This window comes from Phyllobates terribilis, unplaced genomic scaffold, assembly GCF_046119375.1.
Source record: "Phyllobates terribilis strain yellow unplaced genomic scaffold, ASM4611937v1 Scaffold_1__5_contigs__length_1240528914, whole genome shotgun sequence".
NCBI classification, from domain to species: Eukaryota; Metazoa; Chordata; class Amphibia; order Anura; family Dendrobatidae; genus Phyllobates; species Phyllobates terribilis.
Genome location: NW_027362761.1, coordinates 41470374 through 41614552, shown reverse-complemented (window position 1 = coordinate 41614552; position 144179 = coordinate 41470374). Strand labels below are relative to the sequence as shown.

General features: G+C 43.4%; 1 protein-coding gene across 2 annotated transcripts; it reads left to right on the top strand.

Annotated features, from left to right (window-relative positions):
• Positions 1-55469: 55469 nt before the first annotated feature.
• On the top strand, positions 55470-141109 carry GTPBP3 (GTP binding protein 3, mitochondrial). 2 transcript variants are annotated; one of them, XM_073661063.1, is made up of 11 exons: positions 55480-55539; positions 61588-61704; positions 64322-64385; positions 86517-86752; positions 111611-111697; positions 113560-113762; positions 119090-119162; positions 122791-122934; positions 130242-130407; positions 133630-133920; positions 140815-141109. In XM_073661063.1, the coding sequence occupies exons 3-11, from the start codon at positions 64342-64344 to the stop codon at positions 141044-141046; spliced, it is 1476 nt and encodes a 491-aa protein (XP_073517164.1). In that variant the 5' UTR covers positions 55480-55539; positions 61588-61704; positions 64322-64341; the 3' UTR covers positions 141047-141109. The 2 variants fall into 2 exon arrangements, with proteins under 2 accessions (XP_073517163.1, XP_073517164.1); XM_073661062.1 differs by lacking the exon at positions 61588-61704 and having other exon boundaries at positions 55470-55539; positions 140815-141107.
• Positions 141110-144179: the final 3070 nt, after the last annotated feature.

The window sequence follows — 144179 nt, the reverse complement described above, 5'->3', positions numbered from 1 at the left end:
CGCTGAATGCACTTGGGCACAAAAATCATCAAGATCTGCTGCTGGCAGCTCCCTGTACAATTGCCAACCCATGACGCTTCAAATGTGCTTGACGGGAGACAAGTTTGGAGACACTGCAGGCCTGGGTAGCACATTCGGACAACGCAGGCTGCTCACAGTAGCACAAGCTACATACAGCCTGGTGTTGTCATGTTTAAAAACTGTTACGATTTGGATAAGTGGTTATACCACTAGTTCCAAAACCAAATCAATGAAACGCTGAGCTGTTCATGTACCTTACCGTTGAAAAGTTTGGGGTCACCCAGACAATTTTTTGTTTTCCATGAAAACTCATACTTTTATTTATCAAATGAGTTGCAAAATGAATAGAAAATATAGTCCAGACATTGACAATGTTAGAAATAATTATTTTTATTTGAAAGAATAATTTTCTCCTTCAAACTTTGCTTTTGTCAAAGAATGCTCCATTTGCAGCAATTACAGCATTACAGACCTTTGGCATTCTAGCTGTTAATTTGCTGAGGTAATGTTGAGAAATTTCACCCCATGGTTCCTGAAGCCCCTCCCACAAGTTGGATTGGCTTGATGGGCACTTTTTGCGTACCATACGGTCAAGCTGCTCCCACAACAGCTCAATAGGGTTGAGATCTGGTGACTGTGGTGGCCACTCCATTACAGATAGAATACCAGCTGCCTGCTTCTTCCCTAAATTGTTCATACATAATTTGGAGTTGTGATTTGGGACATTGTCCTGTTGTAGGATGAAATTGGATCCCATCAAGTGCTGTCCACAGGGTATGGCATGGCGTTGCAAATAGGAGCGATAGCCTTCCTTATTCAAAATCCCATTTACCTTGTACAAATCTCCCACTTTACCAGCACCAAAACAACCCCAGACCATCACATTACCTCCACCATGCTTGATAGATGGCGTCAGGCACTCTTCCAGCATCTTTTCAGTTCTGCGTCTCACAAATGTTCTTCTGTGTGATCCAAACACCTCAAACTTTGATTCGTCTGTCCATAACACATTTTTCCAATCTTCCTCTGTTCTTTTGCCCATATTAATCTTTTCCTTTTATTAGCCAGTCTCAGATATGGCTTTTGCTTTGTCACTTTGCCCTGAAGGCCAGCATCCCGGAGTCGCCTCTTCACTGTAGATGTTGACACTGGCGTTTTGCGTGTACTATTTAATGAGGCTGCCAGTTGAGGAGCTGTGAGGCGTCGATTTCTCAAATTAGAGACTCTAATGTACTTGTCTTGTTGTTCAGTTGTGCAGCAGAGCCTCCCACTTCTCTTTCTACTCTGGTTAGAGCCTGTTTGTGCTCTCCTCTGAAAGGAGTAGTACACACCGTTGTAGGAAATTTTCAATTTCTTGGCAATTTCTCGCATGGAATAGCCTTCATTTCTAAGAACAAGAATAGACTGTCGAGTTGCACATGAAAGTTCTCTTTTTCTGGCCATTTTGAGAGTTTCATAGAACAAACAAATGTAATGCTCCAGATTTTCAACTAGCTCAAAGGAAGGTCAATTTTATACCTTCTCAAATCAGCCAAACTGTTTTCAGCTGGGCTAACATACTTGTGCAAGGGTTTTCTAGGGTTTTGTAAACCTCCATTAGCCTTCTTACACAGTTAGCCAACACAATGTACACTGGAGTGGTGGTTGTTGGAAATTGGCCTTTATACACCTATGTAGATATTGCAATAAAAGCAAGACGTTTGCAGCTAGAATAGTCATTTACCACATTAACAATGTATAGAGTGTATTTCTGATTTATTTAATGTTAGCTTCTGTAAGGCAGCGCTAGTCATCATGCTGGGGGACACTCGCTGCACCGGGTCAATTAAAGCACACCAGCCACGTTTTCCAGTATTTCACAATCCAGCAGTTTTAATACTCTTCATAACTGCTTATAATCGAGTCTAACTTAGTGGCTCGCCGACATATTACACATATAGTGTCCAGGAGCCTTTCAAGTGGCAGACAGGCCCACTTGGCTCCAGTTACAGCCTTCAGCAAAGTCACTTATATCAACGTCCATATAATGCAGTGTTTTACCTTTGCCGGGTTTTAGCTGCTTCAGACTGTGGCTTTACGGCTTCCAAGAGGTGGGTCTCCATCCCTCGTACCTTCAAATGCTACTGGTATGTTTTCACAACAAACATCCAGCCTCTGCCTTCCAGGACTCTTGCCCTCCAAGGCTACTGGGATCGCTTACACATAAGGATCCAGCCTCTGCCTTTCAGGCTTCACCAGGCTTCAATAGGCCTCACACTCTAACGGTGTCCCACACAGGGAACAGGCCTCACGCCTTTCACCCCCTGTCTCAAAACTACCTTGGTTTATATATCCTCTAGTGCACGCATAGGACCTGTGCTGATGTCACAGTCATGTGATCAGACCTTCTGTGTGCCCAGGACCTGTGCGATGTCACAGTCATGTGACCAGTTACCTGAGGGGGAGGTACATGGTCAGCCAAAACACACCCTGGACCATTACAGTAATGCCGCAAGCCGCTGCATTACATACCCCCCCCCTCTGTTCAAACTTGTGGGGTTGAACACATAATATACACAATCACCTTTATAACCCACAGTTCACACCGAGACCATGTACTTGACAATTGCGCTGCTCAGCCCCTGGAACATTAGTCATCGACATTAGCCCATTCCTTAGGGACCTACCATTTGTCATTGTCACTGACTTCGTCAAGTCACATTTCCGGGTCGTAACCTTGTCAGACCTCCCCTGCTCCCAGCGGTCAATACAGCAGTGTGACTCACATGCCCTGGTATCTAAGGTCCGTTTCGACTCCGTACTGTCCCGTACTGTATTGGGTCGTTTGTATGGGCCACTCAGACCTGAGTTACTGGAGGTCTCACTACCTCTAAACCCACGCCTACTACTCTCAGCTGTAGCTGTTCTGTTTATTTGAAGGTCCCTTTCTCTGTCTGGTCTCACAATTTCTAGACGGCTGCCATCTTCTGCTGCTCAGACGATGCTGTCTTTCCACTCGCAGTCTAGCGAGATTCAACTGTTCTACCTCTCGCAGGTAGTTCACTCGGTACTCCCATCAGCATGCGTATATATGCAAGACTTTCTTCCGGGAAGTGTGTTATCACTGATAGTCTATTTCGGTTTCCTGTTCAGTTGTATGTAACAATTGTAGTTCCGTTTTGTCTAGCTAATAAATATGGTGAGTCTTAGCTGCCACACAGAAGACTTTACCTGCTGACAACTGCATGTCGCATGTATTTTGTCTCCTTCCCTTCATTGATGAAGTATTTTAATTTGAATCTCACTGGCAATGCGAAGACCCTTTGCTGTCTATTGTAAAGTTCTCCCTAAGAAAGAAGGGTCACCACAACAGTACATGGTGCCGAAACCCGGGATTGTCACAAACGGACCTCCTCTGGATCCGTCAACAAGGATCTCTCTGGGAACCACTGAATAAATCTGTGGTAAGTAACCCCTTGTGTTACTAATAATTCACTTTTACCTAGAGTGCTCCAGGACGGGTGATTGGTGGTCCTAACAAGACAATCATTTTTGAACCCTTGGCAGTGATTGAATTTTTTTTTATGTGCAAAATTTGTTGTCTTATATGTTTCAATGTGTTTTTTAGATGACGATTGAATGACGGTTGAATGATAATTGAATGAAGTGACGAGTAACCAACTTTGCCCAGCGTGTCAGGATTAGGCACCTCCGCAGTTCTCCTGTATATTTCAGGAGTCGGAGGATTGTTTTATGTTTGTTTTGTCTACATCATAAATGTCTGTTATGATATTGTAAACTATGAGGATCCTTGAATGTGGGACTGAATGATTTTTGATTGATCAATAAGGGACTACGATCTCTGCTTGATAAGGGATCCCATTAGATGTGTTCCTTCACATGTGGTGGAGAGGAAAATTGGTCTGTAAGAGGATCAGGGAAGTGTGATTGCCTATAACAGAGGAATCCTTCATGGTAAGGTAGTACTCTGAGGGTATTAAATTCCCCTGTAAATTGATAAGGGCACCCTTAAGAAAGGGGTAACTGAATGCAGTTTTTAGCCCGAATAGAGCAGGGGGATTAATATCAGCGATTGTGCAGTGTGCATTGAGTGACTGACGTATTGTTAAGTCGTTTTTGATGAATCAGAATTATTGTCCTCAGTGTCTGTGTTCTGTTTTGTGTACACTCAAGAGAGGGAAAATCATAGTAGTTGAAGTTCTTGCTCAGCCTGTATATCCAGACCGGGAAACCTATAGTATAAAAATTACCACTTATTGCAGATATAATTGTCACGCAAAGCCTTTACAAGGTGTAGAAGGAAAACATTTGAACTGGGTAGTAAAAACACACCACTACGCCCCCACCTGGGTGACCCTTTTTTTTGTCCCGGAACTAACCCAGTTGATAGAGAAACTGCAGAGGCAGCTACTTAATAATTTCCGATTACCTCAGGAAATGTTATATGATCATGCATAAATAATTGGAATAGTAGTTGGAGCAGTAGGCTTGGTATTGTTATTTGTTTGGTTGTGTGTAAGAATCTCCCTAGCTCACAGGGCTGGAAAATCGGTGTTAATACTTCCTTTAAAGATCCGTCTTTCGAGGCTCAGAGGAGCCTGGAACAGGATCAGATCCGTCTTTCGAGGCTCAGAGGAGACTGGGACAGGATCAAATTTAGAGTCTGAGAGGCTCTAGGTGTGCTGAAGAGAGTTCTACGGTATCTCTGGCACAGTGATTGCAGTCATGGGGACTGGCAACAGTAAGGAATTGACTGACCTAAAGAGCATGGCCCCAGTTCCAGCATGTGAGATAGTGGAGAGACTGAAAGGGAAAGAAGCAGTAGAGGGATGTGAAATAATATTGAGGAAATTTGGTGTGGGAAAGTGGGGCAATCTGGAAGAGAAGGAATGGGAGAAATATATCTGCAATTGGGAAGGATGGTTGAAAGATAAAAACAAACTAGAGCAGGCAAGGATGTGGTTAGAAGTAGCAAAACGTCTCTCAATGAGTGAACATAAATCAGAGGAAACCAGGCATGGAACTGTCTATGTAATCTATGATAGTTTGAAAAATTCTCAGACCCCTGTAGTCTCTGTACCTGATGTAAATTCGGCACCCCCTTCAGCACCCCCGCCTTATGCTGGGTCAATGGGATGGACTTGCAGACATTGTGGTCATCAGAATTCCCCTGGGGTTAATTGTTGCAGGTCCTGTGGGTCTTCACACCCAGGGACAACACTCAGGGTGCCTCTGTTACCTATGAGGACCACTAGTCACGTACAGTTTCAACCTCCTAGGATGGTTGATAATGTTCAGGTACACGATCCCCCCCCAAGTATGGCCAATAGAAACATATCGACCTTGGTCCCCCAGTGAACTTATTGCCCTCACTACCCTGCTCCCAGATCCCCGAAAAATCATTTAACCTTTAGAATTTGCCTCCAGGGTGTTCAGGAGGCATATCGGGCCACATGGCATGATCTAGTTTCTGTCCTTCTGCAATTTCCTTATGGAAATTACTTAGATGCTGCCAGGCCAGGAACCGGCTATTAAAAATACATCAGAGTCGGGTCGGGTGTTTATACAAAGGGTGCAATACCACAGTCCCTTTCCTTGGGCATTGCCTGTCTCCAGGCATTAAGCATCTCAGCCCAGGGAGGATTGAGGCTATACTAAAAATACCCCTTCCAAGATCTACCAAGTCCCTTCGGGCATTCTTGGGCCGGGTCCAGTACTGCCGTCTCTGGATACGAAATGTCTCTAGTATTATGGCTCCATTGTTCAAATGCCTCAAAACTGTGCCTTTCATCATCAATTCTGAGGCTATTGATGCATTTCACACCCTCAAGCTCACTCTTTCTGCCTCACCAGCTCTAGGTATACCAAATTGTGACAAGTTTTTTACTTTGCACTGCCATGAACAGGCTGGACATGCGTCTGGTGTGCTTACCCCAAAAACATGGTGGTAGGCAGCGCCCTCCAGGGTATTACTCTGTAACCCTAGATCCAGTCATTATGGGGTCTCCTACGTGTGTTAGAGCTGTGGCAGCTGCTTCAGAACTCGTTAAAAAGACAGAGGACATAGTGTTAGGAAGCCCCCTCACACTTCAAGTTCCTCATGCTGTATCTGAAATACTTCAACAGGCTGAGACCCGCCACCTCTCAGCATCAAGGTTGACAAAATATGAAGTCTCACTCCTTACACCCCCCCCATATAACTATCAAATGCTGTAATGTTCTAAATCCAGCTACACTACTTCCAGTGGATTTAGAAAAGGGAGGAAAGTATCAAGATGGGGAAGAGGGTGGGACCATGAGCCAAGACCTGCCCCTGTTTTTCAAATTAGCAGATGACGAAGCTCAGTTTGATATGGTATATGAACATGATTGTCAGGCATTGATGGAAGCTGAAATAAAGGGTTTGGCAAATATTACGGATGTACCACTCACTAACCCCTCTGCTGAGTATTTTGTAGATCGTTCCAGAGCTTAGACAGTGAACAAGGACGATTCATCACCGGGTATGCAGTAGTCCACAATGGTAAGGCTGTAATACAAGAACCACTCCCCTCCATCTGCTCTGCGCAAGAGGTGTAGCTTAAAGCACTCACTGCAGCGTGTAATCTGGGAAAAGGTAAAGAAATTAATGTATTTTCTGACTCGCAATATGCTTATGGTGTTGCACATGACTTTGGCGCCATTCGGCGAAGCCGTAATTTCTTGACCTCTGTTGGCAAACCTATAAGGAATGCACAAGCGGTAGAGCAGCTGCTCACAGCACTCACCCTTCCCCCGAAGGGCAGCCATAGTCAAAGTGTCAGCACACACTCGGGAACAAACTCCCCTTGCAGTAGGGAATGCCTTGGCCGACCAGGCGGCTAAGGAAGCAGCATGACTACCTCTGACACAGATACTGGCTATAGCAGGTGCGGGAACCCCAGGAGACTCAGTCAGAGAGTGCAGGACGCCCCCTTTCAAAGTATATTCAAGAATGTCTAGTTTGTGCAAAACATAACCCTGGTAGACCTATTCGAGTCCCACGGAAATGCACACCAAAATCAGATTACCCATTTCAGAGACTGCAGGTGGACTACATACAGCTACCTAAGGTGGGTAATTATGAATACGCCCTGGTATTCATTGACCTTTTCTCTGGGTGGCCAGAAGCTTGGGCGGTGACTATAGCAAACACAAAAACTACTGCTAAAAAATTGATCAGTGAGGTGGTTTGTATATATGGGGTGCCCGAAACTATAGAAAGTGACAGAGGAACCCATTTTACTGGGGAACTAAGGAAACAAATCACGATCACTCTTGGGATAGAACAAGCTTTCCATGTTCCCTATCATCCACAAAGTAGTGGGAAGATGGAACACCTCAATGGTACCTTGAAACTAAATGTCCAAAAGTGCATGGAAGAAACACACTTGTCCTGGGTAGATTGATTGCCCATAGCATTGTATTCAGTGAGGACCGCCTCCTATGGTTCTCTCACTGAATATGTTCTGGAGTTGCATAATCATTTGACTGTTACTCATAATCATGTTCTTTCCTCTATCCCAGGCCCCAATTGCCTCAGCGGCATTCACACTTTGGTATCAGGAGACTGGGTCGTGGTAAAGAGACATATGAGGAGACCACTGGAGCCCAGATACAGTGAACCATTCCAAGTGCTGTTAACCACTGCCACTTCTGTCAAGCTTCAAGGCAAGATCCATGCCAGCCATTGTTAAAAGGTCTTGAACCCCAGCAGCAGCAGCAAAGATGATGACCCTGTTTGTTTGGACTATGGTAATAGCAACCCTACTCCTTGCCCTAACAAACTGATAAAGCATCATCACCAAGTCTTACTCCAAGACATGGACTCTAATGACCGTCCTAAGAACTGTTGCATATGCACCCATCGTCCAGTATCCTCCAAAACTATGCCTTATTTAGCCATTCCAGTGAGTTTGAAAGAAATGTTTTACTTAAGTAACCACACTTTTCCTATTAGACTAAGAACAACAACAACAAAAAAAGAAGGCCTTAGGTTTAACTGTAGCTGCTTGGGTGACTGAGCCATGGTTGTTGTTTAACAGGAGTGGTCCGCCTCTAAGTCAGACTGAAATGCCTTGGGCGACCAGTCGTGTCGACCTCTCTTGTTATCCGAACTTTACCTCTTGCAGCTGTATTCAGATAAAATCCAGAGTGTTTCCTTTCTTTACAGCTGACTATTCAGAGTGTCATGGATCTGCTACCACTACTACGCAGTATATGGCGGTTGATGCCACTCTCAATCCTAAGCTTCATTGTGTAAATGTCACCTTGCAAAATCTAATATCAGGTTTTACCTCAAAGGACACTCAGTATCAGGGAAAAATTATGGCATAAGCACTACCTTGTTATCTAAATGGATTGCTAGTCTGTTCAACAACACTGTTGTTGGAGCACCAGAGCGTTTATATATTGTATGTGGACATCAGGCTTACCCAACAATTTCACAGGAGTTTGCACACTAGCTTTTCTGACACTTTCTACTTTTATAGTAAAACACACAAGAGTAGATATTAAAGCAATCCCTCTACACACACTGTACAGACGCGCTGCAGACGACAAGCCCAGACCAAATGGTAAACCGCATCTTGCAGAAATGGGGGTGGCTAACAAATTTTTCAGTGTCTTATTCATTTACCCATTCATAATGCAAATGTGGGATAAGTTGGTAGAGGCGACTGATTATCTAGATGATCAGATCTTCCAGATTCTTGACGGTCTCAATACATCTAATATTGTACAGAAACAACTAATTGCAGTTACTAACCAACACACCATAGTGCTAGATTACTTGACTGCTAGAGAGGGCGGGATGTGTCAGATAATAGGCCCTACCTGTTGCCACTACATTGACCCTGCAGGAAATTTCCAGGTAAAGACCAAGATAGAGATAGTTAGAGAAATGAGGCATGCGTGGCTCCAAGAACATCATGTCAACAAAGATTCCTGGTGGAGCGAAACTTTCTCATTTCTTAATCCTGTCAATTAGTTCAAGGGTATAGGTGGGTGGCTAATGGGCATCTTACAAGGTATTCTACAAATAGGATTTTTGATATTACTAGTGTATATAGTTGCCAGGATTAGTATATTTGCTATTAAGAGACTATGCAAGAAAACACGCAAGGATAAGCATCACAGGCCTGCAAACTATAGTACCACTTCTCCTATAAACATATATGATGAGATTTACAAGCGAGATATTTGTCGGTGAACGGGATTTGTCCCCTCCAGGCTTTTATAGCATGGGGAAGTAGCTGATGAATAAATTGTTTTGTAAAATAATAAAAAGGGAGGAGTTGTTATGGTTAATATTTTATATCTGGCTTCTTTATTATTTAGATACAATTATATCCTTTTCGATGTCTGTAGTCTCTGTTTAAAACTTGCATCATGGAATGTCTGACTAAGATACTGGTTTCCTGTGAATCCCCTGACAAGAAGGTTTTACGCTGGGTCACGGGAAGTGTGTTATCACTGATAGTCTATTTCGGTTTCCTGTTGAGTTGTATGTAACAATTGTAGTTCCGTTTTGTCTAGCTAATAAATATGGTGAGTCTTAGCTGCCACACAGAAGACTCTACCAGCTGACAACTGCATGTCGCATGTATTTTGTCTTCCTCCCTTCATTGATGAAGTATTTTCATTTAAATTTCACTGGCAATGTGAAGACCCTTTGTTGTCTATTCCAAAGTTCTTACCTAAAAAAGAAGGGTCACCACAACAATATCAATGATAATCTTTATTTAAATAGATATAAAAATATATTAAAGAAAAAAGAGGGGAAATAACATCAACAGATAGTATAAAAACAATAATTACATCCGATGGTAAGAGGTATGCAGCAGGTACTAAATGCAATATATATACATATATATATATATATATATCTCCTGTCTTATTGTATATGAATAAAGTGCATATATTACCATTAAATTATTAAAAGGGTGTATATAAAGAGCATAGTGCTTTGGATAATTGATGGCTAATCCCTAGCAGGTCTGTATATTGTAATAACAGTAAGTGATAAACATATAGATTGAGAATAACATACTAAGCAAGAAAATATATAATAATGCACCGTTATTACATAGACAAGTTACGCAGATATACATCATGTTCTACTTTTATATATAGGAGATAGATGCAGACCTAACACCAGGAACGTATTCACAACGTACGTTTCACTGGTGGCTTTAACAAGGCCTGTAATCAGGCTGTAAAAACTAAAAATAGGGGCTATATAACACTAGGCTGTACTGCACTCTATTCTCCAATGGTGAGAGGTATGTCATTTAGCAGTAGGTACTAAATACAATAGGTACAGTATACATACAGTACAGACCTAAAGTTTGGACACACCTTCTCATTTAAAGATTTTTCTGTATTTTCATGACTATGAAAATTGTACATTCACACTGAAGGCTTTAAAACTCTGAATTAACACATGTGGAATTATATACTTAACAAAATAGTGTGAAACAACTGAAAATATGTCTTATATTCTAGGTTCTACAAAGTAGCCACCTTTTGCTTTGATGACTGCTTTGCACACTCTTGGCATTCTCTTGATGAGCTTCAAGAGGTAGTCACCGGAAATGGTCTTCCATGAATCTTGAAGGAGTTCCCAGAGATGCTTAGCACTTGTTGGCCCTTTAGCCTTCACTCTGCGGTCCAGCTCATCCCAAACCATCTCGATTGGGTTCAAGTCTGGTCACTGTGGAGGCCAGGTCATCTGGCGTAGCACCCCATCACTCTCCTTCTTGGTCAAATAGCCCTTACATAGCCTGGAGGTGTGTTTGGGGTCATTGTCCTGTTGAAAAATAAATGATGGTCCAACTAAACGCAAACCAGATGGAATAGCATGCCACTGCAAGATGCTGTGGTAGCCATGCTGGTTCAGTATGCCTTCAATTTTGAATACATCCCCAACAGTGTCACCAGCAAAGCACCTCCACAGCACCACACCTCCTCCTCCATGCTTCACGGTGGGAACCTAGCATGTAGAGTCCATTCGTTCACCTTTTCTGCGTCGCACAAAGACACGGTGGTTGGAACCAAAGATCTCAAATTTGAACTCATCAGACCAAAGCACAGATTTCCACTGGTCTAATGTTCATTCCTTGTGTTCTTTAGCCCAAACAAGTCTCTTCTGCTTGTTGCCTGTCCTTAGCAGTAGTTTCCTAGCAGCTATTTTACCAATTTTACCATGAAGGCCTGCTGCACAAAGTCTCCTCTTAACAGTTGTTGAAGAGATGTGTCTGCTGCTAGAACTCTGTGTGGCATTGACCTGGTCTCTAATCTGATCTACTGTTAACCTGCGATTTCTGAGGCTGGTGACTCGGATAAACTTATCCTCAGAAGCAGAGGTAACTCTTGGTCTTCCTTTCCCGGGGCGGTCCTCATGTGAGCCAGTTTCTTTGTATGCTTGATGGTTTTTGCAACTGCACTTGGGGACACTTTCAAAGTTCTCCCAATTTTTCGCACTGACTGACCTTCATTTCTTAAAGTAATGATGGCCACTCTTTTTTCTTTACTTAGCTGCTTTTTTCTTGCCATGATACAAATTCTAACAGTCTATTCAGTAAGACTATCAGCTGTGTATCCACCAGACTTCTGCACAACACAACTGATGGTCCCAACCCCATTTATAAGGCAAGAAATCCCACTTACTAGACCTGACAGGGCACACCTGTGAAGTAAAAACCATTTCCGGTGACTACCTCTTGAAGCTCATCAAGAGAATGCCAAGAGTGTGCAAAGCAGTTGTCAAAGCAAAAAGTGACTACTTTGAAGAACCTAGAATGTAAGACATATTTTCAGTTGTTTCACACTTTTTTGTTAAGTATATAATTCCACATGTGTTAATTCATAGTTTTGATGCCTTCAGTGTGAATGTACAGTTTTCATAGTCATGAAAATACCGAAAAATCTTTAAATGAGAAGATGTGTCCAAACTTTTGGTCTGTACTGTATATGTACCTCTCCTATTCTATTATATACGAATAAAGTGCAATTATTACCATGAAATTAATAAAGGGTGTATAATATAAGGGTGCATTATCATATATTTTGTTGCCTAGTATGCTATTCTCAATCTATATGTTAGGTGGAACATAGGGTAAACATATAGGTACATATGGTGGGGTAAACATAGGGTAAACATATAGGTTGAGAATAGCCTACTAGGCAAGAAAATATCTCAAATAACACATCCTAGATCTGAATGAATGAAATATTCTGATTGAATACTTTGTTCTGTACAAAGTTGAATGTGCTGACAACACAATCACACAAAAATCATCAATGGAAATCAAATTGATTAACCAATGGATGTTATGATCTGCTACAAGAACTAAGGAAAGATAGGAAAACTGTCCCTACAATAGGACTAAGTTGATTCCCTAGGATGCAGCGGGCAACCTGTTGAACAGACCCGCCTTCGTCCTCAGCTAGTCTGAACGCAGACCTATAGATATAAGGGATGGGTCCCTAAAAGTGCTAAGGACTGGGACAAAATTGGACACCTCCTAGCAGAAGTTGTAGCGGAGCAAAAAGACAAACAGACAAAAATACTTAGAGGTCCAAGGACCAAGCAAACTAAAGAGATAGGTACAAAGCACCTGGCTAGATTAAGAGTCAAAGTAACACTGAAGTCCAGCAAAGCCAGAAGGGCGGAGCTGGAATAAATAGGCTGCAGGTCATGTGACCACAAAATAGAAAAAAACTAACAGGAGGGTTCAAACAGTGCCCCCTCTTCTATGAGGATCCTCCAGGCCCAGGTCTAATAGGAAACCTCCTGTGAAACGCTCTGATAAGTCTAGGAGCAAAGACATCATCTGCCCTTACCCAGGAGTTATCCTCAGGACCGAAACCTTTCCAAGCGACGAGATACTGCAATCTCCCTCTATGCCTTCTGGAATTCAGGATACGAGAAATTTCATATTCACCGTCTTCCACCACCGGAGGAACTGTGACAGTGGCATCAGCTTTTTTCAACAAGGAAACATGAAACACCGGATTAATCTTCCAGGAGGAGGGAACCTCCAACCTAACAGCAGACTGGTTAACCACCTGAAGCACCTTAAATGGTCCCACAAACTTCGGACCCAATTTCTTAGAAGGAATCCTCAACCGCAGATTCTTTGAGGACAACCAAACCATGTCACCAACAGTAAACAAAACCTCTTGACTTTTCCTGTTAAAATACTTCTTAGACTTTTTGTTAGCCTTTTGAAGGTTACAACGTACATCAGTCCAAACTCTCTCCAAATCACCGGAAAAATTCTCCTCCTCCGGCACAGCTGACACCTATTTGGAGAACGAACCAAATGACGGATGTCTCCCAGTACAACAAAAAAACGGAGAACACCCAGCAGAAGAGGATGTATGGTTGTTAAGAGCAAATTCAGCAAGTGGCAGAAACTCAGACCACCCCTTTTGATTGTCTGCCACAAAACAACGCAAAAACTGCTCAACATCCTGGTTCTTTCTTTCTGTCTGTCCATTAGACTCAGGATGATACCCAGATGAAAATGACAAATGGACTCCCAACCTGTCACAAAAGGCACGCCAAAAACGAGCCACAAACTGAGGTCCCCTATCAGAAACAATGTCGGTGGGAACGCCATGAAGTCTGACAATTTCCTTGACAAAAGCCTTAGCAAGGGTCTTAGCGCAGGGTAGTTTAATGAAAGGAACCAAGTGACACATCTTGCTAAAACGGTCCACGACCACCCAGATGACAGTGAAACCCTCGGACACAGGAAGGTCAGTAATAAAATCCATTGGAAGATGAGTCCAAGGTGCACTAGGAACCTCCAGAGGGCAAAGCAACCCCGCAGCAGGAGCATGTGAAGCCTTTGATCTAGCACACATCGTACACTGACGCACCCATTTAATGATTTCCTTCTGCCACCCAGGCCACCAAAAACTGCGACCTACCAGTCTCTTAGTCTCCGAAATTCCTGGATGACCTGCCATCCGAGACTCATGATACTCCACAAACAACTCTCTCCTAAAGGTTCTAGGTACAAACAACCTCCCATGGGGAGTGTTAGATGGGGCATCCTCCTGGGCTTTCAGAATCCCATCTTCCAAAACGGAGTCCAATGCTGCTATCACAACTCCTTCCTGTAAAATGCTCCCCTTTTCCTCAGTACCAACCATGGGAGAAAAGCTGCGAGATAAAGCATCAGCTTTAACATTCTTAGTACCCGGGATGTAAGTAACAGAAAAATTAAACCGCGAAAAAAACAGTGCCCACCTAGCCTGACGGGCATTCAAGCGCTTGGCAGCATCTAGATAGATCAGATTCTTATGATCAGTGAAAACCTGAATGGGAAATTTAGCACCTTCCAAGAAATGACACCAATGTTCAAATGCGAGTTTGATAGCCAGCAATTCCCGACTACCAACATCGTAATTAAGTTCGGTTTCAGAAAATTTTTTCTAAAAAAAAGCACAGGGATGAACCCCATCCTTGTTCTCCTGAGACAAAACCGCACCGACCCCCCACCGAAGAAGCATCAACCTCGACCAAAAAAGGCTTGGTCTCATCAGGCTGCATAAGGATAGGGGCAGAACTGAACCTCTCCTTGAGATACACAAAAGCTTCAATGGCCTCAGAAGTCCACTGGACCGTATTCGCACCTTTCCTGGTGAGATCGGTCAGCGGCTTAACAATTCTAGAAAACTTCTTAATGAATTTTCTGTAATAATTGGCGAAACCCAAAAATCTCTGTATCGATTTTAAACCAAGGCCATTCCTGCACAGCCTGAACCTTCACCGGGTCCATCTCAAAGCCCTCGCTGGAGATAATGTAGCCCAAAAAACTAATTCTCTGCACAGCGAACTCGCATTTCTCCAGCTTAGCAAAAAGTGAATTGTCACTTAATAACTGAAATACCTCACGTACGCTCTGCCAATGAGACTCCAGATCTGGCGAATAAATCAAAATGTCATCCAAATACACCACCACATTCTTACCAATCAAAGGTCTCAGGATGTCATTAATAAGGTTCTGAAAAAACGCTGGTGCATTAGTAAGACCAAAAGGCATAACCAGATTCTCAAAATGACCCACCGGAGTGTTAAAAATAGTCTTCCATTCATCACCCTCCTTCATTCGCAACAAATTGTATGCCCCCCGGAGATCAATTTTAGAGAACCACTTGGCCCCCACTAACAGGAATTAACGGCAGTGGGTAGGAATTGCGTACAGTAATTTTATTAATTTCGCGAAAGTCCACACATGGACGTAAACCGCCGTCTTTTTTTTTTTTACAAAAAAAAATCCAACAGCTACAGGTGACTTAGAAGACCAGACAATGTGAACTGAGGTCTAAGATGGCAGACATACAAGAAACAGAGGCATGTTCACACTAGCAAAAAAGAAGCAAGACAAAAATATATCTCATACCCTACCATAATTATATATAAATGTAAAGCAAAGTTGCATAATAAATATAGGGTACTTAGTGAACTATTTTTGATCAAAAAAAGTATACAAGCCGTCCCACCAGCGGCAAGGTGACCCTAAATTGGGACGGTACCTATACTGCCTATATTAAAAACCTTACTGTATATCAAAGTTGAAATAATGCATATAAAAGGGTAGACAAATAGGACCGGGTCCCAACTCCAGACCACCTAGGCCCGTGGTAAGCTACATATATACCAATCAGCTCAACAAAGGGCATGCCACACCCTTAAATTGCACAGAATGCAAACAAGTCAAAAAACCAGACAATGTGAACTGAGGTCTAAGATGGCAGACATACAAGAAACAGAGGCATGTTCACACTAGCAAAAAAGAAGCAAGACAAAAATATATCTCATACCCTACCATAATTATATATAAATGTAAAGCAAAGTTGCATAATAAATATAGGGTACTTAGTGAACTATTTTTGATCAAAAAAAGTATACAAGCCGTCCCACCAGCGGCAAGGTGACCCTAAATTGGGACGGTACCTATACTGCCTATATTAAAAACCTTACTGTATATCAAAGTTGAAATAATGCATATAAAAGGGTAGACAAATAGGACCGGGTCCCAACTCCAGACCACCTAGGCCCGTGGTAAGCTACATATATACCAATCAGCTCAACAAAGGGCATGCCACACCCTTAAATTGCACAGAATGCAAACAAGTCAAAAAACCAGACAATGTGAACTGAGGTCTAAGATGGCAGACATACAAGAAACAGAGGCATGTTCACACTAGCAAAAAAGAAGCAAGACAAAAATATATCTCATACCCTACCATAATTATATATAAATGTAAAGCAAAGTTGCATAATAAATATAGGGTACTTAGTGAACTATTTTTGATCAAAAAAAGTATACAAGCCGTCCCACCAGCGGCAAGGTGACCCTAAATTGGGACGGTACCTATACTGCCTATATTAAAAACCTTACTGTATATCAAAGTTGAAATAATGCATATAAAAGGGTAGACAAATAGGACCGGGTCCCAACTCCAGACCACCTAGGCCCGTGGTAAGCTACATATATACCAATCAGCTCAACAAAGGGCATGCCACACCCTTAAATTGCACAGAATGCAAACAAGTCAAAAAACCAGACAATGTGAACTGAGGTCTAAGATGGCAGACATACAAGAAACAGAGGCATGTTCACACTAGCAAAAAAGAAGCAAGACAAAAATATATCTCATACCCTACCATAATTATATATAAATGTAAAGCAAAGTTGCATAATAAATATAGGGTACTTAGTGAACTATTTTTGATCAAAAAAAGTATACAAGCCGTCCCACCAGCGGCAAGGTGACCCTAAATTGGGACGGTACCTATACTGCGTATATTAAAAACCTTACTGTATATCAAAGTTGAAATAATGCATATAAAAGGGTAGACAAATAGGACCGGGTCCCAACTCCAGACCACCTAGGCCCGTGGTAAGCTACATATATACCAATCAGCTCAACAAAGGGCATGCCACACCCTTAAATTGCACAGAATGCAAACAAGTCAAAAAACCAGACAATGTGAACTGAGGTCTAAGATGGCAGACATACAAGAAACAGAGGCATGTTCACACTAGCAAAAAAGAAGCAAGACAAAAATATATCTCATACCCTACCATAATTATATATAAATGTAAAGCAAAGTTGCATAATAAATATAGGGTACTTAGTGAACTATTTTTGATCAAAAAAAGTATACAAGCCGTCCCACCAGCGGCAAGGTGACCCTAAATTGGGACGGTACCTATACTGCCTATATTAAAAACCTTACTGTATATCAAAGTTGAAATAATGCATATAAAAGGGTAGACAAATAGGACCGGGTCCCAACTCCAGACCACCTAGGCCCGTGGTAAGCTACATATATACCAATCAGCTCAACAAAGGGCATGCCACACCCTTAAATTGCACAGAATGCAAACAAGTCAAAAAACCAGACAATGTGAACTGAGGTCTAAGATGGCAGACATACAAGAAACAGAGGCATGTTCACACTAGCAAAAAAGAAGCAAGACAAAAATATATCTCATACCCTACCATAATTATATATAAATGTAAAGCAAAGTTGCATAATAAATATAGGGTACTTAGTGAACTATTTTTGATCAAAAAAAGTATACAAGCCGTCCCACCAGCGGCAAGGTGACCCTAAATTGTTTGCATTCTGTGCAATTTAAGGGTGTGGCATGCCCTTTGTTGAGCTGATTGGTATATATGTAGCTTACCACGGGCCTAGGTGGTCTGGAGTTGGGACCCGGTCCTATTTGTCTACCCTTTTATATGCATTATTTCAACTTTGATATACAGTAAGGTTTTTAATATAGGCAGTATAGGTACCGTCCCAATTTAGGGTCACCTTGCCGCTGGTGGGACGGCTTGTATACTTTTTTTGATCAAAAATAGTTCACTAAGTACCCTATATTTATTATGCAACTTTGCTTTACATTTATATATAATTATGGTAGGGTATGAGATATATTTTTGTCTTGCTTCTTTTTTGCTAGTGTGAACATGCCTCTGTTTCTTGTATGTCTGCCATCTTAGACCTCAGTTCACATTGTCTGGTTTTTTGACTTGTTTGCATTCTGTGCAATTTAAGGGTGTGGCATGCCCTTTGTTGAGCTGATTGGTATATATGTAGCTTACCACGTGCCTAGGTGGTCTGGAGTTGGGACCCGGTCCTATTTGTCTACCCTTTTATATGCATTATTTCAACTTTGATATACAGTAAGGTTTTTAATATAGGCAGTATAGGTACCGTCCCAATTTAGGGTCACCTTGCCGCTGGTGGGACGGCTTGTATACTTTTTTTGATCAAAAATAGTTCACTAAGTACCCTATATTTATTATGCAACTTTGCTTTACATTTATATATAATTATGGTAGGGTATGAGATATATTTTTGTCTTGCTTCTTTTTTGCAGGTGACTTAGAAGGTCTAATGTGACCAGCAGCCAAGCTCGTCTATATGTATTCCTCCAAGGCTTTTCTTTCAGGGATAGTAAGATTAAATAAGCGACTCTTGGGAAGAGTAGCTCCAGGAACAAACTCAATGGTGCAATCATAGTCCCTATGAGGAGGTAGAATTTGCGACTCCTCCTCTGAAAAAAACTTCCAAAAATCCTGAATAGGTACAGGTAATTCCCCTCTTTCCACAGCAGCAATGCGACCGTTACAACATTTATCATAACACTTAGGACTCCAAGATTTAATCTCATTAGTAGACCAGTCCAGTAAAGGATTGTGCAGTTTTAACCAAGGCAAACCTAACACTACTGGAGAAGGTAAATTATTTAATACCACTAAATCCAAATTCTCTTGGTGAATACCATTAATAGTGAGGGGAAATTCATAACCTTGTGAGTAACACATTTCAAAGGAGTGTTATCAACAGCAACCACAGAAATAGGAGATGACAAAGGTTTAGGTTCCAATTTAAGTTTTTCCAAAAATCCCTTATCAATCACATTCAGTGTAGAACCACAATCCACAAAAACCTGAAATTCAATCAACTCCTCCTGCAATGAGGTACTCCCTGAAAGAAATACTCCCTTAGAGTTTAAACAAGCAATACGGGCGTAACTGACATTTTTTTTTTCTTTTTTAACAGAAGCTCACAGTTCTTAACAAAATGGTCAGATTTACCACAGTAAAAACACAATCCCTTGGAAAACCTGCGGTCTTTTTCCTGAGAGCGGAGTGGCATCATCCCAATCTCCATCGGTTCTCCGTCTTCCGAGCAGACCCTCTGATGACTAGGAGCTGCCATAGCAGGAGTTTTCTCCTCATTAACCCTGGCACGCAGTCTCCTGTCCACCCGTATAGCTAATTGCATGGCTTCTTGCAAGTTTCCAGGTGCAGGGAAAGCAATCAGCAGATCCTTAACCCTTCCACTTAGACCAGCAAGAAAGAAACATTTTAACGCCGAATCATTCCATCTCACTTCAGAAGACCACCTTCGGAAGTGTGTACAATAATTTTCAACATCCCCTGACCCCTGCTTTTAACGTCTCAGTTGTGTCTCAGCAGAAGAGATTCGATCAGGATCGTCATACAACAACCCCATAGCAGAAAAAAAATCTTCCACTGATCTAAAACACGGATCATTAGGTTGGAGAGAAAAGGCCCACCCCTGTGGTTCCTTGCGTAAAAGTGACATGATAAACCCAATGCGCTGTGATTCATTCCCAGAGGACCTGGGTCTCAAATGAAAATATAATAAACAAGCATTTTTAAAGGAAAAAAAATCTTGTTGTTTACCATAAAAAAAATCAGGCAGTCCTACCTTCGGTTCAACAAAATGCGCTCCAGGACAGCTACTCACGTGTTGCTGGAGCTCGGCCACTTCAAGAGACAATCCCTGTAGGTGTTAAGCCAATTCCTGAACAGACACCATGCTGATCTTTGGATCTAGTTCCTTTAGGATTTTTTCTTTTGATTTTGGGCTGGACTTACTGTTATGATCTGCTACAAGAACTAAGGAAAGATAGGAAAACTGTCCCTACAATAGGACTAAGCTGATTCCCTAGGATGCAGCGGGCAACCTGTTCCTTGTGAACAGACCCGCCTTCGTCCTCAGCAAGTCTGAATGCAGACCTATAGATATAAGGGAGGGGTCCCTAAAAGTACTAAGGACTGGGACAAAATTGGACACCTCCTAGCAGAAGTTGTAGCGGAGCAAAAAGACAAACAGACAAAAATACTTAGAGGTCCAAGGACCAAGCAAACTAAAGAGATAGGTACAAAGCACCTGGCTAGATTAAGAGTCAAAGTAACACTGAAGTCCAGCAAAGCCAGAAGGGCGGAGCTGGAATAAATAGGCAGTAGGTCACGTGACCACAAAATAGAAAAAAACTAACAGGAGGGTTCTAACAATGGAGGCCTGGATTTGGAGTCACCCCCAAAATTAAAGTGGAAAAACACACTACAGGCTGATCCAACTTTGATGTAATGTCCTTAAAACAAGTCAAAATGAGTCTCAGTATTGTGTGTGGCCTCCACGTTCCTGTATTATCTCCCTACAACGCCTGAGCATGCTCCTGATGAGGTTGTGGATGGTCTCCTGTGGGATCTCCTCCCAGACCTGGACTAAAGCATCCGCCAACTCCTGGACAGTCTGTGGTGCAATGTGACGTTTGTGGATGGACCGAGACATGATGTCTCAGATGTGCTCAATCGGATTCAGGTCTGGCGAACGAGCGGGCCAGTCCATAGCTTCAATGCCTTCATCTTGCAGGAACTGCTGCCACACTCCAGCCACATGAGGTTTGGCATTGTCCTGCATTAGGAGGAACCCAGGGCCAGCCGCACCAGCATATGGTCTCACAAGGGGTCTGAGAATCTCATCTCAGTACCTAATGGCAGTCAGGCTACCTCTGACGAGGACATGGAGGGCTGTGCGGCCCTCCAAAGAAATGCCACCCCACACCATTACTGACCCACTGCCAAACCAGTCATGCTGAAGGATGTTGCAAGCAGCATATCACGCTCCACGGTGTCTCCAGACTCTGTCATGTCTGTCACATGTGCTCAGTGTGAACCTGCTTTCATCTGTGAAGAGCACAGGGCGCCAATGGCGACTTTGCCAATCCTGGTGTTCTGTGGAAAATGCCGAGCTTCCTGCACGGTGTTGGGCTGTGAGCACAACCCCCATCTGTGGATGTCGGGCCCTCATACCACCCTCATGGAGTCGGTTTCTAACCGTTTGCGCAGACACATGCACATTTGTGGCCTGCTGGAGGTCATTTTGCAGGGCTCTGGCAGTACTCCTCCGGTTCCTCCTTGCACAAAGGTGGAGGTAGCGGTCCTGCTGCTGGGTTGTTGCCCTCCTACGGCCCCCTCCACGTCTCCTGGTGTACTAACCTGTCTCCTGGTAGCGCCTCCAGCCTCTGGACACTACGCTGACAGACACAGCAAACCTTCTTGCCATAGCTCGCATTGATCTGCCATCCTGGATGAGCTGCACTACCTGAGCAACTACTGTGGGTTGTAGAGTCCGTCTCATGCTACCACGAGTGTGAAAGCACAACCAACATTCAGAAGTGACGAAAACAGCCAGAAAGCATTGGTACTGAGATGTGGTCTGTGGTCCCCATCTGCAGAACCACTCCTTTATTGAGTGTGTCTTGATAATTGCCAATAATGTACATCTATTGTATATTCCATTTGCACAACAGCATGTGAAATTGATTGTCAATCAGTGTTGCTTCCTAAGTGGACAGTTTGATTTCACAGAAGTTTGATTTACTTGGAGTTATATTCTGTTAAGTGTTCCCTTTATTTTTTTGAGCAGTGTATAATAATGCACCCTTATAACATAGCAAAGTTAGGCAGATATATACAAAAGTAGAACATAATGTATAGGAGATAGATACAGAGTCTGTATTACACACCTCACACCTGGAGCGTATTCCCAATGTACAATTTGCCAGTGGCTTTAACGAGGGCTCTAATCGGGCTGTGAAAACAGAAAATAGGGGCTGTATAACACTAGACTGTACTGCACTCTATTCTCCTCACATACAGAATGCTGATAATGGCGGAAAAACCCATGATCCGGCCTTTATACAGGCTGTCTCATATGCTGCACTGGCCTATTACCGTCATTTTAATACTTGACATGGCTGTGATTGAGCAGGAAGTGCCCACAGTCGTAAAGGTTGTTGATTGGCTGCGACGCAACCTCTAAACAAGTTTATTGGGTGCAACCGATTCACTTGCACTTTACAGAACATGTTCGGGGTGTGTATCGCACACAGCACAGGGTGTCCGGTATGGACCCAGAACATTAGCGTTCTGGCTAATATTCAGGGCTATTAATAACAACTCACAGCTGTATGCTTAGCATTTACTGGCTAGTTTACAGGGGGACTCCACAAAAAATTGACGTAGGGCGCTCCTATTAATCCTAACCAGCCAAGGCTAAACAGACAGCTATGAGCTGATATTAATAGCCATTTAAGGGGCCAGGGAAATTTTCCCCCCTCCCAGGCTAAGAATATCAGCCCTTAGCCTCCGCTCTTCCCACTTGCCCTGGTGTGGTAGCAAGTGGGGTAATATTTGTGGGGTTGATGTCAGCTTTCTATTGCCAGCTAACATGAAGCTCAGGGGTTAGTAAGACGCCCTTATTACTAACCCCATAGTCAGATTGTAAAAAAAAAAAACACCCAGTATAAAGTCCTTTAACCGCTTCCCGATCGCCCACTGTACATAAACGTCGGTGCTTGCTGGACTCTGTGCAGCACCGACGTCTATGAATGGTTGGAGGCACGCAGCGCTCAGGACCCCTTGGGTCCTTCAAGCGCTGCGATTCCTGTGCAGAGTGACAGATCTGATAGGTAACATCATCAGGACCTGATTGGATCAGGTCCCAATGATGTGAAACCCTTTGTTATCTTCTAGATGCCGCGATCCATAGCGATTGCGGCATTTAGAAGATACTGATAGGGAGAGGGGGTCGTCCACTCACATTTCCGACGGCCCCTGTGATAAGATCTGGCGTTGTCATGGCAGCTGGAGGTCACATGATGACTTCCAGGTCTGCCATGTACGGTGGCCTGCTAGGCTCAACCAGGTCTCGTGCAATGCAATACATGTCTATTGCATTTCATGAGACCAGTGATCAGAAAAATAAAAATTCAAGCCCCACACAGGGACTAAGTAAAAATGTAAAAAAAAGTTTAAAAATATTTTCAAACGATTAAAAAAAATAATCACAAAATAAAAGAATAAAAAAAATATCTAACCAATTAATCCGTATATTTATGCAAAAACAAAAAAAGTACATATATTTGGTATCGCCGCGTCCGGAACAACCCAATCTTTAAAACAGTCGCACTAATTAACTCCTTCTGCGCACACCGTAAAAAATAAAAAAAGCAAAAAACAATGCTTTTTCATCATACCGTCAAACAAAAAGTGGAATAAAATGCTATAAAAAAGCCAAATGGAAATAAAAATGGTAATACTAAAAATGTCATCAGTGGAAAAATAAAAAAGTTATAGCTCTCAGAACAAAGCGATGCAAAAGAATTATTTTTTCTGTAAAATAGTTTTTATTGTGTAAAAGCGCCAAAACATTAAAAAACTACATTAATGTGGTATCGCTGTAATCGTACTGACCCGAAGAATAAAGCTGCTTTATCAATTTTACAAAATGCGGAACGGCATTAAAAAAACCCCTCAAAAAACAAATCCTGAATTGCTGTTTTTTGTTCATTCTGTCTCCCAAAAAACGGAATAGAAAGCGATCAAAAAATGTTGTGTACCCGTAAATGGTACCAATAAAAATGTCAACTCGTCCCACAAAAAACAAGCCCTAATCTGACTCTGTCGGCCAAAAAATGGAAAAATTATAGCTCTCAAAATATGGTGATGCAAAAACTAGTTTTTGCAAAAAAGCATCTTTTAGTGTGTGACAGCTGCCAATCATAAAAACCCAATATAAATCTGGTATCGCTGTAATCGCACCGAGCCGAAGAATAAAGTCACCTAATCACTTATACCGCAAGAGGAATAGCATAAAAAATAAATAAAACCAATTCTTCACCAGCTGTTGATTTGTTCATTCTGCTTCCCAAAACAACGCAGTATGGCTCAGCTCTCATTTATCCTGGGCTCCGCGCTGAGTGCTTTGACCGGGGAATCCATGTAGATCTCTGAAGTATGTGATGGATATTCCCCGGTGAATTATTCCCTGTGATGAGGCTGCCTCAGTATAGTGAAAAGATCCCTCGGGGGTTTCATCTGGATTACATCACTTGGAGATTTAAATGGAAACCTCGATGTAAGTGCTCAGCATAGAGCGCCGGATAAATATGATCTAAAACGTTATGTAAAACGTTCCCAATAAAAGCTTCAACTCAATCCACAAAAAAAAGCAAGTCCCCACTCAGGTCCGTCATCTGTTAACGGAAAAATAGGGGGCTTCCATTTTACTGGTAGCACAAAGGCTCTGGAAAAGCAAAATGGCCCTTGCCTCCGAAAAGAAATTCAGAAAATCCTGTGCTCCCAAATCCAAATGCCCCCCTCCCTTCTGAGCCCCACAGAATGCCTAAACCACATTTAGGGTCCACTTTTGGCATTTCTGTAGCGATGAGAGCCTGCCAAATTTATGTCTCCAGAAGCATGAGCTGGCACAACGTACTGGTCACTACAAAGTTCTTGTCACCACAGCGTACTGGTCACTCCAACAGCAGTTTGCAATTTTCACTCAGCAACATCCACTGCTTCTTGTTTCTGGAAAACACCCATGGAGTCATAATCATCACTACACCTGTAGATAAATTCCCAAAGGGGTATAATTTCCAAAATGGGGTCACTTGAGGGGGGATTCTGCTCTTCTAGCACTTAGGGGCTCTGTATATGGAGTCCGCAAACTATTCTACAATAATTTGTTCTCCAAGAGTCAAATAGTGCTCCGTCCCTCCGGAATCTCGCCGTATCGTATGGCTGAGCGGTACTGTACAGCCACATATGCGGTATTGCCACGTTCAGAAGAAATTGTGTCACACATTTTGGCACCATTTTTACCCATTGCCTTGTGTGAAAATGTAAAATCTGAGATTAAAACAATTTTTTGGTGATAAAAATATAATTATTTTTCTTCACCGCCCAATGGTATAAATTTCTGTGAGCCACATGTGGTGTCAATATGATCACTGCACCCCTAGATAAATTCATTGAGAGGTGTAGTTTGTAAAATGCAGTCACTTATGGTGATTTCTGCTGTTCTGGGCCCTCAGGGGCTCTCCTAGTGGGTCATGTCACCTGCAAACCACAACAGTAAAATCTGCAATGTAATATGGCAATACTTCCCTTGTGAGCTTTGCACTGTGCCTGTAAAGTAGTTTTCAACCACTTATGGGATAACATTTTCTCTCATTACCCTTTTTGAAAATTGCAAACTTGAGGTCAAAGCAACATTTAAGTGTAAAAAAATAGTAATATTTCATTTACTCAGCCCAATGTTATACCAGTAACGTGAGGGTTAAATATACTCCCTACTCACCTAGATGAATTCCTTGAGAGGTGTAGTTTACAAAATGGGGTCACTTGTGGGGGTTTCTGCTGGTTTGGCATGTCAGGGACTCTTCAAATGTGACATGGAGTCTGCAACCAATCTCAGCCAAAATAGCGCTCCTTCCTATCCAAGCCCTGCCGTGCGCCAAAGCAGTAGTTTTCCACTACATATGGGGTATCAGCATACTCAGAAAATTTTGCACAACAAATTTTGGCTTCCATTTTCTCCTTTTACCCTTGTGAAAATAAAAAAATTTGGGCTAAAACAACATTTTTGTGGGAAAAATTTGATTTTTTTTTATATTAACAACTCAACACTAAAAAAATTCTATGAAGCCCCTGAGGTTTCAAGGTGCTCACCACACATCTAGATACATTTCTTGAGGTGTCTAGTTTCCAAAATTGGTTCATTTGTGTTGGGTTTCCACTGTTTTGGCACCTCAGGGGCTCTCCAAACGAAACATGGCGTCCACTATCAATTCCAGACAATTTTGCATTCCAAAAGTCAAATGATGCTCCTTCCCTTCTGAGCCCTGCCGGGCACCCAAGCAGTAGTTTTCCACCACATATGGGGTATCGGCATACTCAGGAGAAATCGCACAACAAATTTTATGGTCCACTTTCTCCTGTTACCCTTGTGAAAATGAAACATTTGGGGTTAAAGTAACATTTTTGTGGGAAAAGGTAAAATGTTCATTTTTTCCTTCCACATTTCATTAATTCCTGTGAAACACCTGAAGGGTTAATAAACTTCTTGAGTGTGGTTTGAGCACCTTGAGGGGTGCAGTTTTTAGAATGGCGTAATTTTTGGGCATTTTCTGTCATATAGGCCCATCAAAGTCACTTCAAATGTGATGTGTCCGTAAAAAAAATGTAAATTTTGATGGAAAAATAAGAAATTGCTGATCAAATTTTAACCCAACTTCCTAACAAAAAGTTATGTTTCAAAAATTGTGCTGATGTAAAGTAGACATGTTGGAAATATTATGTATTAACTATTTTGTGTGCCAACTCTCTGGTTTAAGAGCATAAAAATCAAAAGTTTGGAAATTGCTAATTTTGCCCTAAATTTTCGATATTTTCAGAAATAAACATGAGTTATAGCGAACAAATTTTACCACTATCATGAAGTACAATATGTCACAAAAAGCAATCTCAAAATCACTGGGATATATTGAAGTGTTCCAGAGTTATTACCTCATAAAGTGACAGTGGTCAGATTTACAGTGACAGTTTCACGAAGGCGAAAACAGGCTCTGGCGCGAAAGGGTTAATTGAAATAAAGACACGAACACCTTTAGGCTGTGTGCCCACTATGCGTTTTTCAAGCGTTTTTGCCGTGGAATTTCTGCAGCGAAAACGCTTAAAAAATGCTTGGTAGTACGTGCCCCATGGTCCCCAATGAGAATCATAGAATGGTAGAGTTGGAAGGGACCTCCAGGGTCATCTGGTCCAACCCCCTGCTCAAAGCAGGATTCACTAAATCATCCCAGACAGATATCTGTCCAGCCTCTGTTTGAAGACGTCCATTGAAGGGGAACTCACCACCGTGGCAGCCTGTTCCACTCATTGATCACCCTGTTAAAAAGTTTTTTATAATATCTAATCTGTATCCCCTCCCATTTAGTTTCATCCCATTTCTTGTAGTCTTTCCTTGTGCAAATGAGAATAAAGATGATCCTTCTACAATGTGACAGCCCTTGAGATATTTGTAGACAGCTATTAAGTCTCCTCTCAGTCTTCATTTTTGCAAGCTAAACATTCCCAAATCCTGTAACCGTTCCTCATAGGACATGGTTTGCAGACTGGTCACCATTCTGGTTGCTCTTCTCTGAACTTGCTCCAGTTTGTCGATGTATTTTTTAAAATGTGGTGCCCAAAATTGGACACAGTATTCCAGATGAGGTCTGACCAAAGAGGAGTAAAGTGCGATAATGACTTCACGTGATCTGGACTGTATGCTTCTATTAATACATCCCAGAATTGTATTTGCCTTTTTTGCTGCTGCATCACACTCTTGACTCATGTTCAGTCTATGATCTTTTAGTATACCTAAGTCTTTTTCACATGTACTGTTGCTTAGCTCTATTCCTCCCATTCTGTATATGCTTTTTTCATTTTTATTGCCCAGATGTAGTACTTTGCATTTCTCCCTGTTAAAAACCATTCTGTTAGTTGCTGCCCACTGCTTCAGTTTATTTAGGTCTTTTTGAATCCCCTCTCTCTCTTCTCTAGTATTAGCTATCCCTCTTAGCTTTGTGTCATCAGCAAATTTAATCAGTTTACCCTCAATTCCTTCATCTAAATCATTGATAAAGATGTTGAACAATACAGGACCCAGGACAGAGCCCTGTGGTAGCCCATTTGAGACATTCATCCAACTGGATGTGAAGCCATTTACGACTACTCTTTGAGTCCGATCACTAAGCCAGTTATGAATCCACCTAACAGTTGCCTTGTCCATTCCATACTTGGTCATTTTTTCAATAAGGATGGTGTGAGATACTTTGTCAAATGCTTGGCTGAAGCCAAGATACACTATAGCTACAGCATTTCCCTGATCCACCCAGTCAGTGATTCTGTCATAGAATGAAATTAAGTTAGTCTGGCATGACTTGTTAGTTACAAACCCATGCTGACTCTGGTTAATCACTTCATTCTTATCCAGGTACTTACATACATGTTGTTTAATAATTTGTTCAAAGATCTTTCCTGGTATAGAAGTCAGACTCAACGGCCTATAGTTCCCTGGTTCCACCTTCTTCCCCTTTTTGAAGATAGGAACAGCATTTGCTTTTCTCCAGTCTTCTGGGACTTCTCCTGTTCTTCAAGAATTTTCAAAGATTATGGAGAGTGGTTCTAAAATTTCTTCTACGATCTCCTTCAGTACTCTAGGGTGCAATTCATCTGGACCTGGAGACTTGAACTCATTTATGTTAGCTAAATATTTCCTCACAATATTTCTGTTTACAGATAACCTGGATTCTTCTATTCCTTTAATAGGACAGTGAAGATCAGTTGATGTTACATTTTCTTTCTGAGAGAAAACAGATGCAAAATAGGAATTAAAAAGTTCGGCCTTCTCAACATCCTTTCTTACCATTTCACCAGTTTCATCCTGTAAAAATCCTATAGCATTTTTTACTTTTCCTTTACTTTTGACATACCCCCAAAATCCTTTTTTATTGCTTTTGAAATCTCTTGCAAGCCTTAATTCATTGTCAGCTTTATCTATCCTGATACGTGTCCTGCAGGATCTGCGGACTGCATTATAATCTTCTTTAGATATGCCTCCCTCTTTCCATTTGATAAACAGTTCTGTAACGGGTCTGGGAGGCGGAACCTCTGAGCAATTTATACAAGGGGGCGGTCCTTGTAAGGAAGCGGGTGGCGACCAGGGAAGACAGGCAGGTAGTCACAGCAGGTGACCGGGACAGTCTCTGGGTAAACGGGCAGGAGGTCACAGCAAGTGACCGGGGCAGTCTCTGGGTGATCGGGCAGGAGGTCACGGCAAGTGACCGGGACAGTCTCTGGGTAAACGGGCAGGAGGTCACGGCACGTGACCGGGACAGTCTCTGGGTAAAGGGTAGGTACGACCTGTGACGGCTGAGCCTCCAGGTAGGCTAGCAGGCAGATGGCAGAAGTGTGCTCCCAGATGAGCAGGCGAGAGTCTCTGGACTGGCAGGTGGTCACAGCACGTGACGGCGGAGCCTCCAGGTAGGCTAACAGGCGGGTAGCAGATGAGCGCTCCCAGGTGAGCGGGCAAGAGTCTCTGGACTGGCAGGTGGTCACAGCACGTGACGGCGGAGCCTCAAGGTAGGCTAGCAGACAGGTAGCAGGTGAGCGCTCCCAGGTGAGCAGGCAAGAGTCTCTGGACTGGCAGGTGGTCACAGTACGTGACGGCGGAGCGTCCAGGTGGGCTAGCAGACAGGTAGCAGGTGAGCGCTCCCAGGTGAGCAGGCAAGAGTCTCTGGACTGGCAGGTGGTCACAGCACGTGACGGCGGAGCCTCCAGGTAGGCTAGCAGACAGGTAGCAGGTGAGCGCTCCCAGGTGAGCGGGCAAGCTGGTCCATAGACAGACTGACAGGTGTTGGAAGGCAGACCGTCGGACCTCAGGCTAGCAAGCAGGTAAGCGGATAACAGGCAGGAATCAGACAGCACACTGGCAGGAAACTGGCAGGTAACTGGAAACGGGACCTGAGGGCTGAAGCAGAGTAGTGAACAGTGCAACAACATTGCTCGGGCACCTCCATTTTGGAGGAGGTGCCTTATATATGGTGAAGTCCTCCGGCCATTGGCCGGGGACTCCTTAGGACGGCGCGCGCGGCCCCTTTAAGAGGAGGGGAGCGCGCGCGCCCTAAGCACCGTGGCCGGGAAGGAGCGCGCGCTGCCAGCAGAGCGGGAGGAGGATGCCGGGCTCGGAGCGGAGAACTGAGGGGAACAGCGTCCCTGCCTAGCAGAGGGCAGGGACGCCGACGCTACAGTACCCCCCCCCTTTAGGCCCCCCCTTTTTTAGGCCAGACAGAAATTTAGCAAGGATGAGAGGGGCATGGATGTTCTCCCGGGGCTCCCACGTTCTCTCTTCAGGACCAAACCCCTTCCAATCTACTAGAAAAAAGGTCTTTCCTCTTACCCTTTTTGTGGCCAGAATGTTCTCTACCTCAAACTCGTTTTCAGCGGAAACCGGAGCAGGAGGCGTACCTGTAGACTTGGAAAAAGAGTTAAGTACCACGGGTTTGAGGAGAGATACATGGAAGGAGTTAGGGATCCGCAAGTTGGCCGGGAGTTTCAATTTATAGGCCACCGGGTTGATCTGACTGATGATCTCCAGAGGACCGATGAACCGAGGCCCTAACTTATTGGAAGGAATCTTGAGCAGGACATACTTGGACGAGAGCCAGACCTTATCCTCTGGACGGAATTGAGGAGGATCCAGACGTTTTTTGTCAGCATGTCTTTTCATACGCTCGGACGACTGAAGGAGTGCGGACCGGGTACTCTCCCACATGGAGGAAAATTTGTTAACAAGAGATTCCGCAGCCGGATTATCCACCGAGGTGGAGACGGGAAATGGGATCCGAGGATGCTGACCGAAGACTACAAAAAACGGGGATTTGGAGGAAGATTCGCTCTCGTGATTGTTGTAAGAGAATTCGGCCCATGGCAGGAGATCCACCCAGTCAGAATGGTGGGCATTAACGAAGTGCCGGAGGTAACTGGTCAGGATCTGATTGATCCGCTCCACTTGACCATTAGACTGTGGGTGGTAAGCGGAGGAGAAGTCCAGGGTGACGTCTAGCAATTTACAAGTGGCTCTCCAGAAACGTGAGGTGAACTGTACCCCACGATCCGACACGATGTGGAGGGGCAGGCCATGAAGACGGAAGATGTGGCGGATAAAGTCTTTAGCCAGCTCGGGTGCAGACGGGAGGCCTGGCAGGGGAACAAAATGAGCCATCTTGGAGAAGCGGTCAGCGACCACCCAAATGACCGTACAACCGGCAGAGACGGGGAGATCAGTTATGAAGTCCATAGCAATATGCTGCCAGGGGGCAGCAGGCACAGGAAGCGGAAGGAGGCGACCGGCTGGCAGGTGTCTCGGGACTTTGTTGCGGGCACAGGACACACAGGCAGAAACAAAGTCTATTACGTCCTTGTGCAGGGTAGGCCACCAGTAGTGCCGGGTAATAAGCTGGAGGGTCTTTTTCTGACCGGCGTGGCCAGCTAGTTTAGACGAATGGCCCCAGTGTAGGATCTTCTCCCGATCAGGTACTGAAACGAACGTCTTACCGGGAGGGAGACGATTTAGACTCACGGGAGCCACCTGCATTACTCTGGCGGGATCGATGATATGTTTAGGTTCTTCCTCGAGATCGGACACCAGAAAGGATCGGGACAAGGCGTCTGATTTGATGTTTTTGTCAGCCGGGCGAAAATGAAGAACAAAATCAAAGCGAGCAAAAAACAAGGACCACCTGGCTTGGCGCGGGTTAAGTCTCTGGGCATGCTGGAGGTAAGCCAAGTTCTTGTGGTCAGTGTAAATTATTACCGGGTGAAGAGCCCCCTCGAGTAGGTAACGCCACTCCTCCAATGCCAGCTTGATGGCCAATAACTCTCGGTCTCCTATGGAATAGTTGCGCTCAGAAGAGGAGAAGAGTTTGGAGAAGAAGCCACAAGTTACCATTCTCCCGGAAGACGATTTTTGGGTAAGTACCGCTCCGGCTCCAGAGGAGGAGGCGTCAACTTCCAGGAAGAACTGCTTGTTGCCGTCCGGGCGATGCAGCACCGGGGCGGAAGAGAAGGCCTGTTTTAAGGAAAGAAAGGCCTCCTCTGCTTCGGGCGGCCACTCTCTGGGATTAGTGCCCTTACGGGTGAGCGCGGAAATTGGGGCAGTCCGGGAAGAGAAGTGCGGTATGAAGAGGCGGTAGTAGTTGGCGAAGCCCAGGAACCGCTGAATAGCCTTCAACCCCTCCGGTCGAGGCCATTTCTCGATGGCAGACAGTTTCTCTGGATCTATTCGGAGGCCGGTCTGAGAAATAATGTAGCCCAAAAACGGAAGCGAGGTCTGCTCAAAGAGGCACTTCTCATATTTAGCGAAGAGGTGATTCTGCCTGAGCCTGAGCAGGACCTGACGAACATCCCTCCGGTGAGTCTGGAGATCCGGAGAGAAGACCAAGATGTCGTCCAGGTACACCACTACGCAGGAGTAGAGAAGGTCCCGGAAGATGTCATTGACCAACTCTTGAAAGACGGCAGGAGCATTACAGAGACCAAAGGGCATTACCAGATATTCATAGTGGCCGTCCCGGGTGTTGAATGCAGTCTTCCATTCATCCCCCTGACGGATACGGACCAGGTTGTACGCCCCACGGAGGTCCAGTTTGGTGAAGATTCTAGCCCCCCTCAGACGATCAAATAACTCCGGAATGAGCGGAAGGGGGTACTTATTCTTCACCATGATCTGGTTAAGGCCTCTATAGTCTATACAGGGACGGAGAGAGCCGTCCTTCTTTTTAACGAAAAAGAAGCCTGCTCCCGCCGGGGAGGTAGATTTCCGGATGAATCCCCGGGCCAGATTCTCCTCAATATATTCGGACATCGACCGGGTCTCAGCAGCGGACAATGGGTAAATACGCCCACGGGGAGGCGTAGTACCGGGTAACAGGTCGATAGGACAGTCGTATGGTCTATGAGGGGGCAATGTCTCTGCCTCCTTTTTATTAAAGACATCAGCAAATGACCAATAAGGAATCGGAAGTCCAGGTAGATTAGTTGGGGTAGGAGAAGGACGGACGGGATGAACGGGAACCAAACAAGTCTTATGGCAGTCCTGTCCCCAGCGAAGGACCTCTCCGGTCTGCCAGTCAAGCACGGGTGCATGTTTCTGGAGCCAAGGTAGGCCTAGTAAGAGGGCGTGAGAGAGTCCAGGCAGAACATGAAAAGAGATGCTCTCAGAATGCAGCATTCCCACCTGCAGAGTAATGGATTCGGTGATGAGTTGGATGGGACGTGGTAAGAGGCCCCCATCCACGGCAGCGACAGATAAGGGTACAGCCAGAGGTTTGGTGGGAATGCGGTATTTTCTACCAGGGACTGTGAAATAAGATTCCCGGCTGCTCCAGAGTCAAGTTGGGCTAGTTCGAAATAACGGTTCTCCCCGCAGATAATTGAGACTGACAGCAGCAGAGATGGAGAGGATTTATTCTTGTCTAGGTCGACCTCTCTGAGCGAACCTAGACACAAGCGTTTCCCGACCTCTCCGGGCAGGTACGGATCGGGTGCTCCTTGCTGCCACAGTAGAAGCAGCTCCCCTCGGCACGGCGTAAGTCCTGACGGGTTTTGACCATCTTGGTCTGGTCGACCTGCATAGGCTCAGGAGAGTGTACCTGGGGAGAAACGGAGGGAGTGACGGGTTTCTGGAAAGTAGGAGCTAGACGTGGAAACCTCCTCTCACGGGTGACCTCTTTGGCACGCTCCTGGAACCGTAGGTCAATCCGGGTGGCAAGAGTTATTAAGTCATCGAGAGTGGTAGGAATGTCCCGACCGGCGAGTTCATCTTTAATACGGCCGGACAGGCTCTCCCAGAAGACAGATACCAGAGCGTCGTTATCCCAGGCCAGCTCCGAGGCAAGGGTACGGAACCGTATGGCATATTGGCCCACGGTGAGACTTCCCTGACGGAGGCGTAGCAGAGACGATGCAGATGAGGTCTTCCGTCCGGGTTCGTCGAAGACTTTCCGGAAAGCCGTGAGAAAGGCAGGCAAGTCGGACACCAGGGGGTCTCCTCTCTCACATAGAGGATTCAGCCAAGCCAGTGCCTCCCCCGTGAGATGGGACATGATGAAGGCTACTTTGGCCCGGTCGGAGTTAAACTGGTGGGACAGGAGTTCAAAGTGCAGGGTGCACTGGTTTATGAAGCCCCGAGCCTGAGCGGAGTCGCCTCCGAAGCGAGGAGGTGCAGAAAGCCGGGGTCCGGAGCAGGATACCATAGTATTGGTGGGCAGTGGAGCTGCCGGGTTGCGAGTCATGACACTAGCGGTGGTTGCTGGTGGAGCAGTCAGAGTGTCCAGGCGAGAATTGACATTCCGCAGGTGACTCAGGATGGACTCCTGTTGGGACCTCTGACGGGACAGTTCATGACAAAGGTCCGAGAGCGAGGGAGCTTGGGTGCCACCGGGTTCCATGGCCCGAGCAAACTGTAACGGGTCTGGGAGGCGGAACCTCTGAGCAACTTATACAAGGGGGCAGTCCTTGTAAGGAAGCGGGTGGCGACCAGGGAAGACAGGCAGGTAGTCACAGCAGGTGACCGGGACAGTCTCTGGGTAAACGGGCAGGAGGTCACAGCAAGTGACCGGGGCAGTCTCTGGGTGAACGGGCAGGAGGTCACGGCAAGTGACCGGGACAGTCTCTGGGTAAACGGGCAGGAGGTCACGGCACGTGACCGGGACAGTCTCTGGGTAAACGGGCTGGAGGTCACGGCACGTGACCGGGACAGTCTCTGGGTAAAGGGTAGGTACGACCTGTGACGGCTGAGCCTCCAGGTAGGCTAGCAGGCAGATGGCAGAAGTGTGCTCCCAGATGAGCAGGCGAGAGTCTCTGGACTGGCAGGTGGTCACAGCACGTGACGGCGGAGCCTCCAGGTAGGCTAACAGGCGGGTAGCAGATGAGCGCTCCCAGGTGAGCGGGCAAGAGTCTCTGGACTGGCAGGTGGTCACAGCACGTGACGGCGGAGCCTCCAGGTAGGCTAGCAGACAGGTAGCAGGTGAGCGCTCCCAGGTGAGCAGGTAAGAGTCTCTGGACTGGCAGGTGGTCACAGTACGTGACGGCGGAGCCTCCAGGTGGGCTAGCAGACAGGTAGCAGGTGAGCGCTCCCAGGTGAGCGGGCAAGCTGGTCCATAGACAGACTGACAGGTGTTGGAAGGCAGACCATCGGACCTCAGGCTAGCAAGCAGGTAAGCGGATAACAGGCAAGAATCAGACAGCACACTGGCAGGAAACTGGCAGGTAACTGGCAGGTAACTGGAAACGGGACCTGAGGGCTGAAGCAGAGTAGTGAACAGTGCAACAACATTGCTCGGGCACCTCCATTTTGGAGGAGGTGCCTTATATATGGTGAAGTCCTCCGGCCATTGGCCGGGGACTCCTTAGGACGGCGCGCGCGGCCCCTTTAAGAGGGGGGGAGCGCGCACGCGCGCCCTAAGCACCGTGGCCGAGAAGGAGCGCGCGCTGCCAGCAGAGCGGGAGGAGGACGCCGGGCTCGGAGCGGAGAAGTGAGGGGAACAGCGTTCCTGCCTAGCAGAGGGCAGGGACGCCGATGCTACAAGTTCTTTCTTTCTTTTTAGCATGTGTTTAAGTTCTGTGTTCATCCATCCTGGTTTCCTTAAATGCTTCCCATTCTTCCTACTTTTCGGGATTGTTAACGATTGTGCTTTGAGAATGCTTTGCACATGCTGCGGAAATTTACACTGCGGATAATCATTGCGGAAAAATCCGCAGCATGTCCATCATTTTTGTGGAAAAGCGGCGTAATTGCCGCCATTGACTTGCAGTGAATCGCATAATATCTGCATGACTACATGTGCACATGCGGATATTAAGCGATTCAATGTGCGGATGGTACCCGGCTCTGGAAAAGAGGAGACTCTCATCCAGGTCCTGGTACCATAGTACCTGTAAAAAAAAAGAATCTAAAATAAAAAAAAAAACATTATACTCACCTTCTGATCACCCGCAGTCTTCTCTCCGGTGCGTCCTGGCTCCCCGGTGGCTCGCGATGGTGTAAAAGGACCTTCCATGACGTCATTTAGTCATGTGACAGATCACGCGACCGCTGACGTCGGCGGTGGCGTGACCTGTCACATGACTAAATGACGTCATGGAAGGTCCTTTTACACCACTACGAGCGGCCCAAGACACCCGATGCACTGGAAGAGACCGGGGGCTATCGGAAGGTGAGTATAATGTTTTTTTAATTTTTTTTTTACCATTTTTATTCTTTTTTTAGCTATTAACTTGGTCACACTATATAAATCCATGCCGGTTGCATGGATTTATATAGTGTGACCAAGTTGTCAAGCACTTTTCCAAATAATGCTAAAATCGCTTGGAAAAGCGCTTGATAACCCACATGAGAAAATATCCATAGCCCCTTCCCAGTCTGAGAATACCAGCCCCCAGCTGTCTGCTTCAGCTTGTCAAATAAAAATGTATTTAAATAATTTAAAAAAACGGCGTGGGACTCCTCTATTCTTGATAACCAGCCATGATGAAGCTGACAGCTGGGGGTTGCAGTCCGCAGCTATCAGTTTTGCCCTTGCTAGTTATCAAAAATAAAGGGACCGCACGTCATTTTTTTTTTAATTACTATTTTTTAATTTTAATTATTTATTTCTAGCACAGGCGCAGGCTGATGAATATTCCCATCTGATGTGCCTGCTCTCGCTGTTATCAGCGACAGCAGGCATAGGTTGATAAGAGTAATACTCTCTCATCAGCTGATGCCTGGGACCAGCGGTCATCTAACTTGAAGGAACTGGAGCAATTTTGCCTTGATGAATGGGCAAAAGTCCCAGTGGCAAGATGTGGAAAGCTCATGCGTGTGTAAAAATTGGACAGCACACGTTTCTTTCTCGCACCCATTGACTTGAATTGGTGAGTCTCAGCCATTTTACACAGCTATACGCAGCATGCTGTGATTTTTGCCTCTCTCCGGTAATTAATTATTAGACACGTGATTTCTATATTTTTAAATTTGTATGTATATAAAAGTGATACCATGCGGAATACACAGTTATCCTTACCCCTGAGGAAGCAACAACAAGTGTGGCGATACGCGTAGGGTCATTGGTCCTCATTTCATTTTTGTCATGTCTTAGGTTCCACATCTATAGGTTTGTTAGGCTTATTTAAGCCTTGTGTTGGGAACACTCCAAGCAATATACAGGTGCATCAAACTAAATTAGAATATCATCAAAAAGTTAATTTATTTCAGTTCTTCAATACAAAAAGTGAAACTCATATATTATATATAGTCATTACAAACAGAGTGATTGTTACGGGTCCGGGTGGTGGAACCTCTGTGCCGAGGTGCAAGGAGGGACCCAGAGGGGCGTGACTAAGTATCCACCCGAACCGACCCTGGTCGTACGGCAGCTAATGACACCGTGACCAGGGAGGATCCGGGCTGAGGGACCAGGTGCTACTCTGGGGACGACCTTGTAAGAGAGCAGGTGGCTCCCACGGGTCAGATGGCTGGGACTGACCGGTATGGCGGATGGACACGGCAAGTAGGCGGAAGTCTCTGGTAGCTGACAGGTGGTCACAATTCGAGAAAGCAGGGCAAGAAGCAGTCTTTAGGTTTACCAGGAAGGTGGTCACAGCAAGTGACGGCAAGGTCTCCAGGCAGGCTGGCAGGAAACAGGCGGGTGCTCCCAGGTGAGCGGGCAGACAGACGAGGCAGATAACTGGCAGGTAACTGGTGGGCGCTCCCAGGTGAGCGGTCTGACGGACACAACAGGTAACAGGCGGGTGCTCCCAGGTGAGCGGCCTGACAGATGAGGCAGGTAACTGGTGGGCGCTCCCAGGTGAGCGGGCAGACAGACGAGGCAGATAACTGGCAGGTAACTGGTGGGCGCTCCCAGGTGAGCGGTCTGACGGACACAGCAGGTAACAGGCGGGTGCTCCCAGGTGAGCGGTCTGATAGCCAAGGCAGGTGAGCAGGCTGGCAGGCTCGGCAGGTAACGGGCAGATAACAGGCTGGCAGGCAGGACGAGGAGTCAGGCTAGCAGCGGGACCTGAGGGCTGAAGCAAAGATCAGACACAGTGCAAACAACTTTGCTCGGGCACCTCCATTTTGGAGGAGGTGCCTTATATATGGGAGGTCCTCCGGCCATTGGCCGGGGACTCCTTAGGACCACGCGCACGGTTCCTTTAAGAGAGGGGGAGCGCGCGCGCCCTAAGCACAGAGCTCGGGGAGGAGCGCGCGCCGGCAGCAGTGAGGAGGGGAGCGCAGGAGGAAGCCGCGCCAGGAGCGGGAAGGTGAGAGGGACAGCGTCTCTGCCTAGCAGTGGGCAGAGACACCGATGCTACAGTTCCCCCCCCCCTTTAGGCCCCCTCTTTTTTAGGCCAGAGAGAAATTTCTCAAGAAGAAGTGGGGCGTTGATGTTCTCCCTGGGTTCCCACGTTCTCTCCTCAGGACCAAACCCTTTCCAATCCACCAGAAAAAAGGTTCTCCCCCTTACCCTTTTGGTGGCCAGAATACTCTCTACCTCAAAGACGTCCTCAGCAGAAACCGGAGCAGGAGGAGTACCTGGATTGTTGGAAAAAGTGTTAAGGATAACGAGTTTGAGGAGAGATACGTGGAAGGAGTTGGGAATGCGTAGGGTGGCCGGGAGTTTTAATTTGTAGGCTACTGGATTAATTTGTCTGAGGACTTCGAAAGGACCGATGAATCTAGGAACCAACTTGTAGGAGGGTACTTTGAGCCGCACATGTTTGGAGGAGAGCCAAACCTTGTCTCCTGGACGAAATAGAGGCGGATCCAGACGTCTCTTATCAGCATATCTCTTCATCCGCTCGGAAGACAGAAGAAGAGCGGACCTAGTACTCTCTCAAATGGTAGAAAATTCGCTGACAAGAGACTCCGCAGCAGGGTTGTCCACAGAAGCGGAGACGGGAACCGGAATCCGGGGATGTTGGCCACAAACTATAAAGAACGGGGACTTGGAAGAGGATTCGCTGTCATGGTTATTATAAGAGAACTCGGCCCAAGGTAGGTCCACCCAATCGGAATGGTGGGCATTAACAAAGTGCCGGAGGTAGCCGGTAAGGATCTGATTGATCAGCTCCACTTGACCATTGGACTGTGGGTGGTAAGCGGAGGAGAAATCCAGGGTGATGTCCAACAGCTTACATGTGGCTCTCCAGAAGCGTGAGGTGAACTGAACCCCTTGATCCGACACGATGTGGAGGGGTAGGCCATGGAGACGGAAAATGTGGCGGATAAAGTCCTTAGCCAGCTCGGGTGCAGATGGGAGACCAGGCACGCGAATGAAGTGGCCCATTTTAGAAAAGCGGTCAGCGACCACCCAAATGAATGTACACCCGGCAGAAACAGGAAGGTCGGTGATAAAGTCCATAGCAATGTGCTGCCATGGAGCAGCGGGTACGGGAAGGGGCAGAAGATGACCGGCTGGTAGATGTCTGGAACTTTGTTGCGGGCACAAGACGAACAGGCCATGACGAAGTCTACAACATCCTTACGCAGAGTAGGCCACCAGTAATGCCGGGTAATGAGCAGGAAGGTCTTCTTTTGACCAGCATGGTTAGCTAGTTTAGAAGAATGACCCCAGCGAAGAACCTTCTCACGATCTGGTACAGCTACAAACGTCTTACCGGGTGGAAGACGAGTCAGATCCAAGGGGGCCACATTCATCACCTTGGAGGGGTCGATGATGTGCATAGGCTCCTCCTCTTGATCGGAGGACAGGAAGGATCGGGACAAGGCATCAGCTTTGACATTCTTGTCCGCCGGGCGGAAATGTAAGATGATGTCGAAGCGGGCAAAAAACAAAGACCACCAGGCCTGACGCGGATTAAGTCTCTGGGTATTTTGGAGATATGCCAGATTTTTGTGAGCCGTGTAGATGATCACCGGGTATAGAGCCCCTTCAAGCAGGTAGCGCCACTCCTCCAGCGCCAATTTGATGGCTAGCAATTCTCGGTCTCCTATGGAGTAGTTGCGCTCAGACGAGGAGAAGATTTTGGAGAAGAAGCCGCAGGTTACCATTCTCCCGGTGGAAGATTTTTGGGTGAGTACCGCTCCGGCTCTGGAGGAGGAGGCATCAACCTCCAGGTAGAATTGTTTATTACAGTCCGGATGGTGCAGGACTGGGGCAGAGGCGAAGGCTTTCTTTAAGGAAAGAAAGGCCTCCTCGGCTTCGGGCGACCATACCTTGGGATTAGCCCCCTTACGGGTGAGCGCAGATATGGGAGTAGTCCGGGACGAGAAGTGTGGGATGAAGAGACGATAGTAATTGGCGAAGCCCAGGAATCACTGTATCGCCTTCAACCCCTCCGGACGGGGCCACCTCAGGACAGCAGAGAGCTTCTCGGGATCCATTCGCAAGCCTGTCTGGGAGATAACATAGCCCAAGAATGGGAGGGAGGTCTGGTCGAAGAGGCACTTCTCGTACTTGGCATAGAGGTGGTTCTGCCGGAGCCTAAGCAGGACCTGACGAACATCCCTCCGGTGTGTGGGGAGATCTGGAGAGAAGACCAAGATATCATCCAAGTATACCACCACGCAGGAGTACAGGAGATCGCGGAAGATGTCGTTGACCAGTTCTTGAAAGACAGCGGGAGCATTGCAGAGACCGAAGGGCATCACACGGTACTCATAGTGACCGTCCCGGGTATTGAATGCTGTCTTCCACTCGTCTCCTTGACGGATACGAACCAGGTTATATGCTCCCCGAAGATCCAGCTTGGAGAAGTTCCTGGCGCCTTTGAGGCGATCAAACATCTCGGAGATGAGCGGCAGGGGGTATTTGTTTTTTACCGTGTTTTGATTGAGTCCTCTATAGTCAATACAGGGACGTAGTGAGCCGTCTTTCTTTTTGACAAAGAAGAATCCGGCTCCAGCAGGGGAGGTAGATTTTCGAATAAATCCCCTAGCCAGATTCTCTTCAATGTATTCAGACATGGCCCGGGTTTCGGCCGCAGACAATGGGTAGATACGCCCACGGGGCGGAGTGGTGCCAGGTACCAGGTCGATCGGGCAATCATATGGCCTATGGGGTGGCAACGTCTCTGCTTCCTTTTTACCGAAGACGTCCGCAAAGGGCCAGTATGGAGCCGGGAGACCGGGTAGATTAGCTGGAGTAGGCGGAGGGCGAGCTGGGCGGACCGGGACCAGGCAGGTCTTATGGCAGTCTGGTCCCCACCGGAGTACTTCACTGGATCGCCAGTTCAATACGGGTTCATGTATCTGTAGCCAGGGTAGACCAAGCAATAGGGAGTGAGAGAGTCCGGACAGCACATGGAATGAGATTTCCTCAGAGTGCAGCATTCCCACCTGCAGGGTTATGGGCCCAATGACGAGCAGGATGGTCACCGGGAGAAGTCTTCCATCCACGGAGGCGACTGACAATGGTTCAGCCAGGGGCTTGGTGGGAATACGGTATCTCTCTACCAAAGACTGGGAGATGAGGTTTCCAGCAGCTGCAGAATCCAGGTGGGCGAGTTCAAAGTGACGGTTTTCTCCCCAGGCGATAGAGACAGACAAAGTCAGAGACGGAGAGGGCTTACTTTTGTCTAGGACGACCTCTGCAAGCGGTCCTAGACACTGGCGTTTCCCGGCTTTTCCGGGCAGGAACGGATGAAGTGCTCCTTACTGCCACAATAGAAACAGCTTCCCTCGGCTCGGCGTGATTCTTGGCGAGATTTGACCATCTTGGTCTGGTCGATCTGCATAGGTTCAGGCGAGTGCACCCGGGGAGTGACTGGTTGAGAGGCAGGTCTCAGGGAAGTAGGAGCAAAGCGAGAAATGTCTTCCTCCCGGGTAGTCTCTTTGGCACGTTCTTGGAACCGGATGTCAATCCGGGTAGCTAGTGACACCAGGTCATCCAGGGTGGTAGGAATGTCCCGGCCAGCTAACTCGTCCTTAATCCGGCCGGAAAGACCCTCCCAGCAGACGGACACCAGGGCCTCATTTTCCCAGGCAAGCTCAGAAGCGAGGGTACGGAGCCGTATGGCATATTGGCCCACGGTGAGACTCTCTTGGCGGAGACGTAGCAGAGAGGAGGCAGAAGAGGTTTTCCGTCCAGGTTCATCGAAGACTTTCCGGAAGGCAGCGAGGAAAGACGTCAGGTCTGACACCAGGGGGTCCCCTCTCTCCCACAGAGGATTTAGCCATGCCAGTGCCTCCCCAGTGAGATGGGACATGATGAAGGCCACCTTGGCCCGGTCGGAGATGAACTGGTATGCCAATAGCTCAAAGTGCAGGGTGCACTGGTTTATGAAACCCCGAGCTAAAGCGGGTTCGCCGGCAAAGCATGGAGGTGCCAGAAGCCGAGGTCCATAGCCAGGTGCCATGAAGGGACTGGATTGCGGTACCACAGGAATAGGCACGGCTGGACCAGAGGTAGACATAGACGAATCACACAATGCGCCTAGACGAGAGTTAACGGACCGTAGATAGGACAGTACCACTTCCTGCTGAGTTCTCTGATGTAAGACTTCCTGGTGCAGATCGGAGATCTGGGGGCCACCGGGTTCCATGGCCCGAGCAAACTGTTACGGGTCCGGGTGGTGGAACCTCTGTGCCGAGGTGCAAGGAGGGACCCAGAGGGGCGTGACTAAGTATCCACCCGAACCGACCTTGGTCGTACGGCAGCTAACGACACCGTGACCAGGGAGGATCCGGGCTGAGGGACCAGGTGCTACTCTGGGGACGACCTTGTAAGAGAGCAGGTGGCTCCCACGGGTCAGATGGCTGGGACTGACCGGTATGGCGGATGGACACGGCAAGTAGGCGGAAGTCTCTGGTAGCTGACAGGTGGTCACAGTTCGAGAAAGCAGGGCAAGAAGCAGTCTTTAGGTTTACCAGGAAGGTGGTCACAGCAAGTGACGGCAGGGTCTCCAGGCAGGCTGGCAGGAAACAGGCGGGTGCTCCCAGGTGAGCGGGCAGACAGACAAGGCAGATAACTGGCAGGTAACTGGTGGGCGCTCCCAGGTGAGCGGGCTGACGGACACAGCAGGTAACAGGCGGGTGCTCCCAGGTGAGCGGTCTGATAGCCAAGGCAGGTAACAGGCAGGTAACAGGTGAGCGCTCCAGGTGAGCAGGCTGGCAGGCTCGGCAGGTAACGGGCAGATAACAGGCTGGCAGGCAGGACGAGGAGTCAGGCTAGCAGCGGGACCTGAGGGCTGAAGCAAAGATCAGACACAGTGCAAACAACTTTGCTCGGGCACCTCCATTTTGGAGGAGGTGCCTTATATATGGGAGGTCCTCCGGCCATTGGCCGGGGACTCCTTAGGACGACGCGCGCAGTCCCTTTAAGAGAGGGGGAGCGCGCACGCCCTAAGCACAAAGGAGCGCGCGCCGGCAGCAGTGAGGAGGGGAGCGCAGGAGGACGCCGTGCCAGGAGCGGGAAGGTGAGATGGACGGCGTCTCTGCCTAGCTGTGGGCAGAGACGCCGATGCTACAGTGATCTATTTCAAGTGTTTATTTCTGTTAATGTTAATGAGTATGGCTTACAGCCAATGAAAACACAAAAGTCATTATCTCAGTAAATTAGAATAATTATCAAAAAACACCAACAAAAGCTTCCTAAGCGTTTAAAAATGTCCCTTAGTCTGTTTCAGTAGGCTCCACAATCATGGGGAAGACTGCGGACTTGACAGATGTCCAGAAGGCAGTCATTGACACACTCCACAAGGAGGGTAAGCGACAAAAGGTCATTGCTAAAGAAGCTGGCTGTTCACAGAGTGCTGTATCCAAGCATATTAATGGAAAGTTGAGTGGAAGGAAAATGTGTGGCAGAAAAAGGTGCACAAGCAACCAGGATAACCGCAGCCTTGAAAGGATTGTTAAGAAAAGGCCATTCAAACATTTGGGGGAGATTCACAAGGAGTAGACTGCTGCTGGAGTCATTGCTTTAAGAGCCACCACACACAGACGTATCAAGGACATGGGCTACAAGTGTTGCATTATTTGTGTCAAGCCACTCATGACCAATAGACAACGGCAGAAGTGTCTTACCTGGGCCAAGGAGAAAAAGACCTGGACTGATGCTCAGTGGTCCAAGGTGTTCTTTTCAGATGAGTAAATTTTGCATTTCATTTCGAAATCAAGGTCCCAGAGTCTGGAAGAAGAGTGGAGAGGCACACAATCCAAGCTGCTTGAGGTCTTGTGAGAAGTTTCCACAATCAGTGATGGTTTGGGGAACCATGTCATCTGCTGGTGTAGGTCCACTGTGTTTTAATAAGACCAAAGTCAGAGCAGCCGTCTATCAGGAAATTTTAGAGCACTTCATGCTTCCCTCAGCCGACAAGCTTTGTGGAGATGGAAATTTCATTCTCCAGCAGGACTTGGCACCTGTCCACACTGACAAAAGTACCAATACTTGGTTTAAAAACAACAGTATCACTGTGCTTGATTGGCCAGCAAACTCGCCTGACCTTAGCCCCATAGAGAATCTATGGGGTAATGTCAAGAGGAAGATGAGAGACACCAGGCCCAACAATGCAGACGAGCTGAAGGCTGCTATCAAAGCAACCTGGGCTTCCAAAGCAGCTGAGCAGTGCCACAGGCTGATCGCCTCCATGCCACGCCGCATTGATGCAGTAATTGATGCAAAAGGAGCCCCGACCAAGTATTGCGTGCATTTACTGAACATACATTTCAGTAGGTGAACATTTCTGATTTTAAAAACATTTTTCAAGCTGTTGTTATAAAGTATTCTAATTTACTGAGATAATGACTTATGTTTTCATTTGCTGTAATCCATAATCATCAACATTAACAGAAATAAACACTTGAAATAGATCACTCTGTTTGTAATGACTCTATATGAGTTTCACTTTTTGTATTGAATAACTGAAATAAATTAACTTTTTGATGATATTCTAATTTAGTGAGATGCACTTGTACTTCAGACTTCTAATATGCATGTTATATATGATTGTGCTTTTCAGCTAGACTATGACCTTGTATTTTGTTATATTACTTCTCTTTGCGCTATTTGCACATTTGGGTTTATATTATTTATGTGACCCACAGGTTATGTGACCTGTGGTGTGTGTTTTTGTTTAGTCACAGCTTGTACTTAATCTTGCATTTTGTATCCTTTCCATATTTGGATACATATTATTAATGCGACCTATTGATATTGTGCATATTTTCCATATATTTGGCAAATGAGGACAGGTCTTATCGCCTTTTGTTTACAGGTTTGGGCCATAGGCCTTTTTACTTGATTTTAACTCATTTTGTGTGTACTGTTCCATTTTTTGTCATTTATCTCATACGAATATAGAATTCTAAGGTGATCCCAAAGCATTTGCATACTTTTTCTTTTTGGTTGCTGACCATTCCATCAAAGTCTGTGCTCAAACACGTCACTCCTTCCCTTCCTATCCCTGCCATGTGCCCAAACAGTAGTTTTCCTCCACATTTGGGGTATCTGCCTACTTGAGAGAAATTGCACAACAAATATTGAGGTTCATTTTCTCCTGTTACCCTTGTAACTATAAAAAAATGGGGTTAAAGTAACATTTTTGTGAAAAAAAAGTGAAATGTTATTTTTTTTTTAATGTGGTTTTGATTAATTTGAGGGTTGCAGTTTTTAGAAAAGTGTCACTTTTGGGTATTTTCTGTCAAATAAGCCAATTGTTTCAAAAATGATGCTGATGTAAAGTAGACATTTGGGAAATGTTATTTATTAACTACAGTGGATAAAATACGTATTTGAAACACTGTCGATTTTGCAAATTCTCCCACCTACAAAGAATGGGGAGGTCTGTAATTTTTATCGTAGGTACACTTCAACTGTGAGAGTCAAAATTGTAAAAAAAATCCAGAAAATCACATTGTATGATTTTTACATAATTAATTAGCATTTTATTTCATGAAATAAGTATTTAATACAATAAAAAAAAACAGAATTTAATATTTAGTACAGAAACCTTTGTTTGCAGTTACAGAGGTCAGACATTTCTTGTAGTTCTTGACCAGGTTTGCACACACTGCAGCAGGGATCTTGGCCCACTCCACCAGATCTTTCAGGTTTCGGGGCTGTCGCAGGGCAACATTGAGTTTCAGCTCCCTCCAAAGATTTTCTATTGGGTTCAAGTCTGGAGACTGGCTAGACCACTCCAGGACCTTGAATGCTTCTTATTGAGCCATTCCTTAGTTGCCCTGGCTGTGTGTTTCGAGTCATTTTCATGCTGGAAGACCCAGCCACGACCCATCTTCAATGCTCTTACTGAGGGAAGGAGGTTGTTGGCTAAAATCTTGCGATACGTGACCCCATCCATCCTCCCTTCAATACGGTGCAGTCGTCCTGTCCCCTTTGCAGAAAAGCACCCCCAAAGTATTGTGTTTCCCTCACAATACTTCACGGTTGGAACGGTGTTCTTGGGGTTGTATTCATCCTTCTTCCTCCAAACACGGCGAGTTGAGTTGATACCAAAAAGTTCTATTTTGGTCTCATCTGACCTTCTCCCATGCCTCCTCTAGATCATCCAGAATGGTCATAGGCTAACTTCAAACAGGCCTGGACATGTGCTGGCGTGAGCAGGGGGCCCTTGCGTGCCCTGCAGGATCCATGATGGCATAGTGTGTTACTAACAGTAATGTTTGAGACTGTGGTCCCAGCTCTCTTTAGGCCATTGACCAGGTCCTCCCATTTAGTTCTGGGCTGATTCTTGACCTTTCTCAGAATCATCCTTACCCCACGAGGTGAGATCTTGCATATAGCCCCAGGCTGAGGAAGATTGACACTCATCTTGTGTTTCTTCTATTTTCTAATAATTGTGCCAACAGTTGTTGCGTTCTCAACAAGCTGCTTGCCTTTTGTCCTGTAGCCTATCCCAGCCTTGTGCAGGTCTACAATTTTGTCCCTGGTGTCCTTAGACAGCTCTTTGGTCTTGGTGGAGAGGTTGAGTGTGTGGACAGGTGTCTTTTATATAGGTAACGAGTTCAAACAGGTGCAATTAATACAGGTAATGAGTGCAGAGTAGGAGGGCTTCTTAAAGAAAAACTAACAGGTCTGAGAGACCGAGAATTCTTGTTGGTTGGTAGGTGATTAAATACTTATTTCATGCAATAAAATGCAATTTAATTATGTAAAAATCAAACAACTTGTTTTTTTTTTTTAGTTTCTGTCTCTCACGCTTGAAGTGTACCTATGAGAAAAATGACAGACCTCTCAATTCTTTGTAGGTGGGAAAACTTGCAGAATCGGCAGTGTATCAAATACTTATTTTCCCCACTGTATTTTGTGTGATATAACTCTGGTTTAAGGGCATAAAAATTAAAAGTTTGAAATTTATGAAGTTTTTGCCAAATTTCCGATAGTTTCACAATAAAACACAAGTCATATCGAACAAATTTTACCATCATCATGAAGTACAATATATCATGAAACCAATCTCAGAATCATTGGGATCTGTTGAAGTGTTCCAGTGTTATTACCACATAAAATGACACAGATCAGAATTGAAAAAATTGGCCTCATCAGGAAGGTGAAAACAGGCTTTGGGATAAAGGTCTGATTCATCAAGACTTTCACTCCAGAATTCTGGTGTTAAAGATTTGAAATGTTGCAAAATTGAGGTGCAAATTGGAGTTGCAGCAAAACTTTGCGACTTTTAGCATTTTCACGCCAATTTCTCCTATTTCCAAAAAATGGAGCTGGAGCAGGACACTACAGCTCATCTAATTTATGAGGAGCTGTGGCCTTCCCTATGTCAGAAAACTCACTCAAGACCCTGACTGAAATAAAATTTCTGGCGTGGCGACTGCCACTTATCAGACGCTGCACATTCATGAAGAGGTGTGCACCTCTCCATGAAACAGAAGCATCTGACTCCAGCAAGTCTCCTTATAAAGACTGGCCCGAACAATGCAGGTGTTGATGAATCAAGCCTAAGTGTGTAAATAAAGGCCCCGTCACACTTAGCGACGCTGCAACGATCCCGACAACGATACGACCTGTCAGGGATCGTTGCTGCGTCGCTATGTGGTCGCTGGTGAGCTGTCAAACAGGCAGGCTCACCAACGATCAGGGGAGCAGCGACATCGTGGAAAGAATCTTTCCACGATGTCCTGCTCCTGGTTACGAGCCTGCTGAAGCAGGAGCAGGCTGGTAACCATGGTAAACATCGGGTTACTAGGGGCACACGCGCACCTAGTAACCCGCTGTTTATCATGGTTACCACTCTGCTACGGTGAGCGGTTACCGCTCACTTTAGCAGGCTCGTAACCATGATAAACAAAGGGTTACTAGGTGCGCGTGTGCCCCTAGTAACCCGATGCTTATCATGGTTACCAGCCTGATCGCTGCTCCCGCTGGTCACACACAGCGATGTGTGCTGACCAGCGGGAGGGCAACGACCAAAAAATGGTCCAGGACACTTTGCAGCGATCAGCGACCTCACAGCAGGGGCCTGATCGTTGCAAAGTGTCACACATAGCGACATCGCTGGTGAGGTCGCTGTTGCGTCACCAAAACCGTGACACAGCAGCGATCTCGCTATGTGAGACGGGGGCTTAAGACGTTTCAATGTTAAGCTTTTCTAACCACACCTGCAGCCATCTTTGTTGGTCCTGTGAGTACTACCAAAGTCACAAAGGATTGAATAATGATTATTATATTTATATAATATTTTTATTATCATATACATACACACATTAACAACTAACATTTATCTAATGCAAATGGCAATGAACAACAGGAAAGTATACAACTGTAGTGGTTATCACAAAAACTACATATGAGACATTTTACATCAGTTAAAGAAAATCTGTCACCACCTGGGACATTTTTACCTATTAATATGGGCATCTAGGTAGTAGAATGGTTAAACTAGCCTTACCTGTATGCCCATATGTGCGGTCTTGATGTGCAGAAATGGTCTTTTATTCTGTTATGACAAGACAAGAGTCGGAGATTTCTTCCAGGCACCTCACGGCCCGGAGCCTGGAAGAAATCATTAGCATACACAAATAAAATACGATTTCTGCACATCAAGACTGCAGATATGGGCATACAGGTAAAACTAATTTAAACATTTTATTACTTGTATGCCCATATCAATAGATAAAAATGTCCCGGGGGTGACAGATTCCCTTGAACACGCAACAAACAGCAAGGTTAAGTTCCCACATGGAGTTTTTCATGCTGCGTATTTCTCTTGCACAAAAAACACTGCGTCTTACAGCTCCAGCAAATTGGATGGGATTTTTTTTATGCACCTTAAATTGACCTGTGGTACGCTCTTCAAATCCGCAACACGGCAATTTCTCTTGCTAGTAATTTGAGGTTTGTGTGTCGATTTTCCTTATAGAATTGCATTAGATGCATAAAATCTGCAGGTAAAAAACGTGCTTCTAGTCAGTTTCTGCAGTGTAAACACTAAACACGCATTAATCAGCACATGGCTACCAGAGTTTTGTCAAAACCAAAGACCAAGCAGTATCAAAAGCTAAGCAGTTTAATTTAATACATGAAATACCACAGTGCCAAAAACACATGGAAAAAAACCCTCAAGTAATAAAATAGGTGCAGAAATATTGTAGAAAATCTACATGAAAAACTCATCAAATACTCATTGTGGGAATGCAGCCTGAGGAGTGAAGGTAAATGAACTGTTTAACAAAACATAAACTCATATTATAGGTGCTGGTAATGTATCTGCAAACACCTGCTAGGACTCATACATGATTGGAAGGCCTATTTTTTAGGACCCACCACGTGCAAAATACCTGCAGATCATGTACTTGTCCCAGCAGGTATATGTAGATGTGACATCAGTTCCGCCCACATCCTGATAGAAGAGTGGGTGGCACTGGATAGCTGCCTTTATTTTAATTATCATGTCAGTCTTGCCTTATTACATTACAATCTTCAAAAATTAGGCCAAATGACCAGAAGTGTTGCAATTATAATACCATACAAGGCCATAAAGTTCCTCATGCTTTTAAACTTTGCACAGTTCAGCGTCTTTGGTGCCAAGTTCACTTTGCTATTAGAGTTATTTTGATGATTACACACACTGGTGAACATTGTTATTAGCAAAGCAAAAACCAAGAAAGAAATGAATGTTCTTTAGGTATAAGAACAATAAGCTATATAAATGCTTAAATGCTTTCAAGAACAGATTTTTTATTTGACCACCTTAGCTTATTTTCCATCAACCTTTGTCAGGAGACGGTTGCGGTCAATCTCGTAATAGTTTACTCAACTCCATTATACTCTTGTATATATTATACGTCTCTTCCTCCAGATTTTTAAGCTCTGTTACACATTGAGAAACATTAACATTAATTTGGCTTCCTTCAACCAATTGACCGGTCTCCATGGAATAGCACACAATTGCTGTTCTCCAGAAACAAAACATTTCTCTTAAGTGAGCGAATTCTGACACTGCAGTGGTGAGAAACAGGCCTACGTTGGTTGAGCAGATTTTACATATCAGACGGGTATGAACACAATTTTGCATTTCTGCACTTAAGTGGTAATTAACTTCCTTGCCCACCCTTACAGCTGCAGTAGCTCGTAGGCATGCGATCACGTTCAACTGTTCACAGTATTCAGATGCGTCACGTCCTTCTGCCAAGATGACATTACATTGTTTGCACATGAAAACGGAAGAAGTGTCAACCATAATCATTGCTGGCTGCGCCATGCCTAAAAGAGAAAAAACAAATGGTTAGAATGGCTCAAATTGCACTTTCCTACTATTCCCCTTCTCTAGGTAGAACCTATTTTTAACCTATTAATTACCAGGTTTATTATGGTCTTAATCACCAAGCTTCTGTTTTTTCATCATTGCATTCCAAAAGGTATCATTTTTTTTTGTCTACGTAGCTTTACGAAGGTTTGCTTTTTTGCGGGATAAGTTTAATTTTATCAGAGGCACTCATTTGATGTAGATAAATCTATTACCTAATATTTATTATACCTTTAAGAGGGAAGAAAAAGTCTGCATTTTTTTCCCTCACATTTTCGATTTTATGCTATTCACCAAGCTGCACATACAGTAAGTGTAAGGCTATGTGCCCACGATGCAGAAACGCTTAGGATTTTTCCTGAGCGTTTCTGCATCTCCCTGGCAGAAAAAACGCATGCGGATTGTCCATGCGTTTTCCTGCCAGGGACATGCGGATGTGAAGCGTTCTTCACATGCATTTCCGCATGTGAGTTGTCAAGCGCTTTCCAAGCGATTTTATCATCACTTGGAAAGTGCTTGACAACTTGGTCACACTATATAAATCCATGCAAACGGCATGGATTTCTATAGTGTGACCAAAAGAATGGTAAAAAATAAATACTATACTTACCTTCTGATGGCCCCCGGTGTCCTTATCCGATCTGTCCGGGGTTTCGCGGTGGTCTAAAAGGACCTGCCATGACATAATTTAGTCATATGACGGGTCACACGACCGCTGACGTCAGCGGTCGCGTGCCCCTTCACATGACTAAATGACGTCATGGCAGGTCCTTTTAGACCATCGCGAGCTGCCAGGAAGCCAGGACGGATCGGATAAGGACACCAGGGGCCATCGGAAGGTAAGTATAATGTATATCTTATTCTTTTTTTTACAGGTACTATGGTACCCAGGTCCGGAGGAGAGTCTCTTCTTCTCCAAATCCGGGTACCATCCGCACATTGAACCGCATATCTGCATGTTATCCGCATGTGCACATGTAGTGATGCGGATATTATGCGATTCAATGCAAGTCAATGGCGGCAAAAACGCCGCGATTCCGCAAAATAATTGGTAGTGCTGCGGATTTTTCCGCGATGATAATCCGCAGAGGAAATTTCCACAGCATGTGCACAGCACATGCAGATTATCATTGGGGAACATAGCAGACCTTCTACCAAGCGTTTTTTAAGCGTTTCCGCAGCGGAATTGCAGCTGCGGAAATGCTTAAAAAACGCATAGTGCGCACACAGCCTTAAAGGGGAAATCCAGGACTTTGTAAAAAAAAAAAAAAGAAATCAGCCAAGAACAGGCAGGTTGTTACTCTCTACATGCCTGTTGTGTCCGACACTGCTCCTGCCAGAGAATCAGCTGCCTCTGCTGCTGTCACGTCGACTGAGTGGTGGCTTCTTTTCCGTCCTGCTCTGTTGATGGGGTGTGACTGCCGACATCATGCTGACAGCCTGCTCCCCAAGTTAGGCACCGGGGATCTGGCTGTCAGACAGAATGACGTATAGTACAGACCAAAAGTTTGGACACACCTTCTCATTTAAAGATTTTTGTGTATTTTTATGACTGAAAATTGTACATTCACACTGAAGGCATCAAAACTATGAATTAACACATGTGGAATTATATACTTAACAAAAAAGTGTGAGACAACTGAAAATATGTCTTATATTCTAGGTTCTTCAAAGTAGCCACCTTTTGCTTTGATGACTGCTTTGCACACTCTTGGCATTCTTGTTAAGTATATAATTCCACATGTGTTAATTCATAGTTTTGATGCCTTCAGTGTGAATGTACAATTTTCAGTCATAAAAATACACAAAAATCTTTAAATGAGAAGGTGTGTCCAAACTTTTGGTCTGTACTGTAGGCATTGCTGCCTGTCTACAGAGCAGAAAAGAAGCCGCCGCTCTGTCGATGTGACATCAGCAGAGGCAGCTGATTCCCCGGCAGGAAGGGTCTGTGACCGCTGTGTGTCGGGGAAGAACAGTGTCGGGCACAACAGGCAGGTAGGTAGCAACTACCTGAATGTTAGTGCTTAGGCACATTATTATTATTTTTTTTACAAAGTCTTGAATACATCCTTTAACTGTATTCTGTGGCACAATACAGACGATATCAAATTGATAATTTTACTTTTATTTTATTACTTTCCAATAAATTCACTTAAAAATCTTTTTATATTTTACATGTGACAATCTATAGCTTTTATTGGTAACACCTTGTGGTACATAAGATTTTTTGATCACTTTTTAAAAGGATGTATGAAAAGAAAAATAACAGCAATTCTGGATTTTTTTGATCTAAAAACACAGTTCACTTGTCAGTACAATTGAGGTTACATTTGTTCTGCAAGTCGGCACGATAATGTCAATACCAAATTAAGAAACTGTTCCCATGTACACTCCCTGACAGAAGTTATGTCACTTATCCATGTTATGTAAATAAAAGCTTATAACCTGACGTTAAATTCATCCATTGGTTTTATAAATTACACAATATTTCAGCATTGATGCCAATTTATTTTCTTTACCTAAACCAAATTTGGGAGGGTTTCATCAGCTTTCAAAAGAGTAATTTATAAAACCAATGGATGAATTTAACGTCAGGTTATAAGCTTTCATTTACATAACATGGATAAGTGACATAACTTCTGTCAGGGAGTGTAGCATAATTGCTGCTTTTCTTCTGATGCAACTTTGTGCAGAATATCTGCAGAATTGAACCCCTTCCTGCCGCAGCCAATTTCAGTTATTTTGCGTTTTTTTTTTTATTCCCCTTCTTCCAAGAGCTATAACTTTATTCGGGAATCGTTCTTACAGTGTATATTTTGTGGTACAAATTATCTGGGAATAGGATTCTTCTCATCAGTATGATTAAGAGTATGCTAAACTTCTCTTATTTTTTTTTATAGTGGTGAAAAAAACAAAACAGAAAAAAAAATTGATTGCTTTACCACTTTCCGGGACCCATAACGTTTTTATTTTTTTGGTCGATGGGGCTGTGTGAGGGATCATTTTTTTGCGGGGCGAGGTGTTTTTATTGATAGGATTTTGAGATAGATATCATATTATCCTTGCTTCTTACAGAATTTTTGCGGTATTGCGGCAACTAAAAAACCTGGAATTTTGAGTTTAATTTTTTTTGTTTAGCAATCGGGGTAATTATTTTTATATTTTGATACATTGCACTTTTCTGGAAGAGGTAATATCACGTGTACTTTTTAGATATTTTTTTTTAATGGGTAAAAAAGGGGGCAAATTTCATTTATTTATTTTCATTTTTAAACTTTTTACTGTACCCACTAGGGGATCTGTACCTGATCTCTTGTGTTTTATACAGTAATACTCCAGTATTTCTGCATATAGCAAATAATCACATCCTCCTTTGAAGACTTGCTACAGGCAGGTTTTCAAGGGAACTTCATAATGACAGGCATGGAGGTCTTCAACAGACCTCCAGCTGCCATAAGCAACTCATCGACAGCCTTGTGATAGCAAGGGACTGTTAAAGGGACTCTGTCAGCACAGAATGACTGGTCAAATTGAGTCCGGCCGCTCTGTGCTTCACAGTGGGTCTTCGCACCTGCCTGTTTTTCCTCAATCTCCACCCCCCTCTATTTTTATTGAGGGCTCTGGCTTCATAGAGCTAGAGTAGGGTGGAGATGATGGAAACAAACATGTGGGAAGGTGAATATAAATGTTTAGCCTTGTTGTGATGGACCGAGCGCCTGGACTTGGTTTGAACAGTCGTTCTGTGCGGCCCGTGTCCAGCTAACAGATTGTCCACTTCAATGTGTAGGGGGCAGATCGATTTGAACCTTGGAATTAAGGCTTTCTTCAAATATCTCGCGTTTCTAAATGTGCCTGTGAATCGCTGTCCGCTCATCCCCATAATGTGACCTCCGGCTGTCTCCGATGTCCGATGATGTCACCTCGACTCCCGGCTGTGCCGTGCGGTGAAACTCCACCCACAACCCAGTCACTCAGGGAGACTGGATCCCGCCTTGGTGATGCCGGGACAGCTTCCAATTCCGGGAGTTGAGGTGACATCACCGGACATCGGAGACAGCCGGGGGTCACGTATTGGGGGATGAGTGGACAGCGAGAGCTCCGCTCACAAGCACATTTGGAAACGCCAAGTATTGGAAGAAAGCCTTCATTCCAGGGTTTAAATTGATCTGCCCCCTACACACTGTAGTGGACAACCTGTGTGACCGTGGCAGGTGGAGCTCAGTGCCAGTCACAGCTGTTAGAGGCCGGTGCTGGCCACTACCTGCCATGAGCCCATACACCTGCTACAGACGTGCATGGTACATGGACGGCAGATGTCAGTAAAGGGTTAAAAGCTTAAACTATCAAAAATGTTTAATTTTTTATACCTTTTTTTTTTTTTTTATTAAAACGTGAACATGTTTTTCAACTGTTGAATTTTTTTAACACATTTGCCGCTCTCCATTCCTTGCAGCAATCTGGTAGGGGTCCCAGGTGCTTGTCCCCCACCGATCTAACATTGCTATCTGCCAACCCCTGTGAGACCCTGTCAGGATGGCGGAGACCTGCTGGGCCGCGGGAATCCTCGGTGCTCGGTCTTGCCAGCTTGGCGGGATCTTCCTTCGGCTGCGGCCGGGTCCTCCTCATCTTATCGCCCTGTTTACAAAGAACGACACGTTTAGGAGGCCCTGCTGTTTAGGAGCACACTGACGCGGCCTCATGCTAGCGACTTCCGCCAGAGGTGTGCTCATACATGCTTTCCCGCGCTTTCCACAGTCACACTAACGGCCACCGACCATAGCTACACGAGGGGTGAACGCTATGACCCGACTGCAGTCGCCCATCACATACGCACCTAAGCCACCGTATGCACCGCTGCTACTGAGACGCACGTTATCCGTTCCATAGACGCTAGTTGGCTATTTAGAGGCGTGGAGCTGCTGAAGCTCTCGTCATTATCCAATCAGCAGCGGGTAAGGGGCGGGATATTTGGCCGCTCCACCAATGAGCGCTTGGCGGGCGAGTGTGCCTGCAGGATGCACGTGACATTACGAGGTACAGTCCATGTGTGGTGTCCTGAGCCCGACATGAGAGGGATGGCGGTGAATGATGAGCTGGGCATAGTGTGCAGACGCAGCAGTGCGGGCAGAGGCATCTGTAGTATAGAGCAGGCTGCTGGGACTACCACGTCCATATAGCTGTTTGCTTTGTATCTATTTTCTGTGCAGGGAAAGCAATCTTGTCCTGTGCTATCAGCCATTGCGGGCCAGGCAGACTGTGGATGCATCAACTGTCCCAAATTGCTGGCAATGACAGAGGGTCAGGACCCCAGGGAATGCTCAGTGGTCTGGGGCTGAGGTTGAGGAGGGGGTAGGGTTGGGGCAGACATGTTGGCAGCTGTAACCTTGTAATGTCCTTTAAGGATTTTTTGGGGGAATAACCTCTGCTATTATGAAAACCATTTTATCTTGTATACTTTTGAGGACCCCCATAAACTTACCATTTCTCATCTCTACACGTCAGTTATATTAAAGGGGTTGTCTCCTCTGCGGGACCACTCTGGCAAACAGCTGCCCAGTCAGATACATGAGATCACCAGGACACCGGTATATACAGTGGGGAAAATAGGTATTTGTGAGGCTATGTGCACACGATGCAGAAATGCTCCGGATTTTTTCCTGAGCGTTTCTGCATCTCCCCTGGCAGAAAAAACGCATGCGGATTGTACATGCGGATTGTACATGCGTTTTTCCTGCCAGGGACATGTGGATGTGAAGCGTTCTTCACATGCATTTCCGCATGCGGGTTGTCAAGCGCTTTCCAAGCGATTTTAGCATCACTTGGAAAAGTGCTTGTCAACTAGGTCACACTATATAAATCCATGCAAAAGGCATAGATTTATATAGTGTGACCCGAGAGAATTTTCAAAAAGAAATATATACTTACCCTCCAATGGCCCGCGCTGTATTGCTTCACCGTTCCGGCAGCGGTAGAGTGAAGGACCTGCTGACGTCAGCGTCGCATGACCCGTCACATGACTCTGACGTCAGCGAAGGTCCTTCATTCCATCGCAAAGTGCCGGGAAGCAAGGAGGAGCGCACCGCGGGCCGCCAGAAGGTAAGTATACATTTATTTTATTCTTTTTTAATGGTACCTGGGTGTGGAGTAGAGTCTCCTCTACATCCGGGTACCATCCGCACATTAGAGCGGCCCAATTACGCAAGTACAGATGCAGTCTTGCGGAATTGGCGTTTTCTAATGCAAGTCAATGGCGGTGAAAAGCAGCACTTCCGCAAAATAATTGGTAGTGCTGCGTTTTTTTCCGCAATGATAATCCACAGCGGAAATTTCCGCAGCATGTGCACAGCACATGCGGATTATCATTGGGGGACATGGCAGGCCTTCTACCATGCGTTTTTTAAGCCTTTCTGCAGCGTTTTTGCCACTGCGGAAACGCTTAAAAAAAACGCATCGTGGGCACACAGCCTTACAATAGAAAAGCAGAACTTAATATTTGGTACAGAGGTCAGACGTTTCCTATAGTTCTTGACCAAGTTTGCACACACTGCAGCTGGGATTTTGGCCCATTCCTCTATACAGATCTTCTCCAGATCTTTCAGGTTTCAGGGCTGTCGCTGGGCAATATGGAGTTCAGGTCTGGAGACTGGCTAGGCCACTCCAGGACCTTGAAATGCTTCTTACGGAGCCACTCCTTATTTGCCCTGGCTGTGTGTTTTGGATCGTAGTCATGCTGGAAGACCCAGCCACGACTCATCTTCAATGCTGTTACTGAGGGAAGGAGCTTGTTGGCCAAAATCATGAGACACGTGATCCCATCCAGCCTCCCTTCAATATGGTGCAGTCGTTCTGTCCCCTTTGCAGAAAAGCACCACCAAAGTATGAAGTTTCCCTGATCATGCTTTATGGTTGTGACGGTGTTCTTGGGGTTGCACTCATCCTTCTTCCTCCAAACACGGCGAGTGGAGTTGATCCATAAAAGTTCTATTTTGGTCTCTTCTGACCACATGACCTTCTGCCATGCCTCCTCTGGATCATCCAGATGGTAATTGGCAAGCTTCATACGGCCTGGACATGTACTGGCGTGATTAGAGGGACCTTGTGTGCCCTGCAGGATTTTAATCCATGATGGTGTAGTGAGTTACTAACGGTAATGTTTGATACTGTGGTCCCAGCTCTCTTCAGGTTATTGATCAGGTCCTCCAATACACTGGCGGACACTGACAAAAAAGGGCCCCTGTGCAAGAACAATATATGGGCCCTTTGCAGCCCAAGAGCTCCTAAAAATGCAAAATTTCACCTGCTTTAGAGGTAGAAATGGGCCCCCTTGCCTCTTGGGCCCCTGTGCGGCCATACAGGTTGCACGAATGATATGTCCGCCCCTGTTCCAATATAGTTCTGGGCTGACTCCTGACCTTTTTCAGAATCATCCTTACCCCACGAGGCAAGATCTTGCATGGAGCCTCAGACCGAGGAAGATTGACAGTGATCTTGTGTTTCTTACATTTTCTAATAATTGCGCCAACAGTTGTTGCCTTCTTACCAAGCTGCTTGCCTATTGTCATGTAGCCCATCCCAGTCTTGTGCAGGTCTACAATTTTGTCCCTGGTGTCCTTAGATGGCTCTTTGGTCTTGGCCATGGTGAAGAGGTTGGAGTGTGATTAACTGAGTGTATGGACAGTAGGAGGGCTTCTTAAAGAAAAACTAACAGGTCTGTGAGAGCCAGAATTCTTGGTGGTTGGTAGATGATCAAATATGTATTTCATGAAATAAATTGCAATTTAATTATTTAAAAATCATACAATATGATTTTCTGTTTTTTATTTTTAGATTCTCTCTCACAGTTGAAGTGTACATACCATAAAAATTACAGACCTGCAGATTTTTAAAAATTTTACGAAGCCGCGCCGATGTCCTCATATTAAAAATGACACCCCCTCGGAGTACAGCGCCCTGCTCCAAAAACTGGCATAAGACCAGACCCGTTTATCAGCGACCCCCAATAACACTGTAATGAATTAGAAGCCAGCCCATGTGCACAGTGTTATTCAATGGTGACTGCTGGCTGACACGTCCTGTTATATGCCCCTCCGGACAGGAATACTGTGCTGCGAAGGGGTGGCACTTCTGACCGGAGGACACTGATGCCGAACACTCCATGTAAAGAAATGGAACTCCAATATATACTGTATATGTAACCTACAAAAAAATTGAGGTTAACATATCTTTAAAAAAGAAAAATAGGACCAGGGTTTGATTTTTGTGATGTACTTCAACAACTTAAAATCAAAGACCTTTTTTTCAGACTCATTAGAAAACCATTATGAATCATTAAAGGGGTTGTTCCTTTTCAGAAAATCCCAGTTCTAGGGCACAGTTTGTTCTAAAAAAAAAATTTCTTTGCTTACCTTCCCTCCAGTGTTCAGGCTCTGCTGCTGCTCCCAGCGGCTCTTGAGCAGAGCATTCCGTCTTCAGGGGCATAGCCGCTGAGCTCACGAATTGGCTGCCACAATATCTATGTGTTGTCAGCGCTGCAGCCAATATCAAGGGTTTTGTTCCAGCCAATGACACGGTGAACATTTCACGGGTAGAGGGAAAAATGGATTCAATGAAATTTCAACAAATTCTTGATGCAAACCTAACACCATCTGTAAAAACGCTGAAGTTGAAAAGAGGTTGACTTCTACAAATGGATAATGATGATCCTAAACACACGTCAAAATCCACAATAGACTACCTCAAAAGGCGCAATTTGAAGGTTTTACAATGGCCCTCATAGTCCCCTGATCTGAACATCATTAAAAATCGGTAGCTTGATCTCAAAATAGCAGTGCATGCAAGACGACCCAGGAATCTCACAGAAATGGAAGAATTTTCCAAGGAAGAATGGATGAAAATCCCTCAAACAAGAATTGAAAGACTCTTGGCTGGCTACAAGAAGCTTTTACAAGCTGTGATACTTTAAAAAGGGGTGCTACTAAGTATTAACTATGCAGGGTGCCCAAACTTTTGCATCGGCCCGTTTTTGTAATTTTTAAAGTATAAAAGATGAAAATATAGATTTTATTTTTTTGTCTAAAATATAAAGGAAATGTGTCATCTTTAACTTTAGGCCCTTTAAAGATCATTTCATCTTCAACTTGCTTAACTGTTCATAATAACAGTAATTTTGACCAGTGGTGCCCAAACTTACATGCCACTGTATACGGCCTCCACACTGTCCGCTTTAATGAGCATGTACAGTGGCATGTAACAGTTTCGGCACCCCTGGTCAAAATTACTGTTATTACAGCCATCCCCCAGTATAATGTTCCCCACAGCCAGTCCTAAGTATAATGTGCCTTGTACAAGGACGAGGTTTCCCTCCAAAATATCAGTAATTAATGGGGGAACTCTCCTACTCCTCTATTGAGGTCCGATATTAACTATTAACATCAAACTTGATTATTAATAATATCCACTAACGTTATCTGTGCCTTATACTATATACCAATTGAGACAAAACCGTGTGCTAATAAAAGGTATTTATTACACAAAAGTCTACAGTTAATATACTGCTATTTATCCCACTAACACAGTACACAATAATAATCCCAATTACCTATTTTCCACCCATGTTTCCTAATCACTCATGCGGCCCACCCAACTATACTAACTTTCCCTATATATACAGTATACAGATACAAGGATATCAATATCTGGGGAGTTTAGTACAGGGTATGTAGGGCTAGGAAGTAAAGATTTACAGGGGAAGAGAGATCCTCAGCCATGTGTTGTGTCCATCCTCTCCAAGTGTCCCAAATGTCCAAAAAAGGCCAGCACATGAGTGCTCTGGGGTTTTATGTCCAGCACAGGAAATGATGTATTATTCCCCGCCCACTGGCTAAGGTCTTTGTTCATGTCCAGCCATACTCGCAAAACCTGTTTTAGTACATGGCTGCACATTTTGTTGATCCTGCCCCCAACAGCAGCAAGCAGACTGAAACACATAAGGAGATGGGGGCCAATATATACATGTATACTTATCTGCAAGCATGGCTAGTATGTAGATACATATATACATGTACAACCTAGGACACTTCCCTTTACAAGCCTCATAGCCAGCCCCTCTTGTTTTACCCCCATTCATTGGCAAACTAATATAAGAAAAACAACAAAAAGTTATACTCATCTAAACCAGGCTCCCTGTACACTGTGGCCGCCATCTCTTCTATACTGTACAGTAGTGGGCATCTGAATCACGCCATCCAATGTTCCCTGTGTGCACCATCTCCAATAGGGCGCAGGCCGGGCAATTCCAACATCAGTTATATTCGCGTCTAATAGACTTGAATGCAGTGAGGGAGCGACTTCTGGGGCGGAGGCAGAAAGAGGGGCGAGCAGTGTCAGTAACTCACTGACACTGCTCACCTTTGTGCGTGTCTCGCATGGAATAGCCTTCATTTCTAAGAACAAGAATAGACTGTTGAGTTTCACATGAAATTTCTCTTTTTCTGGCCATTTTGAGAGTTTCATAGAGCAAACAAATGTAATGCTCCAGATTCTCAACTAGCTCAAAGGAAGGTCAAATTTATAGCTTCTCAAATCAGCCAAACCGTTTTCAGCTGGGCTAACATACTTCTGCAAGGGTTTTCTAGGGTTTTCTAAACCTCCATTAGCCTTCTTACACAGTTAGCAAACACAATGTACCATTAAACCACTGCAGTGGTGGTTGTTGGAATGGGCCTCTATACAGCTATGTAGATATTGCAATAAAAACAAGACGTTTGCAGCTAGAATAGTCATTTACCACATTAACAATGTAGAGAGTGTATTTCTGATTTATTTAATGTTAGCTTCATTGAAAAAAAATGTGCTTTTCTTTCAAAAATAATGACATTTCTAAATGACCCCAAACTTTTGAACGGTAGTGTATAGAATAGAAGTTTAGTGGTGTCCGTTGTGATGTGCCCTCGTAAAGGACTCTTCATAGTGTTGCCCACATGGTATTCAGACCAAACTCCAGCTGTCATTACATTCAAGACAAAAGCAAGACATCACTGTAAACGATAAACCTCCATTCCAAAATCCATTGCTCCATTTCAGCCTACGGTCTACATGGAGTGGCCTTCACGAGAGAGCATCTCATCAGTCCTAATCCCAGGATTATGGTGTGGAATGGCATAGTGTGCAGTAACCGGACCCCTCTGGTCTTTATTCCAGGTACTCTAACTGCTCAGCGCTACATTGTTTTGGTTGTGTATCAAGTGTTATGGACATTTCTCCGACGTGTCCCTGGTTTTCAACACGACAACAGCAGACCACATGTTGCTTGTGCTACTGTGAAAAGTGAATAGCAGTGAAGAGGACGTGTACTGATTGCTGATGGTGTGCCATGCTCAGTCACTCCTCCCACAGCCAGTTCTTTGTGTCGTGAATCACTGTTCATATAGCTTTCTGCTCTGCAGTGTGCAGAGGATCACTATGCAGAGACCTGGCTGAGGAGAGACTAAGCTAGCATGCATGTGGAACCAGCATCATTAAAGCGAACCTGTCAGCCGGATTTTGCTAAGTAAACTGCAGACAGTGTCATGTTGGCGCCGACACACTGATTAAAATGATACCTGAGGTGAAGAAATCCGTCTTGTTGTTCTTGTGTAATCTTTATTTGCAGTTTGATGATAATTAGATTCTCGTGCTTCAGGGCTGGACTGTAGGCAGGGTCTTTCCTTGGTGATCCAGGCCAGATCAGTAAGAAAAGATCTGCTCCCAGGCCCACCCCTATCTGTGTCTCTGGCTGTCTATATGATGAGGGACATACTTGTGCTTTGGACCGCCTGTGGGCAGGTCTTTTCTTGCTGATCTGACCTTGAGCACCAGGATAGGACCCTGCCTACAGTCCTGCCCCGGAGCACGGGCATATCATTAACTCAAAACTGCAAACACTGATTACACAAGAACCGCAAGACGGATTTCTTCCCCTCAGGTATCCTATTTATCAGTGCAGCAGCCACAAAATGACACTGCCTTCAGTTTACTTAGCAAAGTCCTGCTGACAGGTTCACTGTGGTCTAGCACCTAAAATGTATTTTCTAACTATCTATCCTTACATCCTAACCACTTTTGTAATTGCCTTTATAAGGCTGTGTGCCCACGATGCGTTTTTTTAAGCGTTTCCGCAGCGGCAAAAACGCTGCAGAAACGCTTAAAAAATGCATGGTAGAAGGCCTGCCATGTCCCCCAATGATAATCCGCATGTGCTGTGCACATGCTGCGGAAATTTCCGCTGCGGAAAAAAACGCAGCACTACCAATTATTTTGCGGAAGTGCTGCGTTTTCGCCGCCATTGACTTGCATTAGAAACCGCCAATTCCGCAAAACTGCATCTGTACTTGCGTAATTGGCGCGTTCTAATGTGCGGATGGTACCCGGGTGTAGAGGAGAGGAGAGTCTCATCCACACCCAGGTACCATTAAAAGAGCTGTTAAAAAAGAATAAAATAAAAAATAAATATATACTTACCTTCTGGCGGCCCGCGCTGTGCTCCTCCTTGCTTCCCGGCACTTCGCGATGGAATGAAGGACCTGCGCTGACGTCAGAGTCATGTGACGGGTCACGCGACGCTGACGTCGGCAGGTCCTTCAGTGTACCGCTGCCGGCAGCCAGGACCGATCAGAGGGTAAGTATATATTTATTTATTTATTTATTTTTTTTACATTCTCTCGGGTCACAGTATATAAATCCATGCCGGTTGCATGGATTTATATAGTGTGACCAAGTTGACAAGCACTTTCCAAGTGATGCTAAAATCGCTTGGAAAGCGCTTGTCAACCCGCATGCGGAAATGCAAGTGAAGAACGCTTCACTTCCACATGTCCCTGGCAGGAAAACGCATGTACAATCCGCATGTACAATCCGCATGCTTTTTTTTTCTGCCAGGGAGATGCAGAAACGCTCAGGAAAAAATCCTAAGCATTTCTGCATCGTGGGCACATAGCCTTACACAAATCCCCTACACTTACACTTTAGCTATCCCTAAATGTGTTTCTTTACTTTACTTCCTTTGACGTCACAGTAGGCTGGGGCTGCATTCACTCCCCACAGTTTCTATCTCCCCTCCTGGAACAGGACATCACAGGGGGCAGCGCTGCAGTTACTCACTAGTTTCTTGCATTGCCACCCCCTCTGAAGATATCCTGGGTGATGGACGCTGTGGTAGATGTGAGTGCAGCATCGGCATTCTGCTTCTATCTCTGCCGCCACGTAGCTTCTAACTGAAAGAAGACATCATCAGGGGGCAGAGATAGAACCAGTGAGTGACACCAGCGCAGCCCCACAGCTTCTAGCACTGCCCTCTAGTTGTGCAAAGCTGGTAGAGACACACCCCAAAGACTTGAAGTAGTAATTGTAGTGAAAGGTGGTCCTACAAAGTATTGACTCCTGTGGGCTTTGTGACAAATGCACGTCACAATGTTCAGATTTATATTTTTAAAATAATTAGAAAACCATGGATCATTTCATTTACACTTCACAAATACTTGCTACTTTATGATGATATTTTGCATAAAAACCCAATAAAATATTTTTAAGTTTGTGGGTGTAACATGAAAAAAGGTGGAAAAGTTCACGGGGTATGAATACTTTTTCAAGACACTGTATGTTCTATGCCTGTTTTTATATTTGCTTCTGCTATTGATTGAAACAACAGTGACCATTTAAATTTAGCTTTCCTTTAAGAATGGACACCCTATTTTGTTTTTTGGAGGTTCCACTTTCTTCACATTGCAAGGTGGCATTATATAGATATTCTCTACAGACAATAATGCATTTTTTTTTTCAGATTAATATTAAAGACCAGTAATGGAGCGAACATTCAGAAGATGTGCAAATACATTCCTTCAAAAGTAAGTGTGCAGGGTAAAACAGTGGGAATCATGAAAATTAAAACAGTAATTCAACTTTTTTTTTACCATATTGTTAAAATAACCTTTTCTTCAACCATATTATGAGGCATAGTAAAAGTATTGTTTTTTTTTTTTTCTAGAACCTTTTTTTAACGTGTAAATCCTTTTGCACCGTAAAAACATGTTGATGCAAAAGTCATTTTTGGGTTACCAGTTACCACATCCATAAAGCCATAACTTTATTATCAACGTATCCATATTGTAGCGCTGTGGCCGGCGCCCCTGCATGGTGTCCCCTTCTCCCTCCATGCAGGGACACCGGCCAGGTTCTCGGGGTGGTCCCTAGCTTGCTCCCTGCTTCCTTCCTGTTCAGAGTCCCGGCAGCATGCTTAGGGCGTGCGCGCGCTCCCCTGCTCTTGAAGGTGAAAGTGAAATGGCCTCAGCTTGTTGCTAAGAGGCATTTAGCATAATGAGTAACACCTTCTGGGAGTCATCTTGTATAAAAGACTCCCTCTCCCTTAGGGAGTCGCCAATCAAAAATTTTAGTCAATAGGTAGTGTGGTGTTCTGCCAGTGCAGTTCTGAGGTCCTCTTGTCCCGGTGCGGCCAGCGTCCTGAACCTGAATCCCTGGTCCCGGTGCGGCCAGCGTCCTGAACCTGAATCCCTGGTCCCGGTGCGGCCAGCGTCCTGAACCTGAATCCCTGGTCCCGGTGCGGCCAGCGTCCTGAACCTGAATCCTTGGTCCCGGTGCGGCCAGTGCCTGATCCAATATCCTAAACCGGTGTGTCTGAACATAGCCCTAATCAGTGTCGGCTAACTTGACCCCCGGGGGTCAGCAGCTGCAGTACCGGGTTCTGCCTAGGAGTGGTACCTGCAGCTCAGTCTGGCTCACTCTATTCTCTGTGTGAGCCGGAAGTCTCTTTTACAAAGAAAACCTATGGATTCTTGTTCTGACGCTCCATAGACTTACATTGTAACAGCCACTCCAGGTCATGCAAAACGCAGTGTGACCTGGAGAGTCTGCAGAGCGGTGACTGTGGCTTTTTTGCAGCAATTCAACCATAAAGACCTGTTTATCACAGTCTCATCTGGAGACTTAATCTTGACATGTGTCTGCTAGTTGATGTATGTACATCATTTATTAGGGCTGTTATTTGAGATGCTGTCAGATTCTGGTTTCTTGGTTTTCCTTTCCTGGGGCAGGCCTCATGAGAGGTAGTTTCATCATAGTGATTGATGGTGTTCATGACTACACTTGAGGATACCTTCAAGGTTCTAGCAAATTTACGGATTGGTGTGACCTTCATGACTTAAAGTAATGATGGAATGTCATTTTTCTTTACTTATTTGAGTGTTTTTTTTGCCATATTCTGGATTAGAATAGTTTTGGAAGAGGACTCCGCACTGTATGGAACTGTGTACCAACACTGCCTCTGCAAAACGCACCTAAGGTGCTCAAACATTTTCTGCACTTGTGATGCCATAAATGAACGACTGGGAAGCCATTAAAGGTGATTAAATGATAAAGCTGTGTAGGAGAATGCAAAGGGGATGAAAAGCTGTCAGGGTACTTTGACGGATCTGGTCTGTTTCATATGTTCATCTTTACTCCTTGTTTAGACAAAGATTTATAGAAAATAGCAGCATAGTGATAATAACAATTAATAAATCAACTTATAAGTAGTGTAGCTGCCAAGTAGTGGACAGTAATGGACAGATCATTACAAAAATCGAGCAAGGGGGAGGGAGAAAAAAAATGATCAAAAAAGTCCAAATTGTATTGAAAAAGTATAAAGTTTATTAAGATATGGCAACAGGCAAGGAAATGTGACACATGTGCAGAGTGTGCATAGGATTCACAGGGCCAGAGTACAAAACAAGAATAAGGTAAGTGGCACATATATAGTAACTCATATCAAAAGCCCACTATAATATATAGTAATGAACCCTTTCACATTGGCTACCATACAAAATGATTGATCTTAGTGTGACCAGTATGTCACGGACAGTAATAAGCCATACATGTGTAGCAATGGGTATAGATGTGACTCATACAAATAAAGAGGTACATTACCAAGTGTGGGTACTCCGGGAACCTCCAGGGGGCGGACTTTGACTTGGCCTTTCTAACACCTTGATACTTTTATTTTTGAACTATTCCATGGTAGATTTTGCTTTATGTTTGGGATCATTGTCTTGTTGGAAGATAAATCTCTGTCCCAGTCTCAGGTCTTTTGCAGACTCCAACAGGTTTTCTTCCAGAATGGTCCTGTATTTGGCTCCGTCCATCTTCCCATCAATTTTAACAATCTTCCCTGTCCCTGCTGAAGAAAAGCAGGCCCAACCATGATGCTGCCACCACCATGTTTGACAGTGGGGATGGTGTTTTGAGGATGATGAGCTGTGTTGCTTTTTTTTTCTCCCTCGCCTTTTACTCCTTGTTTGTATATACAGTGGGGAAAATTAAGTATTTTATACACTGCTGATTTTACAAGTTTTCCCACATACAAAGAATAGAGAGGTCTATAATTTTTGATAGGTAGACTTCAACTGTGTGAGACAGAATCTAAAATTAAAAACTAGAAAATCACAATCACATTGTATGATTCTTAAATAATTAAATTGTTTTTTTGCATGAAATAAGTACCGTATTTTTCAGACTGTAAGACGCATCTAGGTTTTAGAGGAGGAAACTACAAAAAAAATGTAAGCAAAAAATGTGGTCATGATGCACTGTTAAGGGGAGGAGGCCTGCTGCTGACACTGTTATAGGGGTAGTGTCCTCCAATTCTGTTAATATCCCCCATCCTGGTATATATGCCCCCCCTTCCTATTACATGTGGCCTCAATCCCTCATCCTGGAATGCATGGCACCCCGCCATACATACATACAGTACAGACCAAAAGTTTGGACACACCTTCTCATTTAAAGATTTTTCTGTATTTTCATGACTATGAAAATTGTACATTCACACTGAAGGCATCAAAACTATGAATTAACACATGTGGAATTATATACTTAACAAAAAAGTGTGAAACAACTGAAAATATGTCTTATATTCTAGGTTCTTCAAAGTAGCCACCTTTTGCTTTGATGACTGCTTTGCACACTCTTTGCATTCTCTTGATGAGCTTCACCGGAAATGGTTTTCACTTCACAGGTGTGCCCTGTCAGGTTTAATAAGTGGGATTTCTTGCCTTATAAATGGGGTTGGGACCATCAGTTGTGTTGTGCAGAAGTCAGGTGGATACACAGCTGATAGTCCTACTGAATAGACTGTTAGCTGCTTTTTTCTTGCCATAATACAAATTCTAAGTAAAGAAAAACGAGTGGCCATCATTACTTTAAGAAATGAAGGTCAGTCAGTGCGAAAAATTGGGAAAACTTTGAAAGTGTCCTCAAGTGCAGTTGCAGAAACCATCAAGCGCTACAAAGAAACTGGCTCACATGAGGACCGCCCCTGGAATGGAAGACCAAGAGTCACCTCTGCTTCTGAGGATAAGTTTATCCGAGTCACCAGCCTCAGAAATCGCAGGTTAACAGCAGCTCAGATTAGAGACCAGGTCAATGCCACACAGAGTTCTAGCAGCAGACACATCTCTTCAACAACTGTTAAGAGGAGACTTTGTGCAGCCTGCCTTCATGGTAAAATAGCTGTTAGGAAACCACTGCTAAGGACAGGCAACAAGCAGAAGAGACTTGTTTGGGCTAAAGAACACAAGGAATGGACATTAGACCAGTGGAAATCTGTGCTTTGGTCTGATGAGTCCAAATTTGAGATCTTTGGTTCCAACCACCGTGTCTTTGTGCGACGCAGAAAAGGTGAACGGATGGACTCTACATGCCTGGTTCCCACCGTGAAGCATGGAGGAGGAGGTGTGATGGTGTGGGGGTGCTTTGCTGGTGACACTGTTGGGGATTTATTCAAAATTGAAGGCATTCTGAACCAGCATGGCTACCACAGCATCTTGCAGCGGAATGCTATTCCATCCGATTTGCTTTTTAGTTGGACCATCATTTATTTTTCAGGACAATGACCCCAAACACACCTCCAGGCTGTGTAAGGGCTATTTGACTAAGTGGGAGAGTGATGGGGTGTTACGCCAGATGACCTGGCCTCCACAGTCACCAGACCTGAACCCAATCGAGATGGTTTGGGGTGAGCTGGACCACAGAGTGAAGGCAAAAGGGCCAACAAGTGCTAAGCATCTCTGGGAACTCCTTCAAGATTGTTAGAAGACCATTTCCGGTGACTACCTCTTGAAGCTCATCAAGAGAATGCCAAGAGTGTGCAAAGCAGTCATCAAAGCAAAAGGTGGAACCTAGAATATAAGACATATTTTCAGTTGTTTCACTTTCTTAAGTATATAATTTCACATGTGTTAATTCATAGTTTTGATGCCTTCAGTGTGAATGTTCATCTTTCATAGTCATGAAAATACAGAAAAATCTTTAAATGAGAAGGTGTGTCCAAACTTTTGGTCTGTACTGTGTGTATATGAATAACTAAAATATATATATATATACTGCTCAAAAAAATAAAGTGAACACTCAAATAACCCATCCTAGATCTGAATGAATGAAATATTCTCATTGAATACTTTGTTCTATACAAAGTTGAATGTGCTGACTACAAAATCACACAAAAATCCTCAATGGAAATCAAATTTATTAATCAGTGGAGGCCTGGATTTGGAGTCGTCGTCCCCCCCCCCCCCCCCCCCCCCCAAAAAAAAAAATTAAAGGGGAAAAACACACTACAGGCTTGTCCAACTTTGATGTAATGTCCTTAAAACACGTCAAAATGAGGCTCAATATTGTGTGTGGCCTCCACGTGCCTGTATGACCTCCCTACAACGCCTGGGCATGCTCCTGATGAGGTTGCGGATGGTCTCCTGTGGGATCTCCTCCCAGACCTGGACTAAAGCATCCGCCAACTCCTGGATTGTCTGTGGTGCAACGTGACGTTGGTGGATGGAGCGACACATGACGTCCCAGATGTGCTCAATCGGATTCAGGTCTGAGGAACTGGCGGGCCAGTCCATAGATTCAATGCCTTCATCCTGCAGGAACTGCTGACACACTCCAGCAACATGATGTCTGGCATTGTCCTGCATTAGGAGGAACTCGGGCCAACCGCACCAGCATATGGTCTCACAAGGGGTCTGAGGATCTCATCTCGGTACCTAATGGAAGTCAGGCTACCTCTGGTGAGCACATGGAGGGCTGTGCGGCCCTCCAAAGAAATGCCACCCCACACCATTACTGACCCACTGCCAAACCGGTCATGCTGAAAGATGTTGCAGGTAGCAGATCGCTCTCCAGACTCTGTCACATCTGTCACATGTGCTCAGTGTGAACCTGCTTTCAACTGTGAAGAGCACAGGGCGCTAGTGGCGACTTTGCCAATCCTGGTGTTCTGTGGCAAATGCCAAGCGTCCTGCACTGTATTGGGCTGTGAGCACAACCCCCATCTGTGGACGTTGGGCCGTCATACCACGCTCATGGAGTCTGTTTCTAACCGTTTGTGCAGACACATGCACATTTGTGGCCTGCTGGAGGTCATTTTGCAGGGCTGTAGCAGTGTTCCTCCTGTTCCTCCTTGCACAAAGGCGGAGGTAGCGATCCTGCTGCTGGGTTGTTGCCCTCCTACGGCCCCCTCCACGTCTCCTGATATACTGGCCTGTCTCCTGGTAGCGCCTCCAGCCTCTGGACACTACGCTGACCGACACAGCAAACCTTCTTGCCACATCTCGCATTGATGTGCCATCCTGGATGACCTGCACTACCTGAGCAACTTCTGTGGGTTGTAGAGTCCGTCTCATGCTACCATGAGTGTGAAATCACAACCAACATTCAAAAGTCACCAAAACATCAGCCAGAAAGCATTGGTACTGAGATGTGGTCTGTGGTCCCCATCTGCAGAACCACTCCCTTATTGAGTGTGTCTTGATAATTGCCAATAATTTCCATCTATTGTCTATTCCATTTGCACAACAGCATGTGAAATTGATTGTTAATCAGTGTTGCTTCCTAAGTGGACAGTTTGATTTCACTGAAGTTTGATTTACTTGGAGTTATATTCTGTTAAGTGTTCCCTTTATTTTTTTGAGCACATTCGGACTATAAGATTTTTGAGGAAAAAAGTGTGTCCTATTGTCTGAAAAATACAGCGTTTGATCGCCTACCAACCAGCAAGAATTCTGGCTCTCACAAACCTGTTAGTTTTTCTTTAAGAAGCCCTCCTACTCTGCACTCATTGTATTAATTGCACCTGTTTGAACTCTTTACCTGTACAAAAGACACCTGTCCACACACTCAATCAATCACACTCCAACCTCTCCACCATGGCAAAGACCAAAGAGCTGTCTAAGGACACCAGGGACAAAATTGTAGACCTGTACAAGGCTGGGATGGGCTACAGGACAATAGGCAAGCAGCTTGGTGAGAAGGCAACAACTGTTTGCACAATTATTAGAAAATAGAAAAAACACAAGATGACTATCAATCTTCCTCGGTCTTTGGCTCCATGCAATGTCTCGTCTCATGGGGTAAAGATGAATCTGAGAAAGGTCAGGAATCAACCCAGAACCACATAGGAGGACCTGGTCAATGACTGAACAAAGCTGGGACCACAGTCTCAAACATTACCATTAGTAACACACTACGCCGACATGGATTTAAAATCCTGCAGGGCATGCAAGGTCCCCCTGCTCAGGCTAGCACATGTCCAGGCCTGTTTGAAATTTGCCAATCACCATCTGGATGATCCAGAAGAGGCATGGGAGAAGGTCATGTTGTCAGATGAGACCAAACTAGAACTTTTTGGTATCAACTCCACTCGCCGTGTTTGGAAGAAGTAGGAGGAGTACAACCTCAAGAACACCGTCCCAACTGTGAAGCATGGTGGGGGAAACATCATAGTTTGGGGGTGCCTTTCGGCAAAGGGGACAGGATGACTGCACCGTATTGAAGGGAGGATGGATGGGGTCATGTATTGCAAGATTTTGGCCAACAACCTCCTTCCCTCAGTGTGAAGATGTGCGGTTGTGGATTTTAATAATCACCCAGGCAGGTTTAACGATGCAACAATATTTTATTCCTCACATCCATGGTAATACAACAACTCCAGGTAAATGGCCAGAATACAGTTCTCTCAGTCTTCAAGTTCCCAACCTGGGATCAGTAGTTACAAAGTCAGTGGATCAGGTGATCCTCACTGTCTCCCAACTTTTGGTTGGCCCACAGATTTTGTATTTCCAGCATAGTTTGTAGCCAGAGTCCACAATCCTCCAGACAACAGATAAAACGATGCACAGGTATCCAGTAGCAACAGTCCTTTAAAAAAGTTTAAATCCCAACGACATATCCCTGTAGCACATTCATCCGGCCAGTCTTTATTGATCTCCAAGACTCCATATGCCATCGATCCATCCATGCTCCAGGTCCTTAGATTAGATCTTACCACGTCGACATCATTCCACCAAGTCCTCACTAAACATGTGGCTTCATTTCTCCTTCACTGGAATCAGCCCCCTGAATGGGCAGAACTGCTTTGACCCCCCCACCCCAAAGCTAAGTGTGCATTAGTGGAGTTATTTGTCTCAGGTCGAACCCATCACCTAGGTCTGCACGTGAGACTCCCTGTGGTGACGGCTCCGCCGGATATACTTTCAACACTCGCCCAATGGGCCTAGTCACTCTTTCATCAATGGTTAGAGGCTCCTGAGATACTAATGAGATTACTCTAATGCTGGACACTTTACAAGTGAAATTAGTGCACATACTGACGATCAAGCAGAACAATTAAACACCGCAAGAAATCACTAATAAAACACAACAATAAGATCGATGGCACTAGTGCTCCATGGTGGAAAAAGTCTGATAGTCTTTAGAACAAGGCCAGATCCTCACATTTAAAAAGAGCATTGAAGATGGGTCATGGCTAGGTCTTCCAGCATGACAATGACCCAAAACACCTTGCCTTGCACTGATTGAGAGCAGCAAGGAGTAAAAGTTATAGACATACATCACTGTAGTTTAACTTAAGTCAGGGACTTAGGATATCACTGACCTCCAGTTTGCACTGTGACTCAAGTAGCCCACGGGTAGTCATTGACTGCATAATGTGATATAGTAGCACAAAAGTTTAGAGCCCAAAAACCACATAAGGATAATATATATATTTATTATTATTTTGTTTAATTATAATAATAATAACATAGGATATTATTATTATTAACAAGGCCTTACAGTGTTACAATATGTAACTTTCTCAGCCTAGATGATGTTTAAATTGCAAACCTCTCTAAATCTGATGTTTCACATTATAATCTATATAAATTTTATTCTGTACAATCAACGTCCACATTTGATTTCAGAGTTTTCCGCGTTACTGCAGATGTCAGTCAGCAGAGGGAAATATAGGTTTCTGGTATTAATCCCTTTAATGTTCTGTGCTAGAATGAAGAGCTGTGATTATGAAACATGATGCCTCAGTAGAAGGTTAAGGAAATGTCTCTTTCATGGCTTAAGGACATAGATAAGCATTTGAATGTGTCAATTTCTGCAGCAGTAGATTAAACTATTTCCAGCTAAGCTCCAAAGGGGAATGCAAGTGAATTAACCCATGTTCCTCCAGGCAGACTGATTTTTTTTTTTTCATTGTGTTCCTCTTACGTATTCAGTAAATTGAAGGGAATCTGTCACCAGGTTTTTGCCACTTAATCTGATAGCAGCATTATGTAGAGACAAAGACCCTGATTCCAATGAAGTGTCACTGGACTGCTTAATGTAGTTAAAAATCACTGTTTTATCAGCAGGAGATTATCATTAGAGGACTAGTAAATATACTTTCAGTTAGTCAAGCATATTCAAGAGCTCTGTATAACCCTGTCATTAATTGGCAGCTTTTTGTGTATACTGTGCATGGCCAGAAAGTTGCCAATCAATGGTGTAGACTGGGTTATACAGAGCTCTACTAGATCTGCAGCAGAGTAAACAGTGATTTTATCAAAATGTCAGCAAGCAGCTCCGTAAGTGACACATTGCTGGAATCAGGATTTATGTCCCTAAATTATTCTCCTGTAGTATAATCTAAAAGTATGCTAATTTGCCATATTTTGGGTGGATTAGGGGCTATACATGCATCTAATGTGTGCTCCATTAGCTTAATCAGGGGTGGGAAACCATTTTTGTGCTGGGGGCCATTTGGATATTTTTACCATCATTCGCAGGCCCTAAAAAATGTATCAATTTGAAATTTATTAATTATCAATTAACCCTTTTCTGACGAGGGGCATATTAGTACGCCCCATGTCATAACCCCCAGTACGCCCCATGTCATAAGGTGCGCCGGAGCCCGCACCTTTCCGGGCACATGTCAGCTGATCTATACAACTGACATGTCCCCGCAACAGCCGCGGGTGGAATCGTGATCCACCCACGGCTGTTAACTAGTTAAATGTCGCTGTCAATCTCTGACAGCGGCATTTAACTCACGCTTCCGGGAAGCGCGTCATTGGCCCGCCCATCGGCAACCCCGCCACATGATCGCAGGTCACCGATGGGTTGGCATGACGACAACCCAGGGTCTGCAGGAGATTGCTATGAGCGCCACCTAGTGGTCGGCGCTTATAGCAAGTGAGTAATTCTGCTACACAGATGCGATCTGATCATCGCCTTTGTGTAGCAGAGGGGATCAGACAACTGCAGCTTCTAGTCTCCCATAGAGACTATTGAAGCGTATAAAAAAAAAAAAAAGTTTTTAAAAAAATTATAAAAGTTTAAATCACTCCCCTTTCGCCCCATTCAAAATAAAACCGTAAAATAAACACCACACATACACATATTTGGTATCGCCGCGTTCAGAATCGCACAATCTATCGATATAAAATAAGAATTAATCCGATCAGTAAACAGTGAAACAAGAAAAACATTCTAAACACCAGAATTACGTTTTTTTGGTCGCTGCAACATTGCAATTAAATGCAATAACGGGCGATCAAAACATCGTATCTACCCCAAAATGGTATCAATAAAAACGTTAGCTCAGCACACAAAAAATAAGCTTTCACCCGGCCCCAGATTTTTTTTTCACCACTTAAATAAAAAAGAACCTATGCATGTTTGGTGTCTGCAAACTCGTAATGACCTGGAGAACAATAATGGCAGGTCAGTTTTAGCATTCAGTGAATGTCGTGAGAGAAAAAAAACCAAAAAAACAACAACTGTGGAATTGGAATTGTACTTTTTTTTGCAATTTCACCGCACTTGGAATTTTTTTCCCGTTTTCCAGTACACTATATGGTAAAACCAGTGATGTTGTTCAAAACTACAACCTGTCCCACCAAAAATAAGCCCTCACATAGCCATATTGACCGAAAAATAAAAAGTTATTGCTCTGAGAAGAAGGGGAGCAAAAAATGAAAACACAAAACTGGAAAAATGCTTCGGTCAATAACTCACCCCTAATGTGATGGCTGGAGCTGCTTCTCTTTGGTGAGATGCTGGGGGCATATATACACACGTGGTCAAAATTGTTGGTACCCCTCGTTTAATGAAAAAAAAAACACAATGGTCACAGAAATAATTTGAATCTGACAAAAGTAATAAATTAAAAATCTATGAAAATGAGCAAATTAAAGTCAGACATTGCTTTTCTGCTTCCACAGAATTTTTGAAAAAATTAAACTCATGAAATAGGCCTGGAAAGAAATGATGGTACTCTTAACTTAATATTTTGTTGAACACCCTTTTGAGACAATCACTGCAATCAAACAATTCCTGTAACTGTCAATGAGACTTCTGCACCTCTCGACAGGTATTTTGGCCGACTCCTCATGTACAAACTGCTCCAATTATCCCGGGTTTGAAGGTTGCCTTTTCCAGACCTTTCCAAAGATGCTCAATAGGATTTAGGTCAGGGCTCATAGAAGGCCACTTCAGAATAGTCCAATGTTTTCCTATTTGCCATTCTTGGGTGCTTTTAGCTGTGGGTTTTGGGTCATTATCCTGTTGCAAGACCCATGACCTGCGACTGAGACCAAGCTTTCTGACACTGGGCAGCACATTTCTCTCTAGAATCCCTTGATAGTCTTGAGATTTCATTGTACCCTGCACAGATTCAAGACACCCTGTGCCAGATGCAGCAAAGCAGCCCCAGAACATAACAGAGCCTCCTCCATGTTTCACAGTAGAGACAGTGTTGTTTTCTTGATATGCTTCATTTTTCTGTTTGTGAACATAGAGCTGATGTGCCTTGCCAAAAACTTCTATTTTTGTCTCATCTGTCCATAATACATTCTCCCAGAAGCTTTGTGGCTTGTCAACATGTAGTCTGGCACATTCCAGTCTGGCTTTTTTATGATTTTTTTTCAACAATGGTGTTCTCCTTGGTCGTCTCCCATGAAGTCCACTTTGGATCAAACAACTACGGATGGTGCGATCTGACACTGATCTTCCTTGAGCTTGAAGTTCACCTTTAACCCCTTCAGGACCCAGCCTATTTTGACCCTAAAGACCTTGGCATTTTTGTCAATTCTGACCAGTGTCCCTTTACGAAGTAAAAACTCTGGAACACTTCAACGGATCCTAGCGATTCTGAGATTGTTTTTTCGTGACATATTGGGCTTCATGTTAGTATTAAATTTAGGTCGATAATATTTGCGTTTATTTGTGAAAAAATCAAAAATATGGGAAAAATTTTGAAAATTTTGCAATTTTCAAATTTTGAATTTTTATTCTGCTAAACTAGAGAGTGATGTGACACAAAATAGTTAATAAATAACATTTCCCACATGTCTACTTTACATCAGCACAATTTTTGAAAAAAAAAAAATTTTTGGTAGGAAGTTAGAAGGGTTCAAAGTTCATCAGCAAATTTTCTTTTTTCCAGCAAAATTTGCAAAGCCATTTTTTTTAGTGACCACATCACATTTGAAGTCCCTTTGAGGGGTGTACATGACAGAAAACACCCAAAAGTGACACCATTCCAAAAACTGCACCCCTCAAGCTACTCAAAACTACATTCAAGAAGATTATTAACCCTTCAGGTGCATCACAGGAACTAAAGCCACATGGAAGAAAAAAATGAACATTTTTATTTTTCTAACAAAAATTTTCTTTTAGCCTAAATTTTTTAATTTTCACATGGGTAACAGGATAAAATGCATCCTAAAATTTGTTGGTCAATTTCTCCTTAGTACACTGATACCTCATATGTGGTCATAAACCACTGTTTGGGCACACGGCAGGGCTCAGAAGGGAAGGAGCGCCATTTTACTTTTTGAATGGAAAATTAGCTCCAAAAGTCAAATTGCGCTCCTTCTCTTCTGAGCCCTGTCATGTGCCCAAACAGTGGTTTACGACCACATATGAGGTATCAGTGTACTCAGGAGAAATTGACCAATACATTTTAGGATGCATTTTATCCTGTTACCCATGTGAAAATTAAAAAATTTAGGCTAAAAGAAAATTTTTGTGAAAAAAAAAGTACTTTTTTGTTTTCACAGATCATTTTGTGAAGCACCTGGGGGTTCCAAGTGCTCACTATGCATCTAGATAGGTGCCTTGGGGGGTCTAGTTTCCAAAGTGGGGTCACTTGTGGGGGAGCTCCACTGTTTAGGCACATTAGGGGCTCTCCAAACGCAACATGGTGTCCGCTAACAATTTGAGCCGATTTTCCATTCAATTTGTTAGCGGACACCATGTCGCGTTTGGAGAGCCGCTGTGTGGCCAAACATTGGAGCTCCCCCACAAGTGACCCCATTTTGGAAACTAGACCCCCCAAGGCACCTATCTAGATGCACAGTGAGCACTTGGAACCCCCAGGTCATTCACAAATTAATCCGTAAAAATAAAAGTGTTTTTTTTTCCACTTTTTCATTTTTATGAATCAATTTGTGAAGCACCTGGGGGTTCCAAGTGCTCACTATGCATCTAGATAGGTGCCTTGGGGGGTCTAGTTTCCAAAATGGGGTCACTTGTGGGGGAGCTCCAATGTTTGGGCACACAGCGGCTCTCCAAAAGCAACATGGTGTCCGCTAACAAATTGTCGGCTCAAATTGTTAGAAGACACCATGTTGCGTTTGGAGAGCCGCTGTGTGGCCAAACATTGGAGCTCCCCCACAAGTGACCCCATTTTGGAAACTAGACCCCCCAAGGCACCTATCTAGATGCATAGTGAGCACTTGGAACCCCCAGGTCCTTCACAAATTAATCCGTAAAAATAAAAAAGTGTTTTTTTTTCCACTTTTTCATTTTTATGAATCAATTTGTGAAGCACCTGGGGGTTCCAAGTGCTCACTATGCATCTAGATAGGTGCCTTGGGGGGTCTAGTTTCCAAAATGGGGTCACTTGTTGGGGAGCTCCAATGTTTGGGCACACAGGGACTCTCCAAACGCAACATGGTTCCAATTTGTTAGTGGACACCATTGTGTAGTGTATGTCAGGTTGGTGTGCGGTGTGGTATATTGTAGTGTATACACCACACACACACACACACACTACAACACACACACCAACCTGACATAGCCTACTAAGCTGAGTACGCCCTAGACTGGGATGAGTGGGACGGGCGGGACATTTTGTGTGCTGTGTGCGTGTGTAAAAAAAAAAAAAAAAAAAAATCGAAACTTTATTATAGTGTGAGTGTACGTGTGTGTGTGTGTGTGCTTGGTGTAACCTTCTGCAGTCACGTGTGGGGGCTGTCAGGCGTAGGGGGCTGTCAGGCGTAGGGGGGCTGTCAGGCGTAGGGGGGCTGTCAGGTGTACGGGGGCTGTCAGGCGTACGGGGCTGTCAGGCGTAGGGGGGGGGCTGAAGAGATGGAGGAGCCAGCAGCTGCAGCAAGGGGGGTGATCACTGGGGCAGGAGCCGGCAGTAGCAAGGGGGGTGATCACTGGGGCAGGAGCCGGCAGCAGCAAGGGGGGTGATCACTGGGGCAGGAGCCGGCAGCAGCAAGGGGGGTGATCACTGGGTTTGCGGGGGGGGGGGATGATCACTGGGATGGGGGGGTGCACACTGGAGACAGGGGGGATGAACACTGGAGACAGGGGGGGTGAACACTGGGGACAGGGGGGGTGAACACTGGGGGGGTGAACACTGGGGTCAGGGGGGGTGAACACTGGGGACAGGGGGGTGAACACTGGGGACAGGGGGGGTGAACACTGGGGACAGGGGGGGTGAACACTGGGGGAGGGGTGATTATTGGGAGGTGGGGGGTGATATCACTGGGACTGGGGGATGGTGGGTTTGATCACAGGAGCAGGGCATTTACACTGAGCCTGCTGCTGCTGTGATCACAGTCCACCGGCTGTCAGAAGGAGAGCAGCAGCCGGTGGATGAAGACGTGGGAGAGGGAGCAGAGGGAGCGGAGGTCGGGGTGCAGGTATGAAAGTGGAGGGGGGGTCGGGGGTGGAGGGGGGGGCAGGGTGGAGTGGAGGGGGGGGAGCGGGGGCAATACTACCTGATGCAGATCAGCGGCGGCAGCAGGCGATCAGCGGCGGCAGCAGGCGATCCACGGGGGGGCAGCTGCAGAGGGTCCACGGGGGGGCAGCAGCAGAGGGTCCACAGGAGGCAGCAGCAGAGGGTCCACAACGGCCGGCACCCGATCCATGGACGGGCAGTTGCGGCCATCATTAAAAACTCCCTCCACATCTGATTGGGGCTAGTATCCATGTGACGCTAGCCCCCCAATCAGATCTGGGGGGAGGGGGGGACAGAGGTGACACTCCCCCCAGCCAATGGCTGATGCTGTAAGCATCAGGCCATGCCCAGATTTAAATATTACACCAATTTTCATTGGTGAAATATTTAATTCATACCGATTGGCAGTTTCATTAAAAGTGAAAATGAAACAGCCAATCGGAGGGGTCCCAGGCACGGGGGGGTTAATCCACCCCCCGGGGGGTCGACTTCAGGATGTCCAGTTGCAGTAGCAACTGTGACACCTGAGCGACCCCGCTCGCAGGCGCTGCAGGGGGTCTTTCCCTCCATGTCACAGACGCTGTGACATGGGTCGGGAACGAACTGTTTTCCATGTCACAAACGGTGTGACACGGGTCGGGAAGGGGTTAATTTCTTTAGAAGTTATCCTGGGCTCTTTTGTTACCATTTGTATTATCCGTCTCTTTGATTTGTCATGAATTTTCCTCCTGCGGTCACGTCCAGGGAGGTTGGCCACAGTCCCATGGATCATAAATTTCTGAATAATATGTGCAACTGTAGTCACAGGAACATCAAGCTGCTTGGAGATGGTCTTATAACCTTTTACCTTTTAATATGCTTTTCTATCATTTTCTTTCTAATCTGCTGAGACAACTCTTTCCTTTGCTTCCTCTGGTCCATGTTGAGTGTGGTACACACCATGTCACCAAACAGCACAGTGAGTATCTGTAGCCCTATATACAGGCCCACTAACTGATTACAAGATTGTAGACACCTGTGATGCTAATTAGTGGACATAACTTGATTTAACATGTCCCTTTTGTCACTTTATTTTCAGGGGTACCATCATTTCTGTCCAGGCCTATTTCATGAGTTTAATTTTTTTAAGAATTCTGTGGAAGCAGGGCTGAAAAGCAATGACTGACTTTCATTTTTTCATTTTCATAGATTTTTAATCTATTACTTTTGTCAGATTCAAGTTACTTCTGTGACCATTGTGGGTTTTTCTTTCATTAAACGAGGGGTACCAACAATTTTGACCGTGTGTACATCACAAGAGACGCTGGGGGGCATATAGAGATCACAGGAGACACTGGGGGGCATATAGAGATCACAGGAGACGCTGGGGGGCATATAGACATCAAAGGAGACGCTGGGGGGCATATAGACATCACAGGAGATGCTGGGGGCATACAGTCATCACAGAACGGGCTGGTGCTGCCTTTGTCGTTGTTGGTGGGACTGGAGCTCGGAGTTCACGAACTCCAAGGTACGGCAGCATCTTCAGTGCACACACACCACAGCTTTCTGTATTAAACGCTGCGTGCGCCTACTCAGACTCGGGAACAATTAAAGAGCCCCTGGCCGTCAAAACACAACTGCCGGCCCGAACATTGTGGTCCCCAGGAATCTGCCCGGGTGCCACAGAAAAGAACAACGCAGGCCGCAAATGGCCCGTGGGCAGGAGGTTCCCCGCCCCTGGCTTAAATAGTGCTGATACCAACCTTTATACAATCATAAAAATAATAAACCTTTTTTATCTACTTAGACTAATAAATATCTCATTGTAGAAGCATGAAAGGTGGAAAAATTTGAAATACATCTTGGAGTTATCTAATATCCTCCCTGATTTTGTTTTTTAAATGGGTTACCCAGGCTTGTAAAAAAAAATACAGAAAATTACCTAAATGCGCTTGAATTTGCACTAGATGATGTCACCATACCTCAGTAATTAGTTATTTTTAATATACTATCCAGCTCTGTGCAGCACAGTAGTTTTCATGCTGCCAGAGCATGCTACAGAGATTGACTTTTACTTACAATTGCCTGCTTGCCCCTCTGTTCAAGATAGTGCTATATTTACTGTCTTCACATGAAATACAGATCTGCCACTGAGACATCGCTCTGCTGTACTGCTATTTACTGACACCACCCAGCATCTCCTGCCCAGCATGTAAAACAGGATCCGCCTGAGACAGAGAGAAAGCCCAGAGAACAGAGGACCGCAGGATTAAAAAAGCATATGCCTGAGAGATTGGAGAAAAACAAGTATTAAAAGTACAAGACTGCATACAAGCTGGACATATGTGCAAGGAACATGGTCATTTGACTGCTTCGTAGACGTACTGTCTATAGCTGAAATAACTAACAAGTAGTCAATTAGTAATTGATAAATCATGTTACATTCAAAAGACTTGCACACAAAGATCTGAAAACCTATTAAAAAAAAACCCGTTAAGTAGGAGCAAATGAGAGTTCAAGATGATCTGTCACCGGATTCCACAATGCAAACTGCAAACAGAGATCTGTTAGACCTGATGTTGAACTTTCTTTTCAAATCCATGTCAGATTGGATGTTAATGGCTGAAAATGTAAAATTATCATTTTCTGAGTTTAGCTTGAACTGGACTGGCCATCTTAAAATCGGGCAAGAAAGGGATTATATAGTCATCCGATCAAGAATGTTCATAGTAAGTACTCTTGCCACATAATTTGTTATATGCAAAAACGCTATTTACTTGCAGATGTAGGGTTAATATGCAAATAATGGCGTAAAAATGGTGCCAGGCCACCAAAATTTCAGGCAAAACCATCTGGAATTGCTAAACTCTGCCACAAAGCATAAAAAAAAACAAAACACAGGCAACCACATTTAAAATGAATTTAATAAAAGGCGCAAATAGATTAACGATTGGGTACAAACAAAAAAGAGATGCTAAACACACAAAACTAGACATAAAACAGATGCAATGACAATGATGAATTGAGGCCTATTATCTTCACATCAGCCATGTATTTTTCCGTTTTATTATACCATTTTTGATTGTGATTAATATATTTTATTTTCGATTGCAAAAATATCAACTTTGCATGCTGCCAGACTATTGGTTCAACTTAACATGTTGCATTCATTATTGTTTAATATTAACATATGGAATATACTAAATCATACATCCAGTATATACTATTGTTACTTTAAAGTAAAGGATATTAATAATTTACATAATGCAACGTGACAACTACAAGTCTCAGAATGAATGAAAAAAAAAGGAAAGAATATTGTTTTCTGTTAGATTATCACTGACTATCACCACTATTTTATGCATGTTCCTCAATATTCCGATTGTATATTCTGCTCCCAGTACTGCAAAGGTTCATGGTGCATATATCTGCTATGCTACTGCTTAATAAAATATGTAAATTACTGTAATGGAAAGAACCTCAGTAAGACGTATTAGGGAAGGAACAGACAGAAAAGAGAGATACTTGATCCAGATGGATAAATAACGGTGTGTCAGCTGCACCGCTGGAATAAAACAATCTTCCCCAGTGAAGAAGAAGATTTTTTCATTTCAGGGCTGGTCCGGCACCTTTTTCTTTACTGGTGAAGATTGGTTTGTTCCAGTGGCATAGCTCACACACCTTTTATTTATCCATCTGGATCAAGTATCTCCTGGAGGACCTTTACCCAGGCACCGGGCAGCAACAAATGGTATTCACGCTTTCATAGGAGTTGTCTCTCCCAACTCCTCCCGCAGGTGAGCGTAACCACTATACATCAACACTCTCTCCCCATAGAGTATCGCCCTATTTCTGTGTGCTCTGTTCCTACCTAGTTTATCTTCAGAAAAGAGTAAAGCAGAGAAAGTACACTTACTGTTGTGAGTAAAATGTTGATCTGTCCAAAAACCAAGCAATGACCTATTCTCTCACCTTCTATAGTTGTGGTGTGATGGGTACAACTGAACGGATTGTTTTGTCTTTACAGTTCCCCTATGTAATGATCTCCATATGGGAAGTCTGGTTGTTTAATCCACAGTTTCCTTTTGAAGGAAGGATTTTGGAATCCAAAAACAAACAATTGATTATGGCAACATATCAATATAACCTCCATTTATTGGAAAAAAACACTTTTTTTTTCCATTTAGAGGTAAAAACATATAGGAATTGAGGCAGGGGATGTGACCTAAACAACCAATAAATTGGTTCAGCTAAAAAACATTAAATGCATTATGAGCATTAGATTTGTAATAAAATTAATATGTAATTGGCTACAACATTATATCAAGTGTCTGAAGCCAGCAGTGACCTGGTCGTCGCTTATATGCAAACTTAAATTTACATTCAAATGATAAAATACAAGTAAAAGTACTTTTTACATAAAATTAATACTATAAAAAGAAAAGAATGGCCAGTTTGTCCATAAAAAAGCATAATCTTTACAATATATGAAATATATGGATGTTGAGCTGGCTTTAACTTTGCTTGGTAACTACAGTTGGTGCGAATCGATTCCCAGGACACGGTCTATTGGCTACGTCAGTAATCCATGGCAGCTGGACTGGAGCCCTGAGCACTGTCTCTTACCTGATGGCATCCACTTCTCTTCTTACAACTGGCCAGGCACTAGCTAATAAAAGGAATTGTTGCTCTATTACGCATACAGTTATATGAAAAAGTTTGGGCACCCCTATTAATCTTAAGCTTAATGTTTTTTTTAAAAATTGGTGTTTTTGCAACAGCTATTTCAGTTTGATATATGTAATAACTGTTGGACACAGTAATGTTTCTGCCTTGAAATGAGGTTTATTGTACTAACAGAAAATGTGCAATCTGCATTCAAACAAAATTTAACAGGTGCATAAGTATGGGCACCTCACCAGAAAAGTGACATTAATATTTAGTAGATCCTCCTTTTGCAAAAATAACAGCCTCTAGTCGCTTCCTGTAGCTTTTAATGAGTTCCTGAATGAAGGTATTTTTGACCATTTCTCTTTACAAAACAATTCCAGTTCAGTTAAGTTTGATGGTCGCCGAGCATGGACAGCCCTCTTCAAATTATCCCACAGATGTTCAATGATATTCAGGTCTGGGGACAGGATGGCCATTCCAGAACATTGTAATTGTTCCTCTGCATGAATGCCTGAGTAGATTTGGAGCGGTGTTTTGGATCATTGTCTTGCTGAAAGATCCATCCCCTGCGTAACTTCAACTTTGTCACTGATTCTTGAACATTATTGTCAAGAATCTGCTGATACTGAGTGGAATCCATGCGTCCCTCAACTTTAACAAGATTCCCGGTGCCGGCATTGGCCACACAGCCCCAAAGCATGATGGAGCCTCCACCAAATTTTACTGTGGGTAGCAAGTGTTTTTCTTGGAATGCTGTGTTTTTTTTTTTGCCGCCATGCAGAACGCCTTTTTGTATGACCAAACAACTCAATCTTGGTTTCATCAGTCCACAGGACCTTCCAAAAAGAAATTGGCTTCTCCAAATGTGCTTTTGCATACCTCAGCCGACTCTGTTTGTGGCGTGCTTGCAGAAACGGCTTCTTTCGCATCACTCTCCCATACAGCTTCTCCTTGTGCAAAGTGCATTGTATAGTTGACCGATGCACAGTGACACCATCTGCAGCAAGTTGATGCTGCAGCTCTCTGGAGGTGGTCTGAGGATTGTCCTTGACTGATCTCACCATTCTTCTTCTCTGCCTTTCTGATGTTTTTCTTGGCCTGCCACTTCTGGCCTTAACAAGAGCTGTCCCTGTGTTCTTCCATTTCCTTACTATGTTTCTCACAGTGGAAACTGACAGGTTAAATCTCTGAGACAGCTTTTTGTATCCTTCCCCTGAACTACTATGTTGAATAATCTTTGTTTTCAGATCATTTGACAGTTGTTTTGAGGAGCCCATGATGCCACTCTTCAGAGGAGATTCAAACAGGAGAACAACTTGCAAGTGGCCACTTTAAGTAGCTTTTCTCATGATTGCATACACCTGGCTATGAAGTTCGAAGCTCAATGAGGTTACAAAACCAAAAAAAGTGCTTTAGTAAGTCAGTAAAAAGTAGGTAGGAGTATTTAAAACAAGAAAATGATAAGGGTGCCCATACTTATGCACCTGTCAAATTTTGTTTCAATGCAGGTGCTCATTTTCTGTTAGTACAATAAACCTCATTTCAAGGCAGAAACATTACTGTGTCCAACAGTTATTACATATATCAAACTGAAATAGCTGTTGCAAAAACACCAATTTTTATAAAACATTAAGCTTAAGATTAATAGGGGTGCCCAAACTTTTTCATATAACTGTATGTGTCGTCACACCAGGACAACTAGTAAAAAGAAACACAATGAACTAATTTATCAGATCAATAAAACATCACTCAAACATTTTGGTGGCCTGAGTAGCTCTGGCGTTTGGATATATCACAAAGAGATGGGCTACTTGTGTAAAAGTACCACATTGAATGAATGGTCATCGCCATAAGGGCTCACTCATAAGAGCGTATAACACAGCCAAGTGCTATGCGATGTTTTATTGCACAGCACTCAGACCAATGTTATGCTATGGGGCAGCCCAGATCTGATTTTTTTTTTTTCTCATACCGATTCGGCATGAGAAAACAATTGCAGCATGCTGCGAATGTCTGTGAGACTCAGATCACATGCACTCATACAAGTCTATGGGGGCGTGGAAAACCTCGTACTGCACACGGATGTCATCCTACTGCAGTGCGATTTCCACGGACACAGGTAATGAAGGAGATGGAGAACTTATTTTCTCTATCTTCTCCACACCTTTGCTCCGATTCTCTCATGTGAGAGAATTGGAGCACAGTACACTTACACTCGGATCAAACTCTGATTAGAGTTTGATTCGAGAGTATTTGCCTAATCAACCCGATTCTCTCCCATTAGAGAATCGATGGCCGTGTGACCCCCAGCCTAAAACTAAAGTCTGTTTCTTAAAACAAACCCTCTCTTGACACTTTTGAAACATGGGGACTCCTTTTGATAATCTGACAGTAATTTATTTTGAACACGTTCCACAACATGTGGCCAATCGCCACTAAATCATCAATCATAGGAAGCTATTCTGGCTAGTTAAAGAGTAGGCGTCGTTTTAATTTTTATTTCATAAATCAATAGTATGAGTGAAAATAAGCAACTTTGTAGTGCACCTTATCAGAAAAACCTACTTCTTTCTCTGTCAGGACTGATCTTTTATTCTCAATTCACAGGTAAAATCTGTATTCAGTGAAGACAGATTTTCTCATTAGAGAGATGAATACTTCCTATCCACTGTTATAGCAAGTTCAGAGGAGGCACTGGGTGTGGAAGGGAACGAGTGGCTTATAAAGAAGCAGAATTTTCTCATAAAATATATCTTAACGTTTTTATAATCTCCGGTACTACTGATTTACATAAAAAGATTGTTGAAAGTACAGGTTCCATTTTATGAACTTGCCACAGTGCATCATTGTTCTAGTGACAGTGTAAGTACGGTAAATCATGAGAGAAAGGCAACAAATATGTGAAATAGGAAAGTATACCTGTTTTCAAAGGACAGGTATAAGTGAGTGAACACATTTTGTACAGAATTGAAGAATATATGGTGCTGCATGAAGGTACACAAAAAGAATAAAATAGATTCTGAGCTAACTAAAAGCTGTTTTTAATTTGTAGTTCATTGAAGAAGTGGATACATCATTATGTCAGAGATACAATTTTTGCCCTCTCATCTGGTAATGGGAAGTGTGGCGTGGCAGTGATCAGGACAAGTGGCCCTGCTAGTCAAGAGGCCTTACAACTCCTAAGCAAGTGGCAGGCATTGCCTCCTCCAAGACAACTAAAACTGGCATCCATTTTCTGTCCAAAGTCTGGAGAGCTATTGGACAGAGGACTGGTAGTTTGGTTTTCAGGTAAGTTTTCAGTAAAATTACTGATGCAAGCTTTCCTTTTTTACTATCGGGTGTATAGAAAATAAGCTGGTGTTTCTGATTTTTTTTCTTTTGTGAGGGTGTCACTCCCAGAATATAAGCTGGATGTGACATCTATTTGTATCCAGGGTAATAATAATAATTTTTATTTTTATAGAGCCAACATATTCCGCAGCACTTTACAATTTTAGAGGGGACTTGTACAGACAATAAAGACATTACAGAATAGACATAACTCAAATACTAAGAGGAGTGAGGGCCCTGCTCGCAAGCTTACAGTCTATGAGCAAACCAAAAGACCTGAACTGGAATGTAAATTGGTGTGCATGCAGCTTGTAAGAGCATGTTCACACATGGCCACTAAACAGAAAAAAAACAAAGAAATACAATACACAAATACCCTGCAGTAAATAAATAAATCGCAATAGTGCATGAAAATAATAAAGGGTACTTAGTTAACATAATTTTGATCAAAATAAAGCGAAAGCCATCCGACCTCGTCACGGCGACCCTTATGGGACAGTCTTAACTCTAATATTTAAAACCTTACCTTTTGTCAAGTGGCGTACAATCTATGAGGAAATAGGGGAGACAAGGTAAATGGTAAAATGTGCTTATATTGTATGGTCCGGCCATCAATATAATAAATAGGGTATTCACATAACGCTGCAAGAAACGGTCACCAGCCAGTATGTGTACAGTACAGACACAGAGGGCTATGAAGTGCATGGAGGGTGTGTGAACAGATGTTTACGAGGGTCATGATTTTGAAGAAAATTTTGTATAGGCAAAATGGGGATTGTTAGATAAGTGAGGTGAGGCATTAGGCCAGTCTAAAGAAATGCTTTTGTAGGCCATACTTAAAACTGTGGGTGTTGGGAATGAATCGAATTGTCCTGGGTAGTGCATTCCAAAGAATTGGCGCAGCACACGAGAAGTCTTGGAGACAGGAGTGGAAGGTTCGGATTATTGAGGATTTTAGTTTTTCAGTCATTAGCAGAATGGAGGGCACGGGTAGGGTGGTAGACTGAGATGAGGGAAGAGGTGTAGAGTGGTGCAAAACCGTGGTGCGCTTTATGGGTAAGAATGATAAGTTTATATTGGACCCTGTAGCGGATGGGCAAGCAGTGCAGTGACTGGCACGCTGTAGAGGTATCGGTATATCGTTGGAGAGGAATATGGTCCTGCCTGCTGCACTCAGGATAGATTGGAGAGGGGAGAATTTAGTAAGAGGGAGACCGATTAGTAGAGAGTTGCTATAGTCCAGACGAGAATGAATAAGAGCTACAGTATGAGTTTTTGCTGAGTCAAAGATAAGAAAAGGTTCTAGAGATGTTTTTGAGATGTAGGTGACATGAGCGGGCGAGTGATCGGATGTTGGGAGTGAAGGAAAGATGTGAATCAAATATCACACCATCACAGCGGGCATGTTGCTGGGGAGTAATGGTGGAGCCACACGTGGAAATGGCAATATCGGGCATAGGTAGGTTAGTGGAGGAAGGAAACACAAAGAGTTCAGTTTTTGACAGATTTAGTTTTAGATAGAGTGAGGACATATTGTTAGCAACAGCGGAAAGACCATCCCTGGTATTTTGTAGCAATGCAGGGGTGATGTCAGGAAACAATGTGTATAATTGGGTGTCATCAGCATAGGAGATGGTACTGAAATCCGAATCTACTGATGGTTTGTACAATAGGGGCAGTATACAAGGAGAAAAGGAGGGGACCCAGAATGGAACTGTGAGGAACCCTGACAGTAAAAGGAAGAGGAGAGGGAGAGGAGCCAGCAAAAGATACAGTGAAGGAGCGGTCAGAGAGGTAGGAGGAGAACCACGAGAGAACAGTATCCTTGAGCCCAATAGAGCGGAGCATAGTGAGGAGGAGCTGGTGATCCACAGTGTCGAATGCTGCAGAGAGATCCAGGGGAATCCGCAGGGATTAGTGTCTTCATTAGCTTACGTATCAGTACATCTTCTATCCTGCATTTATTTCCTAAAGTCCTTTCTTCCAGCATGTTTTCTCTGGTTTGTGTATGCGATTGAAACAGTTGCCGCACTGCTATGTATATTGATCTAGGTCACATAATCACTTGGACAGCTGAGTGACTGGGTCTAACTAGACGCAAGAGAGATCTGATTATAACAAATGTCTCAACTATAGGAGAAATATGCTTTGCAAAAATATATTAGTAAATCATGTCCCTATGGTATACAGTGAAGACCAAAAGGGTAACAATTCTTTGAACTTTTGACTTTCAGGCTCCATATCCCACCATCCACTACTGCTTTGAACGTGAGACTACCATCATTTTATAGACAATCATCTTGACTATCTCATACATAAATTTGACTTTCAACTATTTAGCTTATGATTAGTTATGCTGATTCTTGTCACTGCATTGTTACGGTTTTGCTCCTAAAGATCTAAATTTAAATTTATTATTTTGTTGGTATTTTGTAAATCCCCCTTTGGCTTTCAACACTGCCTGAATCCTTCTGGGCATGCTCTCGATCAGATTCAAGCATGTCTCGACCAGCATCTGATCCCAGGTCTCTTTTACATGTTCCCAAAGTTGATGCATACTGGTCGACTCACTTGGTTATGTATACAGCTTTTTATTCAATTCTACCCACAAGTGTTCAATGCGGTTGAGGCCTGGGTACTGTGGGGGCCAATCCAGCACCTCTACTTCATTGTCATTGAACCATTTTTTCGCCAATCTTGACGTATGCTTCGGGTCGTTGCCCTGCTGGAACACTGTCGTCCTTTTCATACCCATAATACTCGAGTGTAAAAAGTAATTCATCTTGTAGGATACTCACATGTAACTCAGCATTGAGACCACCATCGATCCTGGTCAAGCATCCTTTGGCTGTGAAACAATCCCATATCATCAGGCTTCCTTCACCAAAATTGACAGTTCATTCAATTTCTCAATTTCCCTTATGTCTTCCAGACCCATTTGCACCCATCAGAGCCTAGTCTATTGACTTTTGTCTTATCGCTCCAAATCACCCGTTTCCAATCTTCTACTGTTCAGTTTTAGTACTTTTTTTACAAACTCGAGTTGACGCTTCTTATGACTATATTGAAGTCGAGGCTTCTTCACTTTTTTTTTGAGCCACCATTCCAGACTTGTGTAACATGCGTTACACAGTGCTTGCATGGATGTCTGTGATTGCACTATTACCAAGCATACGAGTCACCTCCACTACCATGTTTGTCGCACCAGAACTGATAGACCTTGTCATGAGCCGACTTGTTGACTCCGATATTTTTCCTGGATGTCCACCTCTTGGCTTTTGAATGGATGGAAGGCCTTCATTTCATATTCTTCCAACTGTCATGGCACTCACATGATACATTTTGGCAATTTTCTTGGCTGAGAGACCGCTATTGATGAGCTGTATGATGCTGTTTCTCTTTTCTTGGGAAATCTTCATGGCTGCTCCACAATTCAAACCAGTGACCTTTCCCTTGGTAATCAACCTAATAACACACTGAGCTATTAGGGAATGTGAGAATAGGTTGTAATTTGTATAATAAAGGAAGAAAAAGATTTTTCCACCTTCAGGAGTTAGATCGTAACAATACACTGACATGACAAGAATCTGCATAACTAATCATATGCTAAATAGTTGTAAGTCAAATTTATGTATGAGATAGCCAAGATGAAGGTCTATAAAATGATGGTAGTCTCACGTTCAAAGCAATAGTGGAGGGTGAGATATGAAGTCTGAAAGTCAAAAGTTCAAAACATTGTTTTATGCTGGAAGTAGGGGTTGGGTCCACACCTGTCAGGCATTTATGGCATATCTTGCAGATAAGTTGTGAATAAGGCCACGGCCCCACTATCAGTATTTGGTCAGTATTTTTTCTCAGGAGTGGGAGCCAAAACCAGGTGAGGACCAATCGGAGAAGAGGTATAATAGAAACAATCCCCAATTCTGCATTTATCACCCACTCCTGGTTTTGGCTCCCACTCCTGAGAAAAAATACTGACCAAATACTGATTGTGGGGCTGTGGCCTAACTCTTTAACATGATTAAGTTTGGTTACCTCTCCAGATCTCAATATTATATGACCTTTTCTGTGTTTTAGTTATGACATTTTTTTCACCCATGGTTCTACTTCTATATACAGGGCAACACTGACATCTTCAGGTTTCTTTATGGTACTACACTGAGCATATTCACTATACAAGACCTTGTAATAAAGAAGGTTTATTATTTTTACAAGAACACTACAGACCAAAGTTTTGACAACAGATCATGAAATATTTTAATATGATTTTTATTTTCAATTAAAGTGTTCAAGCCCTGATTCATAAAAGCGATTATACCAAAATTCTGGCATAAATCACTTAAAAAAAAAACATAACATTTTTGCACAATATGGAGTTGCACAAAAATTTTGTGACTTTTGGAATTTTCATGTCGGTTTCTGCCAAAATGGGTGGAGCTGGGGTGGAACGAGGGCATGATTCAATATCTCGTCTAATTCATTATGAGCTGTGTTGTTCATAATGCCAGAAATCTTACTCCAGTCCCTGTCTGGAGCAATATTTGTGGCTTGGCGCACACCACTAATCATGCACCTTTGACTTAAAGTGAACCTGTCATCAGGATTGTGCTAAATAAACTACAGGCAGTGTCAGGTTGGCACCGTTAAGCTAAGTGCCCACGATGCAGAAATGCTCCGGATATTTCCTGAGTGTTTCTGCATTTCCCTGGCAGAAAAAAACGCATTCGGATTGTACATGCGGATTTTACATGCGTTTTTCCTGCCAGGGACAAGCGTTTGTGAAGCGTTTTTAGCATGCGATTTCACATGCAGGTTGTCAAGCGCTTTCCAAGCGATTTTAGCATCACTTGGAAAAGTGCTTGACAACTTGGTCACGCTATATAGATCCATGCAAACGGCATGTATTTATATAGTGTGACCAAGTTAGTTAAAAAAAAAAGAATAAAAATGGTAAAAAAAACCCCAAAAAAACCTTATACTCCCCTTCCGATGGCCCCCGGTCTCCTTATCTGATGCGTCCAGTCTCCCCGGTGTCTTGCGGTGGTCTAAAAGGACCTTCCATGACGTCATTTAGTCATGTGACAGGTCACGCGACCGCTGACGTCAGCGGTCGCGTGACCCGTCACATGACTAAATGACTTAATGGCAAGTCCTTTTAGACCATTGCGAGCTGCCGGGAAGCCAGGACGCATCACTAAGGAGACCGGGGGCCATCAGAAGGTGAGTATAATGTATTTTTTGATTTTATTTTTTTTTTTAACAGGTACTATGGTACTTGGGTCTGGAGGAGAGTCTCCTCTTCTCCAGACCTGGGTACCATCCGCACATTGAATTGCTTAATATCCGCATGTAGTCATGCGGATATTAAGCGATTCAATGCAAGTCAATGGTGGCGAAAGCACCGCGATTATGCAAAATAATTGGTAGTGCTGCGGATTTTACAGCACATGCGGATTATCATTGGGGAACATGGCAGACCTTCTACCAAGCGTTTTTTTAAGCGTTTCTGCGGCGGAATTGCCGCTGCGGAAGCGCTTAAAAAACGCATAGTGGGCACACAGCCTTACACTGATTAAAATGATACCTGGGTTAATGAATTCCATCCTGTGGTTCTTGTTTAATCTTTATTTGCAGTTTGGAGATAATTAGATTCTTGTGCTTCGGGGTGGGGATTTATGTGGTGCTCTGGCATTATCTTCATAATTGTGGCTTAAATAACAGGTCACTGATCCTTCAGTGACCTGCCTCCTACTTTAAATACCGCGCTTGCTCAGTTCATATTGTAGTCTTTTTAAAAAAAAAAAATTTACCTCCAGCAAAATGACCTGCTTATTGCTAAAGTTTAAACTAAGTGACATAAATAATGAAATAATATAATCCTGGTCTCACCCTGGCTGTCAGTAATTATAAACGCAAGACTGCTAAAGCAGTGGGGAAATTGTAAACTGTAATCTAGGTTTAAGGATCCCAATTTACCTCTGACACCTTAAGAATAAATAATGGAAAAAGACAAAGTGTAACAACCCAAGACTGTGAAATAAAATACTTACCCAAACACGTTTCTGTATTGTTTGTATTGGAAACCATTCTGAACCCTTTTTGATAATATGTAGCCAGATAACTAAGTTGTTTTGTTTTAAATCACCATAATCCAGTAGCCGCAGACAAAGCCTAGCTACAGCATTACCATCTGGATATTGCCGGTAGGACAACAGTGTATTAATAAAGAATTCAGCTTAACAAAACTGTAGACAGGTTGAAGACAAACACCCTTTCTTTTGACCAGTCCACAAATACCACAAACCACTAGCCACAAAACCAATACAGCTTTAGTAACACCACTTGGGTATCGCAATTAGAAACCAATTTGTTTTTCAATTTTTTTTTTTTAATAATAATACAATTACCGTGTAGGTCAAGTCTTTGGCAAAAGTGGTTTTATCATTAAACTGCTAAAACTGCAAAATTAGATATACAGTACAGACCAAAAGTTTGGACACACCTTCTTCTTCAAAGATTTTTCTGTATTTTCAGGACTATGAAAATTGTACATTCACACTGAAGGCATCAAAACTATGAATTAACACATGTGGAATTATATACTTAACAAAAAAGTGTGAAACAACTGAAAATATGTCTTATATTCTAGGTTCTTCAAAGTAGCCACCTTTTGCTTTGATGACTGCTTTGCACACTCTTGGCATTCTCTTGATGAGCTTCAAGAGGTAGTCACCGGAAATGGTCTTCCAACTATCTTGAAGGAGTTCCCAGAGATGCTTAGCACTTGTTGGCCCTTTTGCCTTCATTCTGCGGTCCAGCTCACCCCAAACCATCTCGATTGGGTTCAGGTCTGGTGACTGTGAAGGCCAGGTCATCTGGCGTAGCACCCCATCACTCTCCTTCTTGGTCAAATAGCTCTTACACAGCCTGGAGGTGTGTTTGGGGTCATTGTCCTGTTGAAAAATAAATGATGGTCCAACTAAATGCAAACCGGATGGAATAGCATGCCGCTGCAAGATGCTGTTGTAGCCATGCTGGTTCAGTATGCCTTCAATTTTGAATAAATCCCCAACAGTGTCACCAGCAAAGCACCCCCACACCATCACACCCCCTCCTCCATGCTTCACGGTGGGAACCAGGCATGTAGAGTCCATCCGTTCACCTTTTCTGCGTCGCACAAAGACACGGTGGTTGGAACCAAAGATCTCAAATTTGGACTCATCAGACCAAAACACAGATTTCCACTGGTCTAATGTCCATTCCTTGTGTTCTTTAGCCCAAACAAGTCTCTTCTGCTTGTTGCCTGTCCTTAGCAGTGGTTTCCTAGCAGCTATTTCACCATGAAGGCCTGCTGCACAAAGTCTCCTCTTAACAGTTGTTGAAGAGATGTGTCTGCTGCTAGAACTCTGTGTGGCATTGACCTGGTCTCTAATCTGAGCTGCTGTTAACCTGCGATTTCTGAGGCTGGTGACTCGGATAAGCTTATCCTCAGAACTTAAGCAGAGGTGACTCTTGGTCTTCCTTTCCTGGTGTGGTCCTCATGTGAGCCAGTTTCTTTGTAGCGCTTGATGGTTTTTGCAACTGCACTTGGGGACACTTTCAAAGTTTGCCCAATTTTTCGCACTGACTGACCTTCATTTCTTAAAGTAATGATGGCCACTCGTTTTTCTTTACTTAGCTGCTTTTTTCTTGCCATAATACAAATTCTAACAGTCTATTCAGTAGGACTATCAGCTGTGTATCCACCTGACTTCTGCACAACACAACTGATGGTCCCAACCCCATTTATAAGGCAAGAAATCCCACTTATTAAACCTGAGAGGGCACACCTGTGAAGTGAAAACCATTTCCAGTGACTACCTCTTGAAGCTCATCAAGAGAATGCCAAGAGTGTGCAAAGCAGTCATCAAAGCAAAAGGTGGCTACTTTGAAGAACCTAGAATATAAGACATATTTTCAGTTGTTTCACACTTTTTTGTTAAATATATAATTCCACATGTGTTAATTCATAGTTTTGATGCCTTCAGTGTGAATGTACAATTTTCATAGTCATGAAAATACAGAAAAATCATTAAATGAGGTGTGTCCAAACTTTTGGTCTGTACTGTACGTCTCCACGCATATGCCCATGTACACAAATAAGTGCAGCGTTAGCCTCCACTACTAGCCTCTAAAACTTCCAACCATCTACAGTGGTGTATAATGGCTCCTGCAAAAGCATCAGCCATCACTCCCCAGAGTCTTAGAAAAGATAACTATTGGTTGATCAACCATCCAGTCTGGTAAGACTGAAACAATTACAGTCATGGGTGAAAGTGTTGGCACCCTTGAAATTTTTCCAGAAAATGAAGCATTTCTCCCAGAATATTATTGCAATTACACATGTTTTGTTATACACATGTTTATTTCCTTTTGTGTGTATTGGAACACAAAAAAACAGAGAAAGAAAGGCAAATTGGACATAATTTCACATGAAACCTCAAAAATGGGCCGGACAAAATTGTTGGCACCCTCAACTTAATATTTGGTTGCACACCCTTTGGAATAAATAACTGCAATCAATTGCTTCCTATGACAATCCACAAGCTTCTTACACCTCTCAACTTTAATTTTGGACCACTCTTCTTTTGCAAACTGCTCCAGGTCTTTCATATTTGAAGGCCTTCTGCCAACAGAAAGCCGGACTCATTGCTGGCCATTTCAGAACTCTCCAGCACTTTGTTTCCATCTATTTCTGGGTGCTTCTTGACGTTTGTTTGGGGTCATTGTCCTGCTGGAAGACTCATGACCTAAGACGCAAACCCAGCTTTCTGACACTGGGCACAACTTTGTGACCCAAAATCCTTTGATAATCATCAGGTTTCATGATGCCTTGCACACAGTCAAGGCACCTAGTGCCAGAGGCAGCAAAACAACATCAAAACATCTTTGAACCTCCACTATATTTGACTGTAGGTACTGTGTTCTTTTCATTGTAGGCCTCATTTTGTTTTCGGTAAACAGTAGAATAATGTGTTTTACCGAAAAGCTCAATCTTGGTCTCATCTGTCCACAAGACACTTTCCCAGAAGAATTTTGGCTTATTCACGTACATTTTGGCAAACTGCAGTCTAGATTTTCTATGTCTCTGTGTCAGCAGTAGGGTCTTCTTGGGTCTCCTGCCAAATGTCGATGGATAGTTTGTGCTGACACTGATGCACCCTTAGCCTGCTGGACTGCTTGAATTTCTTTGGAACTTAATTGGGGCTGCTTATCCACCATCTGGACTATCCTGCATTGCAACCTTTCACCAATTTTTCTCTGCCATCCACGTCCACAGAAATTAGCTACAGTCAAATGGGTTGTAAACTTCTTGATTATGTTGCGCACCATGCGCAAAGGAAGATCAAGATATCTGAAGATGGACTTGTAACCTTGAGATTGTTGATATTTTTCAACAATTTTGGTTCAAGTCCTCAGACAGTTCTCTTCTCCTCTTTCTGTTCTAAATGCTTAGTGTGGCTCACACAGACTCACAATGCAAAGATTGAGTCAACTTCTCTCTTTTTTTTATCTGAAGTTGGGTGTGATTTTCATATTGCCCACACCTGTTACTTGCCATAGGTATGTTTAAAGAGCATCACATGCTTGAAACAAGTTGTTTAGCCACATTATTGGAAAGGTGCCTGTAATTTTGTCTGGCCCATTTTATTTATTTTTTTGTGAAGTTACCGTATTTCCATTTTGCCTTTTTTTCCTATGTTTTTTTGTATTGTCCCAATACACACAAAGGAAATAAACGTGTATAACAAGAGATGTGTAATTGCAATAATATTCTGGGAGAAATAATTAATTTTCTGGAACAATTTCAAGGGTGCCAACACTTTCGGCCATAACTGTATGTAATTGAACCCCTTTTTGTTGCCAAGAACCCGCCACAGCATGCATGCTTGATTAGGAAATCTAAAAAAGAAAAACAAACTAAACCAATTTTTTTGTTTTGTTTAATAATCGCTTGTAGATTCAACAAACCACTAGTTGCAAACCAACCTAGCTATTTTCACAACTGGGTATCTGGGTATTGCAGCCTTTAAAAGTGGCCACCTACAATGTATCATTAAAAATTGTAGCCAGAATCTATTAAGCAAATTTACTTGAAATATAAGTAAGTAAAGCTCTATATCAATAAACTATTTTAGTGAAGGCCTCGTCCCTGGTTTCTCCCCTAGAGAAGCTCATGCATGATAAGCTGTGTTAATGATTATGTTAATATACTGTTTTTTTTTTCATAAAGTTGTGCTCCCAAATTGCAAAATCTGTCACAATTTCTTTTAGCTTTAGTATGGCTATTGCCGATACCAGAGCACCTGAAATCTGCTCCCAATCAGGTGTGGATACCAGTAGAAAGCTGAATAACCTCTCCACCATCTGTACGTTCTGCAGGTAAACTGTGAAAATGGGCAGCGCCTGCGAATGACAAACACAGAGATGATGGTAGAAGCATCACCAATTCCAGCTCTGGGGCCCATATTTACCTGGCCTCTGAGCATCATATTGCTGCACTAACTGCATGTTCCTGTAGCCCTGAAAATAAATAAATCACATGCTGAGTGTATTATTAGGAACATGGCAACTAAGTCCTTGAATTCACAAAAAAATGTGGAGCTGCACCCTAGCCATCCTGCAACATGTCTCTGCTGTAGGGGGATGCACCTGTATCCCTCAGACACATTGGATCATGTCCCCGAAACGGTGCCATAAAATGTAGTGGACATGCACTGTGTTCCAAATTATTATGCAAATAATATTTTCTCAGATTTTCCCAAATTACCTATATGAATTGCAGTCATTGTAATTTTCCAGTCAAATAACTATTAGAATACAATTGAAAGGTTTTTGTACAAACTGCCTATGATAACAGTATATTTTTAAAAAAATAAAAAACTCAAACTGCACTCAAAATGCATGTTCCAAATTATTATGCACAGCAGAGTTTTCAACCTTTTCATTTTAATAAAGAACAAAAAAATGGTCATTTTTGAAATTATAAGCATTAGCAGGTTATTACACACTGAAATCAAACAGTTTTCAACTCAAAACTTTATTCTAGGTGATGTTACATTTGCACATAGGACCCCTTGTTCGAAAGGAGCTTCTGAACTCTCTCGTCCATTGAATTTGTCAGGTTTTGGATGGTTTCTGCTTTAATTGTTTTGCATGAGGACAGAATACCCTCCCAGAGCTGTTGCTTAGATGTGAACTGCCTCCCGCCATCAGAGACACTCCTTTTGATGATGCTCCAGAGGTTCTCAATGAGGTTGAGGTCAGGGGAGCATGGGTGCCACACCATAAGTTTGTCCCCTTTTATGCCCATAGCAGCCAGAGATGCAGATGTGTTATGTGCAGCATGAGATGGGGCATTATCATTCATCAAAATGATCTTGCTGCGGAATGCATGGTGGTTCTTCTTGAACCATGGAAGGAAGTGCTGTTTGAGAAACTCAACATAGATTATGGAGTTCATCTTTACCCCTTCAGGGATCCTAAAAGGGCCGACAATCTCTCTCCCCATGATTCCAGCCCAAAACATTACTCCACCTCCTCCTTGTTAGCGCCGTAGCCGTGTTTGCATGGGGTGTCCATCAACCAGCCATCCTCCACTCCATCCATCTGGACCATCGAGATCATTTCATGCATGATAATGCCCCATCTCATGCTGCACATAACACATCTGCATCTCTGGCTGCTATGGGCATAAAAGGGGACAAACTTATGGTGTGGCACCCATGCTCCCCTGACCTCAATCCCATTGAGAACCTCTGGAGCATCATCAAAAGGAGTGTCTCTGATGGCGGGAGGCAGTTCACATCTAAGCAACAGCTCTGGGAGGGTATTCTGTCCTCATGCAAAACAATTAAAGCAGAAACCATCCAAAACCTGACCAATTCAATGGACGAGAGAGTTCAGAAGCTCCTTTCGAACAAGGGGTCCTATGTGCAAATGTAACATCACCTAGAATAAAGTTTTGAGTTGAAAACTGTTTGATTTCAGTTTGTAATAACCTGCTAAAGCTTATAATTTCAAAAATGACCATTTTTTTGTTCTTTATTAAAATGAAAAGGTTGAAAACTCTGCTGTGCATAATAATTTGGAACATGCATTTTGAGTGCAGTTTGAGTTTTTTATTTTTTTAAAAATATACTGTTATCATAGGCAGTCTGTACAAAAACCTTTCAATTGTACTCTAATAGTTATTTGACTGGAAAATTACAATGACTGCAATTCATATAGGTAATTTGGGAAAATCTGAGAAAATATTATTTGCATAATAATTTGGAACACAATGTATAATAAATCTTACCAGAAGCTCTTGATATGAAGAAAAACACCACAGACAGGCACCAACAATTCAGACTGCTCAATAAATTCAAGGTCACTAATACTAGCCGTCTGGAATTTTACCATTATAATAAATAAACATATATGCCATCAGTAAACCAACCGAATGTAACTAAGTGCAAAATCATATTATCTATAGATCGGGGGCTGAAAGGTTATAGGAGCCAAAACCAGGGTCAACCCATAATAACACAAATGGTGGGTAATACACAGGGAGCTGCTATGAATGATCAACACTGACTGTAGGGAGACCTGTCCTACATGGGAGCATCTAGTAGCTTTTTCAGCCAAACACACAATTTGCACCTATAGAGCTTAAAGGGAACCTGTCACCAATTTTGTCACATGGCGGCTTAAACTATCCCCTTATTTACCGTCTGCGCTGCTTTCCCCAAATCCATATATAACCCCCTGACTCCCCTTGTATGGCCCTGAAAAACCCTTTTTAATTTCTCACGCGCTGTATACTAATTGGGTCCGACCGACCCGATGGGCGTGGCTTTGGACTCTCCACCCTCCACCCCCCACGGCTGCTGCTCGCCGTCCTCGATGTTTCCTGCGTCATCCTCATCGCCGTGAGAGATTTTGCATACTGTGCGGGCAAAACTGAAAAAAACAGAAGTGCGCATGCACATTTGTTTTTCAGCTTTACCCGCGCCTGTGTAGCATGCTTTGCCCAACTGCAAACTGGGCAACGCACAGTGCGCAGGCGCAAGATCTCTTACGGTGATGAGGATGACGCTGAAGATGTCAAGGACGGTGAGCAGCAGCCGGGGAGGAAGGGGTGTAGAGTCCGAAGCCACGCCCATCGGACTGGACGGACCCGATTAGAATACATCGCTGGAGAAATTAAAAAAGGTTTTTCGGGGCCATAAAGGGGAGAGTCAGAGGGTTATATATGAATTTGGGGAAAGCAGTTCATACGCTAAATAAGGGAATAGTTTAAGCTGCTATGTGACAAAATTGGTGACAGGTTCCCTTTAATCACCAACTGTGACCCTACTGATAGCATAGGCCGTAATAGTCAGTGATGGGGGCTGCTGCAGTACCTTGTCTGAGTCAGGATCCAGCCTAGTAATAATGCTCCCGGCTACTCACTACATAGTAATACGTATACTACACAGATCTTGTGTTGCTAAATCTGATAAATGAGCGGTTGCACATAGGAGACCCTGGTACATAATCAAAAGATATCTACATACAAGGCAGGTGGCGCAAGTACTACAGCTACAACAGCTCTCAGCAATAAACCGGAGCCAAGTCCCTCCAGTACACATAATACATGAACAATCTAATATGTATACAGTAATTGTCTTATCCCGTCTGTGTGTCTGTCTGTCTGTCTGTCTGTCCAGGAAATCCCACGTCGCTGATTGGTCAGGCCGCGGCCAATCAGCGACGCGGGATTTCAGAACAAGATGGCGGCTGTTAGCGGCTCACCCTTACACGCTCACCCTCACCCGCTCACCCTCGGACGCTCTCCCTCGGACGCTCTCCCTCGGACGCTCTCCCTCGGACGCTCACCCTCGGACGCTCACTCTGGGACACTCACTCGCTCACCCTCGGACGCCTCACCCTCGGACGCCTCACCCTCGGACGCCTCACCCTCGGACGCCTCACCCTCGGACGCCTCACCCTCGGACGCCTCACCCTCGGACGCTCACTCTCTCACGCTCACACGCTCACGCTCACCCTCGGACGCTCACCCTCTCAGACGCTCACTTTCTCACGCTCCCACGCTCACCCTCACACGCTCACCCTGTGCTAGCCGGTCATCTCCCTCACACGCTCACCCTGTGCTAGCCGGTCATCTCCCTCACACGCTCACCCTGTGCTAGCCGGTCATCTCCCTCACACGCTCACCCTGTGCTAGCCGGTGATCTCCCGGCTGCTCGCAGCAGAAGTACCCCGACCGGCGGCCTCGCTCCCCGGTCCTCCAAAATTCATTAGGGGCCCCGGGGGGATACATTGGGGGGTTATTTTAAAGTAGTGCACAACCCATTTAAACACTGCTTCGCTGATTAGTCGCGCCCGGTCGGACGCATACATATTCTAGAATACCCGATTCGTTAGAATCGGGCCACCATCTAGTCTCATATATACATGGTTAATAAATACAGAACACTGAACAACCAAAATGTCAGCTTTGTGAATATGGTTATATTAAAAATCCTCATCGCATTTGTAATCTTGTTTGTGGGATTGTTCGGGCAAACTAGGGACGGCATGCCGGATCATATACTGTATGTATACATTTATACTGTATATGTGACTGGACACTAAGGGGTCTCTGAAATTACCAGCTTCTAAAAGCTTCAGCATGCTTGGGTAATAATCAGACTGAAGCTCCATATAATCTAATACAGATAACTAGTCTCCACATGCAGCATCCGTATTCAAGCACTGATCACATGGTATCTGAAACCAGAAAGATCATAGATCAGTATACAGCATGTAGGCTATATACATGGAGGGGGACTAATACCCTGCACACAGCAGCATCCGTATTCAAGCACTGATCACATGGTATCTGATACCAGAAAGATCATAGATCAGTATACAGCATGTAGGCTATATACATGGAGGGGGACTAATACCCTGCACACAGCAGCATCCGTATTCAAGCACTGATCACATGGTATCTGATACCAGAAAGATCATAGATCAGTATACAGCATGTAGGCTATATACATGGAGGGGGACTAATACCCTGCACACAGCAGCATCCGTATTCAAGCACTGATCACATGGTATCTGATGCCAGAAAGATCATAGATCAGTATACAGCATGTAGGCTATATACATGGAGGGGGACTAATACCCTGCACACAGCAGCATCCGTATTCAAGCACTGATCACATGGTATCTGATGCCAGAAAGATCATAGATCAGTATACAGCATGTAGGCTATATACATGGAGGGGGACTAATACCCTGCACACAGCAGCATCCGTATTCAAGCACTGATCACATGGTATCTGATACCAGAAAGATCATAGATCAGTATACAGCATGTAGGCTATATACATGGAGGGGGACTAATACCCTGCACACAGCAGCATCCGTATTCAAGCACTGATCACATGGTATCTGATACCAGAAAGATCATAGATCAGTATACAGCATGTAGGCTATATACATGGAGGGGGACTAATACCCTGCACACAGCAGCACCCGTATTCAAGCACTGATCACATGGTATCTGATACCAGAAAGATCATAGATCAGTATACAGCATGTAGGCTATATACATGGAGGGGGACTAATACCCTGCACACAGCAGCATCCGTATTCAAGCACTGATCACATGGTATCTGATGCCAGAAAGATCATAGATCAGTATACAGCATGTAGGCTATATACATGGAGGGGGACTAATACCCTGCACACAGCAGCATCCGTATTCAAGCACTGATCACATGGTATCTGATACCAGAAAGATCATAGATCAGTATACAGCATGTAGGCTATATACATGGAGGGGGACTAATACCCTGCACACAGCAGCATCCGTATTCAAGCACTGATCACATGGTATCTGATACCAGAAAGATCATAGATCAGTATACAGCATGTAGGCTATATACATGGAGGGGGACTAATACCCTGCACACAGCAGCATCCGTATTCAAGCACTGATCACATGGTATCTGATACCAGAAAGATCATAGATCAGTATACAGCATGTAGGCTATATACATGGAGGGGGACTAATACCCTGCACACAGCAGCATCCGTAATCAAGCACTGATCACATGGTATCTGATACCAGAAAGATCATAGATTAGTATACAGCGTGTAGGCTATATACATGGAGGGGGACTAATACCCTGCACACAGCAGCATCCGTATTCAAGCACTGATCACATGGTATCTGATACCAGAAAGATCATAGATTAGTATACAGCGTGTAGGCTATATACATGGAGGGGGACTAATACCCTGCACACAGCAGCATCCGTATTCAAGCACTGATCACATGGTATCTGATACCAGAAAGATCATAGATTAGTATACAGCGTGTAGGCTATATACATGGAGGGGGACTAATACCCTGCACACAGCAGCATCTGTATTCAAGCACTGATCACATGGTATCTGATACCAGAACGATCATAGATCAGTATACAGCATGTAGGCTATATACATGGAGGGGGACTAATACCCTGCACACAGCAGCATCCGTATTCAAGCACTGATCACATGGTATCTGATACCAGAAAGATCATAGATTAGTATACAGCGTGTAGGCTATATACATGGAGGGGGACTAATACCCTGCACACAGCAGCATCCGTATTCAAGCACTGATCACATGGTATCTGATACCAGAAAGATCATAGATCAGTATACAGCATGTAGGCTATATACATGGAGGGGGACTAATACCCTGCACACAGCAGCATCCGTATTCAAGCACTGATCACATGGTATCTGATACCAGAAAGATCATAGATCAGTATACAGCATGTAGGCTATATACATGGAGGGGGACTAATACCCTGCACACAGCAGCATCCGTATTCAAGCACTGATCACATGGTATCTGATACCAGAAAGATCATAGATTAGTATACAGCGTGTAGGCTATATACATGGAGGGGGACTAATACCCTTCACACAGCAGCATCCGTATTCAAGCACTGATCACATGGTATCTGATGCCAGAAAGATCATAGATCAGTATACAGCATGTAGGCTATATACATGGAGGGGGACTAATACCCTGCACACAGCAGCATCCGTATTCAAGCACTGATCACATGGTATCTGATACCAGAAAGATCATAGATTAGTATACAGCGTGTAGGCTATATACATGGAGGGGGACTAATACCCTGCACACAGCAGCATCCGTATTCAAGCACTGATCACATGGTATCTGATACCAGAAAGATCATAGATCAGTATACAGTGTGTAGGCTATATACATGGAGGGGGACTAATACCCTGCACACAGCAGCATCCGTATTCAAGCACTGATCACATGGTATCTGATACCAGAAAGATCATAGATTAGTATACAGCGTGTAGGCTATATACATGGAGGGGGACTAATACCCTGCACACAGCAGCATCCGTATTCAAGCACTGATCACATGGTATCTGATACCAGAAAGATCATAGATTAGTATACAGCGTGTAGGCTATATACATGGAGGGGGACTAATACCCTTCACACAGCAGCATCCGTATTCAAGCACTGATCACATGGTATCTGATACCAGAAAGATCATAGATCAGTATACAGCATGTAGGCTATATACATGGAGGGGGACTAATACCCTGCACACAGCAGCATCTGTATTCAAGCACTGATCACATGGTATCTGATACCAGAAAGATCATAGATTAGTATACAGCATGTAGGCTATATACATGGAGGGGGACTAATACCCTGCACACAGCAGCATCCGTATTCAAGCACTGATCACATGGTATCTGATACCAGAAAGATCATAGATTAGTATACAGCATGTAGGCTATATACATGGAGGGGGACTAATACCCTGCACACAGCAGCATCCGTATTCAAGCACTGATCACATGGTATCTGATACCAGAAAGATCATAGATCAGTATACAGCATGTAGGCTATATACATGGAGGGGGACTAATACCCTGCACACAGCAGCATCCGTATTCAAGCACTGATCACATGGTATCTGATACCAGAAAGATCATAGATTAGTATACAGCGTGTAGGCTATATACATGGAGGGGGACTAATACCCTGCACACAGCAGCATCCGTATTCAAGCACTGATCACATGGTATCTGATACCAGAAAGATCATAGATTAGTATACAGCGTGTAGGCTATATACATGGAGGGGGACTAATACCCTGCACACAGCAGCATCCGTATTCAAGCACTGATCACATGGTATCTGATACCAGAAAGATCATAGATTAGTATACAGCGTGTAGGCTATATACATGGAGGGGGACTAATACCCTGCACACAGCAGCATCTGTATTCAAGCACTGATCACATGGTATCTGATACCAGAAAGATCATAGATCAGTATACAGCGTGTAGGCTATATACATGGAGGGGGACTAATACCCTGCACACAGCAGCATCCGTATTCAAGCACTGATCACATGGTATCTGATACCAGAAAGATCATAGATTAGTATACAGCATGTAGGCTATATACATGGAGGGGGACTAATACCCTGCACACAGCAGCATCCATATTCAAGCACTGATCACATGGTATCTGATACCAGAAAGATCATAGATCAGTATACAGCATGTAGGCTATATACATGGAGGGGGACTAATACCCTGCACACAGCAGCATCCGTATTCAAGCACTGATCACATGGTATCTGATACCAGAAAGATCATAGATCAGTATACAGCATGTAGGCTATATACATGGAGGGGGACTAATACCCTGCACACAGCAGCACCCGTATTCAAGCACTGATCACATGGTATCTGATACCAGAAAGATCATAGATCAGTATACAGCATGTAGGCTATATACATGGAGGGGGACTAATACCCTGCACACAGCAGCATCCGTATTCAAGCACTGATCACATGGTATCTGATGCCAGAAAGATCATAGATCAGTATACAGCATGTAGGCTATATACATGGAGGGGGACTAATACCCTGCACACAGCAGCATCCGTATTCAAGCACTGATCACATGGTATCTGATACCAGAAAGATCATAGATTAGTATACAGCATGTAGGCTATATACATGGAGGGGGACTAATACCCTGCACACAGCAGCATCCGTATTCAAGCACTGATCACATGGTATCTGATACCAGAAAGATCATAGATCAGTATACAGCATGTAGGCTATATACATGGAGGGGGACTAATACCCTGCACACAGCAGCATCCCTAATCAAGCACTGATCACATGGTATCTGATACCAGAAAGATCATAGATTAGTATACAGCGTGTAGGCTATATACATGGAGGGGGACTAATACCCTGCACACAGCAGCATCCGTATTCAAGCACTGATCACATGGTATCTGATACCAGAAAGATCATAGATTAGTATACAGCGTGTAGGCTATATACATGGAGGGGGACTAATACCCTGCACACAGCAGCATCCGTATTCAAGCACTGATCACATGGTATCTGATACCAGAAAGATCATAGATTAGTATACAGCGTGTAGGCTATATACATGGAGGGGGACTAATACCCTGCACACAGCAGCATCCGTATTCAAGCACTGATCACATGGTATCTGATACCAGAAAGATCATAGATTAGTATACAGCGTGTAGGCTATATACATGGAGGGGGACTAATACCCTGCACACAGCAGCATCTGTATTCAAGCACTGATCACATGGTATCTGATACCAGAAAGATCATAGATCAGTATACAGCATGTAGGCTATATACATGGAGGGGGACTAATACCCTGCACACAGCAGCATCCGTATTCAAGCACTGATCACATGGTATCTGATACCAGAAAGATCATAGATTAGTATACAGCATGTAGGCTATATACATGGAGGGGGACTAATACCCTGCACACAGCAGCATCCGTATTCAAGCACTGATCACATGGTATCTGATACCAGAAAGATCATAGATCAGTATACAGCATGTAGGCTATATACATGGAGGGGGACTAATACCCTGCACACAGCAGCATCCGTATTCAAGCACTGATCACATGGTATCTGATACCAGAAAGATCATAGATCAGTATACAGCATGTAGGCTATATACATGGAGGGGGACTAATACCCTGCACACAGCAGCATCCGTATTCAAGCACTGATCACATGGTATCTGATACCAGAAAGATCATAGATTAGTATACAGCGTGTAGGCTATATACATGGAGGGGGACTAATACCCTTCACACAGCAGCATCCGTATTCAAGCACTGATCACATGGTATCTGATACCAGAAAGATCATAGATTAGTATACAGCGTGTAGGCTATATACATGGAGGGGGACTAATACCCTGCACACAGCAGCATCCGTATTCAAGCACTGATCACATGGTATCTGATACCAGAAAGATCATAGATTAGTATACAGCGTGTAGGCTATATACATGGAGGGGGACTAATACCCTGCACACAGCAGCATCCGTATTCAAGCACTGATCACATGGTATCTGATACCAGAAAGATCATAGATCAGTATACAGCATGTAGGCTATATACATGGAGGGGGACTAATACCCTGCACACTGCAGCATCCGTATTCAAGCACTGATCACATGGTATCTGATACCAGAAAGATCATAGATCAGTATACAGCGTGTAGGCTATATACATGGAGGGAGACTAATACCCTGCACACAGCAGCATCCGTATTCAAGCACTGATCACATGGTATCTGATACCAGAAAGATCATAGATCAGTATACAGCGTGTAGGCTATATACATGGAGGGGGACTAATACCCTGCACACAGCAGCATCCGTATTCAAGCACTGATCACATGGTATCTGATACCAGAAAGATCATAGATCAGTATACAGCGTGTAGGCTATATACATGGAGGGGGACTAATACCCTGCACACAGCAGCATCCGTATTCAAGCACTGATCACATGGTATCTGATACCAGAAAGATCATAGATTAGTATACAGCATGTAGGCTATATACATGGAGGGGGACTAATACCCTGCACACAGCAGCATCCGTATTCAAGCACTGATCACATGGTATCTGATACCAGAAAGATCATAGATCAGTATACAGCATGTAGGCTATATACATGGAGGGGGACTAATACCCTGCACACAGCAGCATCCGTAATCAAGCACTGATCACATGGTATCTGATACCAGAAAGATCATAGATTAGTATACAGCGTGTAGGCTATATACATGGAGGGGGACTAATACCCTGCACACAGCAGCATCCGTATTCAAGCACTGATCACATGGTATCTGATACCAGAAAGATCATAGATTAGTATACAGCGTGTAGGCTATATACATGGAGGGGGACTAATACCCTGCACACAGCAGCATCTGTATTCAAGCACTGATCACATGGTATCTGATACCAGAAAGATCATAGATCAGTATACAGCATGTAGGCTATATACATGGAGGGGGACTAATACCCTGCACACAGCAGCATCCGTATTCAAGCACTGATCACATGGTATCTGATACCAGAAAGATCATAGATCAGTATACAGCATGTAGGCTATATACATGGAGGGGGACTAATACCCTGCACACAGCAGCATCCGTATTCAAGCACTGATCACATGGTATCTGATACCAGAAAGATCATAGATTAGTATACAGCATGTAGGCTATATACATGGAGGGGGACTAATACCCTGCACACAGCAGCATCCGTATTCAAGCACTGATCACATGGTATCTGATACCAGAAAGATCATAGATCAGTATACAGCGTGTAGGCTATATACATGGAGGGGGACTAATACCCTGCACACAGCAGCATCCGTAATCAAGCACTGATCACATGGTATCTGATACCAGAAAGATCATAGATTAGTATACAGCGTGTAGGCTATATACATGGAGGGGGACTAATACCCTGCACACAGCAGCATCCGTATTCAAGCACTGATCACATGGTATCTGATACCAGAAAGATCATAGATTAGTATACAGCGTGTAGGCTATATACATGGAGGGGGACTAATACCCTGCACACAGCAGCATCCGTATTCAAGCACTGATCACATGGTATCTGATACCAGAAAGATCATAGATTAGTATACAGCGTGTAGGCTATATACATGGAGGGGGACTAATACCCTGCACACTGCAGCATCTGTATTCAAGCACTGATCACATGGTATCTGATACCAGAAAGATCATAGATCAGTATACAGCATGTAGGCTATATACATGGAGGGGGACTAATACCCTGCACACAGCAGCATCCGTATTCAAGCACTGATCACATGGTATCTGATACCAGAAAGATCATAGATCAGTATACAGCATGTAGGCTATATACATGGAGGGGGACTAATACCCTGCACACAGCAGCATCCGTATTCAAGCACTGATCACATGGTATCTGATACCAGAAAGATCATAGATCAGTATACAGCGTGTAGGCTATATACATGGAGGGGGACTAATACCCTGCACACAGCAGCATCCGTAATCAAGCACTGATCACATGGTATCTGATACCAGAAAGATCATAGATTAGTATACAGCGTGTAGGCTATATACATGGAGGGGGACTAATACCCTGCACACAGCAGCATCCGTATTCAAGCACTGATCACATGGTATCTGATACCAGAAAGATCATAGATCAGTATACAGCATGTAGGCTATATACATGGAGGGGGACTAATACCCTGCACACAGCAGCATCCGTATTCAAGCACTGATCACATGGTATCTGATACCAGAAAGATCATAGATCAGTATACAGCGTGTAGGCTATATACATGGAGGGAGACTAATACCCTGCACACAGCAGCATCCGTATTCAAGCACTGATCACATGGTATCTGATACCAGAAAGATCATAGATTAGTATACAGCATGTAGGCTATATACATGGAGGGGGACTAATACCCTTCACACAGCAGCATCCGTATTCAAGCACTGATCACATGGTATCTGATACCAGAAAGATCATAGATCAGTATACAGCGTGTAGGCTATATACATGGAGGGGGACTAATACCCTGCACACAGCAGCATCCGTATTCAAGCACTGATCACATGGTATCTGATACCAGAAAGATCATAGATTAGTATACAGCATGTAGGCTATATACATGGAGGGGGACTAATACCCTGCACACAGCAGCATCCGTATTCAAGCACTGATCACATGGTATCTGATACCAGAAAGATCATAGATCGGTATGCAGCGTGTAGGCTATATACATGGAGGGGGACTAATACCCTGCACACAGCAGCATCCGTATTCAAGCACTGATCACATGGTATCTGATACCAGAAAGATCATAGATTAGTATACAGCGTGTAGGCTATATACATGGAGGGGGACTAATACCCTGCACACAGCAGCATCCGTAATCAAGCACTGATCACATGGTATCTGATACCAGAAAGATCATAGATTAGTATACAGCGTGTAGGCTATATACATGGAGGGGGACTAATACCCTGCACACAGCAGCATCCGTATTCAAGCACTGATCACATGGTATCTGATACCAGAAAGATCATAGATTAGTATACAGCGTGTAGGCTATATACATGGAGGGGGACTAATACCCTGCACACAGCAGCATCCGTATTCAAGCACTGATCACATGGTATCTGATACCAGAAAGATCATAGATCAGTATACAGCATGTAGGCTATATACATGGAGGGGGACTAATACCCTTCACACAGCAGCATCCGTATTCAAGCACTGATCACATGGTATCTGATACCAGAAAGATCATAGATCAGTATACAGCGTGTAGGCTATATACATGGAGGGGGACTAATACCCTGCACACAGCAGCATCCGTATTCAAGCACTGATCACATGGTATCTGATACCAGAAAGATCATAGATCAGTATACAGCATGTAGGCTATATACATGGAGGGAGACTAGACATGAGGAATAATGAGACCAGTATATTCTCCATACTGGCCCATCATCTATGTGACCTGCCCCTACCCCAGGCTGCTCCTCTCCCACCAGTGTCTGTAATACGTGTCCTCCCTGCTACTCCATCTTAAGCCCAGTAAAATCACATGCCCTTGTTCTGCTCCTCCTGTCACACACTCCCCACAATCACCATCACACCAGGACTATGAGAAGCTGCAGACATCGCATGTGGGGTATAATACCATCACTATATGAGATGTCAGCCATGCCTGCAGTATGCATACAGGGGCAGTGTGGGAGGCTGTTCTATGAGGTAGAAAATGGAAGAGCACATGGTATCTGAGGTAAACCTACAGTGCACTAATACAGAAGTGAATGGTGGAGGAACACACAATGTCTGAGGTAAAACATTCCTCTATATTTCAGGTAGATGAAGTGAAATTGCCCAGTTCTGTGAGGTAATAAACCCTGTATTATACTTCCTGAGGCTGTAGACCTGTTTCTGCCATATCTTCTGGTAGGAGAAAAAGGAAGAGACCATGAGACAGGAAAGTATATTTTTCATTAACTCTTTCCTCCCAAGAGTAATACAAAACCAGGCACAAACTGGACTGCTGTTTGTAAAAGGGGAGACACCCAGCCTAATACACCCAATATAAATATACTGTAGATAATAAAATCTCCAGGATTTCAGGGTCCCCCCTTCCTACAGTCATGTGTCCCCTTCGCCTAGTACTCCGGGGAGTTCATTATATCTGATAATTACTTATGTAAGCAATGCTAGCACATTCTGATTCTTTTTGTATTTTTTTCTTAAAAACTTTCCAATCTTTACAGGACAATAAAATGGTAAATTCTCTGACCAACTTACTGATTTCTTGTTTCAGGTCCTCATAGCTTCACAGGAGAAGACTGCTGTGAATACCATGTGCATGGGGGGCCAGCAGTGGTCAGTGGTGTACTTCAGGCTTTAGGTACGGTTTAGAAATGTTACCTTTAGGCCATGTGCCCACGATGCGGAAATGCTCCGGATTTTTCCTGAGCGTTTCTGCATCTCCCTGGCAGAAAAAACACATGTGGATTGTACATGTGGATTGTACATGCGGATTGTACATGCGGATTGTACATGCGGATTGTACATGCGGATTGTACATGCGGATTGTACATGCGGATTGTACATGTGGATTGTACATGCGGATTGTACATGCGGATTGTACATGCATTTTTCCTGCCAGGGACATGCGGATGTGAAGCGTTCTTCACTTTCATTTCCGCATGCGGGTTGTCAAGCGCTTTCCAGGCGATTTTAGCATCACTTGGAAAGTGCTTGACAACTTGGTCACACTATATAAATCCATGCAACCGGCATGGATTTATATACTGTGACCGAAAGAATGGTAAAAAATAAATATTATACTTACCTTCTGATGGCCCCCGGTGTCTTTATCCGATGCGTCCAGTCTCCCCGAAGTCAGCAGTCGCGTGACCCGCCACATGACTAAATGACATGGAAGGTCCTTTTAGACCACTGCGAGACAACGGGGAGCCAGGACGCATCGGATAAGGACACCGGGGGCCATCAGAAGGTAAGTATAATGTATATTTTTTATTTGAATTCTTTTTTTTTTTTTTTACAGGTACTATGATACCCGGGTCAGGAGGAGAGTCTCCTCTTCTCCAGACCCGGGTACCATCCGCACATTCAATCGCTTAATATCCGCATGTGCACATGTAGTCATGTGGATATTAAGCGATTCAATGCAAGTCAATGGCCACAAAAACGCTGCGATTATGCAAAATAATTGGTAGTGCTGCGGATTTTTCCGCAATGATAATCCGCAGCGGAAATTTCCTCAGCATGTGCACAGCAGGATTATCATTGGGGAACATAGCAGACCTTCTACCAAGCGTTTTTTAAGCTTTTCTGCAGCGGAATTGCCGCTGCAGAAACGCTTAAAAACGCATAGTGGGCACACAGCCTTAGAACAGAATGGTGGCAGGCTGACTATGCTAAGGCTGTAAGGCATTCTCATCACACCTGCTGGTATTAAGCATTGTCTATTAGGGTTCGTACTCCTAAACCCTTCATCAAATCTTAATGTGGATACCCTCAAATGAAAGCTGAAAGTCTGATCTTCAACTGCATCTGAATTGTTTTGTTTAAAATTCATTGTGGTAATGTCTAGAACCAAAATTAGAAAAATGTTGTCTCTGTCCAAATATATATGGACCGAACTGTAAGTGGGTAAAATAAATAAATGGGTGTGAGAAAAAAAATCGGATGCCATACTGAGCCACATTATAGCATTCGATTTTTATGGCTGCATTGCAGTTCTGTAACGCAGAAAACTATAAATGGGTCCTGTAAATGGATTGTATACGCACCGCACATAGGTGACAAGTGAGAAAAAAATTCTTCCCTCTTTTCTGGATGATAATCAGACTCTCTCTCTCTCTTTCTCTTTCTCTTTCTCTTTCTCTTTCTCTCTTTCTCTCTCTTTTTCTCTTTTTCTCTTTTTCTCTTTTTCTCTTTTTCTCTTTTTCTCTTTCTCTCTTTCTTTCTCTCTTTCTCTCTTTCTCTCTTTTTCTCTTTTTCTCTTTCTCTCTTTCTCTCTTTCTCTCTTTCTCTCTTTCTCTCTTTCTCTCTTTCTCTCTTTCTCTCTTTCTCTCTTTCTCTCTTTCTCTCTTTCTCTCTTTCTCTCTTTCTCTCTTTCTCTCTTTCTCTCTTTCTCTCTTTCTCTCTTTCTCTCTTTCTCTCTTTCTCTTTTTTTCTTTCTTTTTCTCTCTCTCTCTTTTTCTCTCTCTTTCTCTCTCTTTCTCTTTTTTTCTCTCTCAGGATTATTGCAAATGTTCCGTCCAGCAGAGCCAGGTGAATTCACCAAAAGGGCTTTCCAGAATGGAAAACTGGATCTGACAGAAGTTGAAGGACTTGGGGATCTTATTCATGCAGAGACTGAGGTTCAGAGAAGGCAGGCCTTGCGTCAGATGTCTGGGGAGCTTGGACAACTATACCAGAGATGGAGCCAACAGCTAATCAGGGTTAGATGAATGCATAACCTATGATAAAATGTGTCATCATAATATTTAAGGAATTATAATTTCATAATATGATGATTCTATGTTGTATAATTTTTATATTTCATATAATTTTTAACCAGATCATTATTAACATGTGTGATTAACCTTATATTTTTAGATTTGTTGTACATTGCTTTTTTTTTTTTACCTTTTTCTAGTTTTGCTTTAAATGACGACTTTAGCGGACGTTTGGTTGCATGCCAGGGCCATCACTCAGAGTCGAAGTGTTTGGGAGTGTTCCATGTAGAGAGCCCAGGAGCTGCACATAAAGGGACAACCTTTAGGGCACTTGACATCACAGTGCAAGGAAGGTTAAAACTTCTTCTGAGATTTTTCATTACAGTCTAATTCTTAGACAGTGCAAGCTTAGACTGGACAGTAGAGATGATGAGAATCGATTTGTAAGACCTGGTCCAGTGGCCATGTCTGTAATCTGTGGCCTTTGGTCAGGAGCCCTGAGAACTGCCTCCAACCTCCCAGCATCCCCAGCTTCTCTCTTGATTAGCCAGCCTGACACGAGATCATTGTTGCAGCATAACACGTGACGTTGCCCCAGGTCGTCTGATCAAAATAAGGGCTGCCGATGCTGGCAGATTTGAGGCGGTTCTTGGAGCTCCTGTCCAATGGATACAGAATACTGGGTCCTGTGAATCGATTCACACCATCACTACTAGACAGTCTAAGAATGCACCCAATTTATCCATATGGCGTATTTTAAGACTAGACTAAGTTTACACTGCCTATTAGCTTTTAGCGCAGTGTTTCTCACATTAAACCATCTCCTTTGCAATAAAGCCATTCCCTTTGTCGGACAAGTCTTAAAAAGTGTTTAAAATTTAACGCAAGACATGAAAGCCATTTTTTTTTGCACTAATTTCACACCAGAATTCAAACGCATTTAGCTGATAAATATGCCCCAATATCTACATTTTCCCTGGTTTGAATACTGGCAGTTATACATATCAATGTAAAAGTTGTTTGGTGATTTTAACTCTCACAATGGAGTAGATCTAAAAATAGTGTAAAAGAAAACTGTCTATGGCAACCAGTCACGGAACAGCTTTGAGTTTTCAAAACCACGCTAAGAAATGAAAGCTGGGCTGTGATTGGTTGCTGTGAGCAACAAAGATAGTTTTTCTTTTACAGATCTTTCATATAGCTAACCCAAGGTCTCTATGATAACATTGCTACTGTTGGAAATCAAAACCAAATTGGGCAAATTTTATCATCAGAATCTTTCTTAAGGCTTTGGGCCTTTAAGTTCAAGTGATAATATTCCCTACCCATCACCATTATTGGGGGACTTATGTCCCTGTTATCCCCTGGTCTGACTACACTAGTCAGTCGAAGTTGAACATATTAATAAATATTTTAGTTTTTGTTTTCTTTAAATGCTGTATTTTTCTAAAGCAATGCTTATATCAACATGATAGTTGTTTCTATATTATTGTTCTGATCATTTCTCATGCACTTTATTTTTGATTTTGTCAGTTTATTAAAAGGCTTCATATGAGAATTGAAACTGCAGCTTTCCTAATCACATGTCAGGACCGCTGTACTCTGAAGAAATATAGCTCGAGATATATCAACTACCAGAAGAGCTGCCGTCATAAGAACACATACCTTAGTCGAGGAGCAGCACTGACATGAGACGGAATAAATCTTTTCACTGACTGAGCACATATACCCAATCTGTTGAGCAACGTAAGTCGGAAGAGGTCCCGTTGTGCTCAGTCAGTGAAAAGATTTATACTGTCTCATGTCAGCGCTGCACCTCGAATGACAGAGGTATGTGTCCTTATGACGGCAGTCTCAACCTCTGGTTATTTACTCTGTCCTGACTAGTACTACCACAGCTGGAATTATGCCCAGGCACCATGTTTATCACATTCTTGGAGAATCCCTTTAATTGCACACTATTTCTAGGTATTTTACAAATATTTTTTTACTTAAATGGGTTATTCACTTTATCTTTTGTATCATTATTATAGGATTTCATTTCATTTAATTTTTCATCGTCCTGTATATGTTACTGCAGCTTTCGTCACAGACTGCACTGCTTTTCTGTCCACAAAATGGCTGCTGATAGGAAAGCATCTATATATATAATCGTCTTATCCCGTCTGTCTGTCTGTCCTGGAAATCCCGCGTCGCTCATTGGTCTGGCAGCGGCCAATCAGCGCCGCGGGATTTCTGAAAAAAGATGGCGGCCGTTAGCGGCTCATCTGGCGGACGGAGGTCAGCGGCGATGCAGCGGGGAGATGAGCGGCGCTAGCAGCACAACTACCCCGACTGGCGCCGCTGACCTCCATGCGGCTAACATCGGAAGATCAGCGGGTTGGCCCGGTGATCTCCCGACAGCAAGTGTGAACGGAGAACCGGTCGGGATGCTTCTGCTGCGAGCAGCCGCTCATCTCCCGGCTTCTCGCAGCAGAAGGAGCCGCACAGGCAGCGCTGCTCCCCGGTCCTCGCTAATACGGAGCCGCACAAGCAGCGCCGCTCCCGGGCCCACACTAATACGACGCTGATGGTTGCGGTGGCCGGCCGCGACCAATCAACGAGATGGGCGGCAAATGTAAACACCGCTCTGCTGATTGGTCGCGACCAATCAGCGATTTTGGCTCCAAATTTAAACACCGCTCTGCTCATTGGTCCCGGCGCCGGCCAGCCGAGACCAATCAGCGAGATTGCCGCCAAATTTAAACAAGCTCTCCGGTCCTCACTAACACAGTTCGCTGATTGGTCTCGGCCGCCAACCGTGACCAATCACCGATATTGCCGCCAAATTTAAACACCGTTTTGCTGATTAGTCGCGGTTGCTGGCTGCGACCAATCAGCGATTTTTGGCGCCAAATTTAAACAACGTTCTGCTGATTGCGCCCGGTTGGCCGCATACAGTCATGGCCAAAAGTTTTGAGAATGACACCAAAATTATATTTTCACATGATCTGCTGGCCTCTGGTTTTTATTAGTGTTTGTCTGATGTTTATATCACATACAGAAATATAATTGCAATCATATTATGAGTACCAATAGGTTATATTGACAGTTAGAATGAGTTAATGCAGCAAGTCAATATTTGCAGTGTTGCCCCTTCTTCTTCAAGACCTCTGTAATTCTCCCTGGCATGCTCTCAATCAACTTTTGGACCAAATCCTGACTGATAGCAGTCCATTCTTGCATAATCAATGCTTGCATTTTGCCAGAATTTGTTGGTTTTTGTTTGTCCACCAGTCTCTTGATGATTGACCACAAGTTCTCAATGGGATTAAGATCTGGGGAGTTTCCAGGCCATGGACCCAAAATCTCTATGTTTTGTTCCATGAGCCATTTAGTTATCAACTTTGCTTTATGGCAAGGTGCTCCATCATGCTGGAAAAGGCATTGTTGGGCGCCAAACTGCTCTTGGACGGTTGGGAGAAGTTACTCTTGGAGGACATTCTGGTACCATTCTTTATTCATGGCTGTGTTTTTAGGCAAGACTGTGACTGAGCTGATTCCCTTGGCTGAGAAGCAACCCCACACATGAATGGTTTCAGGATGCTTTACAGTTGGCATGAGACAAGACTGGTGGTAGCGCTCACCTCTTCTTCTGCGAATAAGCTGTTTTCCAGATGTCCCAAACAATCGAAAAGGGGATTCATCAGAGAAAATGACTTTGCCCCAGTCCTCAGCAGGCCACTCCCTGTACCTTTTGCAGAATATCAGTCGGTCCCTGATGTTTTTTCTGGAGAGAAGTGGCTTCTTTGCTGCCCTCCTTGAAACCAGCCCTTGCTCAAAGAGTCTCCGCCTCACAGTGCGTGCAGAAGCACTCACACCAGCCTGCTGCCATTCCTGAGCAAGCTCGGCACTGCTGGTAGTCCGATCCCGCAGCTGAAACAGTTTTAAGATACGGTCCTGGCGCTTGCTGGTCTTTCTTGGGTGCCCTGGAGCCTTTTTGACAACAATGGAAGCTCTCTCCTTGAAGTTCTTGATGATGCGATAGATTGTTGACTGAGGTGCAATCTTTGTAGCTGCGATACTCTTCCCTGTTAGGCCATTTTTGTGCAGTGCAATGATGGCTGCACGTGTTTCTTTAGAGATAACCATGGTTAACTGAAGAGAAACAATGATACCAAGAACCAGCCTCCTTTTAAAGTGTCCAGTGATGTCATTCTAACTTAATCATGACTGATTGATCGCCAGCCCTGTGCTCATCAACACCCACACCTGTGTTAATGGATCAATCACTAAAACGATGTTAGCTGCTCCTTTTAAGGCAGGACTGCAATGATGTTGAAATGTGCTTTGGGGGTTAAAGTTCATTTTCTGGGCAAATATTGACTTTGCAAGTACAGTAATTGCTGTTAAGCTGATCACTCTTTGACATTCAGGAGTATATGCAAATTGCCATTACAAAAAATGAAGCAGTAAACTTTGGAAAAATTACTATTTGTCTCATTCTCAATACTTTTGGCCATGACTGTACATATTCTAGAATACCCGATGCGTTCGAATCGGGCCACCATCTAGTGTGACCATATCTGTCTATCCTACAATGGAAAAATAGACAGGTCTGGTAACATGCTCCTTCATCTGCAGAGAAAGAACTAACAAGTTCCTGGTTTTGTACAGGTTATCTATACATCATCTGTAAAGATGAGTGAATCCGTACAAGGCTAATTGAAAGAATTCGGATTCTATTGAATACAATTTTTGTTGTTTGCTTTTTTGCGACTTCAACAAAATTATTGCTGGCAGGGGTGAAAGTTTTTTTTTCTTTTTTTTTTTTTCCTTCTACACTCAGCTCGCTGTTAACCTGTCCTGCCGCTGCAACAGGACTGGATTGGCCCACAGGGTAATAGTCGGGCCCCTGTAAAAGAATGGACCCTCCAACCCACTTTTTACAATAGCAGTGCTTTAACACGATTCACTGTTTATAGATAAAGTCAGCATCTAATCATTCATTAAGCATGCTACTCAGTTTATTATCGTGTAGAACCATAAGTAAATTTGTGTGCTAGGATGAGGCTATTTTTCTGGTAGGTTATTGATGATCTATTTGACACTAACCGTAGCTAGTACCTGTAGCTAGCTTAGGCTACGTACCTCTTCACTGTGTGCAACATCCTTTTCCTCGATCTTTACTCTTCACTGTGGCTTTGGGTCCTGAGTAGGCCTGTATGTCACAACACAATTTCGACAGATTCCCTCATCAATAGTCATTAGTCTTCTACTTGTAACTTAATATGCAATGTGGATACATTCAGTTTGCTGGTCTAATACCTGTGTACTTTGTTACTTACCAGGCACTTGCTCACATTGAGGCCTTCATAGATTTTAGTGAGGATGATAATGTGGAGGAAGGAGTTTTATTAGCAGGTAAGAGTTCAAATAACCTAATACAGATGTTGGATTTGCCCTGCTCTCTAAATGTTATGCACAAATATATAAAAAGTGGATATATTTCAAAATGTCACAATTATCAGAAATGCAGCCACTTCAGAATTCTCAACCTTAATTTGTTTTTACAGCTGTCTAAATCAGTCATTAATAATATACTTCAATTTAGACCCTTCTTGCCTTTCGCACTTTGCCAACCTTTTTTACATTGAGAAAACGGTCAAAAAAACAGTCGTGAGACACAATCTGTGCAAAGAAATTATAAAAGCCATATTTAAAAAAAATAACATCACTAGTTATTAAATGGTTATCACTAGTCGGTAGAGGGTTATTCTAGTTATTGTGGGTCAGAGGGAAAGTGTATCTACTATTTATTTTATGCAGTATTCATATTTCGTATAACCATTGTAAAACTTTTAAAATGTTTTAAAAATGTAGATTGACTGTCTCTGTGTGCAGCTCCCTGTACTTGTCCACATAGCGGACGGGTGCAGGTACTCTCTGCTATTTACATGCACTAGTCTGACCTGTAAATCGGACCAGACTACAGCATGCTGCAATATTTTTCACAGCACATAGGCTCACATCTGGCAGTACAGAGGCAAAAATAAGTTAATTTGAACATACCTTAAGACTGAATTATGAAATCCACATATGGTTCTAGCACGGACCATGACTTTTCAGACTGACCATTGGACTCATGGCCTGAACTCTACAGCCTCATAGACATATATATGAGAATGCTAAGTTGGGGATTCGCAGTCTGTCTTTAAATCGTAATTTCAGACCATAATATATGAATGTGTGAATGAGGCCTTAGCCCGAATTCAGCTATTCGTGTTTTACAGTCTGAGCATGGACCGTGATACATAGAGTAACCGTGGGCCTTCCAAACTCAACAGCCTCATAGGCATATATATACCTCCCAACTACGAAAGCTAAGAATGAGGGACACTTAATGCGTCATGTCAATATTTATTTTAGGCTAAGTCAGTACCTTAACTTCACCCTCCTACATGGACCCACACTGAAATATTTCTCCTAGTGAAGCCAGTTAGTGCTGCCACACAGTATGGTACCATTTTCATGGTCTCCACAATGCCCCCCAAACACAGTATGATGTCCACACAGCTCTGCTACATCAACACACACACCTTGAATGTGTCATGCTCCTCGTCAATGCTGATTAGCCATTGGATATTTCCTCCACTGTTCAGTCTATGCAGAAACTGAACATCCTGCCAGGACCTTTATGTCACGTGAGAATGGAATCGACTATGAGAAAAGCACAATACAGAAGTTTTGTTTTTGCTTGTTGGTGTTACGTGACAATCAGGGTTGCCAACTTGATTATTTTTATTTTTTCTGGACAGCTTATCAAAAAATTACAGACAATATTTTTACATACACATTGGAAAACCATAATAAATCATTATGATTATCAGTGGTACAGGTCTAAATCCTATAATTCTGATATGACGACAGCTGCTGCAGTCACTGTAAAATAATAATTATAATCAAAAATATCTGTGTAAGTTTGTTCAGCTATGAAAAAAATCACGGACACCTTAAAATATTTTTACAGACATTGCAAAAAACTGCTCTATTTTTACTGACTGTCCTGGAATTTCTGGATGGTTGGCAACCCTGATTCAAAGCACCAATGGGTCCTGGCATTACTTCCAGTCCCTGCATAGACTTCATGATGTAGGAGGATGTGATGATTCCCTGCTTCACCGTTCTATTCAGCAGCATCTGTGTCCTGAGAAGACAGATACAGCTGAAGTCAGGACATTCCCTTAACCTCCAGCAACAGCAGGACAGCTCCCCAGATTCAGGACAGTTCCGCTGGATCCGAAACGATGGCCAGTCTGTGCTTTGCAGTTTGTGCTCGGACAGTGACACATGGACGTCTGAAGTCTGCCTCCGGGCTCGTGCACACAACCGATTTTCTCGTATGAGTGATATCGGTGATATTCTATGGGGCTGTTCACATGCACGATTTTTTCCTCAGACCGAGTGGTCCGCAGAAAAAATCTGAGACCTGTCCGATTTTGACCCAAGTGATGATATCTGAGTACGGTCCAATTTTCACTGACAGACTGACATTTTAGACTGACAGAATGGAGAAGGTGGAGAAACTTTATAGATTTTTTTCTCTCCATGTCTATGAAAAATTGACACTCTGATCAGAATAATCAGACCTTTCTTCCTGGATGTGGAGAAAACAGTGGTGTGACCCTACCCTTAGGCTGATACTACATTATATCAATACACCCCTATATCCGCCACTGCTGAGGTCCTGATGTTGTGACTAGACTATCCCAACAGGATGCGTCACCGCTCTAGTCAGCCAGTCATTGAGCACTGAGCTCAGCGACTGGCTGACTAGAGCAGTGATGCTTTGACATGACCGATTTAGTCACAACACCGGTTGGGCAGCAGTGGCGGGAAGCTGGATGCTGCTAGCACTCACTAGCTAAGCAGTGGAGACAGCCCGTGTAAATGAACTATGCTCTCCACTCACTGATGTGCTGGCTCCTCCCACTGTCCTGCAATGTCACTTGCATGCAGACAGATCAGGAGGGGGATGAGGTCACCAGACAGGAGGAGGAGGCAGCCTTAACCTTTTCATGGATTGTCCTCCTCCTGCACTTTGTCCTGCTCCTAGTGCAATGTAAAGCAGACAGCTAATGCGCTGATGAAGCAGACAGCCGAGCCCCCCAAGTCATATGTGGCCCGCAAGCTTCAGGTTGGGGATCTCTGCCTTAGTAGGTGAAGCTCTGAGACAGACTATATGCTAGGCATATGCTGCATTTTAAAGGGGGTTCTAAACTTAAAGTGTAACCTTCGTTTTAATTTTTAGTTCAGAAATCAATAGTACACGTGAAAATAAGCAACTTTGTAATCTGTCTTATCACAGACATCTGCTTCTTTCTCTGCCAGAATTGACCAGTCATTATCAAAGTTCTCAATTCTGAGGTAAAATCTGTATTCAGTGAAGACTGACTTTCCCATTACTGAGATAGGAGATGGCAGCTGCTACTGATGAGATTCTATGTAGACAGGAGGAGGGGGAGGAGCTCTGCAAGTAGGAGCTCCTCCCATCTACATCGAATCTCATCAGTAGCAGCTGCCATCTCCTATCTCACTAATGGGAAAGTCTGTCTTCACTGAATACAGATTTTACCTCAGAATTGAGAACTTTGATAATGACTGATTTAATATTGATAGCAGGTTGTACGTAATATTTCACTAGTATGTTTTTGTTTTTTAATCCATTGATAGTAGAATGTACATAATATTTCACTAGTATGTTTTTGTTTTTTAATCCATTGATAGTAGAATGTACATAATATTTCACTAGTATGTTTTTGTTTTTTAATCCATTGATAGTAGAATGTACATAATATTTCACTAGTATGTTTTTGTTTTTTAATCCATTGATAGTAGAATGTACATAATATTTCACTAGTATGTTTTTGTTTTTTAATCCATTGATAGTAGAATGTACATAATATTTCACTAGTATGTTTTTTGGCTAATTTTGTTAAAATAAAAATCTATTAAGGCATCTACAGTTTTTCTTATTTTATTAAAATGTCAGTTGATGAAGTAGTTGGAAAGCTACAAAAAGAACTGGAGGAGCATCTTGGTGACAACCGGCGAGGAGAAAGGTTGAGAGGTGGAGTGCAAGTTGTCCTTACTGGAGCTACTAATGCAGGAAAAAGCAGCCTTCTCAATGAGATTAGTAAGTACTGATCAGTTGGGAAATACATTTTTAAAGAAATCCACGGCAATCATGTATTCATCATAAAATGTAGTCTGAAACTGGTTTTCATTTTTACAATTCACTGTTGTGTAATGTGAGCTTTTCCTTTTTGCCCTTTAATTTAGACTTCACGTTTGGGCTTCAGTGGGGGCAGCAGACGCTTGACTGCATCAGAGAGATTTTGTTAGCTTTTTTCACGTATCTAACGTAGTGTATATTTGTATTCCTCATGACATAACCATGATGGAACATGTTTTCTTAGAACTAAGACTTGCTGTCTTAGTATTGTCCAGATTTATGGTTCTGGCATATGGCCATTCGTAAACCTGGCGTATTTTTACATGGTCTTGTCTAAATGTAGTTGGTTTACTTTGTGCCACAAATTTGTTCCACAATTCTGGTGCATTTTTGGCTCCCAGTGTTGCAGCATAGACTACACTCCTTCTCTGAAACCACACCTTGTCCAACAAGACGCATAAAGTATCTAAAAGACGTGATAAATTTGGTGAAGGTATTGAAGCACTTTTTTTGGCACAAAGGTATGCCTAAATTGTGGCACATTTAGCTTCATACATCTTCCCCTATGTCTTGTTCTGTTCACCTAGCATTCCTCCTGAAGTGCTATATATAAATTGACTATTGGATATTGTCTTCCCTTTGCCAAAAGCAATGGTATTAGCAACTCTAACACTGTCCAGATATTAAAGGAAGTTTACCGAGCTTGTAAACCAGATGATGCCGTCATAGATGAGAAGCATTTACTGTATTTTTCATTCTCCCAGTCGTGTGCTTCACCTTTTGATTTGATGCTGCCAGGACTTACATGCATGCCCCTACACAGGCATCTTGGCTACAAATGGTACATCAGTAAGTGATACATCTTACTACATGTAAAGCATTTGAGCATAAATGTAAAGATTGAAAATCCCTCTAAAGAGATTTTTGAGCATCAGCATTTTGATGTCTATTAAGAGTGGGGGTCCAAATCTTGGCACCATTTTACATCAGCTGTTTGAAGCTCCGTTGCACTAGAACCCTGCAGCGTCTTTCATTGCTTTGTCTACCTGTGTGTCATTAGCTTAGTGGTGGCAGCGTGGGGTGCTGCATGGTCCCATTAAGGTGAAAAGGACACCGCTACAGTACCCTGGACTGTCGCTACTAAGTAAGTTAACAAAATGTTGTAAACATTGAAGTCCCTACCAGACTCGCATCACTGCTGCCCCTTTAAAGTAGCTGATCAATGAGGTTTGCCGGCATACAGGCACCAGCTAGTATTGATGGTTTATCCTATCAATAGGTAATCAATAATCTCTATTTCTTTTACGAGACATCTCCTTAAAAGCCTAAAATACATGCATGAAAATATTGGTTGAGTGTAATAAACTCACTTCAATAGAAATTTCAATGTTCCTTCCAGTATTGTTGCAGCGTTATACATTTCTTTTGAATAGATGATTATTGGTACACTGTGTCCATTTCACTGTACAATGTTCCTATAAGAACATCCCAAGGCTAAAGCTACACATATAAATGTGGCGTCTTATATATTATATTTGTATGTACAGCCATTTGATTAATTGACTATTGTGGTCAATTGCTGTTGCACAAGCTTTCCCTATTGAGCTATTTTACCAGGGGACTCATCATGTGCAATCTGTCATGTGTCCACAAGGTGGCACTGCTGTGTATGGAAATGTACATTCAGACACCAGACTGTAAAGCGTTTATTCACTTCTCGACACAACATATTAATAATGTTATATGATTGCATGTAACAAATATTTCATTAATTTATTTATTTTATTCTACATTCAATTTTCATATAATTTTTTTTCTAGTTTTAATTGAGATTCATATCTAAGTATTTAAAATGGGCATCAGGTGCTAAGATTATATTTGATTCTATGTAAGCTGTTCTGCATAAAAAAAGTCATATGTGAGTTTATCATGTCTGTATTTTCACACTTGTATTTTCCATATCTTTGGGTGCCACTCTTGTTGTGGACTTCCAAATTGGTATATTTTTTTGAGAATTGAAGGAGAACGGCAAATCCTCAAATCTAAATGTTCGTTCTTTATTGAGTATCTATAAAAAATAGAAAAAATGTTAAAATCCACATGGCATGGTCTGAAAATTTGCTGATGTGTTCCTGGCATCTCAGCGCACTTATTCATAGTGAATAATGGTGCTGAGACTCAAGAAACGCATCAGTGAATTTTTAGACCATGCCATGTGGATTTTAACCTTTTTTCTGTTTCTTATGAACAATCAGTAAAGAAGTAACATATTTTATGAGATTTGTGGATGTGCCATGTGTAAGCTGTTATTAGTTCTCTGTTGGTTTTTATCCTTTAAAGGGAATCTGTCACTAGGTTTTTGTCACCTAATCTGAGAGCAGCATAATGTAGGGGCAGAAACCCAGATTCTCATTCCTGGACTGCTTGCTGTAGTTTTAATAAAATCATTATTTTATCAGCAGGAGATTATCATTAGAAGACTAGTAAACCTGCTGCCATGTGGTCCAACCACAGATTTCTGCCTATGGACAGTTTACACAAAAATCTGTCACTCATTGGTGTGGGCAGGGGTATACAGAGCTCAGCATTCAGAGGACTGCTACATCTGCAGCAGAGAAACAGTGATTTTATCAAAACTGCAGGAACCAGTAAAGTAAGTGACATTTCTAGCATCAGGGTCTCTGCCCCTGTATCATTCAAGAGAGGGTAGTTAAAGGGAATCTGGTACCAGGTCACCTCAGATGGGTAACCTGTTGCCAGACTCCCTTTAATTACCCTGTCTTGAAGTCAAGCCCATAGACATGCCACAAACACAGCATCCATGCTTCATTATTAGCTAGATAACATTTAGGAGCCTCATTCATGGAAATACAGAAGAACAAGCTATAGCATTTTTTTTCTGGTAAAAGCTTGCTACCTAAGCCCCACCATGTATTACCCTAGCCTTATCCCAAGCCAATACTGTTCTCTGACTCTCTAGTACTAATGATGTTCTTCAATTGTTCCATATTGTACTTCTCACAACAAAGTGATGTCCTTTATTCTACATGGCAGCACCCATACTATACATACAGTAGTGCCTGAACAGTGGTGAAAAGTACATCATTGCCCTTACACTTGTAACCATCGCGTTGTATTCCACACAAAATGGTCTTTGTCGCATAGCTCTGACAATAAATCAATAATCACGGAAGAGTCTCTTAACAGACTAATTATTGGTGCAGAAGTTCCTAAATGCTCCAAACACAGTATACTAGTAATACATCTGTCTCCTCTAAACTTCACACCTCAGGAATATACATTAGACGTATACTCCTAGAAAAGCTTCTGGCCATATCTATCAAGATCCATTTATCCTACAGAGGCCAAAATTGTATCCTCTTGTTCTCCTTAGGGCTATTATTCCTCAATACATCTTTCTTTTTTGTGGTATAAAATAGCATGGAATTTCATACAAAGGTATGTAGTAAAAACATGTACTGCATGGTTTACCTCTTTCACACTAGGCCTGTACAGAGGAGTACCATATTTTTCGGACTATAACACGCACCGGACCATAAGCTGCACCCAGGTTTTAGACGAGGAAAATAGAAAAAAAATGTAAGCAAAAAATATGGTCATGATGCACTGTTAAGGGGGAGGGGGTCTGCTGCTGACACTGTTATAGGGGTAATGTCCCCCAATTCTGTTAATATCCCCCATCCTGGTATATATGCCCCCCTTCCTATTATATGTGGCCTCCATCCCCATCCTGGTATGCATGGCACCCCTCATCCCCATCCTGGTATGCATGGCACCCCTCATCCCCATCCTGGTATGGGGAATTGGATGTTTCGCCCCCAGCAATTCGCCCTCGGGTACATTTCGCCCCTGCACATTTGGTCCCCAGCATTTGGTCCCCAGGATGTTTTGCCCCCGCACATTTCATCCCCGCACATATCGCCCCCAGTTCGCCCCCGATTGTTCGCCCCGCGAAATGTGCGGGGGCGAACTGCTGGGGGGAAATTGCTGGGGGCGAACTGCTGGGGGTGAAACTTCCTATAACCCCTGGTATGCATGGCACCCCTGATCTCCATCCTGGTATGCATGACACCCCTGATCCCCATCCTGGAATGCATGGCACCCCTCATCCTCATCCTGGTATGCATGGCACCCCTCATCCTCATCCTGGTATGCATGGCACCCCTCACCCCCATCTTGGTATGCATAGCACCCCTGATCTCCATCCTAGTATGCATGGCACCCCTCATCCTGGTATGCATGGCACCCCTCATCCTCATCCTGGTATGCATGGCACCCCTCACCCCCATCTTGGTATGCATAGCACCCCTGATCTCCATCCTAGTATGCATGGCACCCCTCATCCTGGTATGCATGGCACCCCTCCATCCTGGTATGCATGGCACATCCCCGTCCTTTTATGCATGGCACCTCTGATCCCCATCCTGGTATGCATGGCACTCCTGATCTCCATCCTGGTATGCATGGCACCACTCATCCTGGTATGCATGGCACTCCTCATCCTTTTCCTGGTATGCATGGAACCACTCACCTTTCTTCCCTCTGCTCCAGCACTGCTGCCAGCACTAATCTCACTGTGTGAGCCGCGCATGATATCACTGCCATGCGCCCTCACAAGGTGAGATCATCTGCCGAAATAGTCACTGCTCCCTACGCCAGGACTGTGTGCGTGGGGAGCAGTGACTTTATTCTGCTTAATAGCTGACACACAGTGTAGCCTCAGCGCTGCTCCTGATGCTGCCGGGCGATCGCGTGTGCCCGCTATTAAAGACCATGAATATTCACCCCTCTCCACTCCCATGGGCGTGGAGAGGGGGGGGGGAATATTCATGCTCTTTAATAGCGGGCACACATGGATGCCCGGCCGCGGGCTATTAAGAAGAATGAATATTCAGTGCTCCCCACGCCCATTTTGTAAGGAAACATCAGGCTTGGGATTCTGGTACCACACTGTAGTCACCCTTGCTTTTAAATGTACACTAAATATATAATGTGCTGATTTTCATAGTGCAGGACAACAATAGCAACCAATGTATATATTATGCCTTTACATGTTTCTTGTTAACTCTCTGTATTCAGAGAAGTTTACAATCAATGGCTGAACTGCAACCGGCCTAAATTTCCTTATGAGAGGTTAAACAGTCACTGGCCGCGTCAGTTACAGTCTCTGTTCTGTTTCCTTCCCTTAAAGTGTGTCCCATTGTGTAAGTATGTACTCTAAATTTAAGGATGTGACCCTTTTTTAGAGCTATTGAGAATACCTAATGTTTTCAGCCTCCCCTCCTATTTGTAATAGTTGAAAAAGTCAAGTGTCAGAGAATTGATGAGAAATATGTGTACGAGATTGTTTGAGTTCATCATTTTTCTTTTACTGTTTAGCTTTTTGTTGGTGGTGGTGTTGACAGGTCATAACATAGTGATATGGTAAATTACATATATGGGAAATATTATGGTTTATAGACCACTGTCATTTTTCAATGATAGTTTCCATACCATTTACAATGTGAACTTTTTGTGTTCCTGAGATGGAAGTTGAAGAATATTTTGTATGTATGAAATTTTAATCTTTATGGGCCTAATGATTGGTGTTGTAGTCCCAAGGAGACACCTTTTTATTGTTGTAAGGCTGGTGAGAGAGTCATGTAATTATTCATAATATTTTATTTAATATATATTTGTTTGGTTCTTTTGGACACCGCAGTGCTGGGCTTTTTCCATAAATGTAAAGTTAAAGGGTGTGTACAGTAAAGAAAGAAAAGAAAAAAAAAAGCCTTAGAGAATTTTGAGTAATATAATCTCTGTCGAGGACCTTCATTTCTTGGCCAGGCTGAAGAGTGATTACAAAGAGCGTCTTTCACTGTAAAGGATCTGTCCTTTTCACAGACACATTAATATGAATGTGCACTGTGTAAAACTTTATTTCTGCTGTGGTGGCACTGCAGGTTTCCAGCCAGCGCTGAATGGCCGCAGGGATTGTGTGACATAAAAATGTCACACTAGCCCCTGGAGAGTCGGTGCCTACACCTCTGGAACAGGTCTGTCACTGGAGGAGAGGATAAGTGTTGTTATTTTACTGGGGGGAAACAAAGGAATTGGGAGGGGGTTGTTCGAGTAGTAGATGTTGTTGCGAGACCACTGGGAAAAAGGCAAATTATAGCAATTAGCATCAACAATTAGAATACCAATTACGATATCCATTTGTAGTTTGTGTGGAAGTTTTTATGAGGATTGAAAATGTTTTCAACAACAACAAAAGCATCCTTCGTATTGCGTACCTGCTCAGTGGTACTGAAGATGTAGATAATTTTGCCTAGAATTAAAGCAGGGACAAAATCCTTTTACACTTTTCTATTAGTTTAACTAATTCTGTGATGCAAATAAAAACTCTGAATTCTGAGATATAGTCAGGCATCATTTGTGCAGAAGGGCAATAGACATGAACAAGGAACATCTATTTTTTTTTTATTTCTATATACGTATATATATTTTTTTAAAATCAGATAATTTTTGTTAAAGTGTTTTTTTTCCACTTTATTTCTAATTCTATATAAATTTCAGCAATTCCAAGGTATTGTCTTGTGTTTTTGAATGGATAAAGTTGCTAAGTAAATACAAGCAACTTTGCAATTTACCTAAAAATCCACACTGTTCTCAAAAATGGGGGTATTTTTAATCCTATAGTATACAGTTCATTGCCTAGCTTATCGGCCACCCTGCAGTCTCCGTATGGCTAGATACCTAGAAAATGAGTGCATGCTTCTAGCAGGCTTTTTACTGTAGATCCTGCTCACATTGCTCTGAAGCTGGCTGGAACGTCTGATTATAATGATGGCTGGACCATACATGATGAGCACTGTTTACCTATTGTGTCCCCTCTGTTTCCTCATAGATTGTAAGCTTATGAGCAGGGCCCTCACTCTGTATTACTTTATAATGTCTTTATTGTCTGTACATATCCCCTCTCAGTTGTAAAGTGCCACGGAATATGTTGGCGCTACATAAATAAAATTATTATTAGATTATTATTATCCTTCATTTTACCCCATACTTTAAATAATAAGAGTGATTAGGCAACATTCAGGAGATGTACTGTGTGCACCCAGTTCTAGTATATATAATGGAGATCTACTACCTAACATAATGGCATGTTTAACATAAAAAAGACATGTCTGTAGTGTTGACAGCTTCTATTTGTCACTAGCATACAAGTAAGCATTCATACCTTTATTTTTATTTTTTTATTTTAGGCCAGAAACCAACTGCCATAGTTTCTTCCATACCTGGCACAACTCGAGATGTGGTTGAGGCAACCCTGAATATTGGAGGGTATCCTATTATCCTGTGTGACACTGCAGGTCTGCGGGATTCTGAGGATCCTATAGAGAGGGAAGGTGTGAGACGGGCCAGGGCAAGGTGATCAAATCATCCAAGATCCAGTTTTATTCATAATAACAATATAATATCATAGCATTTTATATTTAGAGAAGCCTTCGCCCGTCAGCGCCTGCATCGGGCCCCCTCCCTCCGTCAGCACGAGCAATGATGAGGGAGCGTCAGATGACGCTTCCACCCCCATCATTCTGCCTTGGCGTCTGACGTGTCAAAGCAGCGGGCACAATGACGTCATTACAGCGCACCCGCTGTACTGAGATGTGCAGCACTTCACACCAAACGCCCAGGAGACCGAAGCATCAGGAAGAAGAAGGAGACGTGAGTATTGTATTTACTTCAGTAACTGGTGGCCATTATAGAGTATTGAGGACCATGGGGGGTGTATTATATTGTATGGAGGGCCATGGGGGTTGCATTATATTCTATGGAGGACCATACAGGGGTGCATTATATTCCATGGCGGACCATGGAGAGTGCATTATATTATATGGAGGACCATGGGGAGTGCATTACATTATATGGAGGACCATGGGGAGTGCATTATATTGTATGGAGGACCATATTGAGTGCATTATATTCTATGGAGGACCATATGGAGTGCATTATATTGTATGAGGGACCATATGGAGTGCATTATATTGTATGGAGGACCATGGGGAGTGCATTATATTGTATGGAGGACCATGGGGAGTGCATTACATTTTATGGAAGACCATGGGGAGTGCAGTATACTATATGGAGGATTATGTGGGTCAAATTATACTATGTGGAAGGCTATGTGGGGCCATTATATTTGGAGGGCTATGTGGGGGTCCATTATCTGTATGCAAGCAATTATACAGTGTGAAGGTTTGTGTGGGGTCCATCATATTGTGTGGAAGGCTGTTTGAGGGCCATTATACTATTTGGGGGGCTAGTGCGGGCCATTATACAATGTGGAGCGGTGTGGGGCCATTATATTGTATGTAGACCCATTATACTGCATGAAGGGTTGTGTTGGGGTCATAGATGGGGGATCATACTGTGTTGGGGTCACCATACTTTGTCTTGTGAGTTGAGGGGGGTACAGTAAAGTCATTATACTGTGCATGTGGTGGCTAATGTGGAAGACTTCACCATGGGGGTATCATACTGTGTTTGGGGGACACTTTTGTTGGCATCATACTTTATGTGGGCATTGAAAGAGGAATCTAGGACTACAGCAGGAGGAAAATTACTATGTAAAGGCTGGAAAGTTGGGGGATATGCTCTTCTGTGACCCCGACAATTATTATTATTATTATTTTTTTTTGGGGGGGGGGGGGGGCGTGATTTCTATGCATACCTCTGCTCACCTGACTGCATTGTGTCAATTGTAAAGTTTGGTGGAGGAGAGATAATGCTATGGGGTTGTTTCTCATACATTAATTTAGGCTCTTAATTCTAGTGAAGGGAAAAATGAATTCTTCTGCATTCCCAGACAGTTGTATGCTTCCAGCTTTGTGGGAACAGTTTGGAAAAGGCCATTTTCAGTTCCAGCATAACTGTCCCCAAGTGCACAAAGCAAGGTCCATAAAGGCATGATTGGGTGAGTTTTATATGAAAGAACTTGACTGGCCTGCGATCTGTTATAGCCACAGAGGGGGAGGGAAACTCCATATTAATGTGTGTGAATATGGAGTCCTTACCTCAGCCCCATCGAACACCTTTGAGATGAAAGACGGATTCACACATTCGTGTGATGCACAGACCAGCTTTAGATCTCCTGACCCACACTCAGCAGCCTCATATATGGCTATAAAACTGGAAAGTTCATATCAGGGACCGTGTATTGCAGTCCAAGTGCTGAACACGAAAAACAGATGTGTGAATCTGGCTGAACTAGAATGGAGATTGCAAGCCTGGTCTTCAGCCAACATCCAGACATCATAAATGCTCTTCTGGTTGAATGGCAAAGATTCCCACAGAAAAACTCAAAAATGTTGTAGACAGTCTTCCCAGAAGAGTGGAAGCTGTTATAATTGCAAATGGGGGAACAACTCCATATTAGTCCCCATGGATTTAGAATGGGATGTCAAAAAAGCTCCTGCAGGTGTCTGAATGCATTGTCCATAGAGTGTATAGGTACAATTCTGCTTCTAAAGTTGGCTATACACATTAAAGGTTTTTACGCCCCTTTGCACTTTTTAGGTTGTGATATCATGTGTAACATATAACTTAGTCACTTTGGCTTTTTACTATTCTGACACCAATTAAAAACTTCCTGCTAAGAGTAGAGGATGAACGTCATCAAGGCAAACAACTTAATCAAACTGTGCTTCACCCTTTGCCTTCTGCCAAAAAGTCATTTTCTGTGATGAACTAGGTTCCTGCTAAGTGCCAGGCAGAGACAATAATCCTGCGCAGAGACGCACAGATGCATCCTTTGTACACAGTGTTATTGTGTGAGATTGAAGGTGAAGACTTGTTGCTGGCATGACATTTATGTGTTCACGTAGAAAAACAACTTGTCTTACCCATCTGTTACACCTTCTAGAAGAATAAGGCAGCAATATGTCATTGGGTATTTCTGAGACTGATTGCCAGGGTTGCCAACCATCCAGAAATTCCTGGACAGTCCGAAAAAATTGGTCACTTTTTTGCCCTGTCCTTTAAAAAAAATAAATAAATTGAGAAGTCCATAATTTTTTTTGAGGCTGAAGAAACTTATTTGAATTATTTTGACTCTAATTATCATGATTTGACTGTTCACAGAGAATGCAGATATTGTCTTCATATCAGAGTTATGGGCTGTAAACATTTATCACTTATAATCATAATGTTTTATTATGGTTTTCCAAAGTGTCTGTAACAAATATTGTCTGTCAGTGATTTTGTGATAAACTGTCCAGAACAAATAAATAGTATAGGTAAGTTGGCAACCCTGCTGATGGCTCCTCAGACTTTGTTCATAAAATGGTTTGAGAGCGTCTTTCCTTGATTCTGCTAACCTAAAATCATCTTGTAAAAGCCACATTTACAAAAAAAAAAAAAAAAAAACCTTGCATGATTTACAATTAAGTGTAAATTATAATTATGTAGAATAGTTGCAGGCACAATGATGCTCAGTATATAATGTAACCAAGGTGTTTCCCGTTTCATAAATTTCTGGGCTAAATAACCCTTTTCTCCAAACAAGCAATTCTACTTTAACTAAGAAACATTATTAGTAATTAGGTTTGTCACTGTACTTCATTATCTAATGCCTACTATTTTTTTGTTTAGGGTGGGGGAGGCAGATATTCTTGTAGCAGTGATAGATGTCAGCAGTGGTTTACTATCTCGGGAAGCGCTGCTTGCCCACCTACAGAACCTCTACTCCGGCTTGCAAGGAGATGGACCCAACAATGTTATTGTGGCACTGAACAAAGTAGACCTGCTAAGCCAAGAAAGTATTTTTAACATAGAGAAGCTATGCCAGAAATCTGGACTACCGCCAGTATGTCTTCTGTCTTGCCACACAAAAGAAGGAATCAGCAAGTTCCTGGGAATCCTCAGAGACCGATTGGAAGCAATGTGAGATGCTTATTTTTTAAGTACTTTTCAATGGTGCATTTTATTTTACCTTTTAAGTACAAATAGATAAAATTGATCCATTAGTTAAAAATCAAGACATTACATCAATATAGACATACCCTGAGGAGGCAGAAAACAGCATATGTAGTATGATGCAACATATTTTTAAGGTTAGCTGTACCACCTAAGTAGACTGATGACACTTGGCTTAAATTGAATATTTCACCAGAAAATGACTTATTCTTGAAATCAGGATTTTGTGTTAAATGTATTTTTTTTAAACTTTTTTGGCAATATTTGTTTTCCATTTAAAAATTTGTAATCTTGCAATTTTCACACTGGCCACTAGGGCTTTTTAGACTACACTTTGTTTCAGGAAATCCAAATGTATATTAGCAACAAATGAATCCGATCCTATATTTTGTGTTGAATCCTCTGAGTGTGTATAAAGGTCAATGTGAAGGAAAGATAGTAGGATCTATTGCAGGAATCCCAAACTCGTGGTCCGTGGGAGTCATGTGGCCCCCAAAGCTCCATTGTGTGGTCTTCGGGTACCTGAGACTATCGCGGCCCTGTCCAGGGCCGCCAATTTCAGCGATCCTTTTCAACTGAATGTGCATCCTCTGACGCACATTCAATTGAAATGTATTGCGGCACAGAGACCGACGCTGGCTTTGTTGCAGGAAGAGGACACTGTTTACCGAGGTCAGGTGAGAAGATTTTTTTTTTTGTGTGTGTAAAGAGCGACAGAATGTTGGACATTGTTACATGTACAAGATGGGGACATTACTATATGAAGGGAATTAGGAAGGGGATCATTATTACAGGATGGGGGACTATTATTACAAGATAGGGGACATTATTACAGGATGGGTACCATTACTACAGGACGAGGGATATTATTACAGGACGAAGAACATTATTACATGATTCGGGACATTATGACAAGACAGGGACCGTTATTACATGATTGGGAACATTATTACAGAACAGGGGACATTGTTACTGGATTGGGGACATTGTTACTGGATGGGGGACATTACAGGATTGCGATCATTATTACTGGACAAGGCGACATTATTACAGGATGGGGACATTATTACTGGACAGGGGACATTATCATAGGACAGGGGACACGTTATTACAGGACAAGGGACATGATTACAGGACAAGGGACATGATTACAGGACAAGGGACATTGTTCTAGGATTGGGGAAATTATTATAGGACAGGGAACATTATTACAGGATTGGGGACTTTTTTGCAGGACAAGGGGACATTATTACTGGACTGGGTACATTATTATAGGATTGGGGAAATTATTATAGGATTGGGGAAATTATTACAGGACAAAGGCACATTATTACAGGATTGGGGACATTATTACAGGATTGGGGACATTATTACAGGATGGAGGCCAGAATTACTATATGGGGCTAATTGTAAAACAATAATACTGTATGGGGCCGATTGCGAGACAGAAAAAAGGAAAACATTTTTTTTTTTAAATATTCAAAATAAAGTATGAAAAAATAACTGAAAAATATTTGACCACTAAAAATGCTGTTTTTTTGTAAAAACTGAAGTAAAAAAGAAGGACCTGTGCCATAACCCATTTGATAAACACCATTAAAAAATAAAAAACAGACAAAAAATAAAAAACAATGATGATCAAAAAGTCATATCGAAAAAAAATGGTATCATTGAAAACTTGATCAACTCCCACAAAGAACGCAGCCCTTCCTATTCAAACGTTTTCTATGTCCGGCCCATTTACCCTGCTGAGTTTGAGACCACTGGTCTAGTGTGAATGGTAGGTTGATTTTTTATTTTTTTTTGTCATCAGCCGTGGATAGATTTTACCTGAAATTGTAATCCTGCCTTTGATGATAATGCGCCTTCTGAAAAATTTTCCTGAAAGAACGAACATAGCCCCAGTGGTCAGTGTGAAAATTGCAAGATTATGTATGTTTTTTTTCTTTTACTACAGATTACGAAATGAAAAAAAAAGACAAAACACTTCAGATTTATTTATTTTTTAAATACATGGAACACAAAAACCTGATTTCAACAATAAGTCATTTTTAAAGGCACTCCTTTTGATGAGCGGCATGATTAGGTCTCTTGTCTACTTGACATGCATGTCTGATACAACATTCTATTTGCCTAAATGTCACAGTACAGGACTACACCTACACTTTTTCCAGAAAATAGTGCAGTGTTCATGCATACAGTGCAACACATTACGCAGAAGGTGCTATGAAATTATGCAAAAGAAAAATATCATATACCGTAAATCACCTAGATAATGCTACACTGTGTCCATATAGATCTTGCTACACAGTAAAAATATAATACTGCCTCATGTTTACAGTGTCCAAAAAATTAGTGTTCTACAGTGTACTTATTAACAGTGCAATAACATGCTCAGAAATGCTTTCTTAGTACTATACTGTGCCTTCATCTGTCCTCAAATCTTTCCAGTGTGCAAAAGTGCCCCAATATTTCTAGAAAAAGAACTTCCTTAATACTATACAGTAATTCTATAATGCTGGGGTGGGCAATTAATTTTCCAGAGGGCTCACATGAGACCGTGACTTTAGTGGACTGCCGAACCAATAGGCTGAAATTAATTCTGCTCAGTATTAATATTATCATATTAATTATAATTATTTTATATTAATATTAATTGTATCACTTAATATTGAGCAGAATTATGTATACTGACCTCCCCATACCATAAGAGCCCCCACATAGCCTCCTACAGTTAGGTCCATATATATTTGGACAGAGACAACATTTTTCTAATTTTGGTTCTAGACATTACCACAATGAATTTTAAACAAAACAATTCAGATGCAGTTGAAGTTCAGACTTTCAGCTTTCATTTGAGGGTATCCACATTAAAATTGGATGAAGGGTTTTTGGAGTTTCAGCTCCTTAACCCCTTAAGCCCCGGAGCATTTTCCATTTTTGCATTTTCGTTTTTGCTCCCCTTGTTCCCAGAGCCATAGCGTTTTTATTTTTTGGTCAATATGGCCATGTGAGGGCTTATTTTTTGCGGGACGAGTTGTACTTTTCAACGCCATTACTAGTTTTACCATATCCTGTACGGGAAAACGGGAAAAAAATTCCAAGTGCGGTAAAATTTCAAAAAAAGTGCAATACCACAGTTGTTTTTTATTTATTTTTTTTTTTACCACGTTCACTGAATGCTAAAACTGACCTGCCCTTCTTATTCTACAGGTCATTACGAGTTCATAGACACCAAACATGTATAGGTTCTTTTATATCTAAGTGGTGAAAAAAAATTCCAAAATTTGGTAAAAAAAAAAAAAAAAAAAAAAAAAATAGCGCCATTTTCTAAGACCCGTAGCGTCTCCATTTTTCGTGATCTGGGGCTGGGTGAGGGCTTATTTTTTGCGCGCCGGGCTGACGTTTTTATTGATACCATTTTGGTGTAGATCTGATGTATTGATCGCCCGTTATTGCATTTTATTGCAATTTTGCGGCGACCAAAAAACGTAATTCTGGCGTTTAGAATTTTTTTCTCGTTACGCCGTTTACCGATCGGATTAATTCTTTTTTTATATTGATAGATCGGGCGATTCTGAACGCGGCGATACCAAATATGTGTATGTGGGTTTTTTTTATATATATTTTATTTTGAATGGGGCGAAAGGGGGGTGATTTTAAACTTTTATATTTTTTTTATTTTTTTTAAAACTTTTTTTTTTTACTTTTTGCATGCTTCAATAGTCTCCATAGGAGACTAGAAGCAGCAACTATCCGATCGCCTCTGCTACATACAGGGGACGAGCAGGTCCCCTGCATGCAGCAGAAATGGTCCTGTGCTATGAGCGCCGACCACTAGGTGGCGCTCTTAGCGACAAGATCATGACAACCACAGGCGTCTGCTGCAGACCCTGGGTTGTCATGCACGCCCATCGGCGACCCGCGATCACGTGACGGGGTCGCCGGTGGGCGGGGCTTATGACGCGCTACCCGGAAGCGCGCGTTAAATGCTGCTGTCAGAGATTTACAGCGGCATTTAACATGTTAACAGCCGCGGGTGGATCGCGATTCCACCCGCGGCTGTTGCGGGCACATGTCAGCTGTAAGAATCAGCTGACATGTGCTCCGTTCAGTGAGGGCTCAGCGCAGCAGCCCTCACTGAACGGGCAGTACGCAAATATGCGTACTAATACGTCCCCGGTAAGTAAGGGGTTAAGATGTGCCACCCTGTTTTTAAAGGGACCAAAAGTAATTGGACAGATTAAATAATTGTAAATAAAATGTTCATTTCTAGTACTTGGTTGAAAACCCTTTGTTGGCAATGACTGCCTGAAGTCTTGACCTCATGGACATCACCAGATGCTGTGTTTCCTCCTTTTTGATGCTCTGCCAGGCCTTCACTGCGGTGGTTTTCAGTTGCTGTTTGTTTGTGGGCCTTTCTGTCTGAAGTTTAGTCTTTAACAAGTGAAATGCATGCTCAATTGGGTTGAGATCAGGTGACTGACTTGGCCATTCAAGAATATTCCACTTCTTTGCTTTAATAAACTCCTGGGTTGCTTTGGCTTTATGTTTTGGGTCATTGTCCATCTGTAGTATGAAACGACGACCACTCAGTTTGGCTGCATTTGGCTGGATCTGAGCACACATTATGGCTCTGAATACATCAGAATTCATTCGGCTGCTTCTGTCCTGTGTCACATCATCAATAAACACTAGTGACCCAGTGCCACTAGCAGCCATGCATGCCCAAGCCATCACACTGCCTCCGCTATGTTTTACAGATGATGTGGTATGCTTTGGATCATGAGCTGTACCACGCCTTCGCCATACTTTTCTCTTTCCATCATTCTGGTAGAGGTTGATCTTGGTTTCATCTGTCCAAAGAATGTTCTTCCAGAACTGTGCTGGCTTTTTTAGATGTTTTTTTTAGCAAAGTCCAGTCTAGCCTTTTTATTCTTGATGCTTATGAGTGGCTTGCACCGTGCAGTGAACCCTCTGTATTTACTTTCATGCAGTCTTCTCTTTATGGTAGATTTGGATATTGATAAGCCTACCTCCTGGAGAGTGTTGTTCACTTGGTTGGCTGTTGTGAAGGGGTTTCTCTTCACCATGGAGATTATTCTGTGATCATCCACCACTGTTGTCTTCCGTGGGCGCCCAGGTCTGTTTGCATTGATGAGTTCACCAGTGCTTTCTTTCTTTCTCAGGATGTACCAAACTGTAGATTTTGCCACTCCTAATATTGTAGCAATTTTTCCGATGGTTTTTTTTCTGGTTTTGCTGCTTAAGAATGGCTTGTTTCACCTGCATGGAGAGCTCCTTTGACCGCATGTTTACTTCACAGCAAAACCTTCCAAATGCAAGCACCCCACCTCAAATCAACTCCAGGCCTTTTATCTGCTTAATTGAGAATGACATAACGAAGGGATTGCCCACACCTGTCCATGAAATAGCCTTGGAGTCAATTGTCCAATTACTTTTGGTCCCTTTAAAAACAGGGTGGCACATGTTAAGGAGCTGAAACTCCTAAACCCTTCATCCAATTTTAATGTGGATACCCTCAAATGAAAGCTGAAAGTCTGAACTTCAACTGCATCTGAATTGTTTTGTTTAAAATTCATTGTGGTAATGTCTAGAACCAAAATTAGAAAAATGTTGTCTCTGTCCAAATATATATGGACCTAACTGTATATACAGTATGAGCCTCCACATAGCCTCCCATATACACCTTGAGCCCACATAGCCTCCTATGTACATAAAAATATCCCGTACACATGAGAAAAAAACCAGAACATACTCCCCTTGCTCCAGTTCTCCCGGTGCTCTGCCTCTGCTCCGGTCTCCGATCTGGTGCACTGAGACACTGCAGTGCACAACTGACGCGATGAAATTACATCACTGTGCCTGCTGTTTCACACGCTGATTGGTAGAAGAAGGGGCCTGCAGCTCCTCGTCCACCAATGTATTCACTGCTGTCTGCAATATGAGGATGCAGATAGCGGTGACAGCGCGTGGTGGCGGATGGATGGCGAAGGAGAGCACTATGCTCCTTGTGGGCCACTGTTTCAGACCTTCAGCTGTCAGCGGGCCAGACTGGAACAGCCAGAGGGCTGGATGTGGCTCGTGGGACGCACTTTGCCCATGTCTGTTTCTAACTTGCCTCTCCACACCCACTTGATGCCTCTTCCATGCTTTGTCTGGGTAGTCTTCAGGTGGTGAAAGTCTATTTCTGGAATACAGCCACTCCAATGTTCTTGCAGTCTGCAAGCCTGAAAAGCTTGCAACAAAATGTTTAAAAAAAAATGAGCCAGAGCATATGTTGCTATAGGTGCAATGCATAGGTGTGCATTCACACTGTGGCCACTTAAAAGACAGAACCTAATATAAAGACAAAATGAGCCCAGTAATAAGTAAGAGAATAGTAATAGTTCAAGTATATAACATAGTTGACTGAATTAACGTTATTTTGATCAAAAAAGCATAAAAGCCATCACACCGCGGCAAGGTGTACCCAATTGGGTCAGTACATTGGTTTTATATCTAGTGGGGGAATATCACTCGTGCTAAGCTGTCTAGAGCACCATATGAGAACTACTGTATTTCTGGAGCTACTCTGGTAATTGCATGCCTAGAGAAGTATTAGGGAGAGGGGAAGTGTAAATGTTGTTATGCTTCATTAGGAAGCTGGGTGACATCCTCTATGCTCGCAGTAGTGGCTGCCATTTTTGAAAGTCCACTGTAACTCAGGCACAGCTGTGTGATTAAATACTGCACACATGATAATAACATAACTGACAATAATAATAAACAGGTTATCTTGTTAAAGGGAAATATTCTTTCATTTTTACATACATATTTATTTATATTTTTTTCTTTCAGTTGTGGCGATCCTCTTCAGGGAGCCCCTACAATTACTCAGACGCGCCATAGACATCATCTTACAGCATGTTTAGATGCACTAGGGCGCTACAGTGGGCACAGGCAGCAGGACTTGGTTCTTTCTGCAGAGGAGCTGCGTATTGCTCACAGACAACTTGGTACTATCACAGGTAGGGTGAGTGCAGAGGACATTCTGGATATTATATTCAGTGATTTCTGCATAGGAAAGTGAGTCCATCCATGCCTAATCTTACTTACTATATTGTGCTGTTTTAGGTACACTGTATTTTACTGTTTAAAACATAAATAAATAAATGGAGTGTTTGTCCTTTCTGTGATTTCTATTTCTTGTTGAATATGCTCTGAACACGCAAGGGAAAATGTACCTTTAAGTGAACTGGACAAATTTGCAACACTTTTAAAAAAAGATAAATCAACACGGAGTTGAAAACCTAAAACTGGCCATAACCTGGAGGTTTTAGATGGTTTAAAAGGTTGACTTATGATTCAATAATTATGTTTTCCATCAAAGAGGAGAAGAAGCCTCTGTCAGACGCCTGTGGAGACAACTTATCTTGAGTGAATTGAATCCACATGCCCAATCCTTCTTTCCACCAACATCACCTATCAGGGGGGAGTCACAAGTCCCATATATCGTATTTTTTGGACTATAATGCGCACTGGACTATAAAAGGCATCCAGGTTTAGTTAAAAGAAAACAGAAAAAAATATTTCATAGTAATTTAACTTCCATAATTGATCTAATAAGTAGGAATAGGGCAATGTAACACTTAGGCTGCGTGCCCACGATGCGTTTTTCATGCGTTTCCGCTGCGGAATTTCCGCAGTGGAAAAGCATCAAAAACGCATGGTAATCCGCACCCCATGGTCCCCAATGGCATTCCGCAATGTCAATGCACATGCTGCGGATTTTTCCGCAGCGTTTCTGCAGCGCTCATAAATCCGCAGCATGTTCATTAATTTTGCAGAAGCGCAGCGGAATGGCCGCCATTGACTTGCATTGAGACGCATATAATCCGTGTCTGTACATTTGTACACGCGGATTATATGCGATTCAATGTGCGGATGGTACCCAGTTCTGGAGGAGAGAAGACTCTCATCCAGACCTGGGTACCATTTGTACCTGTAAAAAAAAGAATAAAATAATAAATAAAGTTTATATTCACCTGTCCGGGGGCCCCTGCAGCGCTTCTCCTTCCAGAACCTGAGATGACGTCGCGGTCATGTGACTGCAGGCTGTCTCGCGATGTGCCGGCAACCCGGAAGAAGCCAGGACGAGCGCGACAGCACACGCGGCGGGGCATCGGGGGTAAGTATAGATTTATTATTTTATTTTTATGGTCACACTATATAAATCCATGCCGTTTGCATGGATTTATACAGTGTGACCTAGTTGTCAAGCACTTTCCAAGTGATGCTATCGCCTGGAAAGTGCTTGTCAGTCCGCATGCGGAAACACTTGCGTTAACGCATGTGAATCCGCATGTATTCTGCAGGAAAAACGCATGCACAATCTGCATACGTTTTTTCTGCCAGGGAGATGCAGAAATGCTGCAGAAATTTTGTGCTTCATTTCTGCATCGTGGGCACATAGCCTTAGGGTTTGTGCACACTTTGATATAGGGAAAATATATATTCTTGTACCGCGTTAGCCAGTAGATAGAAAAATATTTAGATTTGAGAGTCCTCAGTGGTTGATACCTTTTAATGGCTAACTGAAAAGATGGTAACAAATTGCAAGCTTTCCAGACTACTCAGGTCTCTTCATCAGGATAGTATACCACAAAATTTGAAGAGTCACATAGTTATACACAATAAGACACACAAAAAATGCAATAGGTAAGACAGGTGATGAAAAGCAGAGTTATTATGGAAGAGATAAACCGTTCTGGCTATAAATATTTTAGCAGTTAATAGATAAGGAGTGTGAAGGTTTTATTGTCCTGTGACTAGGTCCAGTGTGATGATGGCCTCACAAGTCTTAGGGGCACATTCCTTAGTTGATGTAGAATGACATAAATCCATGCGACACATTCATTCCTGCTCTGAAAGTGTTAAAAGTCACCATCAGTTTATATTCTGAGATTCTTCTTTCTCTTTGAGATTTGAAGTTACCTTTTAATACCAGTAATTTCATGTCTTTTATGCTGTGATCAGGGGAACAAAAATGCTTGGCTACAGGCAGATCTATTCTTTTTTCTTTTATTGTGTGGCGATGATGATTCATCCTTGTTCTCAGTTTTTGCCCTGTCTCCCCTACATACAGACCCCCAGCTGGACATTTGGTATGTATAATTAAGTACACTACATTAGATGTGATACAGCTGAAAGTACCTGGGATCTTATAGCCCTGATGTGAATCGGGGATCTTTATCTTGTCTGTGGTCATTATAAACGGACAGGTTTTACATTTTTTCTGGCTGCAAGGAAAGGTACCTGTAGCTGGTGGAGATGACAGGGAGCTTCTGACAATGATGCTTCTTAGATTTAGGGGCTGCCTGAAACACAGAAGTGGGGGATCTGGAAATATGGATTGTAATCGGGCATCTTTTTGTAGTAAAGGTTGTAGTTTCTGTGCAGCTCTTCTTAGCGCCTCCAGATTTGGATTGTAGGTGACTACTAGAGGCACCCAGTTGTTTTCTTGTTTGGTTTAGTAATGTAGGAGATGATTCCTTGATATTCTGGTGGCTCTTGTAATCTGGTTCTCAATTGTTCTCGGATGGTAGCCCTGTTTCAAAAAGGTCTTTCTGAGGCCATCAAGGTGTTTGTCTCTATCCATCTGGTTGGAACATATCCGATTGTATCTGATGGCTTGGCTGTAAACAATAGAGTTTTTTATGTGTTTTGGATGGAAACTGTCCCATTTAAGGTATGTAGGACGGTCGATTAGTTTCCGGTACACGGATGTCTCTATTTCATTGTTCTGTAGCTTGATGATGGTGTCCAAAAAAGTTAATTTCAGTACAGGAGTAGTTGAGTGTTAGGTTGATGGTGGGATGAAATCGATTAAAGTGTTCATGAAACGTCTTCAGCTGTTGCTCAGACCCCGTCCAGATGATTAAAATATCGTCCATGAAACGATAGTAGGCCAGAGGCCTGATGGGACATGATGACAAAAAGTCACTTTCAAGCTTGGCCACGAAAAGATTTGCGTACTGTGGAGCCATTTTACTTCCCATCGCTGTACCAGTTTCCTGTAGATACAGTGCCTACAAGTAGTATTCAACCCCCTGCAGATTTAGCTGGTTTGATAAGATGCAAATAAGTTAGAGCCTTCAAACTGCAAACGAGAGTAGGTTTTATGAACAGAAGCATAAATCTTACAAACCAAAAAGTTATGTTGC

Coding starts and splice junctions, on each gene's coding strand:
- GTPBP3 (XM_073661063.1), top strand. CDS start 64,342: ATGGAGCGAACATTCAGAAGATGTGCAAATACATTCCTTCAAAA. Junction 86,753..111,610: donor ACTGGTAGTTTGGTTTTCAG/GTAAGTTTTCAG, acceptor TTCTTGTTTCAG/GTCCTCATAGCTTCACAGGA. Junction 133,921..140,814: donor AGAGACCGATTGGAAGCAAT/GTGAGATGCTTA, acceptor TTTTTCTTTCAG/TTGTGGCGATCCTCTTCAGG.